The sequence below is a fragment of the Dendrobium catenatum genome, unplaced genomic scaffold (assembly GCF_001605985.2).
Source record: "Dendrobium catenatum unplaced genomic scaffold, ASM160598v2 fragScaff_scaffold_621, whole genome shotgun sequence".
NCBI lineage: Eukaryota > Viridiplantae > Streptophyta > Magnoliopsida > Asparagales > Orchidaceae > Dendrobium > Dendrobium catenatum.
Window position 1 is genome coordinate 4694292 of NW_021319083.1, and position 128852 is coordinate 4823143.

At 34.0% G+C, this 128852-nt stretch overlaps 7 protein-coding genes across 10 annotated transcripts; 6 read left to right on the forward strand and 1 right to left on the reverse strand.

Moving 5' to 3' along the window:
- The first annotated feature begins 11600 nt into the window (after window positions 1-11600).
- LOC110102771 (AP-1 complex subunit sigma-2) lies at window positions 11601-23684 on the forward strand. Its single transcript, XM_020831246.2, has 7 exons — window positions 11601-11911; window positions 16983-17069; window positions 20278-20369; window positions 20453-20561; window positions 20632-20667; window positions 20755-20841; window positions 23529-23684. The coding sequence occupies exons 1-7, from the start codon at window positions 11909-11911 to the stop codon at window positions 23598-23600; spliced, it is 486 nt and encodes a 161-aa protein (XP_020686905.1). The 5' UTR covers window positions 11601-11908; the 3' UTR covers window positions 23601-23684.
- Window positions 23685-28347: 4663 nt separating this feature from the next.
- On the forward strand, window positions 28348-30648 carry LOC110102774 (dirigent protein 1). 2 transcript variants are annotated; one of them, XM_028695045.1, is made up of 3 exons: window positions 28348-28730; window positions 28930-29134; window positions 30394-30648. In XM_028695045.1, exons 1-2 carry the CDS (start codon window positions 28370-28372, stop codon window positions 29112-29114), a joined length of 546 nt encoding a protein of 181 aa, XP_028550878.1. In that variant the 5' UTR covers window positions 28348-28369; the 3' UTR covers window positions 29115-29134; window positions 30394-30648. The 2 variants fall into 2 exon arrangements, with proteins under 2 accessions (XP_028550878.1, XP_020686910.1); XM_020831251.2 differs by lacking the exon at window positions 30394-30648 and having other exon boundaries at window positions 28930-29414.
- An 8992-nt stretch (window positions 30649-39640) lies between these two features.
- On the forward strand, window positions 39641-49433 carry LOC110102776 (WD repeat-containing protein VIP3). The gene is made up of 2 exons (XM_020831253.2): window positions 39641-40149; window positions 48564-49433. Exons 1-2 carry the CDS (start codon window positions 39808-39810, stop codon window positions 49188-49190), a joined length of 969 nt encoding a protein of 322 aa, XP_020686912.1. The 5' UTR covers window positions 39641-39807; the 3' UTR covers window positions 49191-49433.
- Window positions 49434-54208: 4775 nt separating this feature from the next.
- On the forward strand, window positions 54209-57601 carry LOC110102772 (dihydroneopterin aldolase 2-like). Of its 2 annotated transcripts, none has more exons than XM_020831247.2 (3): window positions 54209-54349; window positions 54662-54866; window positions 57290-57601. In XM_020831247.2, the coding sequence occupies exons 2-3, from the start codon at window positions 54670-54672 to the stop codon at window positions 57492-57494; spliced, it is 402 nt and encodes a 133-aa protein (XP_020686906.1). In that variant the 5' UTR covers window positions 54209-54349; window positions 54662-54669; the 3' UTR covers window positions 57495-57601. The 2 variants fall into 2 exon arrangements, with proteins under 2 accessions (XP_020686906.1, XP_020686907.1); XM_020831248.2 differs by lacking the exon at window positions 54209-54349 and adding an exon at window positions 54356-54497.
- Window positions 57602-64262: 6661 nt separating this feature from the next.
- Window positions 64263-82404, forward strand: LOC110102766 (protein NPG1). 2 transcript variants are annotated; one of them, XM_028695109.1, is made up of 7 exons: window positions 64263-64666; window positions 68676-68928; window positions 69097-70307; window positions 74387-74528; window positions 81593-81827; window positions 82077-82137; window positions 82259-82404. In XM_028695109.1, exons 1-6 carry the CDS (start codon window positions 64541-64543, stop codon window positions 82081-82083), a joined length of 1974 nt encoding a protein of 657 aa, XP_028550942.1. In that variant the 5' UTR covers window positions 64263-64540; the 3' UTR covers window positions 82084-82137; window positions 82259-82404. The 2 variants fall into 2 exon arrangements, with proteins under 2 accessions (XP_028550942.1, XP_020686897.1); XM_020831238.2 differs by lacking the exons at window positions 82077-82137; window positions 82259-82404 and having other exon boundaries at window positions 81593-82069.
- A 4303-nt stretch (window positions 82405-86707) lies between these two features.
- Window positions 86708-98609, forward strand: LOC110102761 (ADP-ribosylation factor). Its single transcript, XM_020831225.2, has 7 exons — window positions 86708-86856; window positions 88512-88667; window positions 97233-97303; window positions 97487-97606; window positions 97701-97819; window positions 98145-98226; window positions 98320-98609. The coding sequence occupies exons 2-7, from the start codon at window positions 88520-88522 to the stop codon at window positions 98323-98325; spliced, it is 546 nt and encodes a 181-aa protein (XP_020686884.1). The 5' UTR covers window positions 86708-86856; window positions 88512-88519; the 3' UTR covers window positions 98326-98609.
- Window positions 98610-107350: 8741 nt separating this feature from the next.
- LOC110102753 (DNA replication licensing factor MCM7) lies at window positions 107351-119992 on the reverse strand (the record flags this gene model as incomplete). Its single annotated transcript, XM_020831212.2, is given in 11 exon segments — window positions 107351-107753; window positions 108772-108993; window positions 109248-109413; window positions 110020-110223; window positions 110438-110610; window positions 111576-111767; window positions 112096-112273; window positions 113143-113285; window positions 113812-113901; window positions 116436-116558; window positions 119815-119992. Coding segments are annotated over 11 exon segments (1774 nt in total), but the record flags the coding sequence as incomplete, so codon positions are not given.
- Between the last annotated feature and the right edge of the window lie 8860 nt (window positions 119993-128852).

Consider the following 128852-nt stretch of genomic DNA (forward strand, 5'->3'; position numbering starts at 1 on the left):
CACTCTTTAAAAGCACATTGTTTTCTTCAATAACTTATAAGACTCGCTCTATCACCATATCTCTTTATATATAAGATTAATTTATATATTCCTTTAACACTTAGGTGATAATCTCCTTAATGAAATCAGCCATTTTCTCCCACACAAAATTTGATTCAACTATGGGTTTTCAATATGACCCTCTCACTAATAATATCTAACCTTTCAAGTTCCATAATCTAATCTTAAGGCAATTATTTCTTTGGACTACTTTCTTCATCCAAAACTAAGACACTATATTATGTTTTTAGATTGTCCTTTGGAATCATCTTACAATATTTGGAAAAATATTTACTAGTAACCATACTAATATTTTGAAGAGTTGATCTCATAAAATAAACCAGATAAGATAATTTAGCTCTATCTGAATAAATACATACTATATTTTTTAAAAATAGAATATAGAACAATCTATAGACCAAAAAGAACCAAATACCATTAGTTACTAATACGGGTTATTAAAGGCTAAAAAATGGAACGCCAAAAAGAAACACAAAAAATAAAACTTGGCCAATAGTCAAAAATTAAGAGAAATGCCAACAATGAAAAAAGCTCAGAATTTGGGTAAATGCAAAACTACTAAGGACAAGCTTAGAATGAAGATGTTTAGGAAACCTTATATTTATTGCTAAAAATGGATGAAAAATGCAAGGAGTTAAAGCCCATTCAAATCCCTACCCTTTCTAAGATTTTGATATTGGAGGGAGTTGAGAAGTTCAAATTGACACCTTTCGATGCTATAGATATGGCATCAGAAGAGTTTACCTAAAAAGTTTTGGCAGCAAGGAATGATGCACAAAACTTCTCAATCCAAAGCATCAATAAAAGAAGTCTTTGCTGGTCCAGAAATAAAGTAAGCAAGCAAAAAAATATTCGCAAGGAAGATATATTCTTGAAACCTTAAAAATTCTATTAAATGTATGATAAATTGTGCTTCATTTAAGGCCTTTATTTCTCGATAGTCCTTTTTGATCTCAACAAACAGCTTTTGTTACAATCCAAGGTCTCATCCATTAAAATATTATTTCCATGGCATAAAAGGACTTGCAATTTTATCCTTTCGGTATAAGTTCCTAGGAATATCACCCATCATATGAATTTTCAAACATGAGCACACTTAATTTTAGAGTTACTGATGAAACTTCAACTATAATGTAAAAAATAGCCTGGATGTTTAAGAGTTTTATTTCATTGTACACTTAAGGGGACTTACAAAATCACCCACTTAAGAAACTAGCATCATCAAGAGGGACATGATGTCATGTAACACTTCACAATAAATGAGTTTATGAGATGGCTATCATGGCATAGCACTTTGGCATATATTGCACTTAGTTCCCATCTTCTATATGATATATTGTTTAGACGTCGTTTGTCATAGCCAAAACTCTCATTCAGTAAGATATTGTACATTTCAACTTAACAGATCTATGTTGTTTACCTTCTAATAAAACTTCCCAAACAGACCACCAATCCTAGTAATACTTAGACATGGGCATGCTTAAATGTAAAGTTACTAGAAATTCAAGTGTTGTACGAAAGGAAATGTGCCTCAATGTTGGTGGGGTTTTTTATTTAAAGCTTATCCATTAGCTTAAGTTAGATTAAGCTCGTTGGTTTTTTTTCCTGAAAAAAAAAATGAGGTATTTTCTAAGTTCATTGAGGTACTTTCTAAGCTAAGCCAAGCTTTACCTAGTTTAGGAAGAAAATCTAGGTTAAGTTCCGCACAATGGATACCCGAATTAAGCTCATTTCGAATTTCTCCTTTCTCCTCATCTACGATCTCCTCCTACATGCATCTGTGCGAGTTCGTCGGTGAGAGTTTTGGCAGGTGGTACAATTTTTCCATCTATTCACTGTTAGTGGCCTCCTCATCTACGATCATCAATGGATATCATTTTGTACGGGTGAATTCCTCATTTTTTGCGTTGCTACCCTAATGCCTTCCTCTTCCTCTACAATCAGCATTTGTGTGGGTGCTACTCGATCCCCTGACCTATTGATTGTGAGCACTCTCCCTTTTTGCAATCTTTGTTGGCTACAGTTTGAAGAGAGTTAAGCCTATGCTTTAAAAGAAGATAAAAAAATATCAAATAGCTACACCGGTTGATATCAGCTTATCTTTTTAGCCAACCAAACGACTTAACTCACCTTAAAGGTTAAGTTTTAAAAGCATAAAGATTATGTTTGCTCAATGTATCCTTGCTTGAATTACATAAATAGAAACCAAATAGGGCCTAAGAGTTTAGCTTCACTATGCTTGAGGGATATTACAGTTACCATATTAGGATTTCAAACTTAGAACTACACAAGTAGTCTATTGAGGACATTACTAAAGACTCTGAGGTGGTTCCTGGGACTTAGGGATGTGAAAAGAAAGATTAAGGACCCCACTAGCAGCATATTTCAATCAAAAAAACTTCCATAGGAGAAATCGAACCAAACCCCTTCCCTGAAGCATGTAAAACTATGGTACAAAAGTCTGTGACCCTAAAGCACAGTACTACAAGTCCGTCCCCAAAGCACATATCGCAGAATGTATACAAATGAAATCAGAATCTAACATCCATCTTTCGAATAACCAATTCAAAACATAACTTTTATCAGATGAATCAAATGAATACCACAGAATCAAGAAATTAAGCAGGTAACAGTTGATCCCTATCAAAACCCTTTCAACACATCGAATCCTCTTCCAACAAAAAGCTCACAAAGTAACAAACTAAACATTAGCTACCAAAATGGAAGCTTCATGAACGAGAATCACAGGTTGCTTATGCCAACCCTAAATCCCAATCTCCAAATAAGTGACACAAATAGTTAATATAGGTAAAAAGGTAGCAGTAAGACCCTACTCTTAAACAAGCAGGAAACAGATCCAAGCTAGATGACCTAATCTCCAAGAAAAAACAAAAGTTCTCGCGAATTTGATATGCAGTACATTAGCAGAGAAAAAAGCTAAAAGCCTTGTGCTGCGTAAGTTCACCTGAATCACGGAAGAAGAAACCCCAACAACCCGAGAGGAGGAAGTTGTGGCGATTATATTCAGGCCCTCGTCGTCTTCGGGGGGAGAGAGATAGTAAGAGAGCAACGTCGGCTCCTGTAGGAAGAAATATAATAGGCCGAGCGAATGAAAAACTAAGATTGCGATCCAAGTCAATGATTCATCAAATCCAATGATATGTTTCTATGCATTTACTTTTTTTCAAAGCAAAATAAATTTATATTCTTTTAAAAAATAGGCATTTGGATGCAATCAAAATAATATTTCAATTTTTTTTAACAACTTTTTTATTGCTTTATGAAGTAATTTTCTAGTTTAGAATTTTCTAATTCTAAAAATTTTTGTATTAAAATTTTGATTTATAAAACAACAAAAAAGTTGTCCCAAACGATATAGAAATTATTATGTGCAAAGTTTTGATGAAAAGTTCTCGTCTGAACTATGAGTGTACACAATATTTGTACACACTGTGTATAAAATTTTAAAAATTGTACACAGTGTACATACTGTGTACACTCATAGTCCATACGGAAACTTTTCGTTCGGACTCAATACAAAATAATTTCTCCAAAATATGACTATGCTTCATTTGAAACAGCTTTTAATCACTGTTTTTTCACTGTTTTAAAAAAAAAAATTATGCTGAAAAGCAACTTTAGAAAGTAATAAAAAAATTTATCCCAAACGAAGTATTAGTCATCATTACATATATTACTTTGAATTTAGTATATGAGTATTAAATTCTATTCCATCATTAAATATTGTGCATATATATTACATTATCATATCATTAATGTAGTACGATATACAATATAAGCAATGTTATTGAAGATCATCCTAACATGTTGTCTTCTCACCTTTTATTTGTACTTTTTTCTCAACAAAACTTTTTAAACAAAAGAAAAATATTGCTTAGCTTTTTCAATAAAAGTCTTAGAAGCTTACAAGATTTTAATTTTAATTTCACCTCCATCATATTTGTGCTTTGATAATTAACATTTAAAAAATAAATAAATAAAAATCTATAACTTTAGCTCAACCGATATGAATGGGTTGCAATGCATTTAATGTTTATGGATGAGAATAGCACTTCTCGTAAAATATGTATGTTATATAAAATGAAATTAGTAAAGTTTTTTCAAGATTAAATAATATGACTACATGAACATAAATAGATAAAAAAAGTTTTTAAGCAATCTCCATTAGTAAGGTCCATATTAGTGTATGAGATTGGATTAGTGCAGCTTGGAGCTATTTTCTTAGTATATCTAAAACAATGTCCTTCAAAATGAGAATTTATTATGTGCGGAGGTCAGATGCATAATGCCGTTCGGAGACAAACCAGAATGTGCAACGTCAGCGGTACCGAGCAGTGCCGAGCCACAGTGCTGAGCGAGAGGGTGATATGATGTATTTTTTGTTGGTCCCCGAACAGTATCTGGAGTCCACACAGGATAATTTTTTTTTTCAAAAAATGATACATAGGGTTACATCACATTACTAGTCATCATAATTTGTTGAAAAAAATTAGATAGGTTATAATCATCGTAAAATTTCACTTAAAAAGAAAATCATATAACAATAAATTGGGATCCACCTTGTTTAAATGGTTGAATCATATGTTGATCAAGAAAACATGTAGTAGTATTCTCTCTTATTTGTATTGAGTCATTTAAGAAAACAATCCCCCTCCATCCTTTCCTATGCAAGTAGTATTAATTTTATCCAAATTGTTTAATTCTTATAAGGGAGAGTTTTCTTATCAAACTACTGGTTTTTTTTTTTTTTTTTTTTGTTGAAAATAGGTGTGGGTAAATAAGGCTATTTGCAAATAGGGATGTCAATAAGGCTTCGTTGGGGGATGCTTTCTTTCTGCTTCGTAAAGCAGCATTCTAGAACAAAAATTTTAATTTTTTTTATTAGAAAACTGCTTTAAGAAGCAGTAAGAAAGCCGTTCCAGGTATTGCTTTAATAAGCCATGTATAAACTCATTACAACTAAGAAGTCAATGTATGAATCTATTACTTCTTAAGAACTTGAAATAATTAAAAAAATATGATACTTGAATCCAATCAAATAGTTAAAAATAGATATTATTTCTTCTTTACATTAGATTACAAATGTATATTTAACATTTGGTACCCAATAACTCTAATTCTAAATCATGCATGGAAATACAAGTAAGAAGGAAATAAAGGAATTCACATACTCTCATGCTACTCGCATCCTTATATGCAAATATCCAAACATGAAGGGAAACAAAAGATATAGTATTGTCATAGCGACTTCACTTCTAATTTGGACATGGGATGTATAAACCAAGGAGGAATTCATATGATGGCATTATTTCATGACACTTCAGTTACCTTTTATGAAGAATTTAGACAAATCAAGCCAAAATAATATATTTTCATGAGATTCCACTTTACTAAACATGGCACGATCAAAATCAAAGTGTATATGAAATAAATCATATGCTACAATATCTCTGAATCGAAACTAGTAGCACTGCTATCGTCAATGTTTTTTTTCAACTAGTAGCCTCCATTGCAAGTCGTACATCTTGGTGTCACAAGCTAACTCGACCAGGAGTTAGCTTGTGAGTTGTGACAAGCAAATCTCAAAATTTAGTTATGAAATATTTCAGGTTCTATTCTAATATTTTTTTACATAAATAACAAATTACAGAGCTATTAAAACATCCCACAACTGAAAAAAAAAATCATTCATAATATATATTTTTTTCATTTCATTAAAATGTATAAACTACAGTGTATGTCTATAAACAGAAGCTACATAACTGAATAATAAATTAGTCGTGACTACAAAAATAAAAACAAAGAAATAACTATAAACTTAAATCTGATCATGAATTACTAATCAACAAACTCCCTCCATTTCTTAGATGCTGAAAACTATAAACAAAACTACAATGAGCTAAATAGCTCAGCAAACAACACAAATCGATATAAAATTTTAAATTATTTTATTAAATATATTGCTAAATATTTAAAAGTAGTTAAATACAGTCTAATCAATTAATGTACTGATCGAGAAAGGTAATAAGTGCATAACATTTATCTGATTATTTAAATAATAATATTGAGTAGATAAATAAACATAAATTTATTATTGAGCAGTTCATTTCACAAAGCAATTTATATCACATATTTAGATCCTAGACAGAAACTCAAAGGATTTTGATCCCTTATCACACACATTTATTTTCAAGAATTAAGACACTCCCAAAGACATGCAAATGGGGTTCAAAACTCATCAATTCAAAGACTTACTTTTTTTCCAAGAGGGTCATAACCATTTGAACCAAATGTTGAACATGAGGTGTCACATGGTGCATCTCCCTTGAGATTGTGTCATTACGTCCTCCCTTCTTTTGGCTCTAGCATTTTCGTCACTTCTCACCTTTAATTTTAAGATTTTGGTTTGAGCTTACGAGTCGAGCTCAAGCCCATTGTAACCTTGGCAAACCAAAAAATAACTCATCAATGAGCTTGAACTAGAGTTTGAGTTTGCATCTGAGTGGACGAGTTGAGCTCAAAGTTGTCAAATTTCGAGCTCAGTGCAACTTGTTTACACCCCGTGAGAGCAATATAATAGATACTACTATGTGGTTCTCTCCTATTAGGAGCTTCTATGTATTCTTATAAATCATTTATATAATATTTTAGAGTATTCTTAGGAATGATATCTTCACTTTCATACTTCATGTGCCATATTTTTTGCATGAGTTTAAACTTTCTAACTAAACTTAGATTGTTATACACACTTAAGTGTTGTGATAGGTCATAACCCCTTAGATATTTAGCTTAGGATAAGGTGTAGCTAGGCTGTCGTTTTGATAGAATATCCTCTCGGTGCTCAACTTAAAACTCTATGTGATTAATTATAATGTTTTAATTGACACAATATTAGCTTTATAAGTTGTCTTATGATTACAAATTTTGTCGCGGTTAAAGATCTTTCAAAGAAAAAAAAATAAGCAACCTAAAAGAAGTTCAAATCTAAAATGCTTCTCTAAATTTTGATGAAGATGGCCAATCAATATCTTCATCAATAATTGATGAATTAAAATAAATTAATTTATGAATTGAATAAAATCCATCTCTCACATTCATAAGTGTTTGAAAAAAAGCTCAATAACTTGTATACCTTATTAATAAAAAATAGGGATTTTTACATATATAACACCTAAAACTATTGAAAATACATATTCAACACCCAAAATTCTGTATTTACTGATATACCGCCTAAAATCTAACTTTTCATCTATTCTAACACCCCGTTAAAACCCCCGTAAAAAATTATGTTTTCCGTCTGCAAGGTTTGTGAGCGTATCCTTTGCTTCTGCTTCTGCTCTCTCGGCAACAACAATCTCTCGGATGCAAGGTAAGATAGCAAAAATCTCCATTGACCCCTTCTCTGATTCTTCCAAAATTTATGATTGTTGGAACGTCAAATGAAACCTGAGTCAGGAAACAGGGCAAGAAGAACAAAAGCTCTGATGCATGAAGCTTCCGCCTCCGTGACCAAACCTGTTTTCTCCTCCTCCTCGCCACCGTTCTTCTAAAATTCACCTTCAGTTATGGGAGAAAGTGGGAATGGTGTGAATTATCTGCTTGCCCTGACAATTCAACTTCAAAAATCCCATAGTGCAGCGACAGAATTCCCTACCCTGATCTCTTTCTCTTTTATCTGAGAGGGACTCCTCCGCAATGGCTTTGACTATGTGATTTATCTCAAATTCACCTGCACCATATTCAAAATTTATTTCTCACATTTGTGACCCTTCTTTTCAAGCTTCCTAAGTCTCCCAAGCCTCACGACAATTGGACTTGTTATATCTAGTTTCAGGCGAACATGCAGGCAAACCTTCTTCACTTAGTTCTGGGCCATCTGCCTGGTTTGATCTTCTTGATGCCCAAGCTCTAAACAACAATGGTCTTGTTGCCGAGCAAGTTGATGCATGTGGCAAGAAATGGAGAATGTATGGGAGAGTGCTCACCACATGCAACATCTCACTGGAGGCCAGCCGTCTGCTCTCCCCTTTTCGCCGGCAATGGGGTTCCTCACACGAAAGAACGGAAAATGATGGGCGGATAGGGATTTCTGACGAAGCTTAAACGGAGTGGTAGAATAGAAGGAAATAAAGATTTTAGGTGGTATATTAGTAAATACAGAACTTTGGATGTTGAATATGTACTTTCAATAGTTAAAAGTGTTATGTATGTAAAAATCCCTAAAAAATAAGACCCAAGACAATCAGTCATTTACTAGAACTTAGAATTATTTCTTAGAAACTTTGCTGCCACAATCTCAAGAAAAATTCTGTAAGTGAACGTTCAGTGTAACTTATGGGAAGTAACTTGGATTTGTAGCCATTGGATTGAAAATGGTTCCTAAAAAATAAAGTTTTATTATATATGAAACCATCTTTGAGATAATTTCATGATAGGTTAACATTTCTTAGATAATTCATATTAAACCTTTCTAGAAGGCGTCAACCATTTGTCATCTTGGCAAAGAAGAACATTGGATTTACTTTGAAAGTATTAGGCTTCATTTGGGACGGCTTTATTACCGCTTCTTAAAATATTTTTTAAGTTAAAAAATTTTAATTTTTATACTAAAAAACTTCTTTAAGAATCAGTAAGAAAGTCGTCCCAAACGAAGCCTTAGAGAAACAATTGATTCTTTATATAGTTGCATCATATGAGTTATTTGGAACACACTTAGCATAAGCTGATGAGGAAAGAAAATAGAATACACTATATATTACATCATCCAATGTCTCATTATGGTTGAGGTTAGATATATACCCATTAATACATATTATTTTCTTTAATCTTTGTCATATATATGCTGGAAACTTATATGCTCTCACACAAGATGAGCTTATAATCTTAAGAATAAAACTTATATAATATCTTTGGACAAGTTTACTATTATTAACGATTAATGATACTTCTGTAAATTAATATCATGTACACACTCTAAGTAACTATGAAGAGGTAAGCCCATGTTGACTTTCTAGCATCTTATCATATTTGTGTAGATTTTTCACTTGATGATAGCTTGTTAGATGATCAAATAGTGAATATAGAAAACCAGGAAAGCCCGACATAATAATTATACTTTAATGGCATGGCTTTAGGGGTGCAAATGAGTCGAGTTGAGCTCAAGTCATTTGAGCTCGACTCACGAGCCAAATTTTGAGCTCAAACTCGAGTCGAGCTCTACTCGTGCCAGTGATCCGAGCTCAATGAGGGCTCGCGAGCTCGTTCATGTTGTTCGTCTTACGTGGTCTCATTATGCCGATCCATCTTCCGAGATAGCACGCTCCTGTGCTTCATAGGATTCTGTGACTGCACGAGCCTGCGCTTTCGAGCTTCGCACAACTTTTACGATTGCACGAGCCTGCGATTCCCATGCTTCCCCGGTCTCACGTTCTTCCGCTCTTCGCCCCGCTTCCGCAGTTCACACGCACCAACCGAGCCGCTCGACAAGTAGTTAAGTCGAGCATACTTAGGATCGAACTTGAGCTCGATAAGCCAACGAGTTCGAAAACCTGTTAAAGCTCGAGCTAGAAGCTCGATAAGTTTAGTTCGCAAGCTTGTTAACGAGTTGAGCCTGAGCTGGCATGACTCAATTGCACCCCTACGTGGCTTCCATGAAGAACCACAAACCACATTAGTTAGCCTTGTTTTTATGACTCCCAAAGAAATAGTTTAGCATACTCACTAAATGCTTAAATAGTAATATACTAATAATGGAGCTAGTACGAAGCTCTAATTAGTTATTCATAATTAGCAATTCAAATCATCAAAGTTATCGCCAACTCTCAATTGATTGTTAATCAGGTGCGCACATACAAAGATTCATACGCCAAATCTACTTATTTACCGTCATGAGTTATAGAGCTATTTCACTTCATTTTGAATTTAGTTTTAGAGATTATCATTTATGGAGTACTTGTAAAATGCTAAACTCCCTAATGATCTTGTTGGATGTTAGTTCTGTAAATAATTTTTATTAGTGTTATTCATGTAATTGCCATATTTTATTATATTAATTCTTTCCCTTCCTTGACCTATCACCATTGTAATATGTTGGGATAAGCTTTGAGTATGGAGTATGGACTATAGTATCCTTATGCTTTAAACTAATTATAAATTTATTCTATATATTACATTATTATATTGATGTTATTCTCATATTATTGGAAGAGAAAATATGACATTTTGCATATAAGAAAACAAAATAAAGAAGTAAAATTAAAAGAGTTTCAATTGAAGAAAAGTGAACAATCTCAAAATGAACGATTTGACTTTATATGCCTCATAGTATTTGTAATTGGAGTTACATAGCCAATGTTTACTTTGGAAAAAATTACTCATCTTTTATATTCTTATTCTAATGTGATGAATTTAAACCAAGTTATAACATTTGTTTGAACTAGAGTTTTCTAGTCTCACAATTCATCATATGTGCTCTCTTTATGCAATAATCGCAAGATATTTTCTCTAGCGAGTTTTGTCCGACACATGACGCCAACCTATGAGACCCTCTCCGATGAACTCCATCTGGCACACACCACAACCCCACTTTGCCTTATCTAGCAAAGTATGTACGATACTCATTGCCATGTCTTCTCTAGTGAAGTTCATTTGACACGCCAATGAGAGATTGCGATGCTTGCTTCATCCTTATTCTTCATACAAGTAATTCGAACTCCGCCCTTCATCACGATGACTTCTCCTTCAACCAATAAGAGATTGTAAACTACTTATCCTTTATACATTGTTGATCCCGAGTTCACATTTTGAGTCAGTTTTGAACTTAATTTTAGTATAAATTAGAACCTAGTTCACATTAAAGTTTGAGTAATTAGAAATAGGTTCAAATTGAGTTCAAAATCAAATTTATTCAAACCAATTTCAATTAATTTATTATTATTATTATTATTTTTGTTCTTCAACATTGATATCTACTCGCTGACACTTTAAAGAGAGCGCTTGGCAGCGTAACTAATCCCACGACAAAATCTAACAAAATCATCCACCAACATGAAGCCCACATTTTTTATTGCTTCCTCCCACCTGACGTAGAGATACGTCCTCCCAGAGCTAAATTCGCGCAATAAAACGAGAAATATCGAGCAAATACCGAGCAATACCAAACAATAACGAGGAATATCATCATGTGAAGACCAATACCGAGTTATACCGAGCTATACCGAGCAATACAAAAAAATACCTAGTTTTTCCTAGAAAGAACTCGGTATTTTTTTGTATTGTTCGGTACAGCTCGGTATAACTCGGTATTGATTTTCACATGATGATATTCATCGTTATTATCAAATAATACCTAGCAATACCGAGTAAAAACCGAATTTTTTGATGATAAGAAGATGTATCTCTACGTCAGGTGGGAGGACGCAATAAAAATTCCACATTTTGACTCACGCCACTAGAGAGGCCATGCCGTAATAGGGCGTGTTTTATACATATAAGATATTATCTGTCGCTAAGATAACTTCATCCAAACGATATTTCAGATATATTTCTCTCATCTTATTTGTGCAGGCAAATAAAGTCACATTTCGTATCTCAAATCTCCGCGATTAAACATCGAGAACGAGAGAGCAAGGGAGCGAGAGGAGCTGAAGGCAGGTATTGGGAGCGGGAGATCGCTGCGGCGACGCTGAGAGCATAGCTGTGTGGCGAAGATCCGAGAGAATCGCGGACAAGAAGTTTGTTGAGCCTGTGGATCCGCCGCTTTTCATCTTCGGTGTATTGGGTCGAAGTTCCGAGCAGAAGATCCGGGCGACGGCTTTGGCGAGCAAAAATGGTGCGTGTATTTCGTTTGCTTGCATAAATATCTGGAATCCCACATATGTGCTAATTTGTCTCAATTCGAAATTCACAACTCCTCCATGGATCTGCAAACTATTCTTAGATTTCACCTGGAAAGCTTTCGTTGGGTTTTTATCATTCGCATTGCGCTCCGATTTTGGTATTTTCCTTATGCCTGCATCGCAAATGACCTAGTTTGGTGTTGTCTTAGGTTGTCCACGAGGGTTTCGTTCCAGGTAGATTTTAGTTGGACATGTCTAGATTTTCCCTTAGATCCAGTGTGTGGATGGCCAAATATAATACATCTATTCTCCTAATTGGGTCATCCTAAGACTGATGTTTTGTGTGACCAAATCATCTAAGGAGACTCTCTCTAATCTTATCTGCCATTGGAGCTACTCTAACTTTTTCACGCATATACTTGTTTCACATTTTGTCTCTAAGAGCGAAGCCACTCATCAACCTGAGCATCCTAACTTAATTGTATGCTTCTATTTTAATAGACAAACATTCTGCGCCATAAAGCATCGTAGGTTTTGATCACCATCTTATAGAATATTCACTTAAGTTTGAGGGATACTTTTTTATCACAAAACATGCCTGATGCATTCCTCCACTTCAACCATACAACTTGAATTTTACTAATAATTCTCTCATCTATTTCACTATCACTTTGAAGAATAGACCCGAGATATCTAAAACCTTTACTATTATTAATGACTTGGTGGTCCAAAGTCACTACCCCCTTACTAGATCTATTATTACTAACAATCACACTATTCAATTTTAAAAGACGAAGAAAAATTCATCCCAAATAAGATGAGAGGAAAGAATCATTATCTTGTAGTCAGATAAAAGGGGAAAATAACATATATAACACATCCATAGAGGAGCCTTGACATGGAATCACTTGAACAGTCAAAACTTTTTGAAACAGATCTCTATTCCAGAAAAGTTGAAGCAATCTACATGAATTGTAGGCAATCTTATTATTAAATGGAAGTAAATCAATTAGGCAGATAGAGAAGATCCATTTACCTGTATTCTTTTTTTTTTCTTTGTGGCTTATTGCTAAAATTTGGTGGTTTGGGCTAGATAATTGGTTGTATGGGTAGAACGTACAGAGGAAGGTTGTGTTTCTTATTTTTTGTGATATGGAAGAGGTGATATTTTTAACCCGTTGTTGACCTATAACCACTTTATGTTTCTAATAAATGTTCCCACGCTTCGACTAGCAACCGTTGCTCCTCACGGTAATAAGAGTTGCCACGAACCACTCCCCTCTCATTCGAAGGAGATACACACACACAAACAAAAGAAGACGAAGAAGTATTCAATACTTACAAAGGGAAGGAAGTCAAAATCCTCAATCTCTTCCTCTTCCAACTATGACTCCTGCACACGATAGCAGAGCCCAAACCCTAGCCGACCTTCCTCAACCACCTGAGAGCCCGACGCGCTCCTGCGACCAAACTAGACCCGCCACCGTGCCCTAGCTGACTTCCGCCTCCATCTTCGATACGACCAGGCCCGACGCCAAAGCCGCTGAGTCTTTGTACTTTGAAAGTGTGTGGTGATGTATCAACTTTCGATTATTAATCATTTCCTTTCATTTGTGCATAATAGAACTACAAAATACTCCTTTTACCTTCCAATTGGGACGTGGCGCTAGCATTCAACTAGCGAATGCTGTTATTAATATCAGAGACTCTGAAGCCAACATCAGATTTTTAGTAGCTTGGAGTTTTTTGCAGCTACTGCAATGGTTGCTGCCATATCTATTCACGGTGTAACTCTTCAAGGCCATGCTGTGGAATTAGCATGAGGCTTGATTCTGCTAAAAATTTATGCATGACATGCTTATTCAGTGCAATAATCACGAGCTGCTAGAACTGCTACTATTAAAACAATTCAACAAAACAGGACTCAATCTTCGAGAGACTCACATCTTGAAGTTTTAACTGTGAAGACGACTGATGTCAAGCAAAAAATTTTGCCGATCTTATCAAGCGTCATCACACTGCCAACTGATCCTTTTGTACCGAGAAGGCATGATCATGAAGCTTCCTTATCTGGAGGAAGATTATCCAAACGACAGGAGAAAAATGAATGCTGAATTACGAGCCTAACAACCACTACCTGTGCAATTATCAACACTCCCAGCCTTGGCGCCAGAGCTTAACGTTCCCACCCAGAATACATATGTAAATATCAAATGAGTTAAAAGAAATAGCTCTACTGGCAAGCTAAAATATTCTTTATGGGAACAACAACAACAAACTCATGTTTCTCAGAAAAAGAAGCATTAAACTTTGTCCGCCAGGGTGCATAGAGTTATGAAAGTTGCGAGAGAAAATAACTTGATAAAGAAGAGATAACAAAGGTCATTGACAAACAAGATCACGAGAATCCCACTAAGAGAGTTACCATCTGCCAATGTGACTCAAGAAAAATCAAAATCAACTCAACCCGGTAAACATTGGAGAGTTGACGAAAGATCCCGGTGGAAGGGTAAAGAAATTTGGAGGCTAAGACCTCATGAAAGAATATTACTAGAGAAGAAAGTATACGTGTAACATCTGGTGCAGCCTCCCAGAGATCCGCCTCTGATAAGAATCGTCAACAATGGGTACCCAAGAAAAATATTCTTTTTACTGACACTTGCAATAGTCGACACCTTGAAGAATCTTCCAATGAATCTTATTGCTAGCCAACTTCATCCTCTTATAAGAAGGTCAATTTTGATAGTACTCTTCCAATCGAAGAAATTTATGTACTGCATTCAGAGCCAGAGATTTGTTGGAAGCATCGCTCTGAGATACGAGTACAAGAAAAAGATGATGAAGATACCATGTAAGTTGAGGTAGTTTATATGGTGGGGCATGGTGATGAGCTGCCTCCATCATGTGGATACCGACGAAGCAATGAAGCAGGGCTTGCTTCTTATAAAACAACAACCCCGCAAGAAGAGCAAGCTCAGTACGAGTAGTTAAAATAAGAAGTCCCCTCATATAATGAACAAAATGATGATCAAGAAGAAGAAATACTTGTTGAGACATTAACACAAGCACAAAGGCGTATAAAATGGTAGATGAAAGAGAAAGATAAGGATATATCAGATATAAACAACAAGATGATAGAAATGATGACACAGATGCTTGCGATGATGCAGTTAATGCAAATGAACATCATTACTAATTATGTACTTGCTCAACAAGCTGATCATCAGACATTGAGTTAACTAGTTAATCATCAGATATCAAGTAGTATTCCTACTAATCTGCTAACTAGTATCCCCTCAAAAAGTCCACAATAGCAAGGGAGAAAGAATGCTGATCGACCGAGACTTTGACGAAGTATCGAGTTGTTGGATCTCTTTCTTTTACCTTTTGTTCAGCAAACTTCATTTTCTTATTATTCTTTTTCAGAAGTTCCTTCTTTCGAGATATTAATCTTGTCGTTTGGAACCTCCATTATTGCAGGGACAAAGAAGTTGTATAATTCAAAATACTAAGAGATGAAATAAATTGAAGAAGCAAATATTTGAGTAAGGAGTTCCAATATTTTATTTATAGGCTAACTATTGATTGGCGTAGACAAAAAAATAATGTTAGAAGTCAACTTTAAATTGATTCATTAATAACTAATATTAAAATAAATATTTATGAAAGATTTATGATTAAATGACAAGGAATAGTTTTTATATTATATTATATTATATTTACAATAAACCTCTAAGGATATAAGAGAATCAATGAAGTAAATATATAGCCAAATATCCTAAAAACTTGATTCAAACTAATTCATCTCGGTCAAGCTAAATCAAGTCAATTTAAGCCAAGATAAATTGGTTTACTGTCTCAACTTCAAAGAGACTTGCCAGTGTATTGGAGAACTCGCCTCAAGCGAGCGACCATGATCTAAGAACTCATTCCAGTCAAGAACTATTGCTTAGAAGTTGGTCATAGTGACTCAAGAATGGATGATTTCTTAAGGCAAATTGTTTACTGGTTACTCGGCTATTTGACTATCAAGCGCAAAGCTGTCAACTTTTAAAGATCTCGAAAAATGACTTCATCAATTCAAACCTTTCGAATAAGTTACACAATTATTGCATTTTTTCTTATTTTTTGTATAGTCATGTATGTAGCCAAATTTTGTAATATTCAAGCCTTAACCTCAATCTATAAATAGGAAGTTGAAAGGGTGAGCTTGATTTACACAATTTTATATAAATTTTTAGCAATCAAGCATATTTTTCAAAATTTTCTACTTAGAATTTTTCTTATTCTCTCTATTTTTTTTTTTCTTTTTTAGTTAGTATTCTCAATATAGTTGGGTGTATTCACGTATAATTTTGGATTCAACACAAATCATCTTTGATATAAGGAAGTCTTTCATTGCTAGGTATTTTATGTGCGGAATTCAAGTCTATTCTACTGTTTCCAGCTAGAAACTGTTTTACATGATCAGCGGAGGTTTTCTCATGATATGTATGAAAATTCAATGAACATTGTTTCTCTCTTTGTTAAAATTCAAGAATCAACGGAGGCTTTTCATCTGAAACTTGCAGTCTAGAAATAGCGCTACAGGTTATTCAGCAGAGGGCTTTTACTGAACTTGAAGGATAACCAAAAGAAGGTCGTGTGACTGGATGAGCTTTTGTACTTTAAGCGGGTGCCTTTATTCTGCTTATGTCTTGGAGTAGCAAGAAGAAACACTCAAAAACAAACTCATTGATGGATCTCCATGCATGATTGCTGATGCAAGCTTGGAATAAGGTTGATGATGATGGAATTCCATGCATGATTGCCGCTTTATTTGTCTTGGTTTCTAATATTTTTTGCAGGATATTTTGTAGAGTTGATTGTTTATATTTAAAGTCTTACATAGTGAAAATTTTACTGCCGCAGTTATGTTCACATTCAATATGTTCGTATTTGATGCTTTTAAATGAAGAATTGAAGCTAATAAAATGTTCGAGAAGCCAGGAAGTCTGAATTTCCTAAAAGATCATTTATCTATTTGAGTATTTATTAAACTAGGCAACATTTTTCCATATTCAGATCCATTTTGTGCTTCTTTTAAGCCGACAAGGAAAGGTTAGACTCACGAAGTGGTACTCTCCATATGCACAGAAGGAAAGATCTAAGGTGAACACTTATTTCAGTTTCATGCTTTTCATTTTTCAGTTTATTTTTCCATGTAATATTCTCTATTTATCCGAAAGGTTGCAATCTTTATTGCTGAAATTCATTTCTTATGCATTTGTTTAACAATTGCATTCAATTGATAAACAAACAATGGGCTCTTAAAATTGCAATGAAAGCCTTTATGTTAAATATGGAATATATTGTAATTGATCAAAGAAATTGTTATATTCTGTCTGGCAAACCACAAAGATTTCCAGTCTAAAACCGGAATAAATTCATTCAATTAATCGTTGAAACCAATAATTTCTTCAACATTACAATGAAAGAGCATGCAATCTAAAAATTTATCAGTGCAATAAAAACTGCAAACTAAATCGTTATTCAAAACATCATCTTTCAGACTAATCAACCTAAAGGGGAACATGACATTCTCTGTAAAGTTAAGAAATTTTCTCAATACTGCATTTAATTGATTAACAAACAATGGGTTACAATGCTATGAAGAAAATCCTTCTTCAAAATGCAAATCTATAACGATCAATTGAAGAGGCGTTTTCCTTTGAAGAAACTCTGACAAGAAATGAATCCAAATATTTGGAATAGAAGTCGAACATAGGGCTGAAAGTATAACTTTGAATTAAGGAAATGTAAAAAAAAAAAAAAAAAAGCAAGAAAGCTAGCAGTAGGAATCTATTATGACATAGGGAACATTGGTTAAAATCAAGACCATGGAAGTTAGAATGGCCCGCCAAGGCTCTTCCTTTTGACTCTCAATTTGGTGGGGAGCCATAAGGTGACTTGTACACTTTCACTACACCATATCATTCGTCCCCATCCATCTAAGAAGTTGTCAACCCACTCTAGCTGGTATTAATTCGAGGGAAATCCTCAAGCCCATAGAGCATCAGAATGTTCTTACGTGTGCCGAGGTCAACAACAGGAGAAGAACTTATAGTTGTAGATGAGAAGGGATTAATTTGATGGCTCAAGCTTTGCATGACCATATCTCTCCCTCACAGAGAGAATGTTGGTGCAGACAAAAAGGACAATGATGTGGAATATCAATATTTATATTTGAGACGGGATGCATAAGGGTGCCACTAAGTATTGTGGAGGCGAATTTATGACAATGGATTGATTAATAAAAAATGATTAATAATGTGGCATGAAGAGTTCAACAAAGATCTTGCAGTTTGAAAGATTATTAGATTCTAAACTTTCTAGCAAGGCTAGAAATTATTGGAAAACAACTTTGTCATTCCACAAGTATGAAAGAAAACCATTGAAAATAGGTGTAATTCAACTTGCAGAGAAAGCTAATTGAAGATTGTCCTTTATAATGTCCAGTGTACATTAATAAAGACATGTCTTTGAATATTTTGGCTTGATCAGGGTGATTTGGTTTCTGATCGATAAATTAGAGAGGAATGATATTTTTTTCTTCATTTGCAAAGCTAGAAAGGAATAAATTTTTATAGCTTCAAGCTTTAAAGTTTTGCATAACTTAGCATGAGAGATCGTGCTCTTTACTGTTTCTTTTATTCATGCTTTGTACAAACACTTTTGTTGAGGGGTCCAAGTAACTATCTTTTCAGTATGGGTTCCATTCAATCAACAACATCGAAATGTGATTTTTTGTGCTTGCTTCATCTTTAGCATAGACCCTCTTGAACTTCTTTTTTTCCCTATTTTCATTTAACTCTGATATGAAAGTGCTCGGAAACACTCACACCTAATCTTTCAACTTCAAAGCAAATGCTTGAACCTTTATTGAGTTATCCATAATTGAGATGAAGTTGTGACGAGGCTTCTTTCAATTAGAGTGGTAGTGGTCTAAACTAAAAGGGAGGATAGAATAATACTACTATAAATCATGATTGAAAGTTGTTTTTGTTTTGTTTTTTTCTTTGAATTTGGGTGAACCAATTGATTTGGAAGTATTCATCATTTGGGTCATTTTACGGCATTTGAACTCATTGATCAAAAAATTTTGTTTGGATTATTTGCCATTTATTATCAAGAAAATCGATCATTGCCTACAAAATAATTTGGTTAGTAAAATCTAAAATTTTGTTGCATATAATTTTCATAATGAAAAAAACTTGTAGTAAATTATGGTTGAAAGTCATATTAAATAAGACTAATAGTGGAAACTAGCTACATATGGAGATGGAGAGACGATTGATATATAAAGGATAAAAGTAAAAGCTGCAATTAGGTTATGCGAATGAATGATGAAGCTGCGATCAGTAAATATAGAAGAGAGTTTGTTTTTTTATTCCAATAGAGCGACGTGGGCTTGCGTCTGCAATGCATGAGGCAAAATAGGGAATAGGGTTTTGGTTATGCAGTTAATTTTACTATGGCTGGTGGTAGACATAAGCAGATTGCTCATTGATTAAAAATTTAGTCGGTTCATGAAAGGCATCCTTCTTAAGATGAGGGGTAAGAAAATCAACTTAATAAATTTAATTAATGTTTTAGTCATAAATAAATTGTTAACAAGTATTTATAATATTTTAGTCGATTAATATAGATTATATTATTCTAATTAATAACTAATTATGATTTAGTTGGACTCTGATAACTAGGCGAATTATAATATAATTAATCAATACTAATTAAAATGTATTTATATATTAATTAATTTAATTTCTTTATTGATATATTTTGTTTTAAGTCATGAAGTCACATTCTAATAAAACAATACTAAGAGCATATAATTTTCACCAATAGTATACCTTATATAGTTAAATAAAAAAAAATTGACCATTGTTAATTTATATATATATATATATATATATAGCAAATATTTTTTGTTGTTGTAAAAAGTCTATTGTATTTAAATTGAACAAAATTAAGCTTATTGTTATGATATGTAGAGAGATATACGATCATAATACTTTTGTGCTAAGGATATATGTTAAATTCATATAAAATACATTTATGTGCTAATATTCAAACTACATATTTTGTTGCAACATTTGATATTCGCCTTAGCAATGAAACATGTCATCGCGAATATTTTGATGCCAACAGAAAAGTTCCCACCAAAAGAGGCACGAGAGTTAGTAATGTACTTGACAGTTCTAATTCTGCTTGGTGTACTTGAATGGAAAGATGTGGTTCAGGATCTTCCTTCTTGCTGTGAGATGCTTTATGATTATCCTGACTCTGCAGCTTATATAACTTCCATTATGTTGCAAAGGTAATCCGTGAGCTCAGTGGAGTAATTCTCGCAAGAGGTCCAAAGCTCTGCAATTTTGTAGAATGGAGAGGATTTAAAGTTGTATACAGAAGGTAACTTGAATTGTAAATCTCTTTCTTGATGCAAGTAAGATTCCTTAAGAGCGTTCTAATCTGTCTATGAAAATTGATGACAGATATGCTAGCCTCTATTTCTGTATGTGCATCGATGCTGAGGACAATGAGTTAGAGGTTCTTGAAATCATTCATCACTTCGTTGAGATACTTGACCGTTACTTTGGCAGTGTAAGTCAATTTTTCAACTATAGTATGTTTTCAATTTGATATCGCAATCTAATATTTTTCTATTATCCAGGTTTGTGAGCTGGACTTGATTTTCAATTTTCACAAGGTCATTGATAATTTGATATTATTTTCATATATTCTCTTTCATTCATAATTTAGTCTCGAATATCATAATAAACTTAGGAACGTACAGGCGTATTATATATTGGATGAGATTCTGATTGCTGGCGAACTCCAAGAGTCTAGCAAAAAAGCTGTAGCCCGGATTATAGCTGCTCAGGTACCCAATCCTTATGAGCGTTACTGATTTCATTGTGGTGTTAGTGATATCTTGTTGATGTTTTCATCTCTCTACTCATATAGTTATGTAGTTTACTGAAAAAAAAAATTATATATGTATATAATATTTATTTAAATAGAATTTGAAAATTGATAGGGATAGCATCATATTCTCCATGGTTTTAAAATTTTTTCTAGGCGCTCGCCTCAAAATGCACCTCGAGGCTTATGGCAGACTCGCACCAGTGAGGCTTATGCCTTTTTTAAATAAAACGGACGCCTGGAGGCTTAATGCCTTGAGATGTTTTGAGGCAGCCCCTCATTACTTGTGAATTTCTATAATATACTTATCAACTAATATACTTATAAGCTAATAAACTATAATAAGACTAGGATTTCTTTCTAAACAAGAATGCATGCTAGGGTTTCAAGCGAATCAGGAGTGAGGTCGCGAGTTAGCAGTTTGGGATTAGTGAGCAAGAGGTCATGTGTCTTTCCATGCAATAAAAGAAGCAATAAGTAGCACATTGAGGAATTTGGTTTATGCTATGGTAAAAGCTTTTACTAGAGTTAATTGATGTTGCACCTCACCTTGCTAAGAGCAAAATGTTTTGATTCTCGATTTCGTCTTTTATAACTTGATATTCTTCTAACATTTTAACTAATAGATAATAAATAACAATTTCTTTTTTTAGAAAGATTAACAAGAAATTCAACTTAGAAATCATGTATTTTAAAAAAATGGAATAAATATGCCACTACATAATAACATATTTAATAAATAGGATTCAAATTCCACCACCCCAAAATGATAAAAAACAATAGTTTTGTCAGGGCCATCATGTCATGTTTAACATGCATTTCAATAAATATTTTTTAGATCTTGTAATGTTGATAATTTATATAGTAGTTTTGATATTATGGAAGGAGAAAATGAGATATTATAATAGTTGAGGTAAGATTTATCTAGAATAACTAAGATAAGGGATCTAAATCAAATTCGATACGGTAAAAGTGAAGGTGACAGGGCCTTAATTAAAAGACGGAAATATTAAAGAAAGATGAAAAATGTTATTTTGAGAATTACTAAATGAGAGTTTTAATTAAGAAATTATTCTTGAGAGCATAACCGATGATATAATGAATTATATTATAGATTAGCCCAAAAAGGGAATTTCAGTTAACTTTTTAAAAAATACATAATGGTAATGCTTTAAGTTCAGTATGACTTGAAGTGATGAGAGAAATTGTTGTGATTGGTTAACAATTTTTTTTAAATAAAATTTTGAATACTAAGAGGATGCCAAATGATTGGAGAATAGGAATATTCAAGAACAAAAATGATGTTCATATTATGTTATTTATAGATAAATCAACTTAAGAAAATAATGATTCGTAGGCTTTGAAAAATTACATCAATTTCATAGAACCAATTAATTTCATTTTAGGAAGATTTAATATTGAAATAATTTGTGTTAAGGCAATCAATGAAAAAGTATAGAGAAGAAAGAAATGATCTTCATTTAAATTGTTATTGATCTTGAGAAAACTTATGCTTGAGTATTATGGCAATTAATCCTGTGTAATTTAAGGCATACAAATGTTTGAAAAAAATGTTGATATTATTATAGATGTGTATAATTGAGTGCTTATAAATAGTTGCTGAGTGACAACTAATTTTTAATTATTATAGATTTTCATCAAGGATCAATTGAGCACATATCTTTTTGATTTGATTATGAAAATTCTTAGAAGGATATTCAAAGAGACATGCCTTGGTGTATAATTTTTTCTTATGACATAATAGTAATTGGTGAGTCATCTATTGAAATAAGTGAAAAATTAGTGAATGAAGAAAATAGTTAAAAATTGAAGACTTTGAATTAGTAGAATAAAGAATGGTTATATGATATGTAATTTTAGTGGTTATGTGAGGTTTAAGAATGAAGATATAGATGAGGATATTACTTATGAAATTAAGATTGAATTGTTAAAACAGAGAAGTGTCACAGAAACTCTATCGGAAATTCACTGGCGATGGGTGAACTCTTTACGGTTGACCTCTATTATTCCTTAACTTGTTTCGAAATTTAATCTACCTGTTGTTGTGACACTATAGATCTTCAGCAATAATTCCTTAAAATTGCCCTAAATTCAAATAATAGAAAATGAAGTATAAGCCATTTCATTGATACTTGAATTATGAATAAACATTAGAGATAAAAACAGCAACATGTTGCTCTTTACTCTTAACCATCATAGTTGTAATTTCATGATTTTGCAGCTACATGATATGACAAAGCTACATGTTCTGCTTAATGAATTACTTCCGAAATGAACAATTCATGTAAAATTATCTTAGCGATTCAATATCTAAGACTTCAATTGCTATTTTGGAATTTTGAAGGCTTAGTTTGAGACAATATTTTTTTAATATTCAAAAACTAGTAAGAAACCTGTCCCAAACGAGATTAATTATTATTTGCCGACGCCAAACGCTGTTCAGAGATCAACCAGAATGCGTCACGTAACTTCTTGCTCGGTACCACGGCTCGGTACTGCTAACGTGGCGGATTTTGGTTAGTCTCCGGACGGCGTTCTGCATCCGATCTTCTCACAAAATAATTTCTTCACAAATGATGCTTAAGAGTATTGCTGCTTTCTTGATTACTCAGTTTTTATCTGCAGGATTCCTTGGTTGATACTGCAAAGGAGCAGGCTAGTTCCTTGAGCAATATGATTGCACAGGCTACCAAATAGAGATCAATTCATGATTACTTTGATGTTTGATATAGGCTTTGTTTGGACGGCTTTCTTGTTGTTTTCTAAAGCAGCGTTCTAGTATAAAAATTTTTAGTTCAAAAAATTTTTGTACTGAAAATTTATTTTAAAAAGCAATAAGAAAGTTGTCATAAATGAAGCCATTGTCTGTTGTTCAAGTATTAGTCCAAACTTGTCCGCCCTAGTTTGTACCTTCAGTTTGTTATTGTTATCATTAACGAAGGATCTATGATTTTCACCATAATTTGTAAAGTCTTAGCAATATGAGATTCATTATGACCACATTCATCTATTGTTAAATATCCTTCAGATATTAAAAGAAGAATGATTTCATATTCATTCTATGAAAATGAAATCATGACTTTTAAAGAAAGCTTTGAGAAGGTTTTCAGAACTTTATTCTCCTGCATAGGGCACAAGAATTTCCCTCTCTACATCCAACCCAATGCATCTAGGAAATCCTCTGTTCTAAAAGCCTCTATTGTAACCCCATCTTCTCTACTAAAATATTCATCTTCTCACAATGCTCAACATTAGGGCTTCGTGTGCCCTAATGATTCTCCAACAAATACAACAAGTCTTTATGTAGCTATGTGGTGTCAAAAATATAAGCATTTTGTAGGAGGTCACTCATTTTCGTAATACACTTGTCTGAGCACGTTTAACTGTAGAGTTCTGATGGGATTCAGTGCATTGTGTTGATATGATTCTCCGGTGTGTCTTAATTAGCCCATTTGACAATTTTCTCTTCAATGTTCTCCTCTTAAACCCCAAATCAGGAGCCTTGATTTTTGGCCCTAAACTTGCCTTATCCTTGGAAATGAGGATTTTTAGCCAATGATGCTCATCAACCTTCCTCTACTTGCTTTCCATTGTACTCTATGGAGAATCTTAGCGAAGGAGTTTTGATCATCATTGATGAGATGTCTTAATTGTTTTTATGTTTATGAATAATCTCCTATGGGCTTTATGATTAGGAAAATGCTTTTTTATTATTCTTTGGCCACATTTCCCTGACCTATAATTTCTCTCTTAATGAAGCCTTTTTGTTTAAATCTATAATACACCAATATGCAATAATGTGTCTTCAACTGAATTCTATTTTTTAACATCAAAAAGAAAATATTTCTAGTATATTCTTTCTCATGCTTTATTATATATATATATATATTAAATTAATAACCAATTTTTCGAATTAAAAAAAAAGTATATAGTGGGTGAATAATGCGTTGCCAATATATTGGCGTTGCATTGTTCACTTGCAAGCAAATGACAAAAGATTTGACATTCGGCTGGAGCGAGAGCGACCGAACGTTGTCATACGCATGCTTGAGGTTCGACTAGAAAAAGGCTTTAGGAGTGGCAATAGATTGATAATGCGTTGCCAATATATTGGCGTTGCATTGTTCACTTGCAAGCAAATGACAAAAGATTTGACATTCGGCTGGAGCGAGAGCGACCGAACGTTGTCATACGCATGCTTGAGGTTCGACTAGAAAAAGGCTTTAGGAGTGGCAATAGATTGGCACCCATATGGGAAAGAAGAAGAGGAGGACCTTGTAGAAAGTTCTCAAACTTATCTTTTATCATCATTATCAAATAATTCTTCATATGTTGTAGTTGTTCAATGGTGATATAATCATTACGTCACTCATTGTTCAAGGATCTCTCATAATCTTCATAAGGATATCAAGAGTTCGAAGACACGGATTTATTATTCTATGTGGAGTCCGGAGATCAACAAAAATATGTCATGTCATCCAAAAAATGTACCGAGCTCAATACCCGCGCTAGGTACTGCTCGGTACCCAGTGCTTAACAGGACGGGAGAACTGTCCGGTATCCGCATAGAATATTAGCTCGAAGACAAGAGATTAGGCCTCAAATTGAGAGTATATATTTACGAAGAATCCAAAAGAGCCCCTTTGAACAATAAAATTACAAAGAAATTATTCAGAAATAATGTGATTTCATAGAGAATTCTAGAGATATATTATGGATATATTTCTCATCCAAATTTTCTTATCTTCCATATCCAATTTTTTGAGTGCCCATACTTGATCGATTACCCTCTTTTATTTATTTATTTATCGATTACCCTCTATTTATATGTGAGATTTAAATTTGATTTTTCATAATTAGCTACATAATCAATTTGTTGCCCGAAATTACCAATAAAATATAATTCTAAAATATAAGTTATAAACCTATAATAAAAATTTCCATAAAGCATAGATTAAAAGAACATTTCATAATGACCTATAATAAAAATTAACATAAATTTTTTAGGTTAATGAATTGGCTGAAGCTTGTTAAACTATATAGCATGATCTTGAGATCAAGTCACCTCTAGCAAATAGGATTTGGCTTGAATTGAGATCGAATATAATAGGGGTGTAAACGAGTCGAATCTAGCTGAGCTCGAGTCAATCCTTGGCTTGAGCTTAATTAATTAACTGAGTTTAAGCCCGAGCTCGAGTTTTATCCTACGAGTTTGAGTTGGCTCATAAGCCAGCTCATTAATTATGGAAGAAAGAAAACAATTATGATCTAAATAATTATTATAATAAAATGATAAGAAATTAGAACAAATAAAATAAATAATCACTTAATATAACATTTTAAATTTAAATTTTTTTTAACATCTTCGTACTTAAAATCCTAAATGTTCATATATTTAAAATTTGTTTTACACTAATATCTTTTAAACAATCATCTCATGGGTTAATGTGAGTCTGAGTCAAGACTGCCTCATCAAGCTCTGCTCATAAGCCATTTATCAAGTCGAGCCCAAGCCAGCTCACGAGTCAGCTTGACTAATTTCCACCGCTAAGATAAACTCGCCTATAGTAAAGGTAGGTTTGAATAGAAAGTACATGATCAACCTTTAGTTGATTTTGAGATGCAACCAGCTTGGCTCAAGATCAAAAAGTTCACATTCCATATGTAAGTTATGAACTATTAATTGTTATTATTCTAACAGAGTGTCAAGAAACTTAACTTGAAGCGGAAGCATCATTAATATTAAAATGTTAGTTTTCGGGTAAAAAAAATGGGTCAATCTCCAATTTTCTGGTCAAAACATGTCAATCTCGGGTTTCAGAGTCAAAAGCTGGTTTTCGGGCAAAAAATGGGTCAATTTCGGGTTTATGGGTCAACCTAAACCTGACCTAGTTTTTGAAACGGGTCGATTTGTTGAACTCGAACCCAACACGTTTCGGATCTGAGTTTACCCTAACTCGAAATTTTTGGATATGGTTCATATTGGGTTTTCGAATCGTGTCAAATTTAGACACCCCTAATATAGACCTATAGGAAAATTGAAACTCTTAATGCACACAAAAGGAGTGTACTTTTTGAAAGTGTTAATTAGATTTATGAATTACCTTTAAAGTCATGTGTTGTAGGTGTTAAGCTAATTTACTTGAAAAGAATTTAAGATATTGTAAAAAAAAATATATTTTTTTAATTTGTACTTTACTTGAAAGGTAAAATTAAAATACTATTTAAAAATTATTATTAATAATTATTTAATATAAAATCAAAATATTAATGTTTTGCCTTAAGAGCATATAAGCATGTTATGACTCATTTGAGAGGAAAATTGAAGCTTTCCTCAAGCACATAAAATAATGTACTTTTAAAGAGCGTTAATAAGATTTATGATTTAAGTTTGAAGTCACGTGTGTTGTAGGTGTTTAGGTAGATTAGTTGAAAAATTTGAAGTTTTTGTCCAAGTTTTTAAATTAAATTTGTACTATTTTTTCGGGCAGATTAGGGGATTCAAGCACGAGATCGCAGAGAGGAGTTACTTCCGTGAGTTCCTTCTACAACGAGTCGCAACACGATCTCAAATTTGTACTTTGACAATCACTTACAACAGCAGCAACATCAAGCATTTATCCCATTATATGGGGTTTGGCTACATTAATTCTTTTTCTCCATTGTGTCATGTTAAAAGTTAAATTCTCATTTAAATCTAATAAAGAAATATCATTTTAAATGTTTTCTAACTATGTTTTTTTTAGATCTATCTCTATTATCTACCTTTCTTAACATAAGTTGAATATAATACGTCTACTTTCCTAATCGAATCATCGAAATGCTGTTATTTTGTGTGACCAAATCATCTAAGAGGACTCTCTCTAATCTTATCTTCCACCGGAGCTGCTCCAACCGTTTTATGTATACTTTGACAATCACTTCTTCAATAAAAAAGTCAAACTACTATTGAAATTTGGAATTTTTGCATTTGATCATAATTTTAGCATACGTCATATTATTGTGAGTTTGTACAAAAGGTTAGGGATTTGAATTTATTATTATTTTCATTATTATTACGATTTTCCTATGATTCCAACAAGTGAGATTATTACCAGCGGAGTCTGGACACAAAGAACCGTTCAATTTTATGAATGTGAATAATAAAAGCACAACTACTATTCACTACAACGCTTTCACAATAGAATATTTGATATAATTAAATTAATATCATCTTAATAAATAATATAAAAAAATATATTTCCACATAATATTTATTTATTGTTTATTTAGTTGAATGAAGGGAAGAAAGCATGCCTAGTCAAATAAAGCTAAAAAAACAATTAATTAATAAAACCCCCCATCTTCTAGAAAAGGACATAAATTATTTTTAATTACAAAATTGGACAATGCATGCTATAAATAGCAACCTTATTAGCCCAAATCACAATACAACCAATCAAAAACCTTTCATCTTCTATCCTCTAATGGCTTCCATCTCCTTCACCCTTCCAATATTTCTTACAATCTTCTTCTTCTTGACCTTAAAAACCATCCCAACTATAGAGACAGATGCAAATGAGACTCGGCTGCTTTTCTACTATCATGAAAGGACCAAATCCCCCAATGCGACCGCCATTAAAGTGGTGTCGAGCCCAGTCGATCCGACCGTCCCGATTTTCGCCGTCGGCAACATCTTTGTCTTTGATGATCCTCTCACTGAGGGCCTTGACCCTGCCTCTCATGTTCTCGGCCGGGTGCAAGGCGAGCTTGTATTCGCTTCGCTCGATGGCTATGACGGATTATACAACTTCAACATAGTCTTCACTGATCTCGACCCATGGACTGGTAATAGCCCAAGACAAATTTTTTATTTCATAGCTAAAAATAATCAATATGAGCTATATAGTTTTAATATCGATTTTGAAATTATTGTAATATTATTTTTATATCTAATTTTAATTTTTATTCAAAAGATTAAAATTGATAATAAAATTTTAACTCATATTTCTATTTTTTATTATAATAATTTTGTTTTTATTGACAGGCAGCACGTTGACAGTAATTGGGAGAAATCCAACGCAGCAGACTGTAAAAGAGTTACCGGTGGTGGGAGGGACGGGACGCTTCCGACGTACTCGAGGATATATTATATTGACGCGCTTAACCTCACTCGCTAGACCCGACGGTATTATCACCTTTGAGGTGAATTTGACGCTATGGAACAATTAGCTCACTGTTAAAATAAACAGGTCTGATATAGGTTTCGTTTGAAACGACTTTTTTATCACTTATTTAAAGTAGTTTTTTAGTATACAAATTTTTTAAATTAAAATTTTTATACTAAAAAATAGCTTTAGAAAATGATAATAAACTTATTCCAAACAAAACCTTAATATCTACTCATAGCTTTACACGGAATGTAAGGGAAAAACAAAAGTTATGGCTATAAAAATGTGAAGAAAACAATTGCTTATTTTCTATGGTCAATATTGTTTTGTAGGCTACATAATTGAATTATTATAAGATCTTATCACACTTTTATTATGATATATTTTACAGTTTTAAGTTTAGTCAAAAGATATTTCTCATCATTTAATCCAAGTCCTAATTAGTGTTCATTTTGGATACGACTCATCTAAGTGGACAAAATGTTTATCGGTCACAATTTTGGCTTTGTTAGTTGGAATCTTATCTTCTTTCATGACAAAAATATCATGATAGATGATACGTCATCAAAAATCATCTTGATCAGACATGAAAACTTTTAATATTAAATTTATGATCATTCAATCCCCAATCTTAACAACTTTATAGTCAAAATGAACATCTCAGCAAGACGAACCTAACGACACCAAAATCGATCCAATCTGAGCCCAAATGGGCTCAAATCAAAGGCCTAAAAATTACTTAAAATAGTAAAAAAATCGTACCAAACGAAGCCTAAGATGCGAACATGCTGATAATTCATCATATATGAGCTTGATTTCTAATATCACAATATGAAAAATACACAAATCTTTCAAAAGTAGGAAATATTGGCCATCTTACCTTTGACCAGAAAGGGCTTGCTTGGAAGAATGAACACACAAGACAAAGGAAAAATAAGCACCTTCAAAGCTTCTAGAGAGACTCAAATGCATTAGAATTGGGAACTCCTAATTCATTTTCTATTAGGAGGGTTTGAAAGTCATAATATATGAGATTAGTCAAGTATTTGTTTGAAAAAAATTTCAATTATATTAATAATTTTTATTCATTATGAGTCTCCGTATTTATATAAATATCTATAAATTTATTATTTTAACTATAAATTATTAAAAGTATTATAAATTTTTGTTACAAATATTTTCAAGATTAAATATTTAATCTTCAAAATAACTATAATATACTTATTTTTGGAATAAAAAAAAATTAATGAAATATATAATTTTGGCATGTGACACTAATTTTTTTCCTTGAAATTATTCCATGCACAATTCTTGACTTACCATCTAAGTACCTGATGCAGGACTAAAATAGGGATGGCTTCAAAATATAGAGGAGAGATTTTAAGATAGTTCGTGTGTTAATTTTAATTAAACAACATGAGCAGGGGCGGAACCAGTCATAATTTTCAGGAGGGACAAACGTATAAGTAACTGTTCGCATATATATCGGGGGTCCAAAAGAGGGCAGTGCCCCCGGAACAAATTTTGATTTACTATTTCTATTTGTATTTGGTTTATCATTCCCTAACAATAACACGTCTACACAATGTATTTAATTATATTGGGGGCAATTGCCTAAAAACCATAGTATTTTAATATTTTTAGAGTGGCCAATTGCCTAAAACTTTTTATGATAAAAATTAAAAATCACCTAAATAAGAGTATAATTTTTTTTTTTTTTTGAGAGAGGGAATTTGCCTCGCCTAGCCCCAAAGGGGTTCTGCCCCTGAACATGAGCACAATTGAATTTTAATTTAAGGAGCAAAAATGAATTTCTAGCCAGCCCCTTCATGAAAAAGATTAGACTTAGACTTTGTTTGAGTCGATTTTCTTAATATTTTCTAAAGTAGTTTTCTAGTTATTAAAATATTTGTAGTAGAAAATCGCTTTAAAAAATAATCAGAAATTGTTCCAAATGAAGCTTTTGACTTGGTTTGGGACGTTGTTCTTTCTGCTTTCACAAGCAGCTTTTTAGTATAATTTTTTTTTAATAATTTTTTGTACTAAAAAATTACTTTCTAAAGCATTAAAAAAACTATAACAATTGAATAACTTAAGCTTTTTTATTTTTACTTAAAAAACCTCTCGGTCATAATTTTAAAAATATTTTTCAAAAAAAAACTTTAAAGAAAAAAAATTGAAATAACAGTAAAAAAAATGTTTTTCAAATACATATTTATTTATTAAATCATTAAAAAATAATCTAAAAATTGCTCCTCTCATATTTGCTTTATCAGGAAAGCAAACTTTTTTTTTTTTTGAAAAAAAAAGGGCAGAGCCCAAAGATTTCGTTTTATAATGCATAATTACATAGGGACATAAACAAAATACAACTCTCCCAATTATAAAACCAAAAAAAAAAAAAAAAAAAACCAGATTAATCAGCCATATTTGGGGATCAAAATGGTAAGACTATTTTAACTTTTTTAAAGAATTTGAGGGACCAAAATAATCATTTGATATATAATGGGACCATTTTAATCATTTATAAAAGTCAATGAATCATTATTTTTATTTTCTCCAGATAAAAAATAAGCACTTTTATGAATAATTGCACATTGGATCCACTAATATTTGTTTATGAATAAGTGCATCAGCTGTCTTTAAGGAAAAAATATTTTGTGCGGACGCCCAAAGATCAACCAAAATGTGTCACATCACTTTTTTACTATACCGCGGCTCGATACTGCTCAGTACCGCTCAGTATCGCTAACGTGGCTACATCTAATTCGTCTTCGAACATAAAGCTGTGTCCGACGTCCGCACGAATAATCTCTCATCTTTAAGTCCCCAATCATATCCAACCAAGAAAAAATAAAATAGAAAAAAGAAAGGGAGAACTTTTTATGCCAGATAAAGAAGAACCAAGGGACCATCTCCATGTCTTTGTATAAAACTTGCTAAGAGTTTTTTTGAAACAGACTTTAGCCTTTATTTGAGACAACTCTTTTATTGTTTTCTAAAATAATTTTTATACAAAAAAAAAAGTTTGAACCGAAAACTTTTGTAGTATAAATTTATTTTTAAAAACAGTAATAAAGTTATGCAAACGAAACCTTAGAAGAGTTCATTGAAAGCAGAGAATTGTAGGTATTAGAATAGAGATGCAAATTATAATTCCTTTCCTTCAAAACATCAGGGTAAGCAGATGGAATGCACTAAGTAGCAAATACAAAAACAGGAGTTTTGAAAAGATTAGCTGGTATGTGAAAGATATTGGGAAAATCATTAGCAATAGAGCTTCCCCTTAACCAAGTGTCCCAAGAAAATGACTAACTGCTGTCTTTTGAAAGGCTAAAAGATAAGAACGGTTGCGGACTAGAATATACGCGGCGATAGAGTCAGAAAGTTCACGTCTCAGCGTTATACGGATATCTAGCAAAAAAATAGATAATAAAAGGACACTATGATTTTTACGTGGAAAACCTTGGAAAGGGAAAAAACCACGGGGCCAAATGGACTCAAATCAAAGGCTTAAAAATAGTAGAAAAGTCATACCAAACGAAGCCTAAGATACGAACATGCTGATAATTCATCATATATAAGCTTGATTTCTAATATCACAACATGAAAAATACACAAATCTTTCAAAAGTAGGAAATATTGGCCATCTTACCTTTGACCACAAAGGGCTTGCTTGGAAGAAATAAGCACCTTCAAACCTTCTAGAGAGACTCAAATACATTAGAATTGGGAACTCCTAATTTATTTTCTATTAGGAGTGTTTAAAAGTCATAATATATGAGATTAGTCAAGTATTTGTTAGAAAAAAAATGCAATTATATTCATAATTTTTATTTTCATACCAACATTATGAGTCTCCATATTTATATAAATATCTATAATTTTATTATTTTAACTATAAATTAGTAAAATATTTTAAAATTTTGTTACAAATATTTTCAAGATTAAATATTCAACATTCAAAATAACTATTATATATTTATTTTTGGAATAAAAAACAATTAATGAAATATATAATTTTGGCACATGACACAAATTTTTTCCCCTTGAAATTATTCCATCCACAATTCTCGACTTCACCATCTAAGTACCTGATGCAGGACTAAAAATAAGGAAGGCTTCAAAATATAGAGGGGAAGTTTTAAGATGGTTCGTGTGTTAATTTTATTTAAACAAAATGACCATAATTGAATTTTAATTTAAGAAGCACCTTTTTTAAAGCAATTTTTTGAGTTCTTAAAATTTTTGTACTGAAAAATTGCTTTAGAAAGTAATCAGAAAGCTGCCCCAAATCAAGCCTTTGATTTGGTTTGGGATGGCGTTCTTACTGCTTTCAGAAGCACCTTTCTAGTATAAATTTTTTTTATACTAAAAAATTGCTTTCAAAAACATTAAAAAAGCTGTCCAAAATGAAGCCTTGGTTTTTAATAACTTAAACTTTTTTATTTTACTTTAAAAAATGTTTCACGCCACAATTTTAAAAATAATTTTCGAAAATAAATTTTAAAGACAAAAAATTGAAATAACAATAAAAAATATTTTTCAAATACATTCTTTTTATTAATTATTTTTCTTATCATGAAAACAATCTAAAAACTATTCCAAACAAAACTTTTCACATTTGCTTTATCAGGAAAGCAAATATATATATATTTTTTTTGGAAAATTAAATGCAGAGCCCAAAGTTTCCGTTCTATAATGCATAATTATATAGGGACATAAACAAAATACAACTCTCTCAATTACAAAACCCCAAAAAATTGCACCAGGAGCTGCAAACCAAAAAATTGGCTATCCAACTACAAAAGCACCAAGATTAATCAGCCATATATAAGGATTTGGGGATCAAAATGGTTTGATCATAAGATTATTTTGATTTTTTTTTATGGACTTGAGGGATCAAAATAGTCATTTGATATAGCTGAGGATCATTTTGATCCTTTATAAAGAGTTAAGGAATCATTTTGTTCGTTTTCTCTAGATAAAAAATAAGCACTTTTATCCATATCACCATCCCGCAAAAGATCATCAATAGCATAAAAAAACTTAGAGATGTTGGGGCGCGGAAGAAAAGAGGAAAGAAATAGAAGAATCCCACAAAAAATATTAAAAGGAAGATCAAATTGGAAAAATAAGAAGGAAATGCCTTCATCCTCTGGAAAACGGAGAGGGCATACATTGGATCCACCAATATTTGTCTATAAGTGCATCAATTGTCTTTAAGGAAAAATTATTTTGTGCGGACGCACATAGACCAATAAAAATGCACCACATCACTATTTTACTATATTGCGGCTCGATATTGTTCGGTACCGTGGCTCGGTATCGCTAACATGGTTGCACCTGATTCGCCTCCGAACATAAAACTGCGTCCGACGTCCGTACAGAATAATCTATCGGCTTTAAGCCCCCAATCATAGCCAATCAAGAAAAAATAAAATAGAAAAAAACAAAGGGAGAACTTTTTATGCCAGATAAACAAGAACCAATGGACCATCTCCATGTCTTTGTATAAAGCTTGCTAAAAGTTTTTTTGAAACAAACTTTAGGCTTTAATTGAGACAGCTCTTTTATTGCTTTCTAAAGTAGTTTATATATATAAATTAAACTAAAAATTTTGTGTACAAAAAAGTTGTTTTTAAAACAATAATAAAATTATTCCAAAAGAAACCTTAGAAGATCGGAGTTCATCCAAAGCAGAGAATTGTAGGTATTAGAATAGAGATGCAAATTATAAATCCTTTCCTTCAAAACATCAGACTAAGCAGATGGAATGCACAAATTAGCAAAAACAAAAACAGGAGTTTTAGCTGGTATATGAAAGATATTGGCAAAATCATTAGCAATAGAGCTTCAATTGAACCAAGGGTCCCAAGAAAATAACCAACTGGTGTCTTTTGAAAGGATTATAGATAAGAACCCTTTGATTTTATGTGCAAGCTTGGCTAAAAATTTCCAGAGGGAAGTATACTTGTGTCTCCACAAGTGAGATAATAAAGAATTGGTCATCAGAAACCTCCAGATTAAAGAGCAATAAAAGCGTTGGCAAGATCAAAAAGTTCAGGCATCCCAATGCCCCCATTTTGAATAGGTTTACAAGTATTCTCTTATGAGACCAGGAAAAGTTGGTGCCCATTGGTTTCACCATGAAAAAGGAATTTGACACATATCTTATTTAAAAACTTAAGGCAAGATTTAGGTATAATGGCACCGTAGATCCGATATGTGATGATATTCTATATAGGAAATCTAATGTATTGTAGTCGCTTAGTAGATGACAGAATTTTAGATTTCCAACCATCTAAAAGTTGAATAATTTTGTTGAGTATTCATGAAAATGCATTTCCTTTTTCCGTTTTCTTTGTGACCCGACTTTTTGGTTGCGTGCGAGGGGATCTTGGGTTGCCGGTGGCTTAATTGGTTTTTTGATAGGGAAGCACAATGTGGGGGGGAGAGAGACTATTTAAGGCCACTCAATGGAATTCAATTGGATTGCATCAATCGAATTTTGCTTTCTCCCTCTTGTGAGATAACATTGAAGTTACGATTGCTTAATAATTTCTTAAGCAATGTTAGATTTTGTTTTTATTGTTAATTCACACAATCATAATTGTGTTGTTATTTTAGGAAGCTATAATTGTTTTCTTTATAATTAGTAGATTATTGAATGAAATTTGCATCAGTTTCAATTTGAATTTCTATTTAATGTTTTAGTTCGTAACTGTTGGATTCAAATTTGTTCATGGACGACACCAAACTCTACTAACTGGTTTAGTAAGTTTGAACAAAAGAACGAATGAGAGAATCAATAAGAATGTAGGGTACGGGAGAAGATAAAAGTCCTTGTGAATAAAAAAAAAATGAAGTTCAAAAAATACCTCAAAACCTCTTATTTATAAGGTTAAAAAACTACATAAAATGTTATATCAAGAGAAAACTAAAAGAAATAGTGCATGATCTAATAGGTACAAACTGACATAGGCATGTCGACTAAGGTGGAGGTCGCACACACGGACTTTGGCCTTTGACATGGCACTATGCTGCTAACTTGGCTTGAGGAAGTCTTTGGTGAGTACCTTGGGTGAGTCCTAGATGCGAGCACTTCAAGCAAATCCTAAGAAGCAAGTGTCTAAGATGAGTCTCCTGGGTGAACATGACTATAAGTTGGGGACAAATATAGGCTTCTTTTAGCTCAGAATATGAGATATACAATAGGTGAATGACCTTAGATGAGAACAATTGCTGAGAGGAGTGAATCCTTCTAGCTGTGTTCCCCTTAAGGAGAATCCCTTTCATGGTATAATCTTTACAAAATTTTCAAAAAAAAAAAAAAGTAAATGAAAATTAAAAAAAAAAAAAAAAAAAAGTAAATGAAAATTACAGCCATACTTTTTATTATTGCCTCAAAAGGAGTGTCTTCATCCAAGATTCTCATAATAAAATTGACTTGACCATTGTATTACCTTTGGCTATAAATAGCAGCAAAGGATGTTGATAAAGCCGTGCTTCTCCCTTTATTTTTCCTTAACTAAGTTCTTTTAACTTGCTTGAATTTGAGGAAGGCCCTTCTTTGCAAGTGTAAGGTAGTGGAGGCTGAAAGGAAGAAGTCCAACCAAGCTGTTGAGAAGAAGAAGATGAAGACAGTGATTGAGTCAAGAAAAACAACAAATGACGAGCCAAATAAGATGGTGGAGATTAATTTGAGTGAGGCACAAAATAGTAAATTAAGATGATGATGATTGAGCTGAGCTAGATGAACGTGGTTCTTTCTTCGAGCTCTAAAGATCAATAGTGTAGCATCACGTCACCGAATCTTCAACATTTGTATAAGCAGACAAAAGGCGTTCATATGCTATCTAAGGAAGTTCGTGCATCTTTCAAATGATCACTACTTGCCAATGAGAGTTTAGTATTGCACAACAACCTACCTAAAATAAGCAATGGACAACCCATAATGTAGCGCCACACAACTGATTAGTGTCAAACACTTTAAAATACCCTCCTACATGCATTGCAATTTGTAGAATGTTTTATTCAGGCATGACATCCAGTATTGCAAGATGCATTATACTGTAGTAGCACATCATATTAACATGCAAATACAATGCACGCACATGTATTACAACATGCAAAACATACTGTGCAAGCATGTCCTCCAACATACAAAGCAAACTGTGTCATAGTGTCACGTCGCATTGACCTGCAAATATATTATACATTACACATGCATTAAACCACCAAAAAATGAGTTATGCAAACATGCAAATAACACATGAATGCCTCCTACAAGTATATCATGATAGTCTTACTGACGCATCATATCAATCATGCAAACATAACATATTAATCATACAAACGCATTATGATATGTATGATATATATCATGCACATCATATCAAATACACCGATCATTTTGCAAACATGAATAATTGTATGGGTCCCGACGGCGTGATTTACGTACACACTTGACATATGTGGATAGTGTGCGGGTCATAAAATGAGCTTAAGATTGAGTCTGATCCTTTTGATTGAAGATGTAAGAATTTTGTTTTTAATCTCACATTGGAAAAAAATTATAATAAAAATATCTAGTGATTAACATTCACTTAATTGATTTAAAATAGAGAGAAGGCATGCACTTGCTGATAAAAGTCCAGAAAATTTTGAAAAAATACTACCCTTCCGATTCAAGCAATAAGACCTTCAGTTAATCACTTTCACACTACATGCAGATTATCAAATTCAAAATAGATGAACAAAAACTGCAAGAAGGATGCTTGGATATATATTCCGTTGTATCAATTTTTTCTTGAAGCAAAATAAAAATGCTACGTATCATCCATTTATGGTGCAATAATTTGATCATCACATATCATCCATGTGTTTTTCTTCCACTTTTGGTTTTCTTTTTACTATACAAGTATTGACATAGCAACCTACAATAGTTATTTTAACTCTAACTGTAGAGTTCCTTCAAGTGTGATGGAGATGCCAAATAAGAAAGTCGTCGTAGAAATATGATGTTTTGTGGTAAGAACATAATATATCAGTACAACAAGATTTTTTTATTTATTTTGCGAATGAAGTCATCATCATGCAAGGAATTGATCATCATGATACATATATAAATAACATTACGCACATCATCCATTTATGAAAAGAATCATTCATTCTCAATTTACAAAAAAAAATGCATATGTTGTAATTTGTTATGATGTTATTATCAATATAGAAAAGTTATTATCATCAAATTTACATCGCTATTAACCAAATATGAAAAGTAACAATAATATGCACCATCTTAATGTTCTTTGTGCTATTAGTGCAATAGAGTTAACAAATCAAAATTCTAACAATCATATCATCTAAATAAACTTTGAACTATAGATTGTCTTTTTTTCAATTAAATGAAGATTAGACATAATCTTTCTTAATATTTTGTTTATGGCTACAAATGCAAACCATTGTCATTGATAGTTCAAATTTAGGCTAGTGAAAATGGTGAGTGGTGACATTACAATTTAATGGCAAAATGGTCCGCTTCATGCGAGCAATTTAGTGCTATAAGTAGCTCATGATTCGATTGCTTATAAAGGTTGCAAGGGCTTTGAGTTGTTTAGACCTCAATTTTATCCATGACGAACTACGTATAAATAGAATGACTTCATCCTAGATTCATTGGTTCAACAAATTTGCTCATAACAAGGTAAAATTATTATGTGCGAATACGAACATTGTTCAGAGATGAATTAGAATGAGCCACATCACTTTTTTATAGTGTATCGCAGTTGTGTACTGCTACGTCACCCGATACACAGTGGTACACAGACGCAGTACACAACAAAAAAATGACGTGGGGTGTTCTAATTCGCTTCCGGACGATTTGATGTCAACACATAATACTTTCTCCATAACAAGGGCTTACCATAGATGACATCAATCAACCCATAAAAAAGAAGCAACGATGGCAGTGATGTTGGGCACATTGTGGAAGGTCATAACTATGGAATGTTTGGATGGAGGAGAAAGAAAAGAGATAAAATGATGGAATCAATTTATTTTTTTCTATCAATTTTATTTACAAAAAATCTAAGATTAGCGTGATTTCAAACTTTTTGGAATTATCTCAGTGAAAAACTCTTTTCAATCAACTCATATAAATTAAAATTTCTCTCAATTCTTCAAATAATTTTTTAAAAGTATATAATTATACTTTAGATCTATTTTTTTTTTAATATTTGGATGATTTTAGCATTATTAGATTCATCTTGTCATAGCATTATTGAATCAGTGTTTGAATTTTAATCTAAGTTCATTGATTTTTTATTAAAAATAAAGAAAAAAATCATATTAGTAAAATTTTTATTTTATGAGTAATATCAAACCATTGGAAATAAATTTAAAAAAATACAATTTAAGCATTTTTTAAATAATAATTTATGATAATGACCACTCTATTAAGAGAATAAATAATTAAATATTGCTCAAAATAATTTAATTTTTTTATTAAATTTATCATTATTATTTTGACCTAAATTTAATTAGATTTTAAAATGAAATGTTGGTCTCTTCAATTTAAAATTTGGCCGTAAAATTCAGTTTCATAGCGGTGATCCGCAGCAGTTCCTCTGTTCTATTGCTCGCCGAATCCATCAGCAAACCCTAAACACAAGCCAAGCACGCTGCCGCCATGCCTTCCACGACGTTCTAAATTTCGCCCAAAACCCATTGCCCTTCTCCCCCAATAAAAGATGAAATTGGCCGGTTTGAAGACAGCAGAAAACGCTCACGACGAGTCCATATGGGCGTCGGCATGGGTTCCTGCGACGGATAACCGACCGGCGCTACTTCTCACTGGTTCCCTCGACGAGACAGTGCGTCTATGGCGCACTGACGAGCTATCTCCGGCGGCGCCTCCGTTAGGCGGCCATGCCCTCGGTGTCGTCTCAGTCGCCGCCCATCCCAGCGGCGTGGTCGCCGCCTCCGCATCTCTTGATAGTTTCATCCGAGTGTTCGATGTTGAGAGCAACAGTTCTATCGCAACCCTAGAGGCGCCGCCCTCTGAGGTCTGGAACATGCAGTTCGAACCAAAGGTGAGGCCTTTGTTCTGTTGCATTATTAGGGCTTCATGGTTCCTTGATAGTCGCTTGATTTTTCTTTCTTCTATGCGTTGTGCTGGTTTGATGTTAACAGTTCTTAAAATGTTTATTTTGTATGCCTGGATTACCCTTTTGGCTAGAGTTTTTTAGGGTGCAAACCATTTACTGCCCCTACTTTCACTATTTTACCGTACAAATAAATATTGATTTTGAACGAAGCAATCACCCTTTGTGTACTCAGCAACACAGAACAAGATCAAAAGATTTAAACTCAACTCACTAGGTATCCTATTACACTCCAAAGTTAAGGCCACCTAAAACAATTCTATATCACCTAGGCAAAAGACATCTACAAAACAACTCAATAATGATAACTGGTTTCAAATATTATTTTTATCAGTACAATTAGAAAAAAAAATTAAGTTATAAGCATGAAACTAAACAAATGCCAAACACAGTTGTCTGAAATACAAAAACTATTGAAGGCAACATTAGTTCCCGATCCTGCAGAGAGCCTTTATCTTCAAAAATTTCTTTGAATTATCCTATATTTATCGTATGTGAAGCCAATTCCATCATTAAGTAGCTACTTTGGGATAAATGTGGTAAGACTCAAAAGATGAAAGAATTAGAAGATGATATGTTCAATATTGTAATATAAATATCTAGCAGTTGTCTGAATTTTCCACTTTAAAATTCAAATAAATAGATATTATTCTTTTGGGATCATTGCCCGTTGAGAGTCAACTATATCATAATAGTAAATTTTCACTAATTGATATTCATCTAGGGAGGTCTGCTACGATCCATAGAAACAAAAGATCACCCTAATAGCAATATTGTCAAGGGAAGGCATCTCACTAATGCTCTATGAGGGACCCAGTAATTTTGTTCTACATCCAATTATTTGCATATTATGAGATGTAGCAATTAATAGTCTCTAACTAGTTTCTTCATGGGATTGACTCCATCTTATAAATACATAATATAGGTGATCTAAAAACCTCAGTAATGTTGTGTTTTTTGCACTTAGGCATATGGATATCAATGGATAATCAAGTGCTCTCATAAGTTGGTTTTGAAACACTTGGCTCATGGTGTTATGTAGTGGAGCTATAATGATGGATAATTTTGCTTTTATGTTTCATAATCTAAGAATTTTGGAAAGTCTGGGAAGGTGTGGTTGAGAGGTTTAGTAAAGAGGCTATGGGAAAAAGGACTTAGGCAAACTCTATGATGGTCTAAGAAATGGTTTATGTTTGGGTTTAGAATTTTTTATGGGCGGAGCTTGTATTAGTAGCCAATATTACTTAAAACAAATTTGGTGAACCAAGTGGATGTAATTACTCATACAGACGTAGGGAATAGGGCTGCATATGACAAATGAGCGATGGAGATGATATATTGAGATATGGGTTAGATTTAGGTTTCTCCAAGTTTTAATGGTTTAACTTGATCTATCGAGTCCAATGCTTGATTTTATAATACCAATCAAGGTCTTATAGTTTTGAAGTGTTGTAATAATATAAAGTGAATTTGGCATTCTTTAATCTTTGTGATGGTACTTATGGCAAGTGGGAGGGTCATCATCGCAACAACTTCGAGCTTAACACAATGATTCATTTGATAAATTTTGTGAGACTATTTTTTGGGTTGTACTTTCTAATAGAGAAGCTATTAAAACATCTAAAGATATTTCATGATTGCGAGACACAATTCACCAATATTTAGTTTTTTTTTTCCTGTCTTTGGGCAACATGAAAATTAGAAGATTAATTGATTCTTATAATGTAATTTATAATAAATGATACCAGGATATTCTTATTTTATCATGAGCAACAATACTACTTATAAAGAGGTTGTGTATCAAGCATTTTCATGTAGAAAGAGGGAGATTAATTCTTGCAAACTAATGATTCTTAAACGTTATGGATTAGGTGAGCGGTTTTAATTCTCAAAAGAAGCAAAGTTAGGAGTCGAACTATATCTATAATACTCTAACTTCCTGGCAAACTAAACAGAAACATCACAACTATTAGTAGAGCTAGGACCTTTAGGGATAGGTTTGCTTTCCTAGAAGTAAACCTATGATTACTACTAGCTTCAACAATAGCAATTCTCCTTCTCTTAAGTGGCATTCTGTCCCATTAAATGGGACTGGGAAAAAAAAACATAAGTCTATAAATATTTAAGAAAACATAGGTGAATTTATAACAATACTATAAGTTAGGAAAATGAGTGATGAAGAGACTTGACCTTAAATCACCAGACATACTTTTGAGTTTAAGGCTACGTGAGACAAATTTTATATCACCAAGGCAAGAAATTTATTAAGATAGCTTAACAATCATAATAGATCTGGAATGTATTCTCTCATTAATGGAATAATACTATTAACAATTTGTCATCATGGAAACCAATACAAGTCATTAATTGAAAAGAAATGCAACAAGCTACAATTGCGAAACTAAAGATGTTCCTAACACAACTGGCTCAAATTAAAAAAAAAGAACTATTGAATGAAAAATAGTACTCTGCCCCAAAGAAAACATATTACTGTTGAAATTGCTCTTACGATGATGATATGCCAAGCAACTTGGTTGATTTGATATGCATTAACAACATGGGAGAGCTTACAAGGAAACTTAACATGCAATTTGTACTTATGAAGACATAAATGACAATGCATGGAGTATGTATGATTAATGAAGTAGCTTGATTATCAGGACTATATATAATAATTGCTTTAACTACTGCATTGATCTTATGCAATAAAATTACTTGAAATAATAATTATTAAGCAATGATAATTATGCAATAGAGTTCATAATAAGCAACATTCTATTTATGCTAGTCAATGAAAATAAATGTAAAGGTAACAACAAGCATTCTCTTCATAATTACATGTAAATAAATGTTTCAAGAGACTAAAATCAATAATATTTGTATAATGCATGTTGGCTCCAGTAGTACTCTAAATTGAATGAAAGGTTGTTGCCAACTTGACTTGGTATGTTAACCACCCTTTAGAGGATTTTAACTATCCATATCAGGTTTGTAGATTAAAATAGCCAACAAAATATCAATCTAAAAGTTATTGTTGATGATCTTTTTCATCAAACACACCAGCATAATCCATTTCCATGTTAGATCATGAGCAAGTTGACTAACTGAGATATTATATGAATAGTTTAAGCATGATTTGACTTTGCAATATTAAATTAATATTCAAATTAGGACCGAGTGTACAATCACATGGTCCATTACAATACTGAATTTATGCAGCAATAATCAAGGTAAACATATTAAACATCACAATTTCTAACATATACAATTATTGATATGCACAAGATAGTAAGTACATGCAAATAAAGCATGATCAATGATTTAGTAACAATCATTAAACATATAAAAATTGTCAAGGGAAACATAGAGAACAAGGATATATTTATACCCTATAAAGAAAAATTATTTGCATTGAGTCATAGTACTCAAATCAAGTGCCTTCATGAAATCCATAAAAATACCACCAATAATTTTTTTTTACAAAATACCACCAATAAGAATCTCAAATTAGAAGATTTTAGGTTTTAAAATTAATTAAACATATGATAATTAATAATATATCTAGATCCTTATCTAACCTAACTATAAATAATTAAGTGATTAATTGATCTATTTATTATGCATTGGTACACAGATGGGGAAAATTCTATAAGATGGTGGTGAGACCTGCAATGCTATATGGTGCTGAATGTTGGCCATTAAAATAATACTAAGTTAAGTGTTGCAGAGATGAGGATGCTCAGGTGGATGAGCGGCTTTACCCTTAGAGATAAGATACGAAATGAGCATATACGTGAAAACGTTGGAGTAGCTCCAGTGGAAGGTATGATTAGAGAGATTCGTCTTAGATGGTTTGGTCACATAAAACGGCGGCCTTCCGATGACCCGGTTAGGAAAGTAGAGATATTATATTTGACTTATGTTAAGAAAGGTATAGGTAGACCTAAAAAGACTAGAAAATATTAGAAATGATCTTTCTTTATTAGATTTAAATGAGAATTTGACTTTTAATATGACACAATGGAGAAAAAGGATTCATGTAGCCGACCCCACGTAGTGGGACAAAGGCTTGATGTTGTTGTTGTTGTGGTACAAGAGACGAGGAAGAGGAATTTCTGGCAATTAGTGGCCATCTAATTTTCCATAAGCATATGGACCAATTTTATGTGACACCTACAACAAATGAAAAGATGGGAGGATGAACAAAGTGATGAATAAGGCTAGAACACTTCAATGGCGTCGATGGTGAAGATTGTATGATGAAGGGCAATGTTGTTTCAAAAGAGAATGAAAAATTTTAGGAAGGAGCTCATTCCTTCAAGTCTTAAAGAGGAGGAGCTTCACCACATACAATTTTAAGGAGCCAATCACCAGTGGAGTTGGTGATTTTCTTTGGGTAAATTGTCAAATATAATGACAGTTGGTGCTACATGGGTAGTCACCGAATCAACTTCCCTTGTTTGGGCAATCCCACATGCCAATCACTCTTCTCCGGTGTCAATAATCTCTCAATCCAACCACATGGACCCTAGGGTTAATTGCTCCATGAAGGGTCATTTACTTAATAAGGAAAAAAATTGAAAGTCAAAATTTGAGTGTTATATTAGAAAATGGTGATTAGTCATAAATTTATTAATACTCTAACTATGATAAGTGACGGTCCTTTTTTGTCAACAAAACCTTCCTATCTAGAACAATTCTTTACAATATGAAGGAAAAAAAATTCATTGGAAATGTGATTGCCATGAGAGTATTGCCTTAATTTCAGGTTATCTACATGCATCTGAATCTTGGTTCGACAGGGTTGAAAACTAAAAAATCTTGTAAGTTTTTAGTATTTGACCAAGTAGGACATGGAATTAGCAGTCGAAATTTGATAATTAGCAAATTTAGCTCGCCTTAATCTTAAAATTTTAATTATATATATTAAATTTTGGCGTAGCAGCCCAAAAATTGACTAGTGCTACAATCAAAATATTCGATTTCAAGTTGAGAACTTTTACTTAAACCCCTAATTCAGTTTCACATGGGACTCAAGCAATCTCATCTAAAATATGATAGTTTCATTGTAATCATATAACTTAATTCTAAAAAAGTAAAAAATATTAAGAAATGGTAGACCATAGAAAGAAACCATGGCTTTGCCAAAAATCTTGTTGTTTATTGAGCTCCCTAGTCTTGGTTGGCTCTTTCAATCTTGACTTAATATCAACTCTAATCTCATGGAATTGTTTTGGATGGGAAAATTTTAGATAGAAAATGGGACTATAACATTTTGTAGGTGAAGCATTCATAAATATATGGACTAGTCACTTTTTGCACTTTAATACTCAAACATCGACTTATTATTTTTCATCAGATATAAATAGAGAAATTGAAATGGTAACATAATTAATACTTCTCTCCCCTCCGAACTTTAACTTGTAATATGTCACAACAAATTGCTTGCACTCATAAGCAAATCGAACCATCCCCGCATATGCAAATTGCTTTCACTAATTAAGTGACTTGCCCCTTGCTAAGCCCCCTAAGGTCCATATGGCTAAACTACAAGAGAAAAACGCCTTGAAGAGGGTATTAGCATTGGAGTTGCACCATTTGGCCGGTTATCATAACAATCGGCCATGTGGTACCGATTGCCTTGATTTCCTCGTGTGGAAATCATCAGGTTCAAAGGTGATTTCCTCAACTTTTTATGGTGAGGAACTCTTCTCTAACATAAGGATGAAGGAGCTCCGTCCTAAAGGAGGAGACAAAAACACCAAGGGGTATTCAGCTTTGCTTCCAATGATTGTGAAAGAAGGGTATAATGATAATTAAAACATGAACAATTACAAATAAGAGAAAGATAACGAGGGAGGGAGAGGAGGGGGTGGGGGTGGTCATATGCTGTCTGAAAAAACCCCTAACCTTTTTCAAGTCCTCACAATAACATGAAGGTGGAGGCATAAATCATAGAAAGAGCCGTGCAATTTCTTCTCATGATTAGTTGGGCTGGGCTGCCCGGGTAAAATGATTTTTTTTTTAATTAACAGTTGTTAAGATAAGCATCTTCTGATGGAAGTTTGATGATGGAGATTCCGCATACTCAAGTAGAGAACCTATAATTATAATACTATAATTGACATCCGAAATGTTGAAGCTTATGGCATTCAATTATGTTAAATGTTTATCTTCTAATGTTGAATTTGGCGATGCTTGGTCGGAAGTATCTTGATAGCTTGTTTTTTTTAGCATTTTGTTTATCAACCTTTTGTTTTTTTAATATTTTTTCGTCTCTTTACTTTATTCTGTATTACCTTACATATTCAGTAATGTTTCGTCACCATCAATTAACTTCTGTAATAAATGTTTATTGTTTTGATAAAGCTGAACTCTGGATTGTTATCCTGAGCATTGGTAGAAACTTAAGATGATCCTCCTGCTAGTTTCTCTTCTTTTCTGGGATCCTTCTATGCTGTTTATTGCTTTATGTCTCTCTCTATTGCTTTCTCTCATCAAAACATAATTCAGATTATATCGTTAGGTGGCATTTTTATGTTTCGTGCACCATGTTATTCATTGGTCAATTCATTTCCCTTTCCTATAGGATTCTTGAAATTGTTACTTTATTTTTGCAAGTAAACTAAATGAGAGAGGAGCTAGTTTTACTTTGTTTGAAAATGCCTGATAAGCAAAGTTAAAATAATCGATTATTAACTGCTAATAGCCAATAATACTTTATTTTTTATTGCCTGTTGTCTGAGGTGGGAGTTCTAGGCTTCTTATTCATGGCTAGTGTTCTACTGTTTCCATGGCTTCAAGCACCTCTTTCTATTAAAACTTGTCTTCCTTGCCATCATGCCTAAATCATTTTCACTGTGATCACAATTTTGTCCTGCTTTAGTTCACTGTCTAACCTATTGTTGCTATATATATTAGGGGTGATAATAATGATCCGAAATTGAAAACATCTCAAAAATCACTTGAACTTTTATTTGGATCGATCTGTTCAATTCAGTTCTAGAAAAGCTTCTAGCTTCACGCCATACTAAGTTTTTTTTTTCTAAAGTTGATTTCAAGTTTGTCTCGGCTAATTCGAAATTATTGTAAGTGAACTCTAATTTGTCTTTTCCCTTTCATATTTCACTTTTCCTAACTTTGTCCTGACTCTTCGGGGAACTCTTAATCCATTGCACCTATGAATCTTAATCCATTGCACCTATGAACGTTAATCCATCGCACCTATAAAATCCTTTTGTTATCTCGTTCATTTTATCTTCATTATCTCATCTACTCTTAGTTCCTTTTCCTTGTCTCGTACTTTTTTTATTCTGAGTTTCTAAACCCTTATTTAGCAGGGGACATCAGATACAGACCCTTCTTTCCTTTTCTTTGTATCCGACTTCTTTGATTCTCTGAGTTTGCATACCCCTCTTTATTAGGGTAGATCAGATACAGATCCTTCTTTAGCTTCATGCTTTTCTGCTCTTTGTTCGACGTCGTCTAAACATCGACGACCAACACCCTCTCAAACTATAGATGCTCTCTTGACATTAGCGCCCAATACTTATTGCATATGCATCGATGCCTGACTTTCAACAGCATTGTCGTCTCCTCTCTTCATGCTTGATACACGACACCGACACCGAACTCTTGAAATTCTAATATTAATTATTTTAAATACAAATTCTAATTAAATGACTTATTATTTTTATATTATACTTCTTCAATTTTTATAAACTATTTTTAAAATATTAAAATTATAATATTGTTTCCAACTCGTGTTTGTGTCTTATATTTTATTATTTTCAATCATTGTCGTGTCGTATCTGTGTCGCCGTGTGTCTGTGCATCATAGATGATATTGCAAGGAAAATATATCATTTGAAGATCGTAAGAAACCACATTTGAGCATTTGCTTCTTTGATAGGAACATTTTCCGTAAACGTGCATTTATCCATCTCATTTGCACGTTTTCAAATATCGCCCTTTGTAAACATTTTTCCAAGTTCGTATACTATATATAAACATGATGTCCAAGTTCGTATACTATATAAGGTATGGTTGGTTCTCTTTAAACTCCATTCAGAAGAACTGGTCCTTCTCTTAACTCGCTAGAAAATACTGACTTTAAATATGGTACTTATCCAATTGAGGTTATTAGTTTTTCTCACACCAATACTTTCAAGTTGAAGTTGTATGTGTTCTCTCATTTAAGCAGCCATTAGTACATACAAAATACGCCAGTTTACACTATTTGCCTCAACTTTCTGCTTTGATAAGTGAAAACAATACATCTTATTACACAGTTTTAGTTATATCCATATGAGGAAAATAAGAAATAACAAGGTTTTCCTCAGGGCACCATTTTAGCAGTGGCAGGAGGTAGCAGTGCTTCAGTCAAGCTATGGGACACATCCTCATGGCAGCTCGTTGATTCTCTAGCTATTCCCCGGCAAGAGAGTTCTCGTCCTACAGACCGTACCGGCGGAGGCAAGTTTGTTCTCTCAGTTGCTTGGAGCCCAGATGGGAAACGGCTAGCTTGCGGATCCATGGATGGCACAATTTCTGTCTTCGATGTTCACCGCGGAAAATTCCTCCACCATCTCGATGGCCATTTCATGCCTGTTCGATCGCTCGTGTACTCCCCTTTGGATTCTCGTGTACTTTTCTCGGCCTGCGACGACACCCATGTTCATATGTATGACGCCGAGGGCAAGAATTTGGTTGCCAGCATGTCTGGGCATGCAAGCTGGGTGCTGAGCGTGGATGCCAGCCCAGATGGTGCAGCCATTGCTACTGGTTCCAGCGATCGAACTGTCCGGCTCTGGGATCTAACCATGAGGGCTTCTGTCCAAACAATGACTAGCCACTCAGATCAAGTATGGAGCGTGGCTTTTCGTCCACCTGGCGGAACCGGCGTTCGAGCAGGTCGGCTCGCCAGCGTTTCAGATGATAAGAGCATTTCACTGTATGATTACTCTTGATAACAATCATTTGTTTTTTTGCAGCCATTAGGCATTCTAACATTTTACTTTTTGTTGTATGTGTTGATTATTTTTCTTTCTTTTTTCTTGGGGGAAACTGGCACTGAGGCAGGACTAATTCCCTGCTATTTTATGTAATGTTTTCATGGATGGATTACTGGTTTGCCTGTTAGCCAATGTAGTTCATTGTTGTGCATTATATACTATTAAGCTATTTACAGAGTGTATTTTCATTGTTTATTACATAGTTACTAAAAGGCTTCATCTGTCAGGTGATCTTTTTATTGGATTTTGCTGTTAAATATAAGGAGTGTATATATATAAAAATTAGACATTTAATGCAAGAAATCATAACTATAATTGGGGAGAAGGGGAGGGGTTACAATGAGACATCATCAAATTTGACATCAAAACATAATGAGCACATAATTTTTGAGTCATTTGGCTCTTGAGTGCTCTTTCCAATTCCTTTTATTGAGTTCCCACTCAATAGGGATGCTCTCAAGTTAAGTTTCTCTCAACAACATTTTTTTTCTCTTGAGAATATCTTGCCTAACATCTTAGTCTTCTTAGCTTATCCAACATTATTGAGGTTTTCGTTTGGGACAGCTTTCTTATAGCTTTCTAGTTGTATTAAAAAAGTTTATTTAGAAAGTTGTAAAAAAGTCATCCCAAATGAAATTGAGTCTTCTAATCATATCCCCTTCTTGAAGAGGTACTTCAGTCATGTCAATCAAATCCTTGGAATACAAAGTTCATTGAAGAGTTTTTAGTATATGCATAATATTTGAATTTGAGATAAAACCCTAATGAGTTGAATGGTTGAAGAACAATTCCACTAAAATTGAAAAAAAAAATTCCAGTAAAGTAGAATTTCAATTCTATGGATTTAAATTTAATAAATTTTATGGTAGTTTAATTTTGAAAAATTATTTGATATCATAAATATTGAATTCAATTAATTTTTTTTAAAAAAAAAAATAATTTAAGCTATATTAATTAAATTGTAATTCATTTAATTACATCTTAAATAATTAATAATGAACAATTTGATAAAATAAATAAACAATATTTTTTATTTAGATTAATTAAATAAAATGCATATTAATTTATTAACGATAATAATTTCTAAATAAATTAATATTAATTATTAAGGTTAATATGTTTACTTTATTGAATGATTTTTATCAATTATAGTTTGCATAAGTTAATATTCTTATTAATCAGGAACTAGTAATTTATAAAAACTAATTTAACATAAAAACTTAACTAGATGAAAATCTACACCAAAGGTTGCCACGAGTCATGCCGACGTAGAATCGAGCCCTAGCCACATCATTGCCCGGCCAACTGAAAAAATAAATAGGAGAGCTCCAGAAAACAAGCACAATGTATCTGCCAGCAAGAACCATCATAGGAAGGCAAACAAAAGGTCCATCCAAACAGCCAAATTAACAATACCAGGGACTATCAACCAGAAAGGCATCCAACAAGTAAACCAGGGAGGCAACCACCAGCACCTCCCACAGAAATTACCTACCACGTCTGCCCCTCCCACGAGCCCTTCCACGAGAGGCAACAGAAACAACCGGTTCGTCATGCAGCAAGGCAACAATATTCCTAAGATCATCATCACCAAAAGATTCCAAAGAAATGGAATCGGAATCGGACGAACATTGAAGCCAATCGACATGCACACGCACATCCATCCCAGAATTGTCCTCCACATGATACACCAAGGCTTGAGGGTCAATTAAATTAATTGGCACATCAATAAAAGAGTTATGAACTAAACCGACATTTATAACAGGGGACGAACTGGAGGGGGCAGTAGACTTAGAGATCGAATTAGCATAAGTCTCACACATAACCCCACCCAAAATATCAGTAGAAGGAACAGACCCATTCGGGCATTCCACAACCACAGGAGGCATTGAAATAGCAGCCAAGATGCTCGGGGCAGACATCACCAACAACATGGGACCGGAATTAATAGCATAATCAAGATGACCATCAGCACTATTACAAGCCCGAGGGTCCCCAGCCACAACCTTCACAGAGGACACATCAGCACCAGCCTCATCAACAAGATTCAAACCATTCATTGAATTAACAAGCAAATGAGCAGCAGAAATAGGATCTAGAGAACCCAAATCAATAATAGGTGGAACAAAAGGTAAGGCATCAGGGGACAAAACAGTAGCATCATCGATTGGGGGATTAAATTAGTGGACATTCTCCGTCAAAATAGCCATATTCTCAACAGATTGGGGAACTAAATTAGCATACGGGTTAAGAGCATCATTAAAACCATCATTAATCACATTCATTCCAGACATCATGCACGGAGCAGCCACAGTTTTAGGCACTTTTTTAAGATGAGGATGCAAAATACAACAATCATCCTTCAAATGGCCTAATGAGTTACAGTGCAAACAAAAATGAGGGATATCATCAAAAAATAACAGATTGAACGTATCCCGTATTAGTAGAATCTACCCAGATCTTATCAGTGAACTTTTTGGTGACATCTAATTCAACGAGAATGTGAGCAACCGAAGGACGGCCGTAGCTGTGTCCGATTTCAACGTACGACCAAAGAGAATCCTAGGAGAGAAGAGATGTGGTCTAAGATGGAGAAATGAAACCCATATAGGAACAATCAGGGAATCAACCTCAACATCCAAATTAGGGGACCATTTCACCACTTTCATATAGCAATTATTCATGAAATAGGAACGGTGAGAGAAGATACGACAATAACCAAAGTCATTCAGGAGCTTAATCAAAACGTTCCTAGGGTTAAGAACCATGACCGAACACTCGCCTATAAGTTTCAAATATAAAAAAAAAAAAAATTCGAATTGCATTGATAGATGGCCGCTTTCCAGGAAACCGACCAACCAAAGAAAATTCGAAAGGAGCAGCAAGCGAACAAACTTATTCCTCAGAAATAAACAACGCCGGTAACCCACGGTGTGACGAAATACGCAAATTCGGAAAAGGAACCAAAGACGAAGAAGCGCTAGACAAAGCTTCCTTAAACGAAAGAGCCGGAGAAGCTCCATTCAAAAAAACCGCGGTCGCGAAGCCGATCCGCCATAAAGACCCGCAAAGGAAAAAAACAGGGAAAACTAGAGAGAAGAAGCTTCCCTGAGGCGACAGGCATCCTCGCAGCGAAAGGCGAAGAAGGGTGAAAACCCTTGCAGAGCGAAGCGACCAGACATTTGAAATGACATAAGTTAATATTCTTATTAATCAGTAACTAGTAAGAGGTTGTTAATTTTCTAAATAGTAAAAAAAAATTGACTTTACATGCCCTCATAACATTCAAAATTAAAGAAATATGCCCACCATTTTTTTTCTTGGACAAACATGTTTGATTTAATCAAATTAACTAATGATTTTCTCCATCTCATTCTCACCTCTATTTGTAACCCAAGCATATGTCTACATGCATAAGCAAGAATATTCAAACGAGTTAATCTGAAAAGAAATATAGCCTCAAATAATAAATTCAAACTTTACAAAGTTTCTTTTTTAAGTGTATTTTCTTTATTATTAATAATTAAAAAAATAATAGTTTATAAATACTTTTTTTATATAATTAGTTCTTATGCATTTAAAATAATTTTTATTTACAACAACATTATTTTTAATTTAAAATATTTATATTCCAAATTAATTTATCGAATAAGAGTTATTATTGGAAAAGCTAAGTGCACAACCCAATTATATTAATTACAAACAGAAATCACTTAAGCTACAAAATAAATATAAAATACAACGTAATTTAGAGTTGCATGAGTATTTTGTTTTCGTTCCTATTTATGCATTCTAATGTAAATTTATTTTATTTAATAAATTATTATTTTAGTAAGATTAGTTTTTTTAAAAATTTTAAGCTTAATTTGAAAAAATTGAATAAATATAAGGCTTGACCTGAAAAATAAATATAAAAAATGAGAAAGAAGAAATTGAGGCTTCCTGTTGGAGTATCCCTAAGGCATCTCCAACCGCAAAACTTCATTTTTCAACGGGCAAATTAATGTTAACGCAAAACTCCAAATTGCAGCGGTGATGCTCCAAGTGAACCCATTTTAGGGTTGTTTTTGATGAAGGTAACGATCGCTCTCCCTTTCGCCTGTGTTTTGTCGGTTGAGAGCAAAAAATTGGTAAAATGCAGTGAGTGAACAGTCGACGCCAAATTATTGAACGTCGCACTGTTCACCGCCGATTAAATGACGGAAAATTTTCGGAGTTCGGTTGGAGCGACGGAACGACTCCAGTACACTCGTTTTAGCGTTTCAGTTGGAGTATGCCCTAAGGCTTGTTTTGGGGCAACAGAGTTAGAATTTCACTTTAAATCCTTTCAAATTAGGATCTTGTAAATTCTATTCTTGTTGAAAAATTGTTTGGCAACATAACCATCTAATATCCTATTAAATCATGTGGCATTAATTTGTCAATATAATCTCAGTATTTAAGGCTAATTAGTTCAATTTAAAAATTAAATTTAAGTTTTAAAATAATTTAATATGTTAAGTACAAATTACTTATTAATTTCAATTTTAATTATTATCAATAGTACAATGATATATCATAATATATATTATATATATATATATATATATATATATTATAATATATTGAGAATTATCTAATTAGTTAGTTAATTACTTTTTAAAATAACTAATTATTTAACAAATAATCTCATTATTAATTAAATTAAATATCTCAATGTTATTTAATTAGTTTTAATTATAAATTAAATATTAATTATCTCATTAATCTGATTAAATAATTCTACCACTAGTTAATTATTTATTTAATATTTACACCATTAATTTATATAATTAATAATATCCATTTCAAATGATATTAATTAAGCTAAATTAAATAATTAATTATACATTAATTATTCTTCTAATTAATTAATTTACTTAATTATTAATATTTTAAATTATATTAATCAAGTTAAATTAGATTAATTTTTTTCTCAATAGGTTAGAGGCATTTAGGGTTTGCTTCTTTTTTTTTTGGAAAGTGATATCTACCGCTGCCACTTAAAAAAAAAACGATTTCCCTTCCTGTCGGATCGGATCGAAAGTCACGGTATTTTAATCGGAAGCAACTGCAAGAGCTCGCTTGTTGTGAAGGTAAACTATCTTTCTCCCTTTCGCACGCTTCTTTGACCAAATCACCTAAATTTGCGAAATTCTAGGATTTACGGTCCAAAGGGGGAGGCAGAGGATTTGTTCTGCCGTGAGATTTAGCGGGCATTCAAATCCCGTTTGACAGGATTTGGTATAAAATCCTGCTCAAGCATAAATCCTGTTTGGCAACAAGGAGGATTTAGCTTTATAGGATTTAGTATATCCTGTAAATCTGGGTTCAGTAAATCTTGGAGCTGTATAAAAAGCCCGTTGCAGGTTGAATTGATATTCATTAACGATGATATTTTGCTACAGGTTTAAACATGGGTGAAGGCAATTTAGAAAACCAAGATAAACTTATTTTGCGAGGGTTGCAGTTTTATGGATTTCATGGAGTGCATCCTGTGGAAAAGGAGCAAGGTCAAAAGTTCTTGGTAGATATTGATGCCTGGTTAGATTTAAGAATTGCTGGTGAAACTGATGATATAACAGATACTGTAAGCTACACTGACATTTACAGGTAATGTTAACATAATATTTTTTCCGTGATATTATCAGTTTAAAGCTGAACGTGGAACTTAAACTTTTTTTGTAAAACTATGCTGAAACAAGAAAAAGATGTTGATTTGTGTGGTTTTTTACAATTTAATTATAAATATGCTTAAGCTATTTTGTTGCCTGAGATTGCTGCTATTCTGTCTTCTAATAAGATTTTAATTATTTCTGATCTTGAATTGGCAAATGAAATATTTTCTTTTCATTAATGTTATCCTCTTTGATTTAGGAATCTTCATTTTCCATTCATTTATGGTGAATGTTGTATAATAAGCTAGACTTGTTATCTACAGTTTCGTTTAACTCAATTTACATTCTGTTATGTCTACTCATTTGCTTTTCTAGTACTTCAACACTAATTTTACTTACCTGCCATGGGTATATATTTTTGACATTTTGTTAAATCTCAAACTATACCAGCCTATTTTCAAATAAGCCTTCAATAGATGTTTTCCAATCATCCCCCTCTCATATAATCATTTCTTAATTTTTCTTATGTTGTGGAGCCTAATTTATATCCTATAAAGAAATGCCTTATGCAATCTCAATTGCAAATTGACCTAGTTATTAAAAGTTGTTTCATTAAAGGTATTTTGTGAAGGGATCTCCATTGTAGTGTAATATGCTATAGTGACAAGTTGTACACATCAATTGAAAAAATTGTATAAATTTCTTGTTGTGTTTTTGATAGGAAACACTCATAGATCTCAAGGAATTTCTATCTTTGGAAAACAACGAGAATTTTTCCACAAAAATCCACACAAAACCAGGAAAACAACAGATAATTTGTATTATTTGAGGAAACGGAAATGGAAAATACCAAGATACAATTGATCATTTATTCGAAAGGATGATCTATCTCTCTCAAATCTCTAGACACCGCTAGAGCCCATAAAGCTAAGAGATCTCATATTACTATTAATATTATTGTTGTTATACTTATCTTTAATAGTTTCAGCGCACATTGTTCACAAGTCTAGTTTCTTATTATGCATCGATATTTCTTATAACAATAAATCATATGTTTTCTCAATATCAACAAAAATAATATAAATACACACAACTCTCCTTGGCCTATTGGTTGAAAGCTTAGGCTTCCAACTAAGAGGTCCAAGGTTCGAGTCCATGTGTATGCGTTGTGTGTGTGAGTTTGCCTTAAATGGCCTAAATGTCCCAAAAAAAAAAACAAAAATAACATAAATATCTTTTCTTTCTTTATTTATTTTTTATTAATTGTGTAGTACAAAAAATAACCTCATGGTGGATCTTCCCGGCATGAAAAAAATTCAATGTTCTTATCTGATATTGACATGGTTATTCTAATCTATCTTTCCGTAATTCTTTTCCAAACATCATTGCATAACCCATAAATTTGACTCCCTACTCTAACCACAATCCTAGACATCCAATTAGGGCTGCAAGCGAACCAAACGTTTGACGAGCTACTCGTTGTTCGGTTCGATTAAAGCTCGTTTGTGATCGTTTAATTAGCTAAACAAACAAACTTGAACAATATTTTAAATACTCGATTCTTAAATAAACAAATTTGAACACTAATGCGTTCGACTCATTTATGTTCGCGAACAATATCATTTGAAGTTCGTGAACAAGCTCGACATTAAGCTCGATAAAAGCTTGATTAAAAAGGCTTGATCTTGTGTCGATTTTGAACTCGTGAATAAGCTAGATAAAAATAATTAATATTTGACTATAAAATTAATAAATATAAATAATCATTCCCTTTGTTACATAGACAATTACTTTTATTATAAATGTGTTTGTTCATAGATATGTTAATGAACATATTTGTTTGATAGTAAAAAAAATCGTTAAATATGTTCGCGAACAAGCTCGATAAGTACTAAACGAACGAACATGAACTGACCATGAACCGAACATGAACACTCATTAATTTAAATGAACCAAACATGAACACAAACAATAAAGCTCGAACAAACATGAACCAAACTTGAACAAGCTGATATTAAATAAACACAAACATGAACACTCATGTACTTGGCTCGGCTCGGTTCGTTTGCAGCCCTGCATCCAATATGAATTAGAACATAAAAGTTTCAACATTTTAGCAAGACTATCATCTAAGCTTGACTATAATTTGTTTCATTCTTATCAATCAGTTACATTTGCTTACAAATGTTGATGAAACTTAACTTTTTATTGGCATTGTTGAAGCAATTCAGTGACCTTGAAGAGGCGCTTCCTTTCAGTAAAAACAATGTAACTGAAGCATATTACTTGGTATTTGGCGGCAAATATTCATACAGCTAACATTTATATGAGTTTTAGTCTAAGTTCATCATATCTTCTGAACCTTTTTCTTAAATTAATTTTTGCAGAACTTTGAACATTTGCTTATCTAATCTGCAGAACAACTAAAGAGATTATGGAGGGTCCGAGTCAGAATCTATTGGAGTCAGTAGCTCACCTGATAGCAAACACAACACTGCTTAAATATCCTCAGATACATGCTGTAAGAGTGAAGGTTGGTAAACCTGATATTTTAGTTGATGGTCCTATGGATTATTTGGGTATTGAAATACTTAGAAGCAGAGTTAACAATGAAAATAAGTAAGAACAGCTTTTCACATGTAATGGTTTTCTTTTGTTCTGAACAAACTGTTCATCTGTGCAATACAATCTTCTATTTGAGTTTGACCTAATGTTTTGAAATTTTTAGAAGCTAAATTGCGTGGATTTTTTCTTTAATCTTCTATTTGAGTTTGACAAACGAAGATAATTTGGCAAATAGTGATAGGGAATCATAATAGACAAGTGGTAGACTAAGATCACTCTGTATAAAACTTGTTCAAAGTAATTGTGAATAATAAATTTAAACATCTCAAGTAACTCTCTATAGGAAAGAATAAAAAATGAGTTAGTAGTAAAGCCAAGCCCAAAAAACTGGGATAAGGCTAATAATGATCATGATGATAAGCTTCTCCAAACGTATCTAATTTTACATCTTTACCAAACCTTAGCTCAATCCAATCAAACCCAATAATTCTAGTTGTGTTTAGCCCAACTTAGATGACCTAGCATGACTCTACTGGACCTCACTTAACCATATTATTCCAACCAAGATAAAGTAATCCAAATGAGGGGAATAGATTTTCTTTAGTTGATTCTACAAAATAAGATAATTGAATCAATCTATTATTATGCATGAATGCCTAATGCTATTAGAGCTATCTTGTAAGAGGCGATGATAGTTCGATTCAGTATGATGATTAGGGTCTTCAATAATTTTTTATTGTTTATGGTTATAATCATTTCCTCATCTCTTCTTCATTAAGATGAATATTCCATTCTTATGTGCCCCTCTTTGTAGAGAAAGACTTCCAACTGGAAAGGATTTCATTAGCACAACAATATGGTCAAGAATATCTAGTTCTTCCTGCAACATTATTTCAACTCTTTCAAGTAGAGTTCTTCGCAACCCAGGTGTTTTCATATGTTGCGAGATGCTTACTTCCGATCATCATTCAATGTTTGTTATCCACTCATATTTAGGTTTGGTTTGGGACGTTTTTTTTACTGCTTCTTAAAATAAATTTTTAGTAGAAAATTTTTATACTAAAAAGTTGCTTTAAGAAGCAGTAAGAAAGGCGTACCAAACGAAGCCTTTGTATGGTATTTGATGGAATTTTTCTCGATAGTATCCTTATTTACTAGCACTCTAAAACGAAGAAATAAAATATAAAACATGTGTATGCTTATATCAAGCATTATTAGCATTAGGGGTGTCAATTATTGATACAAACCGATAACCCGACCCGAGCACGACCAAAAAAATCTAGGTTTGGGTCGACCCATTTAACAAATGGGTCGTGTTCAGGTTGCAGTTTTTGATTCATTTGAAAAATCGAGTCGGGTTCGGGTCAACCTACTAACCCGGATTTGACCCGAAATCTGAGAAGGCTTTGGCACGTTGGCGACTGTGCATCCGGGCTTTGCCTCAACCCTCGAATTCCAGACGGAGCAGAGATTGGCATAGGGGCGTCGGGCTTCAGTTAGACAGAGACTTGGATGTGAAGGGTGGCTCGTTCGGTCTGCCAAACGGGCGGAAGTGGGACTCCACATTGGTGTGAGGATCGGAATTCGGAGGTGTGTTTCAAACGTAGGACTTCGCCACTTCGGTCAAATAGGGTTGTTGGCCTGCGATCTCAGTAGAGGCGAAGGCAGCTTGGTCTTGTTCGGTCACGAAACTATCAGGAATCGCACTCACAGGCAGAGGGCTGGAGGTGTTCGAGATTTGAGATGGTTGATTGGCTGGCTTAAAACAGGATTGCAAGCGGGTTCATGGGTCGGGTCAACCTGACAATCTGAGCGGGTCGAGTTCGGGTTGTAAATCTTGACCCATTTAGCTAAACGAGTGGGTTCGGGTCAAGCCCATTTATGGATCCCCGACCCTTTCCGAATTGACACCCATAATTAGCATTTTGTTTGGTTGTAAATCACCACAACTTCTTGTACTTTATTCATATGACTTTTCCAATGTTTTTTTTTTTTTTAGCTTAAAACTGCTTCCTGCTACTCTGAAAACATACATTTAAGATCAACAGTAAGACCCAGCAATAGGATTATGAGTTGGTACTGAAGGAAGGTGACCAATAACTGTAGATAATTCATAGTATTTCTGTGCCTTGTCCAATCATGATGGCAAGCTATACCTGCATCAGGTTCCAACTATTCTTTGATCTTTTTATCATAATCTTCCGTTCTGCTTGTGAAATTTATTTTCTGTTACCAGTTCTTGTTTAGAATCTTCTAGGCTTTCAGGAAAGGAAAAATAATGGACTTGCAAGAAAGCCACTGCTAAATTTCTTTTTTTTTTTAATTATATTTTCTTATAAAAGTTAACAGAGGGCAAATTACAAGGTTATAATTAGCATTATTTGCGCATCATTTTCATTTTTTTTTTATTTTTATATGAAATAAAATATATTTGGTATCTTAAAAATAATGAAAATTTTGATTTTATATGCTTCATGTTGCTTGAAATATGAGAAATTTGTTCAATGTCTTATTGGAGAAATATACATGGAAGTTCATTTGGATTACGTAGATTTCCATCTTAAAAAAATTAACAAAGGGCAAATTAAGAGGTTAGAATTTTAAAAAGGATCGGCATTTCAAAATAATTAAGAAAAATGTAATTAAAAATAAATTTAAGGAGCTTAAATAGCATTTTTTCATAAAACGCAAATTTTTTTTTTTATTATTTTTTTAAAAGTTTATCTCAGATCATTTGCACTCTATAAAACTTGATTAGCTTCTCATAATCTATAATTAGGATAATCATTCGGGCCATGGATAATAAAAAAGACGAAACTATCTAAATGTGCTTATAAAAAATAGGAGCGTTAAAATTGATAAAAGGTAAAATTAAAAATAATTATAAAATATTTTTAGATATAATTTCGTTTTTTACATGTAGAATATAGGATAAATAATGCGTCCTTAAGAGTAGTAGATAAAATTTCAACAAATTTAAATTTTATACTAAAAAATTATTTTAAAAAATAATAATAAAATTATTTCAAACAAAACCTTAAATTTTACTTGATCCTACCCCTCCTTTCATCCAAACAAGATACAAAAGTTCAAAAGGAGAGGTAATTGAATTCTTTATCTGATAGTACAAAAAATAAGAGACCTGAATCAATGGATCATTATACATAAAAATTATCATAGCTGTCTGTACTATATTTATATGATTTTCGGTTTTTCCGATGTTTTTGCATCAATAAAATTAACGTAAAAAAAAAAAAAATTATTTGCGTTAAATGGCCTAAATGTCCTTAAAAAAAAAAAACGTAAAAAATTACTGCCAGCTACTCTGAAAGCCCTCATTAAATACCAACAGTAAGACCCTGCAAGCAGCAATAGTACTGTGAGGAGGTGGCCAATAACTATAAATAACTTATAGTATTTATATGCCTTGTCCAATCGTGATGCTGGCTTTTACACACATCCGGGTTTTTTTTTTTTTTTTTTTTTTTTTTTTTTTTTTTATTTATTTTTTACGAGAAAGTACTGTTTTTAGGTCACTAAAAACTCGGGTCGATCTAGCATGTAATTCGCACCAATTTATACGGGCAAATATTTAAGGCTTTCAGTGTTTGCCAAAGGATTCAAACCAAGGACCTGAGCTTTGCCCAGCCGGACAAGCAGCGGTGGATTCGATTCCAATTCTTGTTTGATCATTTTATAATAATATGTGAGATTTAGTTTTTTTATAAATTTTTTTAAAAAAAATATTTTAGAAAGCTACAAAAATGAAAGTTTTATTTGATACGTTTTCTTAATGTTTTGTAAAATTATTATTTTTAGTAAAAAAATATCTTGAAAGTATAAAAAAAATAGTGATCTATAAATGTCCCAAATGAAGCCGAAGTCTTAGGCTTCATTTGTGACCACTTTTTATTATTTCTTAAAGCAAGTTTCTTGTACAAATTTTATAATTTTTATATTAAAAAGTTACTTTAAGAATCAATAAAAAGCTGTCCTAAATAAAATTTTAATTTGAGACAATTTTTTATTCCTTTTTAAAACAATTTTATAATAAAGAAAAATTATACAAAAATTTTCTTTAAAAAACAGGAGTAAAGCTGTCCCAATTCCCAAATAAAGTCTTATTTTCTGCTACCAATTCTTGTTCAGAATCCTGTTGGCTTTCAGTAAAGGAAAAATAATAGATTTTTTAGAAAACCACTTCTAAAATTCCATTAGCTAAGAAACAGCTATGGTAAGAGAGGAGTTTGTCGGAGACAGTGGACGTAGCGGTGGGCGAATTATTACGTCCGGAAATTCAATCCAGACGAGCCACGTCACCCAAATACATCAAGGTCCGGTGTATTTTGGATTGGTGTCCGGACGAATCCGGACAACATACGTAATAATTTGCTGTGACGGTGATGGTAAGCAGCTCTAAGCTATTTTTAAAATATTCAAAACATCTCAAAATTATTTTAAGTATTTTTAAAAAATAACTTAATTCATTTTACAAATTAAAAATAAAATATTTAGAATAATATTTATGAAATAATATTTTAAAAAAAAATAATCTCAAACATACCCTATATGTGGTTTAAGATCCACATCAACATCATCCTTATTAGCTTTAACTAATAACATTTTGGCTGTTCACTGTGAACATTTGAAGGAAACTCCACCAACCAATGGACATAAATAAATATAACATAATTACTTAGGACATTGTTAAATTACAGACATATTATTTTCTATTTTTGTAGTCAAATAACTTATGATTATCAGAAAAGTAAAACAACGACAAAGCTGTCCCAAACAAACTGCTATAGTTATTTATAAAAGTGATTATAAAGCTGTTGTGGTGAAGTAACTTTTTTAAAAGCTGCTATGAAGAGCAATTTTCTAAAACATAGTTTTTTTCAAAGCTACGAATAAATAACAGCCAAACAGAAATTGTGTTTGGAGTCTGACAAGCAAAGCAGTAAAAACGTTATCCCAAACAAATGCTAAAGTTGTTGCAATTTCTAAGGCTTCATTTGGGACGGCTTTTTTACTGCTTCTTAAAATAACTTTTTATTACAAATGCTAAAATTTTTGCATTCAAAATTTGCTTCATGAAGTAATAAGAAAGCCGTCCCAAACGAAGGCAATATCAACTAGATAAAGCAGCAGGAAGAAGAAAGAAGGAATTCCGTGCATATAATTTGGATTTATAGAGAACACTTATAATTTGCCTCACCATATAATTTTATTTATCAAGCTAATATTCAATCAATTGTTGCTCAAATACAACTGAAAATCTCTAATTATGAAAATAAAATTACAGAAATAAGATCAAATAATTTAAAATTAATTTTAATCATATATGAAACTAATTAATCATAAATAATTCATACTAATTTATTTTAAAAAAGACTAATAAATTTAGCTTTTTTCATAAAACTGAAATAAATCTTAACATTAAAAAAAAAACTAATTTCTTAAAATAATAATATGCCTAAAATCATTTCTAATGATTTCTAATCAATTTTTTTTAGGTTTATCTGTTTTTTTTCTTAATATAGATTGGGCTAATACATTTACTCTCTTAATCAGATCATTAGAAGGTCAATATTTTATGTGGCCTAACTCAGGACTTCTTAGGCATTGTTTGGAACAGCTTTCTTAATGCTTTCAAAAACAAGTTTTTTGTGCAAAATTTTTTAATTCAAGAAATTTACATATTAGAAAGTTGCTTTAAAAAACTATAAAAAGATTGTTCCAAACAAAATCTTGAAACATTTTTTTACTGTTTTCTAAAGTAGTTTTTAGTATTAAAAAATTAGTTAAAAAGGTAATAAAATTTTTGATTGCTAAAGCCCCTAACTTAAGAAAATTATACGGGCCGTGTCAAGACAAGTTTGGAGGTCAATCTTGACACGTCAGATCATCCAATATATTATTTCACATCATCCAATATATAATACATTAGATGCAGTGTATCTAAATTAACTTCCGATCGCATTCAAACACCGCACATAATAATCTATTCAATCTAGCTGATCAAAATGAGCCGCGTTTTAAAAAAAATTAAAGGTTTTTTTTTTTTTGTGACGAGGAAGCATTGTCCTTAGGCCAGTGAAAACCCCGGTCGACCTAGCATACAACCCACACCAATTTATACGGGTCAACACTTAAGGCTTTCACTGCTTGTGAAGGAATTCAAACCAGGAACTTAAACTTTGCTCAGCCGGTTCTTCACCACTCGGACAAGAAGCGGTGGGTAAGATTTTTTTTTTTTTTTGGGAAAAACGGGCCGAATTTTAAAAAGGATAATGTTTAAAACCTAATTAAGTAAAAGTGCCAAATCATTTGTCTTGTTTGTCAAGAGAGAGAAAAAGTTAATAGTCTAAATTTTAAATTTAAAAAATTAAATTCAAAAATTATTTTTTATTCAGAATATTATATTTTAAAAGTATTAGCGGATCAAAATGAGCCGCGTTTTAAAAAAATTAAAGGATTTTTTTTTTTATGACAAGGAAGCATTATCCTTAGGCCAGTGAAAATCCCGGTCGACCTAGCATGCAACCTACACAAATTTACACGGGCCAACACTTAAGGCTTTCACTGCTTGCCAAGAAATTCGAACCAAGGACCTAGACTTTGCTCAACCAGTTCTTCACCACCCAGACAAGAAGCGGGGGGTAAGATTTTTTTTTTTGGGTAATAAAAAAAAATTAAAGGTAGTACACTACAAAGGTACTATTCGGATGATGCATTAAAAATGGCCATTATCCTGAACCGAGGTGGGCCCCATTGACCGTATGCTATTAAAAGCCGAACCACCGAACCAGTTCGAACCGCGGTTCACAGTTCATCATCGATTCTTCTTCCGAATACTGTACCTCTCGGCCTTTCTGACCATTTCTATTTTCGTCCTGTACTCAAGCTCAGTGAGCATTCATGGATCTCGCGCTTCTCGTCGGAGTCCCCTCTCGACCACCGCCACCGATATGTTCTGAGCCCGGCTGCGGTCCCCAGTCTGACGATTTCGGGTTATGAGAACAATCTTCGGCACCGATCTCACCGCTCTGTTCGCTTCTGCTACTCGCTGAGTTGCGGTGGCTGGCGGAGGTGGAAAGAGTGATGGGGGAGGAGACTTCAGTAAACGGCGCGTCGGTGAAGGCGTCGGAATGCGAGGTTAAGCAGGACGATGGAGAGATCCATGAGGCGGAGTCGTCGCTGCGAGAGGGGCTTTCGCTGAACTACGAGGTTTTCTGCTTTTTTATTTTTTTTGTTTCTGTTTATCGGAATTCTGTTTAGGTTTTGTGTTTTTGGGGTGATTTGGTGTTCAATTCGGGCTGGAAGATGGTGGTGGAGTTGGAGATTGTTTCTTTCTCAGATTGCTTGCTGCTTTTGGTTGTAAGGTGACGGCGTCTGACTGCTTGATGTTTCTCTATCCTTTGATTTGGTTTCTAGGTATTGAAAGAATGAATGAATGTATTTTCCTTCTTGGTGATTTCTTAAGGAGGTTTAAATTGAGGATGCTGATGAGAAACGTGATTGGTTTCGATTGTACTTTTACTATTGATTGAGTTAGGATGAAAAAGTGTTTTAATAGAATCTAAGTAAGTGCTTGGTTGCTCAACCCTTCTCTGCATTGTGGGGATTTTGTTCCAGGAGGTTTGCTTAGGAAGTCCATAGCTCGAGTTTTTCAGGTTTAGTGCCGAAATATATTGTCCGGAGCAATATGTGGTCTCAATTTTTCCTCCATATCTACAACATATTTCGAGTGGTATTTGACTTGAGGGACATGTTGAGGGCTTTGTTTATCTTTGATACTTCATCCTCTACTGTTAGGTGTGTCTTAAGTTTGTATTGGTTAGGTGTGAAAATGATGGTTTTAAATAGGGCTGAAAACGAACCGAGCATTAAATAAGCTACTCTTGGCTCGCCTCAATTAAAGTTCGTTCGTAATCATTTAATTAATTAAGCAACCAAGCCTGAACATTTTTTTAATACTCGATACTTAAATAAAAAAAGCTTGAACAACTATGTGTTCGACTCATTTATGTTTATGTACTACATCATTTAAAGCTTGTGAAGAAGCTCGATTTCAGTTCGATACAGAGTTCATGAATAAGCTGGTTAAAAACTCAATTAATGTTTGATTATAAAATTGATGAACGTACCTAATATAAATATTTATATTTATTATAATTTAATGATATAATAATTATTAATTAATAAATTTTAAAATTAAATATTATACTATAAATTAATTAAAATAAGTTATAAATATCTATTAAATTGATATTATGTATAATTTAATTACAATTATTTTTATTTTATCATATTATTTAGTTATATGTGATAAAATAAAAGAGAGGCATGACGAAAGTGGAGAATTTTGTTTTTTGCTAGGAGACAAGCTAGGAGGTTGTTTATTTTCTTTTTTGTTTTGGTGGAGAAGTTATTACAGGTTTTTTTCTTTTCGTTCTACTAAATTCAAAAAAAATGATCATGTAGCCGACCCCACGTAGTTGGATAAAAGCTTGGTTTTATTGTTGTTGTTGTTATTGTTGTTATCCGTTCTACTAGTTTTGAATTCTTTTTTCATTGCCATTTTTATTTATATGTTTGTTCGTGAACTAGCGCGGTTGGTAGCTCAAAATAACTTGCTAGATTTTTTCATGAATAGGCTTGTTTGATTTTGATAGTTTGAAAACCCTTGCTCGTTATGTTCGCAAAAAAGCTCGTTTGGTAGCTTGAAAAAACTTGCTTGATATGTTTATGAAGGAGCTCATTTGGTGGTTCGAAAATACTCGCTAGATATGTTTACAAATAGACTCGATGTAATTATTTGTTAGTAGGCTTAGCAAGGCTCATATTTCAAGCTAATGAACATCTAGAAGTATAGATCTTTTATAGATTGATAAGATTTGTTTATTTAAAGCTCGATATGCATCAAACAAATTGAATATGAACCAAATATGAGCATCCATTAATTTAAAAGAACTAAGATTGAACAAGAACATAAAAGATCGAATTGAGCTTGAATCAAACTTAAACAAGCTGATATTAAATGAACTTAAATATGAACATACATATGCTCAGCGCAACTCTGTTCATTTGCAACCCTAGTTTTAAAAGGTCAATCATAAATAAAATTGAAAAAAATATAGGTTGGCGGAAAGTCAACTGTTAAATTTGTTAACCTTCTGATTGCTGGCTCCTTGTTCCTTGAAGATTTAACAAACAAACAAAAAAGAAAAAAAAAAATAAAAAAAAAAAGAACCACCTGAAGATTTCCATGGGCGAAGTGACTTAAAACATATGGCACTAACACCCATGTAAAAGGGAGTTTTTATCTATTTTCCTTCCTTATAGATTTAATGCTTTCCTTATGTTAAACTCATTTTTATGCTTTCCTTATGTATAAATGATGATAAATCAATTGATGATCTTCAGCAATTTGATATTTAGTTTTCAAAAGCGTTCAAAGTCTTAAATCTAGGGGATAAGTCCCTCCCTCGTGGACAAATTTTGCAAAAAAGTTGATTAACAATCAATAGGAAATTATCTTTACCCTTGCTAAAGCTGTGAAGTTTTTTTCTTTGGTCATAAATCTAATTGGTTATGAGCTTTTTAGAACTCATGTAAAAGGTCATTTCCCGCTAATGAATCAAGCTCCTTGCACTAACCGTGAAGTAGGAAACTTAGCCACTGCACATGAAATCTTAGACACTTTTGAAAAAATAATGTCCTTAAGTTGGTCTTTCCATAGGAGCTCTTGTTGCGGTTGAAACTGGTTATCGATACATTTAACAATAACCATGTCAATTGCAAAGAGTGTTAAAATATAATTATAGGATATCAAATATTTCTAGCACAAAACATCTAAACCATGTTTTGTTTCCTAGGAAATCTTTACATCTTTAGCATTGTTTGCTATGGAATATATGTCATAGAAAGAGTTGTAAAGAATATTAAGGAGATTATATCTATATCGGTTGTCTAAATCATTAAAAAATTTGTAGAGAGAGAAATTGATGTTAGGTTTGTTTATATGTCAAGGGTTTTACGAGAGCAGAGGTGGGGATATTCTATTGGAATATGGTTCTTTTTTGACTGATTGTAAATCAAAAGTGATTGAATAGAACCTAATCTAGCATTGCCACCTTTTAAAGAATACTCCAAAAATTACTTGATGGCAATAGTATAATGAACCATGAAACTTACATCAGTGGTAAGAAAATGATTTATTATGCACAATCTCATTAAAAGAATAAACGTATAAGTCAATTATTTTGAGCTGTAGTGAAGGAAGTAGGAAATTCAATTTTTTTTATTTTGAGCTATGTTTAACCATGAAAGAGGGGATTCTAGGTTTCAAGGCACCATGATTATTAGGAAAAATAAACTAAATCAAAATTAAAATAAACTTTTTAAATTGTGGAATGACTAAGATCTGCTCAAGAACAGAAGCTGTTTCAAATCTATTTAATTCTCCTCAGCACTAAGATTGTTAGAATTAATTGGTATTCCATATACATGGTAAAAACATGATAGTTTTTGTAACTTGTTGGCAATAGCATAATTACCATACTTAAATCGTTGTTAAGAAAATAATTTATTATGAGCAATTATACTAAAAGCAATTGACAAGTAAATTAATTATTTTGAGCTTTATTTTTCTTCTTTGTCCTTTGTGATTGATTTTTTTTAATTTGGAATAATGTACGTACGATATGAATTTCTGAACTGTTAATGGCCTATGAACTTGTCTATTAAGTATGAACAATGAACAATGCTTATGAAACATGCATTGCATCATATATGCACTATATTTGAAACCAGGCATATTCTAATTACTAATTCTTTATTTGCAAGTCACCACTTAATTGCATCATGAGCAGAACTTGGTCCTATTTATGCTCCTTGAATTTTTCAGTTCCATTTAGCTTATTTTGTAATGTTCATTTTCCAAGTAAACATGAAGTATAAAGTTGTAGACTTTGTTGGGTGAGAAAAGTGTGCGTAGCTTTTCAAGGCTCAAACGGAACCTCTGAAGATTGACTTGACTTTAAGAGAGTAGCTTAGCTCACCTAGCCGTTCAAGCTTTTTGCTGTATTGATTACAATGTGTGATTCTAGCGTATTGAATAATTTATTCTATGGTATTCATAAATCACCATGATACTCTTTTTTTCTTCAACCAAAGTTGTTTTGGACATTTTTTCTTTACTTCATCCACAATGTTTGTTCTTCACATGCTGCAGGAAGCAAGAGCCCTCCTTGGTAGGCTTGAATATCACAGAGGCAATATTGAAGCTGCTTTGAGGGTTTTTGATGGTATTGACCTCCAAGCTGCCATCCATCGCCTACAATCTTCACTTTCTGATAAACTTTCTCCAAGGAAAAGCCGTCATCGTGGTGAATTACAGCATTCAGCATCACAACATGCCGCTAGGCTTGTTCTTGAAGCCATATATTTGAAGGCAAGATCTCTTCAGAAGCTTGGCAGGGCTTCTGGTAAGGACTGCTTGTTGTCCTCGTGTGATTTAGGTTGCGTTCATCCTATTAATATCATGATATTTGGAGCACTTATTAATGCTGATTATGACTCTCGCCAAATCATGGTTCCCTTCTTTTGTTTTAATTGAAAGGAAAGCATCGTTTCTTCATTTTGTGCCATTGCAGAGGCTGCTATAGAATGCAAAAGTGTCCTTGATGCTGCAGAGAAGATGTTCCGTCATGGCATACCGGATGTGTTGGTTGAGAATAAATTACAAGAAACAGTTCGTAAGGCTGTGGAGTTACTTCCAGAACTCTGGAAGCAAGCTGGACAGTATCAGGAAGCTTTGGCTTCATATAGACGTGCTCTTCTTGGTCACTGGAATCTTGAAGATGAATGCCGTGTGGGTATACAGAAAAGATTTGCAGTCCTCCTGCTATATGGTGGTGTAGAGGCTGGTCCCCCATGTTTGGCTGCTCAAACGGATGGTTCATTTGTTCCAAAAAACAACTTGGAGGAGGCCATCTTGCTCTTAATGATTTTGTTGAAGAAATGGTATCTTGGTCAGATTCAGTGGGATCCATCATTGATGGATCATTTTACATTTGCCTTATCCCAATGCAGTCAGACTAATATTTTGTCAAGACACATTGAAGAGGTCTTACCTGGAATGTATCCCAGACGTGATAGGTGGTATACCTTATCTCTTTGCCTCTGCGGAGCAGGACATGATGAAGAGGCTTTAAATTTACTAAGGAAAGTTCTGCATAAGCATGAAAATCCGGGTGATTTGAGGGCATTGCTATTAGCAGCTAAGATCTGTAGCAAGGATTGTCTCCTAGCTTCTGAAGGAATCTATTATTCCCAAAATGTCATCGCCAATGGCCAAAGGGCAGAGAAGCATCTTAGTAGTTTGGGCCTTCAATTTTTGGGCATTTGCATGGGAATGAAAGCTAAGTCTGCGCTGTCTGCCCAAGAAAGGTGTCGCCTGCAAGCTGAAGCAATAAGTTCTCTGGAGGCCGCGGTGATTCTAGATCAGCATAATTCGGAGTTGATATTTGACTTGGGCCTTCAATATGCTGAAGAATGCAATACAAATGCTGCAATTCGATGTGCAAAAACTTTTATTGATGCAACTGGTGGAGCAATGCTGAAGGGTTGGAGGTTACTCTCTTTGCTCCTTTCTGCCCAGCAAAGATACCTGGAGGCCGAAGTTGTTACGGATGCTGCTTTGGATGAGACATCGAAGTGGGAACAAGGGCCGTTACTTAGAATTAAAGCAAAAATAAAGGTTGCTGAATCTTTACCTATGGATGCAGTTGACACATACTGTTTCCTGCTTGCTCTTGTTCAGGCCCAAAGGAAGTCTTTTAGTTCTTTCAAGAGCAGTACACAGGTTTCCTTCCTTTTCTCTGTATGAGGTTTTTGAAATGAATTATGTATTTTCCATGTCACTTTGTAGCAATAAGCAGACGATCATTTTCTCAGGCAACAAACCTCCTTGCCAGGACTTAATCTTCACCCAAACATAAACCATAATACTGATTCTGTTGGGTTTGTCCAATTGGGTTGAGTTTTTAAGTAATTATGATTGGAGCTTGTGCAAATTTCTCAATACTCTTATATCAGTAACTTTAAGGCAAATCCAACTATATCTTAACCTAAACACTATTTAATTTCCACCAAACTTGTTTGGCACAATTCTCCTTTTTTTTTGTTTGTATGATTCCATGAAGGCATTCTAATTTCCGCCACCATCTCTGTTTATCAGGATACTTAAGAAGTGTTAGTTCTTAGATGCTAATCAAGCTCCCTGGACGATACAACTTTAAGACTTCTCAGTGGTAGATTAAGTCTACCATATCGATTTGGGGCGATGGAAACATGGAATTTTGATCCATTTGATCACCATTCCTCATATTCAATATGAATGCTGACAACTTTTTCAGAATATAGTTGACATCGTTGATTGAGAGTGCTCTCCACTTATAAGTTGGGATATAATTAACTAAGGGGGCTTACGATCATGGGGAATCATGATACCTATAATCAAAATAAACCTTGGTTGGTTTTGTTGATTGGCGAAGGGAATTCTGTTAGACATCTCTCAATTTGCTTTTGAAATCCTATGTTGCTCCTCCTAATACTCTAGAAGAGTGGAGAAAACTATGATAAGAGCAAAAAAAAAGCTACAATAAGAGCGTAGAAAACTACAATAAGAGCATGTAAGCCTTAACGTGTGAAACGTCCCCAAGTCAGGCCAAGGGAAATGATGCAGAATCCTTCCATTCCACTAATTGCTACAATCCTATAGGATTGCTATGGTCGCCATATTCCTTTTAAACGTTGATTTTCTATCTTCAGATCTTCTTGATTATGCTGATTGCCGAAAGTATTGAAATCATCTTTGATCACTATTGTGCCGGAGAGAATTCGCTAACAATTACTACCTCTTGCTTTTCCTTATATAGATGCATACATATGAAAAACATGAAACATAAAGTTGATTCCTACTATCTAAATGCTGGGAGAATCAGAACTAGTGAAATTCGGGTGGATTTTAGAGGATTATGAGGAATGTTTATTTTGGATTTTTCTTGGGCTATAAATAGGACTCCCGGGGTATGAAAAAGTAAATGAACATTGAGCACTGAAATAAAATTAAAGTTTTTCTCAATTCTTGTGTGCTCCTTGGTTTGATATGTATGCTTTGTGGGTCTTGATGACTAATTACGAGGGTGAGTCTCCTTTTATTGGTGTGAGGCCAAGATATTCTCTTGGGTGATTTCTATTCATATTGTTGCTATAAATTTATTTAGTGGCTATTGTGTACCTAATTGAAGTTTAATCAGGTGTGATTTGTGTTGGTTTTGTTTTCATATTGTGAATGTTGATTGCTGTTGATATTTTATATTTGTTCATTTTTGTTGTTATGAAATTTCAGCTTTTGTTGACTATCAAACTATTGTTTGTAATGAAGTATTTTTGTTGTTTTTATATTAGAAGTTACTATTTTTTATGAGGATAAGAGTTGTTAGTTTGCAGATTGTGGTTCTTTGTGTGTGTCTTTTGTGTATCTCATCTTAAGTTATATTCGGAAACCTTCTTAACCATCCTACATCAAGAAATCTTTGGGACATCTCTCAATTTGTCTTTGAAATCTTGCACTGCTCCTCCTGTAACTCCAAGAGAGCAGACAAAAAAACCCTAAGGTAAGAGCTTATGAGCCCTTTTGAGCCAACAAATCAAAGTCCCAAAAAAGTGCAAAACTTCCCCAACTAAGCTATGCATAATTATGCCCAATATCTATGTCTCAAATAGTGAACAAAAGATGCAGGCATAGTTGCATGGTTCATTGTGTAATTACATGGCCTCATTTTGTCATAAACAAATTGATTCATACATTATTAAGTGGGTCCCAACATAATTATGTGACCGCATATAGAGAGTTTTTTTTTTTTTTTTCTCCTTGTATGATTGTATGCTCCCAAATAGAAAGCTTTCTCTATGTATAATTATGCACCCCAACTTATAATTATGTATACACTTGAATGTTAAAATGACCTGATCAACACTAAGTCTAATATAATTTTCCAAGTAAAATGCGGACCAATTACGGAGCAACACTTGGCATTAAAATAACATGAATTGTCAAATCCAATATTTTGTTGATTTCTCATTGGTCCTTGTTACACCCACATGACAAGCTCAAATTGTGTCATGTCTTCATGTGTGATCCACCGTGTTATGTAAGCATGATACATTAGCATTCCTAATTAACAAGTAGACCCTTGGCCATGACATTCTTGGTGGAGTTCACCCCTCACTTATCAAATGATTGCACTCTCAAAGAAGACACAGGGTATCCTAAGATATTCTAACCCAATCTGAGCTGCCGTAGTAAAAACTATCAATTGTTAGAGTCCGTTTCATAGCTACATCAATAATTCACTGAGATTCTAAAGCCCTCATCTGCAATTAAAATGACATTAACACGCCATAAGAAAGTCATTCGGGTATCCACACTTGGTTCCTAAAGAAAACAATTCAATCCCTTTGTCAGTGATTTAAAAGATGAATCTTCACCTAAGGGATATAAAACAAATGAAAATACAAAAAAAAAAAAAAAAAAAAAAAAAAAAAAAAAAAAAAAAAAAAAAAAAAAAAAAACAAATGACTATTCTATGCTTTGAGTAGTCACCCCTCTACCCAGAGCCAAATCTTGCCAAGTGCGTTAAAATAAAAAAAGACTAATCTTCGCAAAATTGTTGATGCCTTAATATTATGACTCAGTCTGCCATGCTTGCAACCTTCAAGCCAATAAAGATCGTCAGTTTTCTTTAAATCCAATATTTACTCCTGACTTGAACGGACAAGTCCCTAATAATCTATGCCTCCAAGCCTCTTAGCTATATGTACATCCAATAGGGGAGACAAACCACCCTCTTTTAGCCAAGGTTCACCACAAAATTGTCCTTTCTATTTTTTCAACTTTAATCTATGGTAAGCCATTAGACGAGGGAACCATGGTTTTAAAAATACTCAGGCAGGTAGAAGACCCAAAAAAAGTATGCATTTCTTCCAACTATTGCAAACAAGGTTCAACAATAGATCTCAAATGATGGAATGAATCTTGACAAGGTTAACTACCACTACGTCAAATCCAAATCTCCTATAAACATTTGAGCAATAATTTAAATCAAAATATATGAAACCATTATCCAAAAAAAGTATTTCAAAACATCCTTATTCAATAATTCTTTCTGACAATTAGAAGGAACAGTTAGTCATAGGAGGTTTTGCCTACATAAAGTCCTCATTAAGGTTAAAATCTTTGGGTGGTGCTCATTCACTTATTAATTGACCTCTGAAGGTATGCCTTTCTGCTTTAGAGTTGAGTAGCTCTTTCAAAGCTCTCAATCACCAAGTAATGGAGTTTCTTAACCAATGAAAAATGCATCGTGTCTTGAGAAACTTGAAGTTCGGAATTTGTGCATGTCTTTTTTTTCTGCCCAAATTCAGAACCTCTATGTAATTTTCGTCTGGATTTTGAACATTATTGGGACCACAATGATGCGGGTTAGAATTTTGTTGTTCCACTTTTCTTCTGGAATTCTTATCCACTTCAAATGTTTATATTAAACATTTGCCTTTGTTATCATAACCAGCATGAAGATTGCTATCTATACTTTCCTTTGCTGATGGTGGCCGGTGTACTGAAATTTCCCTAATATTGTACTCAAGTGATGTTCAATCCATTTTTTGATGTGATCTTCAATTTACGCTAAAGAATGTTGTGAAAGTTACCAGTCATATCCTTGTTTTTCTCTATTGGAGTTTTTGTAGCCTTTGTTATTTCTGTAGTACAAAGCAATTATTCTCCCGTTAACCCACACTTTGGTTTTGAAAGCCTTGCTTATATTGAATCCTAAAATGTTGTTATCGCTCATCTTCTTCTTTTTTTTTTAAATCCAGATTGAGTATGTCAACGAATTTGAAGTCTGGCAAGATCTTGCATGTCTCTATTCAAGCCTTTCACTATGGAAAGATGTTGAGGCTTGCTTGGCGAAAGCTATGGCATTGAAACCCTATTCAGCTTCTACGTTGCATTCAAAAGGTAACAGTGAAGTTCTTTGTCCATCAATACGATTTTCTGTAGCTCTTTCCGAACCTCCTATTTTTTAAGAAGCATTCTGTTAATAATTACGTTTCTGTCATTTGGCTTCAAATCTTCCGTTTTGTGGCACTTGATTCAAAACATTGGTTTACGAGGAAAATGAAGATATGCATTGGCGTTGTTTAGGTTGTTTGCTGATATGATGGTACTTATTTATCTTTTTATGGGCTATAAGTCATTGGAATTTGCTTTCTTTCTTCTAGCTTTTTGTTGCTGTTTAGTCGTGGAAATCGGCTTTGTCATTTGACTGTTGTTATTCACTTCGAATTATTTAATTTATTCAGATTTAGGTATGTCCGTTGAAAGTGTTATTCATTAGTTACAGCTTCTTTTATGCTTAAAAAGATTCTTTGTGCCCTTGCCTTGTGCAATTGATAAGGAAACCAGCCGTGTGCCACATGGCCCGTCAAGTTAGAAAACTCATCCTCTCATTTACTGGCTTTATTTGGTACATCTATGCTGTATCTATGCTTTTTTCATCCGGTATGAAATAAAATTACTTTAGTCTTACCTAGTTGGACAAGCTACTTTATACGTGGTCCATGCGCTCAAAAAAGTCGTAGAGGGTGCCCATCTGAGCTGGGGACCTTAAAACTATGTTATCAAATTAATGCAAAATAAACATATAAATATTGAAAGCAAACTAAGAATATAATCACTTATTATTGTGGTTCATGAAAATAAATATTAAATTCAGATATACTAAATCAATAATATATATGCAAAGGAAATTTATTGCATCAATTTTAGATCAAAGAATACTGATAATAACCGTTTACATGTGGTGTCATTTTATAGCAAAATCACCGGTTAGATGACACATGTTATGTTGTTATTGACGGGTGATTATTTGAGAATGAATCTTAGTGGTATTCTCTATAATAAATTGATTATTTATGAGCTAAAGTTGTTCTTAAATTTATTATCCTCAACATATAGTTGAAGATGGTAGATGGATTTTGCTTTAAGTTATAGTAGATTTCAATTGAACATTTTACATTTTGATAGATAATAAATTTTGAATTTTTATTAGAATTTGCACCCTGAGTGATTAACATTAAAATTTGGGGTATTTTGAAAATCATATAATCTCCTCTGGTTGATATTCACTTTTAAAGTGACCACCATTGTGGATTTTGTGCCTTTTCATTTTGTTATTTGAATTTTGTCAATTCTGTCTATTTGTTGTTATGGGATATATTCAATTTGAGTTTATTTGGCATTTTGATAGCAGAGTCTTTTCCAATTGAGATTTACTTTCAATATGGTCATCATCAAACAGTTTAAGTTTTTTTTTTTTTTAAATATTTGAATCTTGTCAGCTCTTCCCGCTTATAGCAGAGATTTGATTTCATGAAGCATTTTGATAAAATAGTCTCCTTAAGTTGGGATTCATTTTCAACACGGTTATAATTGAAAATTTTAAGATTTTTTTATTTTGATATTTGAACCTTATCAACTCCACCCATTTATTGGCGTATGATCAGGTTCAATTTGAGTTTATATAACTTTTTTATAAGAGAATCCCCTTAAGTTGAGATTCACTTTCAATACGGCTATTATTGGGAGGATTTGACCCTTTTATTTTTTGAATTTGAGCAATCAAATATGCTTGCCTGCCAACAAAGGATCGAGTTTAATTGTTTATTTTGTAAATTGTTTTATGAATGTTAATTAAAGAGTTTGTATTTTTATAATGAATTTTCTTAAAAAAAAATATTAAAAGCCCAATGTGAATGTAAAACAAAATGTCTTCATGGATTTAATAGTTGTGTATTATTTATTAATTCAAATCTAATCAATTATAGTCATTTCAAAGAGGAGGATGATAGGAAGTGGATACAACTTCCTCGAAATTATTGAACAACAATAAGAGATTAGTAAGAGCACACTAAAACCTTTTTTTATTGCAAGATATATAAAAGAAAACAACAATGTACAATTGGATCTTCAATTGGAGAGGATGATCCAGCTCTCCCAAATCCCTAGCCAGCGGCTAGAGCCCTCACAACCTAAGAAATTCTAATTTCAGCAAAGTCAAAATATTCTCCTGAAATCACCCTATTGTTAGCCTTAAATAGGCTCCCATAATTCCCTCCCAAATCAGCCCTCTTTTCCTAAAAAATCCCCTCTCAGATTTGAATTCAAATTAGATTTATTTCTCTAATTAATTCCCCCCCCCAATTAAAATTAAAGTTTTCCTAAGCAATCCCTCGTTAATTCTTCATCATTTTCCCTAAATAATTTCATCTTAGATTTTGAATTTAAATTAAATCTCTTGCTTAAAGTTTTCCTAAACATTCCTAAATAATTCCCCTTTGATTAATAACATTCTTAAACAACTTTCTCTTGATTAGGAAACTTCATGATTCCCTCCCAATCAAATCGGCCGGTCCATCAATATTCCCCTCCCAAAGTGCCACCTTATCCTCCAGGTGGAATCATAGGTGGAATGATGGAAACTGATGCTGAAGCACTTGACTAATAGCACTGGACTGAAACTGGGTCGAATGATTCCTTCCTCCAGCATTTTTCTAATCAATCTCTCGATCTCATCCTTCTGGATTTTGGGATGACGGTACAGACGAACACTGATAGGCGAGACTCCTTCCTTCAAGATGATCGCATGCTCGCATTCCTACGGATGATGCAACCCCGAACTAGTTGGAACACCTCTCGATATTGCTATAGAAGTGGCTGAACCATGTTTGGTGCTTTTATCTTCTCCTCATCTTCTTCTCCTTCCCAACTTTTCAACTCCACCAAAAATCCTACTCCTTCACCCTTTCCCCTCCTTGGAAGTGGTTCCAAAGATGACATCTCCCCTTCTTCCCCCAAAACTTCTACCTCCTGATCCTCCCTCATTGTACATATATTAGGGTTTCCCCCACTTTCTAGTTCAATCAACGGTGCTCTCGCTTCCGATGTTGTCGGTTGGGTGTGAAGCTCCAATAGTTTCCTCATAATTTCTTCTAAGTTGTAAAACTTTTCATCCATTGATGTCATTCTATTCTCAAATGTCAATTTGAGTTGGTCAACTTTTCCATTAAGATGCTCTTCCAAGACATCAACTTTTTTTTGCCACTATAGGTCCCAAAAAAGTGATATGATATCAATTTGATAAGAAATGGATACAATTGTCTCGAAATCAGTGAACGAATATAAGAAATTAAGAAGAGCACATCAAAACCTTTTTTTATTGCAAGATATATAAAAGAAAACAACATGGTACAGTTGGATCTTCAATTGGAGAGGAGGATCCGACTCCCAAATCTCTAGCCGGCAGCTAAAACCCTCATAACCTAAGAAATTCTAATTTCATCAAACTCAAAATATCCTCCTGAAATCACCCTATTGTTAGCCTTAAATAGGCTCCCATAATTTCCTCCCAAATCTGCCCCTTTATCTAAATAATTCCCTCTCAGATTTGAATACAAATTAGATTTCTTTCCCTAATTAATTCCCTCCCAATTGAAATTAAAATTTCCTAAACAATCATCCTGAATTCCCCATCCTTTTTCCTAAATAATTCCCTCTTAGATTTTGAATTCAAATTAAATATCTTGCTTAAATAATTCCCTCCAAATTATAATTTAAACATTCCTAAATAATTTCCCTTTGATTAATAACTTTCTAAACAGCTCTGTCTTGATTAGAAAACTTCATGATTCCCTCCTAATCAAATCGGTCGATCCATCAAAGGATTGGACTTGAAATTTGATTTCCTGTTTATTTTGACCGGCGCAATATTCTTGGACCTTGTATTTAGGACTTTGATGCAACATTTGGAGCACATATGGGTATTTTATTTGAAAAGATGATTTTAGTTTAACTCGCTTTAACTCCGTACAATATTCTTATACTTCGTATTTGCACATTAGCATATTTGTCAAAGCACATGCGAGAATTTGAATCTCTCGGAGACGTGAACGCTTTTTGATGTGTTTGTACAGTATACATTCGCTTTTCAGAGCACTTGCACTATGTGTTTGCTTGCTTTCAATATATTGGCATACTTTTTTGTGCTTTTTAGTGCACTCACGCAATGCACTTACACATATTTTGGTGTATTTGTATAGTGTATTTGTATGCTTTCAATGTAGTTTTGATGCAGCTGCATGCTTTCGAAACAACCATGCACTTTTTAGTGTTGTTAAATGCTTCTCAAGGCTGTTGCAAACTTCTAGAGATGGTAGGATGCTTTTGAAGCAGTGGCACGCTTCTCAAGATTGTGGTACACTTATTAAAATGGTGGCATGTGATAGGAACCCCTTGGATTTCCAAGTGTCTCTCACCAAAAACAAAAAGATCCAAGATGAAAACTGCTGTCCACAACAGTAAAACAACCAAAAACAGTAGAAAAATAGGGAGAAATTCTTGGAAAACAATAGAAACGATTGTATTCCACTAGTAGACAAACAAAACCAAAGCAAGATACAATGTTCTTCAATTCGAGAGGAAGAACAACTCTCCAACAATCTCCGGCAACGCCAAGAGCCCAAGCAAGAAACCCTAGAACACCAAACTCTTTTCAAAAACAAGATGATACCCTAATTCCCCTCATAACTCCCTATTAAAACAATCTAATACAAAATAAAAGCAAAAGGACTTCTCTACCCTTCCTTCTCCCTCCAAAAACACTTAAACCATGTTTGAATTTCAAGTGGACCCCACCCCAGCCCCCCTTGAAACTTCCGCCTAATCCCTGCCCCGTCTCCGCCTGGAGAAAACCCGGACCGGCTGGGCCGGTCCAGGTTGAGCCGGTCCATGCTGGACCGGCATAACAACATGCTTCTCAGGGCGCCACACTTGAATTTATAAGTTGCATTTCGATGCGTTCAAATTTCTAAAATATTTAAATTTGATTATATTTCACCAACATTTATCATCGAAATACGAGCAAGGCTTTGTTTTTAAAATTTTATAAGTAGTCACCTTCCGCCTTATGATCGCTTACGTGTCTGTATTCAAATCTAGTGGCATTAAAGGCGAATTGGAATCTTTTTATGTTTTTCATCTTTGTAAAAATTTCTATTTTATATAGTTATCACTCGTAAGCGAGAACTCCCCTGAATGTGTTCAATATTTTTTTGGGTGTTTCATTTTTCTTTTTCGGCATACATTTAAATTTTTGTTTTATTGCATTTTACTTAAGTAGGTCATTTTAGTTCATTGAATTAAATGATGTTTAGAAAAGATTTCAACAACATTCTAGAGGCTCACTTGTGTAGGGGGAGTGCTAGATCTACCCACCACACTTATAAGAAGCGAGATGGTCGATATCATACGACACTGTGGCCGGGATCTTCTTCCCAATGCACTTAAAAAAGCACCCGGTGTTTTCTTCACTTGCATGAGCAAAAAAATAAATTTCCTCTTTGCATTAGAAAAATGCACACAATTGTTTAGTTTCACAAATTTATCCGCTACATTGGAACAATGCGCACAGATATTTAATTTTGTGATTTTGGAGTTATAACTTTGCGCTAAGCATTGTAACAACACGTAGGGTACTTAATTTTGAGATTTTGGAATTATACCTTTGCACAAAGCGAGTGACAACAACAAGATTGTGATTTGAAAACTTTTTTTTTTTTTAATCTATCTTTTTTTATTATTCTCTTTTTTCTGATTTTTTTCTTTTTCTTTTTCTTTTTAGAGAGAAAAATGAGAGATGTAGAGGAAGAGTGTTAGAGAGAGAAAGTGAGAGAAATTCTCTCTATTTAGAGAGAGAAGTGACGAGATAGTAAACTTAGAGAGAGAAATAGGAGACAAAGTGAGCGATGGAGGAGACGTAAAGGGAGTGATAGAGAGAGGGGGAGAAAGAGATTTATAGAGAAGAGAAAGAGAGATTTGAGAGAGGCTGGTTGGTGGTTTTTTGCGTAGCTAAGGTTGTCAATGGTAGAGGAGGAGAAGGGTTGGTTAGAGGTCGAGTAGGGGACGATTACTAAGGTGAGGGATGGTTGCTAGGGTGGAAGGCCAGTGGCTAGAGATGAGGCTGGGTTGCGAGCCTAAGGGGTTGCGCAAGAGAAAGAAGACTATTGGGGCTTGTTGATGTTGGCTAAGGCAATTGAAGGGAGGCGGACATGCAAGTCTCATCGGTGGTATGAGATTCAGCTAGGTAAGTGGGAGCTATAGTGAAGAGGTGGCCTTTGTGCAGCAATGAGAAGAGGAGAAGGTTTGTTGAAGGTTTCGGATGCGATGAAGGAGAAGGATTCTTGCAGCTTGGGGTACAAAGAATAGGTAGGAATGGGCGCTCGATTTCAAGTGCACACACAAAAGGTGCTTCTTTGATAAATTTGACGTCCTAATTGTATCAGAGCAGGTTTTATTAAGAGGAAACATTCGGGCAAGGTCACATAATGTCGAGGCGTTTCGAGCTTGCTAAGCACTTTAGCATTTTAGCTAGCAAGAGAGGAAACAAAAAATGTCTTGCGTCTCACTCAGTAACCTTAAGAGTATGATCTAAATCTTTGAAATCTTAGAATATTTTTCAAGAGCTTGCCGAAGTCTACTGTGGCCTCTATCATTTTAGACTACCAAAGAAGCTTTGAACAAGTTGCAAATCATTCTTTATATAAACTCTTCACTGAACTGTCTCAACTTCGTGGAAAGGTTGATGTTTCATCAGCTTAAAGATCAAGTTAGATCAACCCAGGTTTTGCCATCTCCTTTTGGTTGAGGAGAGCCTAGAAAAGGAGGCTCATTAGCATTCCTAGCAATTGAAATAAATTCAAGCTTCATACGGGACGGCTTTTTTGTTGCTTTTAAAGCAGCTTTTTAGTTAAAAAATTAAAAAAATTTTACTAAAAAGCTGCTTTAAGAAGCAACAAAAAAGTCATCCTAAATGAAGCCTCGGTTATACCTATGACACTCTTCTTGTCCTGGCAAAACCCTCACCATCCCAATTGTTTTGCATAAACGAAAAGCTAATGTAATTAACGTTAGAAACTTCAGGAATAAGTAAGATAATCATCTTATAACTTCTTATTTGAAATATGCAGGTTCCATGCAAGAAGCTCGGTCAGAGACTCAAGCAGCACTGTCATCTTACAGCAGTGCTCTCTTTCTGGATCCTGATCATGTGGCTAGTAAGGTGTCTCTTGGTGCTCTTCTATGGCGGAGCGGATCGAAGCCATTAGCCATAGCCAGAAGCTTTCTATCGGATGCTCTCCGGCTTGAACCGGCAAATCGGCAAGCCTGGTATTATTTGGGAATGGTGCACAAAGAAGATGGAAGGTACGCAGATGCTGCTGATTGCTTCTTGGCAGCTTCCATGCTTGAGGAGTCTGAACCTGTAGAGTGTTTATGAGTTGATCTCATTTTAAGATTTGATTGTTCTGAGTTTCAAATGATGTATAGATTTTAGGTGGAGAGCTTTTCTTTTTTTCTTTTTTTTTTCTTCTTTTTTTTAGTGTGATATTCACTTTCTCCTTGTAATTTATTTGCTGCTTCTTCTACACAGTTTTATATTTTTTTTATTTACAGGAGATGATCTGGACCTGCTGCAGAATATGCTTGCATTTGTTGATCTGATTTTTACTTAAAGGTTAAACTAAACGAAACCTGAGTCTTAAGTAATAGTGATGAGAGAATCTCTTTTTTAAACAAAATGAATGACAGGCTTTTGTCTGGGTGAAATAACCAATAGAAGAGTTTCAAATCTGCAGGGCAGTGAACAAAGCCAAGTTTGCCAAGGAATTCAGTCTCTTGCAATCAGCAGTTCTATCTCAGTGGTAAAAACCCTTGCAGCTGTTTCCAGGCTGAGGAAAGAACCTTTTATTTGTGGCAGTTGCTAAATGGGTAATATCTCTCATTTGGGAGAAATTATTATGTGCAGAGTCCGGGCAGCAGAACCGTTCTGATCCTGTGAGAGTACGGAATAAATACACAGCAAAAAATAAAATTATATATTTGTTGTGTATTTACTGTGTATTCTCACATAATCCGAATATTTGGACTCCGCATGTAATAATCCCTATCTCATTTGGATCGTGTGAAAGTTGACTTCAACATCACCAGCCTTTTCAACAGAAATGACACTGAGGCACATCTTGAACTAACATGAATAAAATTAACTGCTGCAAACCATTGATTAAGGTTACTAGTCAAGGAAGGAGAAAGATTTGTATTCCTGTTTGTTAATAACAACGAGAGAGCAAGAAACTTATTAATAAGTGTATAAGTTTTAAATATTTTGGGCCTATTCTTCGAAGTGACGGTGAAATAGATGAGGATATTATTAGTAGAAGTTAAGTTGGATGACTGGAGTGGAGGAATATCTTGGGCTTGTTGTGTGATAGAAAATCATCCCTCAAATTTAAAGGAAAATTTTGTAAGATGATAGTGAGGCTTGTAATGTTTTATGGTGCAGAATGTTGGCCATTAAAAGAGAAGCATAAAATTAAGATAAGTGTTGTAGAGATGAGGATGCTAATGTGGAGGAGTGGCTTCACTCTTATAGACAAAATGTGAAACGAGTATATACATGCAAAGGTTGTAGTAGCTCCATTTAGTAGATAAGATTAGAGAGAGTCGTCTTAAACGAGCTAGTTACATTAAACGTCGACCTTCTGATGACCATGTTAGGAGAATAGATGTATTAGATTTAACTTATATTAAGAATGGTAGAGGTAGACCTAAAAAGATTTAGCTAGAAAATATTAGAAAAGACTTTTCTTTATTAGATTTAAATGAGTATGTGACTCTTAACATAACACGATGGAGAAAAAAGATTCATATAACCAATCCCACATAGTGGGATAAGGACTTGATGTTGTTGTTGTTTGAATAGTCAATGCTCATGCTAAGTATCTTGATGAGATCAAACTCGGCAATATCAAAATCATCTTGATATGAGTTGGACTTAACCTAAATCAATGACTCGTAAGTATAATTGGAATTTCACCATGACCATTTGAACAATCAAATGATCTCAGAGTTTTGAGTGCTTGTGATCAAAATGGGTATTTCAACAAGATGAATCTAAGCCCAACATCACTCAATCCTAGTATCATTAAGATACTAAGATTCTAAGAAATATTATATGGTTAGAAGGGATCAATTGGTCTATGTACGTGACTATAATGCTCCATAAAAAATATATAAATATGACATACTTCTACACAATCAATGAGACCCGAAGGAACCCTAAGATGGATTCTAGAAAAGGGCATCTAGAGCTTTGTTAGCACCCGACAAAATAAATGCCTATCGTTGACACTAATGTCGACATCCATAGTTTTCAACATGTTTAATGCTTGTCATTAATACTAACACTAACAACTATTTTTATCACCAACGTCGATGTTTGCTATCACCAATAAGATTAAAACTTGTCATTGACAACAACAATGCTCATCTTCGAGAATTGTGCCAACACCCACCATTGACAAAGATATCAAAATTTGTCGTTGTTAATAAGGCCACCGCCATTTGTTGTTGTTAGAAATCATAAAAAGACTACAAATGTATAAATTGATTATGGTAGAAAAAGCTTGCCTATATATCTATGAAAAAGATAGCAATAAAAGAGAATATTCTCAATAATGAAGATATTTAACAATAACAACTATCATAGATTCATATTATAAATATTTAATTCATGTGACAAAAAAATATGATAAGTTCACCTTCAAACTAAAGGCACCATATGTCAACTATTTTGGAAAAAGAATTAGAAATCAGTAATCATGGAGTGGCTGATAGTTGGTAATTTTCTTGAGGCAACAAATGGAGAAGCATGAGATCGATGAGATCATAGTTGAAGCAAAAGCATGGTGAAGGTTCTAAGTGGTCAACTCCATGATCATGATCGATGAACCAAACAATGATGATTATGGCAATGGAAACCATGTAAGATTGGTGTATAACGATAGGGATGGCAAGTTAGGAGGCAAAGAAGAGGGCATTAATGATAAAAGAATTCAGTGAGAGGAGGAATTTTTATAGGGTGTTGAGAGGATAGGAGAGATGGTAGAGTAAGGAAGGGAGGATCGGCCATCCATGGAGGTTAGGGCAAGGAAGGCGAAGAAGTGCATGTAAGCTTTGAAGAAACATGTAAAGATGTAGAAATAGAGGATTACAAGGAGTAAGGAAATGGTGGCAATGAAGGCCATGAAGTTTGTAGCACAATGGGGGGGTGGGGGGGATGAGATTCTTGTTTTATTGAGGGATTAGAGGGAGATTAGAGGCAAACTAGAGAAGAGGAAGAATTTGTTAAAGATGGCTATGGGGAGAAACTAGAGACAAGGAGGACAATATGGAGCACGCAAATGGAGAATGGTGACATCATATTTGAAGAGTCAAGGTTAATTTGGTCCATTGTTGATAGTGTACGTTAGCATCACATTGTAGATGACAGTGATCAAAGAGAGATGAGTGGATAACCATAAGAAATAGATGACTTTATCTAGCTGGATTGATATGGTTGGTGAATAAAGAAAATAGATTGGTTGTCGACGTAGTGCATGTCATATAAATGATTCAAAATATATGAGAACAAAGACAAGCATTGGACCAAGGTTGTGATATCATGATATAAAGCACAAAAAGGGATACACATTTATTTTATTTTATTATGATGCTAATACAAGCTTTCCAAGATATATGCAATAGAACATAACAATAAAAGAGAATATCATCAATAACGAAAATATACTACAACAATAATTGATATAATTTTCTATTATAAATATTTAACCCATGAGATAATATAGAAATTATAACCGTTACTTAAAAAACTGATACTAAATACTCGGTGTTGTCAATAAAGTTGTTTCTCATTATCACTAATAAGGTTGACACCTCCATCTCCATTATCATTAACACATTGTCACTAAAATGGTCGACACATATCATCACTGAAAGATTGACGCATGCCATCAACACCAATGCCAATGTCCACAATCACTAATGAGATTGCCATCTGTCAATGTTGATGCTTACCATCAACACTAAGACCAACATACATCAACACTATCAACACATGTCATTTCCACCATCATCAATGCCTAACATCGCTGCCAAGTAGTGGCTGATCTACAGGAGGGGCCTTCGGGGTATGTGCGCTTACTAACCCATCCATGTATAGAAATAAAAGCTCATAACATTAATAAAAGCCCATTATTATTTATTGTAGAATAAGCTTTTTAAAATGTTATAATGTTATTTTTATAAAATTATTACCTAAAAATTTAAAGTGAAATAGGATTATCATATATTTTTTTAGAAGACAACTAATATAATATGATATATAGAATTTAATAATTTATTAAAAAATATTAACATTCTTCAAAAATCAAAATATTATTTTACAATGCTCTATTAAATAGAATGTCAAAAGAAATCACTTGAAAAAATTAATAGTACTTTCAAAATCATTAATGTATGCCTTCACCAATAAAAATTTCTTGTTGTGTCATAACCGCCAAAGCTGATGTCTATCATCAATACCCACTTCCCAAGTTGTTGGTCTCCCTTCCTATAAGTTAACAACTTGACTAACATCCAAACATCTCTTGATATATGATTTTTGTAAATACTCAGCAAAATACTAGCAAATATGCATTTATAATTGCACTTTTATTACTCTTTTACTAAGTATCTATAAACACACAACAAATTTAAATGATTTTGGTTGTCCGATCTTCACACCACCCAAACAAACATAGCAAATCTCCCACAAAGCCAAAAAAAGGGAAATTTACAAACATACCACTTTATAACATCCTATTTACATATCTAACACTTACAAGTTTAATATTACATGCATACCATCCTATATTATGTTAATATCAAATATATCACTTATATTTCTTTCCTACTAATATATTTCATTTCTACCACTCATATTTGGTATGAAAATGAACTATGGGTGGTGTGTATGTAATATTAAAGTTTTAGATGTTAAATATGTAAATAGAATAGTATTAAGTGGTATGTATGTAAATCTCCAAAAAAAAAACATATATTTCTTGATTTTTTTTAGCGATTAAATATATAATAATATTTATCAGTCGTCATATCGAGTCCGCGAGGCACCGAACCCGTAATTTCGTTGTCAAAGCTGTCAGATGAATAACTAACGGACAATCAGACGGTCGTCGCTATCTTCGCGCAGGTGGACGGCACGAAGACGTCCGTTATGTGCTGTTTTCCAACTATTTAAATGGGGGATAGGCTTCATTTCTGCGGGATCTGGTGGTCGACGGTTCCGCGTAGATCTTCTCGCCGCTCGGATCCTACAAGCGCTGTCTCTGTTCCTCTCGTAAGCGCCTAATCTCCATATCTGAATCCATGGATCTTGCAAAATTGTTGTTCGGTTTCTTTGATTTTTTTCGCTTTATATTGGAATAGGGTTTCGATGTCTTGCATCGACTCATGTCTTGATCTGATCTGATTGTAGAGTTTTTTTGGTATTTTTGTTTTGATTATTGGAATCATGCACTGAATTTGCCTTTAAATGAGGGAGGGGTGATTTACGGGGGTAGATCTTTGTTTTTGCCGTTTGTTTTGTACTGTTATTTGACTTTTGGTTGACTGGTCTGGGGATTTACATCGTTTTTTTCTTATTAATTGTGGATCCGTTGGTCAAGAGGGTCCGTTGGGCCTTTCAGCATGTGATTTGACTTTGGATTTATCTATTTTCATTTTCAGGAGAATTTAGAACTGGAAAAGCTGAAACATGTGCTCGTTTTCTGATTATTGATCTCGACAATTTTATGATTAATGATGTATTTAATTTTATGATTTTTGGCTTCCGATTCTTCTGATATGTTTGTCGTGAGTATTGTCAATTAGAATTCTTTATTTTTGTGGTAGCGAGGATCTTTTGCATGCATTTTCTGTCAAACTTGGTATGGATATATGTTTTTGGATTTGGATTCTGCTTGTATCACTTGTATCCGGTGCATTGATTTTGCGTTTGTGGATCTCCAGCCTTTCAGTTATGTGATTTGTTTTTTATTGATTGGGGGCGGAGATTGGCTTCATAAGTTATGGATCCTTTGTTTAACTGGATTCATTGAAATATTTGGCTGAATTTACTGTGTTTCTTTTTTTCTTTTTATTATCATGTCAAGGGAATTTAGGGATTTGTTCTTTTTTTTTTTCTAATAAATGTTTGTAAGTTTTTTTTAATGATAAATGATGCATTTCTTTTTAGAGTTTTTGGTGGTTGTTTGTTCTGGTAAATTCATCGTGAACATGCAAAATGAGAATCCAGTATTGGTTGGTATGAATTTCTCTTGCTTGAGATGGGTGTCGCGTGCTTTGTTTATGTTTGGCCCATTAATTTAATGTTTGTGTTTCTCCGCCGGCCCATTCCATTTCTTTTACGCTGTGATTTGATTTTGATTGATCGTGGTTTTAGATTCACATCATAGTTTTTTTTTATGAGTTCTGGATCAATTGTATAGGTGGTTCCATTTCTTTTTTCCTTTATATATTTCTTTGACGAATATTTAGGGCACTCAAAACTCCATCATGTGCTTGTTTTCTGATTCATGTTCGTAACATTTTGGTGAGAAGCTATGCTTATCCTGTCTAAGATTTTTGTTGCTTCTTGTTCTGATAAGGTATTGTGGAATCAACTATTTATTACTTGTGATTACCTGATGTTTCCAAATGTTTGTCTGTTAATTGTAAATTGTGTAAAGTTAGTGTGGATTTCTGTTTTTGGATATGGATGCTGCTGGTATCACTTATGTCTGGCAAATTAGATTTCATAATGTGCTCATTTCTGATTAAATTTTGGTGTCCCTTTTTTTAATGATGAATTTCTCTTTTTTAGTATTAGGTTCTTTTGATCTATTAGGAATATTATTTGTAGGCTGTGTTAAGGAAGATTCTTTAATTGATATTGCTTTATTTGCGTGACTATCACGTTAATAATTGTGTTAACTTAGTGTTAATTTTTTGCAGTTGTGAAGATGGGGCTGTCTTTCACCAAACTCTTTAGTCGGCTTTTTGCCAAGAAGGAGATGCGTATTCTTATGGTTGGTCTTGATGCTGCTGGTAAGACCACCATTTTGTATAAACTGAAGCTTGGAGAGATTGTGACAACCATCCCAACCATTGGTAAGTCTTGTTTTTGATATGTTCCTGTCGGGTATACGAAATTCACTCTATGAATGCTCAAATAATACATCAGTTTTGAACTTGGATTGCATTTTTGTTTGAACAACCTACTGAGATGGGCCAACCATCTATTATCCTTAAATTGGGATGGCCCTTTATCTGGTTGAGCTCATATATATATATATATATATATATATATATATATATGGTTGTATAAATTTACATGTCCATGACTTCCACATTCTTGTAGCATGTTTGTATGCACGCATTCACACGCTTCTATGGTCTGCAATTGACTCAACAGGTAGAAACTTTACTGAAATGAATCATTCATGGCTTCTACTGAGCTTGAAAATGAAAAATTAATGAGCCAATCTTGGATTGAATTGAGATTGATTCAAAAGCTTTAGTAGCTAGACCTAGCTTTGGTTGATTTTACATGTTTTAATCGGATCTTGAACCATTGTTAGATTTTCCCAAGTTTACATTATTTATTAGATATATTTTGGATCATGCCGACTTCAATCATGTCTTAGTGTTTGATCTATTAGGGTGTTTTGACCTTGGATCTTTCACAACCTTAATTTCTATTAGTAAGGTTGTTTTATATTTTATATTTGATTTTAAGTTTTTTAGTTTTTTGGGTTATAAAAAACTTTTACAAATGGAAAATTTTAAAATTCATCTAGCTTTGTCGGCATGCTGTTGTTATTTGTGGCGGTGTAGTGGAAAAGAAAGAAAAATATAGAAAAGCATTTCAATGGTGGGAAAAAGTACAGTTTGAGATAATAGACTTATCAAGGTTGATGCAATCCTAGTATTTGTCCTGTTGTCGCCATAATTCTTTAGTTGGCCTATATTGCCAGAAGCAATATTATAAATTCCCTAGCCAATGAATAACCAAAATGTGATCCAATGTTAGTTGAGTTTCTGGAATTTATTTGAAACTTACTAGTTCGTAATAGGAACAACCTATGATTTTGCATTGATCTAAATTAAGACTGTTGATTGCTTCTTGAATATGGGTCAAAGATAACTGAAGCCGGGGAAAGTCAAAAGTGTTGTTAGGATGAGAATGGGAAACTGCATTCTTTAATGAAGCAGAAGAAGAGAAAACTTTACTATCCCTTTTGGAAAATTGAAAATTAGCAAATAACAGTGTAATCCCTGCTCTACCCCTTAGCAGTTTTGTAACAAACTCTGCTAGACAAAAGGATGTCTGGAAAGTTCTTTTTGAGGATGAACTTACCAAACTAAATTAAATAACGAACTAGAGAAAGGAATACGATGATAAAGCATTAAGATTTTGCATAATTAAAATAGGTTGGAAAATAGGTCGGCTGCAAAATTTTATTGGGTACTGGGTTGTTGCATCATCTCCCCTATCATTTGAAGAACACAACTCTGAGTTAAATTCAACAAATATGGCCAGCTTGAATGGATGATACTAAATGATGTCTCAAACATTGAAAGTCTTGGAGATCATAAATGGTGAAGCAAGTATATAATATATGCATTGTCGTCAATATTCTTCCTTGTTGCGAATGGACCAATTTTTTTAGCTTGAAGTTTGTGATATGTACTAGAAGGATATCTGTATTTGCTGAGATGAATTCAGTTACCATTTTGCATCATTCATTGGATTAAAGTCTTTTCCTCGCTTTTTTGATGGGGTTATTTTACTTGCTGAGATAATTGTTATGCGTTTCCATGTGCTGACTTTATGGTAAGTGGTAACTTGACCAAATCAACTACAAAGTTTGGTATCTTGGTGTAGGAATGGAGAACTGCAACCGTTTCTGTTAATCAGTGATAATATTATTGAAGGTGAATTTAACTTGAGCCAATGCTTGATCCCATATGTTTGTTTCAGCCTGCCCCTATGATGCTATATTCATGGTACCTAAAGTATGGCTGACTCGTTTAGGGGCAGTATGCTCTGCTAAGTGTCATAAATTTCTTCTACAATACTTGCCATAAGTGACTCCAAACTTAACGTTGTGATTAGAGTTGATGGCCTTTGGGTATCTCATGCATCAAGCAAACTCTTGAAGGAGATAATGTACCATATTTATGTCGTCGGCTATCTTCCAACTTGGTATGAAAAAGTCAATTTTGAGAACTGGTTAACAATGACAAAACGAACTTTCATTCATTGTGCTATCTTTAACCCTAATATAATATTCATGCTAATTTCTCCGAATATATTACTTGTTAGAGGCAATGGAGTATAAAGATCAGTATTTTGATCTTGTGCTTTGTTGTTCGACATATTCTGCATATTAGCATGAAGTAGTGGTGCAATAAAAAAAATTACATTAGTATTGCAAACTAAGGGCCTTCCTTATCATAAACATAGACAAAAACATATATAATATAACAATAATATAACACAACACCTTACAACTTATATTAATTAAGATAATAAAGATACAGATTGGGCAGGAATCGTGGATAGAGAAGAAGAGGTAGAAAGTCGAGACGAAATAGTAGAGGGGAAGAGAAAAGGAGGCTAGCTCGCAAGCTAAAACAAACCCGCAAGTTTTATATTCCAAAGATCATCACATGTCTCTCTTCTTTTTGTAGAAAAAACAACTCCTTATATAGAAAAATGATCCAACAACCACATAAATGTGCCATCCAAAGTAACCAATAGAAGCCTCACAGTTAGCTCATTTAATGAGTTAATGCACCTAGAATAGGAAAACAACAACAGGAAAAAAGGGGGGCAGCACCTTGGAAAAATAGCCAGCATAGTAAAAAAACTGCATGAAGAACATGAACAACAACAAAATCTGCATGGAGAACATGAATAGCCAACAAAATCTACATAGAGAACATGAACAGCCAATCGAAATCCTTGAGAAACTAAAAAGCCAACATAGTGAATCCAAATATTGCCTATGGAACACTTCAAAATTGCCTAGAGGACTCGAACAGCCATTCGAAATTAAATACCCATATTGCCAACAACGAAGCAAAAGAAAATATAAAATTATCAAGTTTTGACTACATCAATTCTCCCATGGTGGAGAATTCTCAACTCGTGATGACATCGTCTCAAAATTTTGAAGATGCGGCATTTTCGATTATAGATCTTCCTCTTGAATTGGAACTTAGGCCCGATGACTGTTTTGACTTTCTTTTTGTTTAATTTTTAAAGAGAAAGAAAGGCTCATCCGACAACCTAATTCTCTGATACCAAATTGGTGCAACCTAAAAAATTACATTATGATTGCAAAGTAAGAGTATGTACCTGGTATGTGAATATATGGAGTGTAATTTTAAAGAAAGAAAGATATTTGCAAGAGGATGTACCTTGGTGTATCATTTTTGTTGATGATATTCTTCTTGTTGATAAGACTAGAGAGGGAGTTGAAGGTTAACTTGAATTATGGAGGTCAACCTTAGAGTCTAAAGGCTTTCACTTGAGTAGATCTAAAATTGAATATAGGGAGTGTAATTTTAGTAGCAATAGACCTAGTGAGGGGATTGTGACTTTGGGCGATCAAGTTATTAATAAGAGTATACATTTTATATATCTTGGATCTATTGTTCAAAGTGATGTTGAAATAGATGGGGATATTATTAGCAGAATTCAAGTTGGTTGGTTGAAGTGGAGGAATGCATCGGGCTTTGTTGTGCGATAGAAAAGTCTTCCTCAAACTTAAGGGAAAATTCTATAAGATGGTGGTGAGACGTGCAATGCTTTATGGTGCTGAATGTTGGCCGTTTAAAGAGAAGCATAATACTAAGTTAAGTGTTGCAGAGATGAGGATGCTTAGGTGGATGAGTGGCTTTACCCTTGAGATAGGATACGAAATGAGCATATACGTGAAAATGTTGGAGTAGCTCCAGTGGAAGCTAAGATTAGAGAGAGTCGCCTTAGATGGTTTGGTCACATTAAACAGAGGCCTTCTGATGACCCGATTATGAAAGTTGAGGTATTAGATTTGAATTATGTTAAGAAAAGTAGATGTAGACCTAAAAAGACTTGGTTAGAAAATATTAAAAATGATCCTTTTTTTATTAGATTTAAATGAGAATTTGACTTTTAACAGGGCACAATGGCGAAAAAGGATTCATGTAGCCGACCTCACGTAGTGGGACAAATGCTTGATGATGTTGTTGTTGTTGTATGATTGCAAATTAAGAGTCTTCCTTACCATAAAAATAGACAAACACATATAATATAACAATACAATAACAAAACACCTTACAACTTATATTAATTAAGAGAAGAAAGATACACATGGTGTGGGAACTATGGATAGAGAATAAAAGGTACAAAACTGAGAGGAAAATAATAGAGAAGGGGAAAGGAGGCTATCTTGCAAGCTAGAACAAACCCGCGGGTTTTACATTCCAAAAATCATCGCATATCTCTCTTCTTTTTGCAGAAAAAACAGTTTCTTATATAGGAGGAAAATGACCCAACAACCACATAAATGTGCCATCCAAAGTAACCAATAGAAGTCTCACAAGTTAGCACATTTAATGAGGAGTTAATGTACCTAGAATGAGAAAACAACAGTAGAAAAAAAAGGGGTAGCACCTTGGGAAAAACAGCCAGCATAGAGAAACAAAACTGCATGGAGAACATGAACATCCTACAAAATCTGCATGGAGAACATGAACAGCCAACAAAATTTGCATCGAGAACATGAACAACCAATCGAAATCCTTGAGAAACCAAAAGCCAACAAAGGTAATCAAAATATTGCCTAGGGAACACTCTTCAAAATTGCCTAGATGACTCCAACAACCATCCGAAATTAAATAACCCATATTGCCAACAAGGAAGCAAAAGAAAATATAAAATTATCAAGCCTTGCCTGCATCAAGTAGGCTATGTCACTCTGCATTCAAGGGGAATATAAATGATTTTATTTATCTATTTTGGTCGTATCACGCCCCATTTGTGATGATGCTAGGCACATCTTAATCTAAATCGCATATTATGATTTGACAAATTGATATCTTAGGAATGTATAAATGTTTTACTTTGAATTAAAAACCTTGTTGTATACGAAAAGCATTAGTATTTGTGCTTAAGACACTTCGACCATATCCCATTGAAGTCTGCATTGTTGACATATAATTCTTTTAGCGCATCAAACCCTATGAGTTTGTAACTTTGGCCTCAATGTTGAAAAGGAGTGTGGCTCACCTGCTCAAGGTGCCAGTCGCTTATTTCAATTGACTTGCGTTGTATTGGAGTTCATATATTTGAGAACTTGATGATTGCTATTCAAAATAAACTCCTCTTGTATGTGATAATGTTTCCAGTGTTGCACCCTCGTAATTATCTGTAGCTTTTGCTCATATGTCACTCTGCATTCAAGGGCAGTAGAAGTAATTTTATGTAATTGTTTTGGTCTTAGCACACCCCAATATATGATTTTCCACATTGATGTCATAGAAATGTTTAAATGATTTACTTTTAATTAAAAACCTTGTTTTATATGAAAAGCTTCAGTATTTGTGCCTTAGACACTTTGACCATATGCAGTTGAAGTTTTCATTGTCAACATATAATTCCTTTAGAGCTTCAAACCCCACGAGGTCAGCCTCAATGTTAAAAAGGAGCGTGGCACCTGCTCAAGGTGCCCGTCACTTATTTCAAATGACCTACATGGTCTTTGAAGATCAGGTGAATTTTTTAAGAAAGATAATCTATCAGGCTTGCATACGAGCGAAATTTTTTATTTTTGGAGTTCATATATTTGAGAGTTGATAATTTCTATTCAAAATAAACTCATTTTGTGAGATTATGTTTCCAGTGTTGCATAGCCCTCATAATCGCCCCTTAGCAGTTTTGTAGCAAACTCTGCTAACAAGACGACAGCTGCAAAGTTCTTTTTGAAAAAAATGACATAATTAACTAGAGAAATGAACATAATGATTGAGGAGTTGAGCAGAAAGGAACAGAGTAATTGTGGGTTATGCATTTGCGTAATCAAAATAGGTGGGTGGCTGCATTGTATCTGGTAGTGCGCTTCTGTATCAATGTACTTCTGACAAATGTGAAATATCTACATAGATATGTTATGAACTCCAAAGAATATTTGATTAATCCATGTATGTAGTAAAGGATCATAGTTAGCTTGGAGCATAAGAGTAAAAGCTTACTGATTTTCATTACTGTCGCCTAGTGATCACTTCATGCATTTTCCCTGAAGGAAGATTACCGAAACTTCTTGAACTTGGATCCTAAATAAGAACACGTGTTGTTGGAGTTCATTTGACGTTAACAGCTCTTAATAAAACAAATTATGGTTTTAAAAATGACTAGTTTAAAGCAATATTGATGGCATATGAACTGGGACCAAAGTAAATCGGTGAAACTTGGGAAATATGGATGGATGGGTGATGTGCTTTATAAAGTTATTTGACTAAAGAACATACATAGTCAAAGGTCATAGTGAGCCAAGATATCTAGCCGATGAAAAGTTAAAAATTTTGATAAAAGGTGATGGATAGCTTTAAGTCTATACTCAGCGAAAACGTTATGGAAGTAAATAAATGCTCCGAGAAAAATTAATTTAATTTTATCATTTGGCAGTTAATTGGTTGTTTTTTTTTGTTAGTTATTGGGGCATGTTTATGATGATGGCTTATGAGAACAAATTGTGTTCTCTATTAATTTGATTCTGTAGTATTAAGTTGATTTGTTTGGTTTGGTGTGGGATCAGGCTGGTTCGATTCTTAATTATTCTAAAGTTTGAATGCTGTTGTTCAAGTTCTGATTTATTGCCTTGGTTCTTCTGTACATGGTATTTGATTTACCCAAACGTAAAGAGATATATTTTGACTAGTGGTTACACATGCGAAACTTTTCATAGATGGACTTCATTGGCATATGAGTTTTGGCGAGATTATCTAACATGTGCGGTTTTATTTATGATAATTATTATTTTTGCTTCTAAAGGCTGTTATTTTGGATAAATGGGTCGAGAAGATGAAGCTTTGTTGTCTCTATAAAACCTAGAATTGAATGTGGCTTTACTATTTGGAATAAGTGCATAAAGTTCTCTTTGCAATTAAGATCTGAGTCTTGGATTTTAATGGAAATGAACTAAACTGTTGTTATGCCAACTATAAATGGATTATTGAGGCATGTGATCAAAGTTTTTTATTTAATAAAAGTTTAGATTATAGTTTTCAATTGCGGGTGTATAAATTGGATGAAAATTTCCTTGGATTGTGGAACAAGTGCGATTGTGTAATTTTGGAGGAAATCATCTTCTTCTGAGAAGCATAGAATAAAGTTTCAAGAGAAGTGCTCTAGAGAGTTCTAGAAAAGAAATAATTTAATAATGCTTCTATTCAATTCATTAAGGATATGTATCCATGAGTTATCTGTGTTCAAACACAAGTTAGTTTGATCAAGTATTTTTCTATTTCAGTTTGATCACATCAAGGATCAAAAGCCCTAACTTTTTTTGCTTTAGTCTTGGATGTTCTTACTATAAAATTTGCAAGAGGATGTACTCTGGTGTATGATTTTTGCTAATGATATTTTTCTTATCGATAGGATTAGAGAGGGAGTTGAAGGAAAACTTGAAATATGGATTTCTACCTTAGTAAAGGTTTTCGTTTGAGTAGATCTAAAATCGAATACATTGAGAATTTGATTTTAGTAGTAATAGATCCAATGGGGTGATTGTGACTTTGGACGATCAAGTTATTAAAAAGAGTAGTACATATTTTAGATTTCACAAATATATGGCTCAAAGTGATGGTGAAATAGATTGGGATATTATTAGTAGAATTAAAGTTGGATGGTTGAAGTGGAGGAATGCGTCGGGCTTATTGTGTGACAAAAAAGTACCCTTTAAACTTAAGGGAAAATTCTATAAGATTGTGGTGATGCCTGCAATGCTTTATGGCGCAGAATGTTAGCCAGCAAAAGAGAAGCATAAATTTAAGTGTAGTGTTGCAGAGATGAGGATGCTCAGGTGAATGTGTGGCTTCACTCTTAAAGACAATGCAAAATGAGTATATACATGAAAAGGTTGGAGTAGCTCCAGCGGCATATACGATTAGAGAGAGTCGCCCTAGATGGTCATCTCTTGATACCAATGCTAGTTATTTGAACCCAACAGCCTAAATTGGATATGGATCAGACAATAATATTAACTAGATCAGTTTTTTCTTTATAAAAGGACTTTGACTCAAGCGGTGTACTCTTTGATTTCTAATTTAGAGATCTCAAACAATAATTTTAACAGATGCAATTATATTAAAAATTTTCATATCAATGTACATTTTAATATTCATAATTGATCTTTTTCCAACCGCATATTTGCACTAGCGTTGAGCCCACTTAATGAAATTATGGGATAGATTTAAATTTTAAAAATAAATGTAGACCAGATTGATAGACCTGCCTGGAACCATCTGTTACGCAAGACTTATGAAACATATTACATCAGGTTGACATCCATAGAAGTGTGATTATTGAAAGTAAGGATGCTGTTAATTGCTTCATGTCTAAGAGCTCCTAATCTGTTAAATCCTTAACCAGAATATTGATCTGACCCATGATTTTTACTTGTTTAGGATTTAACGTGGAAACTGTGGAATACAAGAATATCAGCTTCACTGTTTGGGATGTTGGTGGTCAAGACAAGGTGTGCTATAACTAATATGGTCCTTGTACCTTTTTTGTTGCGGTTGGGAGAGTGAATGTTATTGATTTTATGATTTTATAGGCTTAAAAGTCAACTGGAATGTGAATAATATATTTGTTAAAATATTTAACCATTAAATTTAAATGAAGTTTTTTTTTTTTTTCGATTTTGTTTTGTTATTAGATCCGTCCTTTGTGGAGACACTATTTCCAGAACACGCAGGGCCTCATCTTCGTGGTAGACAGCAATGACAGAGACCGTGTTGTTGAGGCAAGAGATGAGCTTCACAGGATGCTTAATGAGGTAATTAAGTTCCCAATGTAATCAGTTTAATAAACTTAAGAAAAAAAAAACGTTTATATTTTAAGACAAATATACCTTTTTTTTTATTTTGTAGGATGAACTGAGAGATGCAGTGCTGCTTGTCTTTGCAAACAAACAAGACCTTCCGAATGCAATGAATGCTGCAGAGATCACCGATAAGCTTGGCCTCCATTCTCTTCGTCAACGCCATTGGTATTATTCCCTCTCTTTTTTCCCCCTCTTTTGTCTCTTTCAAATGAAAAATTATTCTGTGCCGACACCGGATGCCATATGGAGTCGAAACAGAGCATGTCACATCATCCTTTTGTTGTGTACCACGGCTGTGTATTGTTGTGTACCGGGTGACATGGCGTGTTCTGGTTCGCCTCCGGACAGTCCGGTGTCCGCACAAAATAATCTCCTTTCGGATGTGTTTAATTCTTGGATAAGTTTGGTTCTTTGTACGTCTTTTTTTTTTCTTCTTTTTGGAATTGGAGTGTTGGAGATACTGATTATTATATTGGCCCGCGCTTATCAGGTATATCCAGAGCACCTGTGCCACCTCAGGAGAAGGTTTGTACGAGGGATTGGATTGGCTCTCAAACAACATCGCTAACAAGGTTCAAATTCATCAGCACGTCTTATTCGTATACTTTGTATTTGGGTTCTGAAAAAATGACCACTCATCTTTCCCCGTATTGTTCCTCCTGCAGGCGTAGAACTTCCTAGTGGTATTTCTGCATCAGAAGCCAAAATACAAGTACATGGAGGTTCAGCGTACTATCTAGACGAACATTTATATATATTTGCTTGTTGACCGCACTACTGCTGCCTTCCATAATTCTAGAATTTGTTATTGTTTAGGGGGATGTTATCTTGAAATTGCTTTAACGTTGCGCAACACTCATTTATTCCTGTTTTTTTTGTTCTACGCAAATGCTTTTGCTTCTTTGCTTTATTCTACGTCTTTTGTAATGGATCAAATTGAAATTTCTTCGTTGCATTATAAATTCTCCAGTGAATTAGCAAATATAAATTTATAGACACTTTAAAAGCACAAAAGTGAAACTTGTTGTAATGCAAGTGCAAAGAAATTGAAAGATATGTCAAAATAGACAGAATGACACGAATGAATTACAGTCATAAAGAATAAAGAAAAACCCACCTAAAAATAGATGTACTGCCAGAGAATCAGAGTCGACTTCTCTTTCTTCCCTGCTTTTTTTCCCTTGAGGAAAAGATAAAAACATGAGAGAAGGCCCAGAGAGGCTTATTCTTGGATTGGAGAGGGAGAGGGAGACGAAGAAGAGGGTATATTTTGGAGAAAGAGGAGAAGGTCGAAGACGATGAGAAAGTAGAGGAATCTGATTCGTCTTCTACTAGATCATAGAATAATATTTAATTTGTTATTAGAGCTTTTTTATTTAAATTAGGAAATAATTAACTTTTTTTAATGCTATCTTTTTGAATTTGAATTACATGATCGGATATAATTAAAATTAAAATTTGTAACCTCTATTTGCGAGAATAGAATTAAGACTATATTTTAGCTCAATTATCACGAACTGAAATCAAGCAATCCTCAAAATTCTCATGATTCTACATCTCCCCTCCCCTCTCCTAGGGGTGTTAATAAATGATCCGATCCGTCAACTTAAATCAAACTTGATCCGAAAAATTTGGGTAATTATAAAATATATGGTTTGAATTTTTCATCCTGTTTATTAAATTGGTTTGGTTTAAGTTAACCCACGAAGTCATTTTTAACCTGAAAATAAAATATTTAATATATTATTTCTTAAATATTTTTTACTTGTAGGTATAATTTTTTTTTTATTATCAAATAAGCTAAGCTTAATATTTAATACGTTATAAAAAAAATTAACAAAAACTAGTTTACGGGTTAGATTCAAGTCATTCAGTTTGCTAGCGGGTTGGATTCGAGTTGATATTTTTGGCTTGTTTATTAAACAAATCGGCTTCAAGTTGATTATATGCGGGTCGAGTTTAGGTCATTTGACTTGCTAGCAAGTCAGGTTTGATTGGATTCAAGTCGTGTCAATTTTAGGTCATACTCAAACCCAATCCATCAACCCCCTACCCTCACCTTTGTCCTAACCATCAATTCTCGCTCCTAATAAAAAATTCCAAGTTTTCATCTCTCTCATGAATTTCCCTCTCTTAATAAAGACTCCAATCATGAGCCTTCTCTCATGGGAAATCCCAATTTTAAATTCACCATTTAATGTCTCCTTAAACCTAGCACCTGTCTCCCCAAATGCTCCTTCAAACACCTCTCCTGTAAAGAAAAGTAAAAATTATAATCAAGGCCCCCCACCAAAAATTATGGTGCCACTCACCCATACATTTAAGGAATCACTCATTCAAAGGGAATCAATCACCTATGACATTAAAGAGTAACGCACTCAAAGAAGAGGAACCTCTGCATTATCATCCATCATCATCATATATCACTAGCCTTATCTTAACCATTTCAGATGTCAATCGGACAATTTTGAGCAATGTCACGCTTATATTTCATTATTTTCTTCATTTGCCCAAGGCGAGCGCGATGGGCGTCTCTTTGGTAATTTTGGTGTAATGAATGTGCCTATGAGGTTGATATTGCAAATAGACAACTTCTCGGGTGATTTTGTACAATGTTAAGGTATGTCGTACCTACCTCGCGTGGTGTCACATCAGTTGACCATTGTACTCATCAAACATCCAAGCATTTGCCATTGAATACCTTTTTAGGTGTCAACACAATAAGGAATAAAAAATCAGAATATGTATCCCCCAGCAACAAGATCAGACACAAGCCATTTTAATTGTTGTTGTGCTTTAAGCAGATCATTCAAGTAAATGTAAAACAAAAAAGAAGAAAAGCTAATAAAACTTCCTCTAAGAACAAAAGCTCCGAGTAAAAACTTAGCTTGCTAACAAAGTGATAATTTGGAAGAAATTTTAACAAATAAGTGGAACGACCGATAATAGGTGTTTTCTTGAGACGCTATGCTGTGAAGTGCTGCGACGCCAAGCTCTTAGATTTACTTGGGTTTGAGTGAGTGTTGAGGTGTTGAGCGCTGAGGTAACAGAAAACATTTCGCAAATAGGGTTGCATGGGTGGATAATATTTATCAATTCACTAACAAAGTGATAATTTGGAAGAAATTTTAACGAAAAAGTGGAACAACCGAGGGAAAGAGGGAATAATATTTGTTTTTTTTTTCATTTTTTTTTTTTTTTACTTCATTTAAAGCTAAGAATATTTTCATAAAAGGAAAAGGAAGAGATTTAAAAGAGAAGGGGAAGATATTTTGAGAAAGAAAATAAAAAATATTTTGGGATTTAAAAAATTTCATTCTTGTAAGTAAAATTCTTATCATATAATTTTTCTTAAATTTATTATTAAATCATATTTTTTTGAAAATTTATATTGTTTAATTTTAAGAATTTTAGAAAAAAAAAATGAAGGTGTAAGAGTTGAGTTCTTTAAGAATTCAACAAGAAAGAAAATTAAAGCTGAGATAAAAATTAATTAGATAAATATTTATGAAAATTTTGATAAAACTTGCTATATGTAAATTTATCTTATTATGTTCTCTTTAGGTTTTGACAAGAATCGAATATTTGAAATATTAAACTACATATTTATAGAATATCTCTTTATTGTAGTTTTCTATTTCTTTTTAAAAGAAACATACTATTTAAGTATTTAAGACTTATACTTTATTTTTAAAACTATTACATATGAAATAAGCAAATAAGTATACAAAAACAAATATAATAAAGAAATAATATGTAACCAAACTACAAATAAAGGAAAGAAAAATAAAGTTAGAAAGCATTACATATATATGATATTTATATACACGTATAAATGAATGATATAAGAATGAAAGAAAAACATATGATAAGAAAAGGAGAAAGAAAATATATGCATGCAAATTTACTGGAATTCACTCCCGTATTGTACTAGCTAGTGAAGCAACGTATTCATACACATTAAAATGAAAAAAATGGAAATATAAATGGAAATTATTGTACCTTAATTGGTACATTTAAACGATGCTCCTGTATAAATAAAAATGGTTATAAAAATGAATTGAACGTCAAAATTATTAATAGAAATGTTAAATAAAAATGAATAATTATGATTGAATGCAAAAATGACTTATGTGAGATTATAAGGTTTATAATACATAAAAGATGTATATATACCGATTTGATATTTGCCGTTGATATATCTATTTTACTGTTTTATAATTGACAATAATTATCTACTGATTTTACACTCTAAACTCAACCCATCTAATTAATATTTCATGTAAATCTCCAAAGAATTGGAAAATTACTGAAAGGGAGAAGTGCGCCTATAGAAGACGGCCAAAACGTAAGACTATTAGGCATCAATAAATAGGAATCGGGTAAAATAAAAACTACTAAGAAGGCCAGAGTGTAAAAGCTAACACTCCTAGAATAACTAATCCTTAGCAATTTTAAACAGACCCAAAAGGAAGCATACTGTAGTATCTAACCATTGAAAATAAGCAGTCTCTAATCATTGAAAATAAGAACACTTAAAACCTTACTAATTGGGAATTACGATAATTACTTTTCTTGATTTTCATTCTTAAACTACCTCTTCATGGCCGCCACCACCACCATATTAACCAACAATCCACTGATCATGTTAGGCAATGAAAGACAGTAAGTTTGCTTTCATCTTGTAAAACTTTGCTTTCCCATTTGGCGTGCGAGTGATCTATCATAGTGGTTCTTGAAGTCGTCGTTGAGCCTTGCGAAAGTTTACCACATCAACAAAAACTCAAAAAAAAAAATGCTTCCTTGTTCAGAAAGGTGAAATTATAACACGAATGATCTACAAATTATCAAATAAACGAAATCCACTAAACCATAGTCAGGGATTCTTTCAAACATAAAAGATGAAAGCAAACTTATTGTCTTTCATTGCCTAACATGCAAACCAAATCTAACCAAGAAAAACAAGCTTCTCTTTTGCAAAAAAATAATCCTCTATAAGGGCATCTCCAACGGAGAACTCCAAAATTTACGGCAAAATAACGCAGAACTCCAAAATGGCGTGATGCTGCTCCAATCGAACGCCATTTTAGGTGTTTTTTGGAAGTTAACGATCTTCTCCCTTTCGCGCATTTTATCGGTTGAGAGAGTAAAATGGCGTGGGTGAAGTTCACCTGCAAGAAAATGGCGGAAATTTTTGCGTTCGGTTGGAGCGACGGACGGACGGCATACGCTCGTTTGACGTTCGGTTGGAGATGCCCTAAGGATTCCCAAAATTAGTTAATGCCGTAATGTCCAAATAATTAATGAAACTATAAAAAAAAAATAACTAAAAGACTAATCTTTCTCAAGAAAAAAGCAGAAACTATCTAGATTCCCTAGGAAAACAAAAAACAAAAAAGAAATAACTTTCTCCTCTTCTCACCCAACAGACATGCAAGAGACACGTCTTTTTCTCAAGCAAACGCCATCTTCCTCTCTTGCAGTGAAGCTGTCATCTCACTAGCTGCTTGCGAGCCCATTGTTTGCCACCATGAGCCGAGCTCATCTCAAGTTCGGACTCCTGATTTGGTCAGCGAGTCTAGTTTGAGTTATGCATGACTCAAGCCCGAGTTTTGCATGACTCGAGCCCGAGTTATGCAAAACTCAAGCTCGACTTGACTCGTTTACACCTCTAAACGGATCTATATTTCATTTCACAAGATAATTTTCATAAATTAATTTTTTAGTACGTTTGATTTTCTTTAGGCTGGTGAATGAGTAATTATCATTTTTTAATGTATTAGTGATTAAACAGTGTTTCAATCATTGGACTCTTAGCTAGAGATAAATCTCTCTACTAATAACGTCACTATTCTTTCACAACTTTTTAAAAATTTAAGTTCACCTTTGATGTTGTTATAACAAAATGTTTCTACTATTTATTGATTATGCTCCAAAAAAAATCCACCAAAACTCTCTATTCGAAAAAATAAAAATCTTAGGAATTTTGTTTGTATGAATAGAGTCGCATCAAATTCCTAGTATGAATTAGGAAATGGCTCAAGCATCAAATGTTTATGCTTCATGTTGTTCATTTGTTGTAGTTTTTTTTTCCGGTTGAGAGCAAAAAATGACGTGAGTGAACAGTGCGACGCCAATATTGGCGTCGCACTGTTCACCTGCGATTAAATGGCGGAAATTTTAGTGTTCGGTTGGAGCGACGGAACGACTCCATACACTCGTTTAGCGTTCGGTTGGAGATGCCCTAAGTGATAAAAAAAGTATTGCTCATGTGTACTTCATTGCTTTTTCAACTCACCATCATTTACATTTATATCCTTGAAATTTAACAAGAGTCTTTCCTAGCTTTTGAATGGCTTCATAAGCCTAATCCTATAATGAGATAGCAAATCCTCTAATGATGTACAAGGCTTGTGCTTTATTATTATTATTTTCTTCTCCACTTTAGGATATCCCTCGATATGGACCATATCCTTCACTAGCCTGTTAAGCATCATCGATGACATCCTACCCATAGATATGCAAAAAAAAACCTAGCTTCTCAACTAGCGCATCAATATTTATCTAATTATTAAGCAACAAACCATCAATAATAAAGCAAAAACCTAGCTTCTAATCATCTTCTTTAGTATTGTACTCTATCAAGACCTTTTTAAGATCAACATTCTTGATATTCTTGTTTCCATTTATGCAATTTTCAATCAACCTTGAAATTTTAGTCATCTCTTCAAAGGGCTTTTGTTAATGACCAAAGAAAATTCAAAAAATTTGAATGTTGTATTTTTCACTCCAATGTTGACCAAAATAGATTAATCATTACTCTTTTCATCTTCAACATTCCTTGATAGATGTAAAAGGATTACGACCCTTGAGAATTGCATGTCAAGAAGAAGGAAGAGATACTTTAAGGGACATCACTTAAGCCTCTCAAAGAGATCATTTGCTTCAAGTTCACCATGTGGGTCTTCGAAAGGATACTACTGGCGAGGGTTAGGGTGTAAAGGGTATAATCGTATTATCCCGTATGACAAAACAATCATGGACCTTACACTCTGCACAAGTAAACCAATGGAACAGCATATAGAATTATACATACGATTATCCATGAAAAATAACGGTTGTCGCTTACACATTTTGATGGATAATAATTTTATATAACTCAATAGTCAAAGATTTTCTCTATTTGATACATCAACTTGAGTTGGATTTATGTGATGTGGACGTTGATTTCTCATGGGCGCAAGCCCTCGTTGTTAATTACATCTTAAATCTTGGCCTAAGAATACTCTAGATTATGGGTGTTATTTTATTCTCTTCTTAGTAGGGTTCCTAAATTCTTTTCCATCCAGAGGGAGGTAAACTCTTTTCTTCATCTTTGGTGAGGATTAGATTTTTTTAAAATGTAAAAATATTTGATTACAAATTTCGAGCTTAAAAACAACCTAAAGATTGACTTAATCTTTCAGAAGAAAAATTAGAAAAGACACTAAGGGGTGTATAATCTAAGCTTATGCTTGTATGGAGTGAGCTACTAGCTAACATCATAAAAAACATCAATCGCCTTATGAATGCATGTAAGATATGATAGCTCTAATTTTAGGGATTCAAGGATATTTAATCAAAAATGTATAATATGCAAGTGGATATAGCTAACATCATGAATGATGATGCATTAATCAAATGCATTAAAAAAAAAACTTTTATTCATTTATTTGAAAGTATAAATACAACCCATGATGATTTACAAGAAAATAAGGTGATAAGGCTCCACCACAATAAACTTGATTTTCTACTTTTATGATATATAAATTTAAATATACTTACTTATTATCTTCTTTAAGTTTTAATATTTTAGAATTTTATTAATTAAATTTTAGAGGGATTCATTTATTTAAGTTATTTTATTTTAGGTTTTAAAAAATCATTTTAATTAATGGCTTCAAAGTGTAAAAAACACTAACACGTGTCCTAAAGCTCATAATTGTAATACACCGATTCGATCTCAACCATTCTTTCATAAAGAATAGAATTATGTGTTTTAATCTTTAAGAGTTTTCAATGTAATACACCTTTATCTTCCTAAAAAGAGTCAAACACAAGGGTATATAACTATAATTTTTAAATATTTTATTACTAATTTATTAGTGATTATTTAGGTTGAATAGTGACTATCTTTATTAAACCAAGGTTATAAGGTTTATTTCATCCTCTTTGGAGCTAAGTTAATAACCTCGTAAGCCCAAATTACCTGCAATAATCATCTAAGTTAATTATGTTTGATTGTTTATTAAATTTTAAATTTATTAAGAGTTTATTCAATGCTTTATAATCCAATGCAATTGTGCCTTCTTTAAAGAGGTGAATACAATACACAAAAGTCTTTGATTTATTTAAAATTTATTAAAGACCCCCAAAATCCAATGCATATGCATCTTCCAAATGGAGTTGAATATGAAGCATAAGGATCTTCTTGTTATTTAAAATTGATTAAGGACCTTTTAAATTCAATGCTAATATACCTTCAAAAAGAGTCAAACATAAAGCATGAAAGATCTTGTAATTAATGGTTTAATATTTAATTAATTAATCTTCTTAATTAAATCAAGTTTAATTGAATTAATAATCAAATTTTAGTTCAAGTTAACTAAAATTTATTTATTTGAATTTTTAATAATTTACATTAGTTTTAATTAATTGTTACTTAAGTTTCTTGTTATGGCCCTATAGATGAGTTGTTATATGTTGGGGTGTCAATATTTGACACGATCCGAAAATTCGACCAAAAAATTTTGAGTTATGGTTAACTCGAACCCGAAACAGGTCAGGTTCGGGTTCAACAATTTGACCCGTTTCAAAAATCGGGTAGGATTTGGGTTGACACTTTGACCTGAAATTGACACGTGTTTTACTCGAAAATCCGTTTTTGACCCGGCAACCCGAGATTGACCCGTTTTTTATCCAAAAAGCATATATTGACCCATTTTTTGGACCCGAAAACTAACAATTTTTTTGTTGGCACCAAGTCTTTCGGGTAGTGTCGGGTTGACCCGAACCCGAAGCGGGTCGGGTTTGGGTCCGAAAAACCTACCCATTTACAAAAATGGGCCGGTTTCAGGTTGACACGAATGGTACCAATTTAGTTTCGAGTTCAACCCGAACCCAATCCCTTACCCAAAATTATCACCCCCTAGTTATATGTATTGGAAGTCCTTTTTCTTCTTCTGAGGGCAAATTAGTATGTCCATCAAGAGCCTATTATCTTTTTATATATGCGGGTCATGATATTTGCATTGCAAATCCATTCTTCTTGGCTGTTGGATTTGGGAAGAAGAAGTGAAGAAGGTTGCTGTGAGAAGGATGTGAGGGATTTAGTGTGAGGGATCTTCTTCGTTTGGTTCGACTGTAAGGAGCTCTCTCTTAGATAATTTCGACGTTCTAATCGCAACGGTGCAATCTATTTGGCAATCCAAAGCCATTTTGAGCACTTTAATAGCAGGACACACTACTTGAACATTGCTTGAGTCACTGATTGTGGTCTTTCTTTGTGTTTGTTAGTGCATCAGTAGATAATTAATTATAAGTCATATTTGATACTTTAATTTATTGTAACAAGTCATTTAATTTTTAAGAGTGGGATAACCAGATTTAGGAACACATAGAAGCCATCAAATTTGCACTGAAAACAAGGCAAAAAACTGGAGTGGGGATACAGAAAGGGAGTAATTAGCTCAAAATCAAAGAATACATTGACATTCAAAAAACATTATATCTTCCCTAATATACTTAAAATTAGAGCACATAAGACTAGATTTTAAAAGGCAAAAAGCTCACAGTGGTCTCCTACCTAGAATTTAAAATTGGTTTTGAATAGCAATCTTAAGACAACATGCAGAGTAAAAGCAAGGCTTTCTGACAACATTTAGAACACCTTAAGAAATGCCATTTTCAGCTCTTACTTGTTTGCATCTTCTCATGGTCGGATAAGTCACTCATGCTAGGCATCTATGAAGCGAATGTCAAAGGTATTTGGATGGATTTGCCACACATTCAATGAAGCGTACTCTTCCAAGCACTCTTTCAGTTGTGCTTCACTGTATCCCTGTTGCACAGAAAATGTCAAAATGTCATTGGCAGAAGAAGTTCATCTTGATGAGTGGAAAATTGGAACAATTCTTCTTTTGATTTGCGCCGAGCTCTAGCAACACGTTCAAAGCACTTCAACTAAGCAGCATGTTCGAGCTAAACGAGTCTAAATGAGCTCGAGTTCAAGCTTCATTAGGTTCGGCTTGAGAGTTCGCTAGCCGGCTCGAAATTATTAAATCCAAATATTTAAAAAAAAAATAGTACTAAATGATGTATAAATCACACTCATGCCTAGTTTAAATTTCGGTCGGCATATATTTCAAAAATTCAAAGTGAATCTCAATCGTTTGCCCCTCTCTCTCTCTCTCTCTCTCCACAGTCAGTCTCTCTCTTCTCTCTCTCTCTCTCTCTCTCTCTCTCTCTCTCTCTCTCTCTCTCTCTCTCTCTCCAGTTTTAACTTTTAAAAAGCTGCACGCATGAAGCTGAAACGGACCGCGCGGGAGGCTCAACATGCGGCTCAAACTCGTTTAAGTTGGAACGAGTAGAGGTTGAGCTCAAAAGCTTGAGCTCAATTTTTTAGCTCGACTCAAGCTCGAGCTTGAGCTAGGTATTTGACAGTTGAACTCAACTCGAGCACCCCCTGACTCGAGCTCGACTCGACTCATTTACACCCCTACATGTGGTTAGTTTAGCAAAAAATCACTTCATGTTAAGGAAATAAAATACATAAATAGCAAACATTTTATCCTCCCTTGATATAACTATGTGGGAATACTGACGCAGTGCTGACAATAATATTTTGGTAGAAAATAGAAACTTCATGTATAAACAAATATTGCAGGCAGCTCAGTCCAATGTCATATACTTTCAAAACCGGCCTAAGGAAAGCTAAAAAGCTTCAAACTAGATTATCTAAAACTGTGGTGCCTTAGTTTTTATATCATTTTCATTCATAAAAAATGCTATGAGCTCTTTTCTTGAGCTACCGAAAGGTGGTCCAGTTTCACAAGTGCACATAATATGGGCAGGCATACCTTTCTAGATATCCAATTGAGAGCATGAGCATATGACACATCTAAGCGGTTTGATCGCGCCGCCTCATCCCGCAGAATTGAATAGATGTCAGAGATAGCATCCAAACCAGATCTTTGGCGATCCTCAGAATACAATGAGAATTTTGACATTTGCATCAATCGCAATGCCTCATCCACATCACTCTGAGCTACTGTTGCCGAAAACCGAAGCCTTGCCAGAGCCTGCACACAGATATGAAAGATTAACTCTTTCAGGGTAGCAAAGCTGTACAGTTTGCAAAACTACTTTGGTTTAAAGTAAACTAAGGCTTAGTTTGGGGCGGCTTTCTTACTGTTTTTAAAGCAGTTTTTTAGTACGAAAATTAAAAATTGTCCTGGAAAGCTGCTTTAAGAAGCAGTAAGAAAGCCATCCCAAACGAAGCCTAAATGGACAACACAAAGGAAACCGAGTTTGAGAATTTTAAGAAGAAACAAACAATGGAAATCCGTAGAATGCTCAACAGTGTCCTGACGGTGGTGTAAGAGTGAGGTGCACTTGATTTGGCTTCTTCTTGGCGAATGCTTGAGTATGCAGTAGCTATATATTCCTCAAGTTCCCTTGGGACAGAAGGACTTGTTCTTCTGGCAGTTGATATATATGCTCTGTGTTTGAAAAATCAATCAGCAAAGTGGAACTAATTGAACACTATAAATTTAACTCCTAACAGCTGAGAAGAGCTGATAATGATGATGAAAAGGCACTTACTGGAAAAAAAAAATACATTTTGCTGCTTTGGGAGATTTACATACATACCACCCTATATTATTCTATTTATATATTTAACATTTAAAATTTTAATATCACATACATACCGCCCATAATTCATTTTCATATCAAATATGAGTGGTACAAATGAAAGAAATATGAGTGGTATATTTGATATTAAAATAATATAGGACGGTATGTATATAATATTAAAATTTTGGGTGTTAGATATAGAATGGTATAAAGTGATATGTATGTAAATTTTCCTTAAATGTTTGGACAATAGTTTGACCAATATTTGTTTTAATATCTATGATTGAAATATGATCCTGATATTTAGTATTGGAGAAAGACTCAATTGTTTAAAGACCATCTCTATCAATTCGAAGCATTATGCTTTAGCATAAGGAGTTTGAAATATTAAAATTGCATTTATTAGTTTCTTTTACACTGTAATATGTGAGAGTAATCAACATTATGCAAAGCTTGGAATGGTGGAACACCTGAGGACCGATGGCTCGAGTGGAGTAAAGCCAAGTGAAGGTGATTCAAGATTTTGATGGACGTGGACAACATGTCTTGCCATTTCAAGGTCAGTGTCCATGTCTGCTTTGTCCAGAATTAACCAAAGGAGATCAAAACGTGAAAGAAGGGCAGGAGGAAGATTAATGTTTTCAGCTGGAGATCGTCGAAGATCATATCTTCCCCTTCAAAAGAGAAGCACAAATTAGAAGCGGGCCAGAAGTTACAAGTCAAGATTTAGGTTTTGTTTGAGACGTCTTTCTTTCTACTTCTTAAAGCAACTTTTTAGTACAAAATTTTTAATTTTATACTAAGAAATTACTTTAAGAAGCAATAAGAAAGTTGTCTCAAACGAAGCCTTAACATAAAAGGTGCAGGAGGTAGGGGTTCCTGCTTTACCAGGCAGGATTTGCAGCAGCAAGAACTGCCGTTCTGGCATTAAGTGAAGTGGTGATTCCAGCCTTCGCAATGCTAACTGTTTGCTGCTCCATAACTTCATGAATTGCTGTTCTATCCGATTCTTCCATCTTATCAAACTCATCAATGGCACATATGCCCATATCAGCAAGTACCTACATATAGTTAAATCATGAATTTAAGTATAAATTACAAACAATATTCTGATAAATGCACAAAAAAGTAGATAATAATATTTATATCATGTAGATAACTTCATGATTGTATAGATCTGGGTGCACTGCCGCACAACATATAGGCTTCATGATGTTGAAGAAGATGATGCTCTCATACTAAAAGATTAACCATGACCAAATCTAATAAAGGATAACAATAACAAATCCAATCTTACCAAAATAAAATCAAACTTAATCATTATTTAAAACTAACATTATAAAATTTCTAAATAAACATAAAGGGGCATCCTATCTTGCATCGCTTCAACTTGCTAGAATTATTGTAGGCATGAAAGAAACTAGTATGTTTGTAGGTCAAGAGCTAACTTTATAAAGAAGTTGTACATTAAATATTGTACAGACTCAGGTCCGAGCTGGCAAATTATTTTGTGCACACACCAGACGCAAGCTTGAGTCCGGATTGTTGGGCTTTTACTGTTTTTTTATTGTGCTTTTAAGGTATTCTTGCAAAAAGGCGGCTAATACACAATTTTAATTGCATATTAGCTGCCCTTTTGCTGAGTATTTGCAAAAATACAGCAAAAGCGCAACAAATATCTTACTCATTGAGTATTGCTGCCCTTTTGTTGCGCTTTTCAAATATTTAGTAAAAGAGCAGTAAAATGGCAGCTAATATGTAATTAAAATTGTGTATTAGCTACCCTTTTGCAAAAATACCTCAAAAGCATAGTAAAAGCACAGCAATCCGAACACAAGCATGCGTCCGGTGTCCATACAGAATAATTTGCCCCTTGCAGGATAGCAAATTATTTGCTTCAAAAATTATGTGATATATTTGCACCAGACAACTAGATTGCATTTTCTGTGCTTGAATAATCAGTATATGACTTCATTTTCCATATGAGTGGATTTATTGATAGTACAATGAAAGATAAGCAGCTTACCAGAGCTCCTCCTTCAAGAATCATCTCATTTGTGACCGGATCTCTCTGAACAGCTGCAGTCAGACCAACACCGCTGCTTCCTCTGCCTGTTGTATACACCCCTCTTGGTGCTACATTTATAATATGCTTAAGCAGCTGACTTTTTGCAACCCCAGGATCACCCATCAAACATATATGCAAATCACCTCTGATCTGAAATTTTGGATGGATTTCTTTTAAAATACTTGACGAATTTGCAAAAGATGCTTGCAGAATGAGATATATATATTTTGACATATTTAGACAAAATGTTAAAGAAAAAAAAAAGGAATCATTCCATGCATGGAAATATTTAGAGGCACATCTTGCTTGGTCTTCTCAACTATAAATATAACTGATCACTAAACAAGAAGAAAAAGATACCCAATAACTTAAAATAAAACATCACATCTAAAATTGTTTAAAATAATTAGGAAATTAACATTACATTAACCATCAAAGCATATCAGAGTTTAACAATATCATAGATCATATTCCATACCTTCATACCATCGGAGAGCTTCCGGTGAGGCGCACCAACAAGAAGGAGAAGAAGAGCCTTCTTCACATCCTCGTGACCAAAAATTTCAGGTGCTAATGACCTTGCAAGCTTATTGTATATATCTCCATCCTCAGCTAGGCCTTCAATTTGCTTCTGCTCATCTTCACTAAGTTCATAGCTGCACTTAAATAAAACTAAATTTACCACCCAGTTTGCCCGAAAGATGCAATCAAGTGGAAAAGATCAACTTAAAACACAAACTTTGCAAAACTTTGAACTTGTTCCAAAAAAATTTATTTTGAAATAAAATGTGGCTAACGCATCCCCAAGTTTACGTGAAATGACTTCTGCTAGTCATTTCATTTGCCACAGTTTTGCACATACACATACACAAAGAATGAAATATTTGCTAGCAATTTCATTTGCCACAATTTTGCATATACATAAATGAAAGGATTGAAGTAGTTAACAAGTTATATATCAACCTTTTCAGCAGTATTAAAATATAAGTGGCCTATATACGTTTTTTGTCAGCTCTGTTTCCCGCATGAGTTCCATAATCATACTATATTGTTGGATGACATGGGAATGTTCATTTTTAGCCAGGGATGAATGATCACTTGCCTTCTAAAGATGATGATTGAGTTTTATGTCACTCATCATCATTGATTGCTTCAAGATATGTTAAAATTGTTCTCCACAAATCTTTTTAACTTCTATCCAAATTATATTTGGTTTACTGTTTATCCTTTCTAATCCTTCCTTCAATATTAATTTTCTATACCCAGCTAATTTGTATATTTTATATCTTTTATTGGGCATGTCCAAACCACTAAAAATTCTTTTATTATACTATCTTCATTGTACACTAACTTTTATACAACGGAAGCCTAAAAATAATCACTAAACAGTACTCAAAGAAAGCCTCAACACTGTAAAGTGTAAACTAACACAGCGTGAAAGCAGTGCTTATGAAAAAAACATGGACATGGTAGCTCAGATCACCACAAATTTGCATAGTTTACACCACCAAATAAGATGTCTTACTCTTCATATTTCTTCTTAAAATGGGTGACAGACATGATTTCCAAGTATGTATCTGCAATCAAGCCTGCCCGCATAGCTCTAAATCCGGTGTATGGAATTGGTAGAAAAATTCCAGAAAGCTCAACAACATCACCTGGGGCAACCTGATACAACAAAAGATTAGTTATACTAATTCGGAAATAACTTCATACTGAAATGTGAAATAAAAGTCAATATAATGACTCTGGTTATTTTAGTAGGAACTGGGAAGTAGCCTATTATCTGAAATATTTCAACTACAAAAATGAACATGAGGTTACATAAAATCAAACTCCTGAATAGAAGGAATGACATGTAGAATGTTTCTTGTAATATAATATAGAACACCTGTAACTACATCATGCGGAAGATATAGACGATCTAGACTCTTGGAGCCACAGAGCCAAATCCAGTTTCTTGATTTAGAAGATAATTTTAAAAGAATTATTACATCAATCTAATTTTTTAAGTTCCTAGAAGCTCTGAGAACAACAAGTTTAGATTTTAAGTGAAAATGAGAACTTTCTTGATATAAGAAGGATAAGCATCGCTGTTGGATATTAATACCCCTCCTATAATACTAATAATGAATTTAGAAAACAAACATCGAAAAAAGAAATCAAAGATAGAATATAAAAGGGCAATGCCTACCTTCCTAGTTAGCTCTCCTCTGAGATGAACTGTCAAAGACCGTGGAATATGGCCTTTTGGAACATGTTCAGATAACTCTTGAATCTTAGCCTACAGCAAAGCACAAAGTGTCACGACATAAGAAAAAGAGAACAGAAGAAGACGAAAGAGCCACCAGTAAGAAAATATGAAGGCGTTAAAAGTTCCCAAAATTGACAGGTCGTGTGTTAATTCTTTTAGCTCAATTAATTATAAAAAACAACTCAACCTCAACCATGCAAAATATATTAAAAAATAGTGGTTTATTAGACAAGAAGTATTGGTAAAATTAATATAATGGCAGCTTATGAAAGCAGAAAGCTGAAAACCTAATAAATGAGGCTCCTAAGTCCTATCAATGTAGGGTAAGAGGAAGGCTTGTGGTAGGCAACTATACTCATTCACTTAGAAATGGCTGCTTCTATGACTGAAACCTATGATCTCCAGCTCACAACAGAGGCCAACAAACCTATTTATGATATTCATAATCATCATCATCATTAGTCCTATCCCAAATGTGGGCTTAAATACAAGATGAGTTCTAAATGGGTATGGCATCACAGATGGGGGTATTAAATAATGGCAAAAGAAAACGATTCAAGCCTATTTCAGTTAACCAAAAGTGGAAAAACAATAACTTGATTTAAGTTTGGTTCCATTTGAACCCTCAAAGTGTGATAAGCCATAAAAAAAACCCTTAAGCTACAATAAGTTACAATGTAGCTCAGTTGTACTATATATAAGGATATGGCATCATCAAAGAAAGCTCAGCTAACGGCAATGAAAGAGGTTTTATCCATTTATGAATAAAAGTACCAAACTGGTTCGCTAAATAAAACTTTAAAACTCCAAAAATGTATTTCTTTACAAAAATCAAGCATATGACATCACAGCCAAACTACAGGTAGCAGGACAATTTTAGGCATCCTAGTGTGGCCATTCTTTTGAAGTTTTAAAGCCTTTGTTCGTGATAATGCCTCCGAATACTTTCTCAACAAAATATTTCCAACAATGTTTCTCATTACCCATCATTGATTCTTTATTCAATAAGTTAACATATTATGCTTCATGGCCAAGCTTCTATAATGTTGCATGCTCAAGTTTTTCTATCTAATAAGCTCATGCAAATTAGGTCATAAGTACCTGTTCCACTTTCTCAAAGCTTGGAAACCTGCGTTGATCCACCAAGCCTTAACATTCAGGACTGTTTTGTTTGTTGTAGTTAAAATTTAAATTCCACAATATGGGAACAATATTAAGGAAGAAAATTTTGAATTTCATGATTTGTTTGTATGATGCATTGGCCCTTAATGTTAAGGGGGTATGCAGCATCCGATATGTGTAGGACACAAACACGCGCCCAACACGAGTCTGAAAAATGTTGGATAAGACTGTCATATGTTCTATCAAAATAAAAAAAAAAATTAAGAAAATCATACTTGCGTGTCCGACAGTGATATATTTTGCTCACACTTCCCTCACAAATTTTTTTTACGCGCTTATATGAGACGTACCAAACACAACTCCCCTCTGAATGCCAGAGCACAACTTTAAATACTTACGACAGTCGACAGGAGTACTTCCCTTGTCAATACCCAAGCCGACCACCAAGCCCAATAAGGCAATGATTGACATCCTCTCCTCTCAATGCCAAAACCCGTAGCTCTCAAATAAACACTAAATAATAATAAAAAAATTGAAATGAACCCTCCAAATTAATAAATTTTAATTAAAACTATAAATTTATTATAGAAAGAAACGTCATTAATAAAAAAATTCAAATAATACACAATTTCAATTTTCATGCTATGATTTTATCTACCATTTGTTTAAGCTGTACTATTTAATTTTTAAATATAATTTTTATAAATACATTATGCAATGTGCAATAAAAATAAAAGACACTCTTATAACGGTAAACTACATAAGTTTATTCTACTTATTTTCTTTAATTTATATGCATTATTTTTTTTATTTTTAAAAAATTAAAAATTATAATATTGTGTCTAACATGTTCGTGCCCTATATTTTCAATAATAAACATGTTATATGTTCGTATCCTGCATATTAGTGTCCCAATATTTGTGTTTGTGCATCCTAGTTTGTTTTTAATGGATCACTAAACCCATAATTAGAAATCCATAGGTATAACTTCGGACATGAAATGCAAAAATGCCCTAAAAGTTTATTGAACAACTTATTCAAATTCAAATAAATGTTGTTAATAACCAGCTACATTTTCAAAGCAAATTGCTTTAGGCCTTTTGTGCTGAAGCAACAGTTCAATTAACGTCTCTTCCATGTAAGTTTCTGACATCTCATGAGAAAGCCATATTCCTGAAGGGCTTTTCCCACTAAATTTGTAAAAATTGCTAAAATTAAAGCAAAATTGTTTGAAGTTCTCACACTAGTGTGGTTTAAATAAGGGCACCATATGCCAAACAAGCTTATTGGATAACCACTTGTCAAGAATGCAGATTCCACTGCCCTCCCTAGTAAAAATACGTCTGGATAATATTATCTTAACCAAGGCAAAGTTGACTCATTTATAAATTTAAAACCGCTTGCAAATGAAAATTGATAAGACAATAGATGAAAGAAACTACCTCTTGAAATTTCAAAAACTTTGAAGCTCTCAGTTGAAGTATAAGGTTACCCTTAGTGTTGTTTGTTTTGCACCGAACTGATGGACACTCATAAAGAGGCATAAATACTCGAGCAGTCACTTCCTGGAAGTTTCACATTTAAGATGGTAAGTGGAAAAAAGGAATTTAAAGAATATTATACTTCAACTGAGAACAAATCAAGAAAAAAAATGACCCGACTCATTGGTCACACGACATTGTTAAAAAAGCTTCAAGAAATATAAGTCTCAAACACATAAGCAAGGGGCATAAAAACATCTTACACGAAAAAGAGGCCTTAACACAGGCTTGGTTATGGTTGTTATGAAAATTAAACCATTATCATCATCAGCCCTTGTAAGATGGTACTTTGAGTAAAAGCATTTAAACTCTGGTTAAGAACTGGTGAAGCATCAATAAATATTGCTTGTTTGATGAAGTCTGATTAACCTCAAATTGCAGAGATTCTAGCATGTCATTAGATTTATTCATGGTAAGTTACATGCAAATCTTTAAATATAAGGGCACTTCACATTAGTGCACATTCGTTGAAACACAACATTTTGGGCCTTAGATCCATTTTTAATTTCCAATTTTATCCTCGGTTCTTTTTTTTCTTTTCTTTTTCTTTTTTGTTTTTTTTTTTTTGCTAAAAACAACCTTCAGCCAATGTGATGCACCTCAAGACCGAATGATGAGGACATCGAAGATCAACGGCTACGATCGTGTTTACTTATCTTGATGTATTTTATTTGTTATTTGTACTTTTCCCTTTCTACCCTCACTTGAGGGTTTTGTCTTATGTGGCCCTAGGGGCAATAATGTCTTTTATTTTTTCCTTCATGTATTTGGTTATTTAAGCCTTCCCCTTCCTCTTGGAAAGGATGATGATTATTGAATGAAAATTTGGCTCTTGTGTTCTCTTTGTGAGTTCCTTCTTGAAGATCTCTTAGTGAGTTCTTTTCTCCTAGATCTCTGTGTGAGTTCTATAGAAAGCCCAAGGTGAGGGCAAAAGCAATACCCACCAGCGTTGGAAGCGTCCTCGACTCGTGGTTTATTTTATCTTATTATTTTCTTCTCCAACTCTCATTTTCCTCCTCCCCACGCCAAGCCCTACCCGAGATCCCATCATTCACCACTTTACCCACTAGCTTCCTCCACTACAACCCAAGCTTCATCAAGAAATCCCCAAACCCGACGGCAAGCCCCTCTTCCTCCTTTGGCCGCCGGCCACCCCCTTGCTCCAAGCCATGATGAAGATGTCAATCATCATAATGGCTCCTTGATTGTGGCCTAGCAATAAATAAAGGAGTTACCGATTTTGAATTTCAAATTTGAAATTCAAAACTTTCCATATTTGCAAAATTTCTAAAAAGGAAAGTTTTTGAATTGATCCAATCCAAATTTCATGACATGTGGAATTATTATATTTTTATCCAAGGTGGCATCGACTCAATTGGAAAGCGCCTAATCCCTCCCTAATCTCCCTCTCCCCTCTCACCATGCCGCCGGCCCCATGAAGGATTTCTCCCCATTGATTGCTCCTTTAATGCCCATCCTATTTGAAATTGAAATTGATTTCAAATAAATTTTCCCATCCAATTTGAAATCCCAAATCAATTCAATTGAGGGCCATACATAAGGAAACGTTCCACTTAATTGAGACCTGGAACTTCCGTTTCAGATTTTGAATAAATCTGTGATTAAATTGGGGGCCTTATGTGAGTTAATACCAAGCCTTTCTCTCTCCTTATGGCCGGCCACCTCAACCTCATTGCTTCCCTCTCTAATTGCCACCTCATCACCTCTTAATTACCTCCCCTTTCAAACGCAAGTTCAGCTTTTATTCCAGATTTTCCCTGGTTGAGTTGCTGTCCAGAATTCTGGAAGACAGAACTTGCTGTCCATAGTTATCTGCAAGTCCAAGCTGCTGGCCACTCTGCCAAGACTGCTGTCCAGAAAATTAGGCGCATGCTCTTTGCTGTCCCGCCATTTGGAAGGGCTCCCGAGGGCTGTTTGAGATAGCCGAAGATATCAAATAGCTGTCCACTACTTCCCCAACACCCAAACCACCAACGGGCTCCACGTCTTCTTCTACGGGTGAACTCCTCACCAACTCTTGTTTGTTCTTAGTTTATTTCTCGAATGTGGTTGTAACTTGACTCACGAAGATTATGTTAGTCTTTTATCTGCTAAAACCTAGTAATTGGATGAGCTGAATGAGGGATCTTCTCATAGCGACTAATCTTATTGTTAGTCTTTGAATTTATTGTTAGAACAATCTACGTATGCAATGTTGGATTAAGATGGCTATCTTTTGAACTTAACTTCTATGCATGAGAATTAACCTAAGCTAAGTACCACTTCATATTTATCTTATCGTTCAATTCCGCATAAGATCTTGTTTATTATTGCCTCTAAATCTAAGCGTGCAAACTTCTTTAAGCAAATCACTTTCGCATGGATATTGTTTCACATCACCGAAATTTAAATGCTAAGAGATTTGGTTGATTAAAATGCTCCTCTCTTTTGGGTAGAGGTACCCCTAAACACCCAACATTAAAAGTAACTTCTATAATAGGTCCATTGATCGACAAAATTTGGATCAAAGAAGTCAATTTCTGGGACCAAATTAGAGAATAACACAAGACAACTGGAGAAGGTAGGATTCAATTATATGTGGCTGTAGAAGATGTCATATTATCCGAACATCCCGTGATGTGACTCTACGAATGTTGAAACAAGAAACAAAATACGGCAGGGCATAAAAGATACAGCACATTGAGATGGACGAGTAGATAAAGAATTCATTGTTGCTAACAAGAGTATTGGAATGGAAAAGGGACTAAAGAATTCATTGGTGATATGTGCTTCGCTGCAAGATTGTTGACTCTTCCATAACCTTCAGTAATCTTACTCCATGGCTGAAAAAAAACTAGAAAGAGCAGCTTGAGAGAAAGGAAAGAGCATAGTGTATTTCTGATATTTTGCTCTCAGCTAAGGACTTCGTCTATAGAAGCACCATCATAAAATATATTTTAAATGTGGAGGACAGAAGTAAAGGGTTTTCAAAAAAGTGAATGGCCAACATGAAGCAGACTTAAACCTCAAGGAGTTGCAATTAATTTATCATAATTTTAGATGCATTCTTCTTTCAAAATAATGTCCTATAGTAAGAAATGGGTACTAACCCTCTAAAAAGTTTATTTCAATGTTCATTTGTAGCAGGCGTATAAGCTATAACCAAAAAAGATGCATGAACTAAAGGAAACGAGCAAAGATATATAAAATAATCCTAAAACATTACAGTTGCACACTAACAGCAGTTTGATCTGATAACTTCAATCTGAACGTTTAATACCTGATAGATCTCAAATCCACACTCTTCGCAAGTGTAAACAGCAACTTGCATCAAGGGCTTTACATCGGAGCACCGTGTAACAATGCCTGAAATCTTTACAAGCTGCCCAATATTTGAGGCTTTAACTTGCCGTATGGTAAGTGGTGTTCCTTTTGAGAAAGCCTTTATGTAAACTTCGCTGATGCATAAAAAATGTTGGTTAATACAAGGTTAAATGAAAAGGATTAACATAATAAATTTAACAGTGGGATTTACAAAGCAAGAAAGATTACAATAAGCCTACAAGCTCTATCGATTGAATAATTGGATTCTTTGCTAACCAACCCATTAAAGCATTTGTTCTTCTGACATCAAAACACAATTGATTGTTCTTTGTCTTGGAAACTCACCAACTCACCGCTGTATTATCAAAATAATTGTTACAAGCACTGCCCCTTTTCAATCTAGATTTACATCCAATATATATCTTGAGAATTCATAGTGGGAAATCTTAACAACAAAAAAGTGCAGACACTTATCAATTTCTCTTCCACAATAGGGTGATTCAAAACATAGTCCTATTTTATAAACGTTCTAGTCAGCTGAATATCTAGTAAGTTTTAATTTGGTTTGCACTTTTCATACTTAATAAGCATTAGGCATGTGTAACCTTGCTCCCTCTTCTTGCATGAACATTGTGGTAAACATTATATTTCTAATATTCCAAAATCTTGAAAAGGTAAAAGCCCCAAAATTTATCTAAACTATTTTAAAATATTTGTAATTTGTAATTATCATTTTTATATGTATACATACATATATATAGAAAACTGTGATTATATAAGCTTGCACAAAGTAAAATACATTTTAAGCAAATCACCTAAGGTAAGACTAATTTTGCTGTTCAGGAATTTATCGCACTGTAGCAGGAATCTGGAAATCGACTAAGCTATTAATACATTGGTAGATGAGACTCAATGGTTGTGAAGGGAATATTAGAATATAGTTTATAGTAGGTTAGCAAACAAACACATAAATGCACTCATATGTATTAACTGATAATACATAAGCCATTCGAATCCCTATGCTCCGTCACGTAAGCTAGCTGTAGCAGAAAAACTTGATGAACCAAAGGCTGGCCAGAGAAGAAGAAGAAAAAACTAGGGTTTGGAGGTAAAATCCAATTTTTTTGTGATTTCCTTCATCGAATTGACTGTGAATTGAAGTTGTGAAATTTGTGATTTATATGAGTAGAGGTTATTTTGAGGTTAGGATTTTAACTAAAAAAATCTATTATTTATATTGTTTACAAACAAAAGAGATTTTGGGTGACAATAACGAGATAGTCTATCTGGACATTGATTATCAACATAATCTTAGATAAGATGCACAATTTAAACTCAAAAAATAAATTCATATGAAATAATTGAGTCTAAACGGATATATTTGATTGCGACATAAACTAATTGCACTTAAACATTATTTATATGAAAATATAAAATATGTTAACAAATTTAATATTTTAAAATTGTTTGTATATATAATGTTATAATAATAGAAAATGATGCATACATCTAGATAATTGAAAAATGAAATTTAAGGAAATGAGCTTCAAAAAAATGATGTGTATGGATACATTAGCAATGTTATAACCTGTACATGTATGACGACAAGGATGAACACATATGGAGGTAAAAAAGGTCCTCAAATTAAGATGTATATGATGACCTGTACAGATATGACAACGAAAGTGGATCCTTATAGGAACAAAAGTGTCCTCTACATGTAGCTTTCAAACTTATAAATTATGATAGCCAATAAAACACTCACATATGTGATATATTTTCAAATTAAAAGAACAACATTATACATAACCAATAAAAGAAATTTGGAAAGGATTAGTTTAATAAAATAATACTTGTGCACATTTTCAATGGCATATTATTCATACTTGATAATCTAATATTCTGCTAAAAGTTTTGTTTCCAATTAGATATTTCACTTACATGTAAAGATGTTATTCAGAAATTTTCATGTTTAAGGATTTCAGGTAACACATTAAATTAATGTATCAATATAAATGATTATTTATGATAATTGAATTTTGTATTAGAATTATTTATCTTGCTGAGCTTTTTTTGCTCGTACAAACTATATTGAATGTTTTTATAAGGAAAAGGAAACTATAGAACACGAATAAGGTTCATATTTTAATCTACCGCTCTATCTTTTGAGTATACAGTTTTGTGTAAAACAAAGCTTAGCATGTATGTCCATTTTGAAATTTGACAAAATACAAATAAATCATGGTGTAATTAGAAGCTTTGTAATTGAATAAATAGAAAAAGTTTTGAAAATGCTTCCATTTTAGTGAATAGTGTTACTTCTAAAATCTTCTGATTTTGAAATTACGGTATACAAATAAGTTAGCAGTACATAACTTTTGACACCTCCTACAAACAATATAATATTGTGCGGTATGACAATATGATGTCTAAAGTATCCATAAAATAAAAAAAATACAAGAAAATTTGAAAAGCAAAGTTAAAATCATTCGTTGATACAATCAAATAAATACAAGAAAAGTTGAAAGGCATAAATTTATACATAGGAAAATGAAATAAAAATCTAATATCAACTAGAATTCTAAGCACAAAAATCTTGTAAAATTAAAAATGTGATGATTAGAAACACTGGAAAAACAAAATATTTATGCGTCAACAGTATTACAAATGAATTGAGATGAGCTAAGTGTTACATTATTTAAGCTTATTCACTTATTTTCTTATAAGTTCAAGTTGAGTTTGAACATTACTTGACTACAAAAAATATTTTTGAAGATTGTTTATTAATTTTCTTAATAAGCTTGAGCTATAATCTAGCTTTAATCAACCTAAACTAATTAAATATTAGACGTTAATGATTTAAACATATAACTTTATTAGTAAACAAAAATGAATTCATAATTTGTAATCAAAATTTGCATAATTCACAAGGGATTGTTTTGTTGCAAGTAAAATAAATGTAGATTATGTCATTAGTAGGAGTCTTAACTTTAGTTGCCTAGTGCAAAGCAAAATAAATACAACTTAATATTTTTCAGTAATAGAAAACACATAAAACACGACTTTTACTTGCAAAAGATGTTCCTACCTATTGAGCTAACTTTCATTAGCTTCACCTCAAGTCCTTGCCTATAATTTTTCACTAAAAAAGCTTGTATGTTGCACAAAACTTTTCCCACAATAAACATGAAATCAATACACGCAAGAACCCTTGTTGGCAAATGTGTCACACATATTCCTACCTACCATCAAGATCTACATCGACTCCCCTACATCAAAACCCTCATCAACCAAATCAAACCCCACACATTACACTGAATCTTATTTCTTCGCCTTATTAGTGACTGCAACTTGTGATTGCAATAACAACAATTCCTACTTCCTGCTCATCATTATTCTATAAGAGCTCTCGTCCTCTAACAACATATGGTTACCATAGAATATCTATTTGTATGAAAATGTTTTCATCACTTGAAACACCTTAATAATGGTTATTATGGTTTCCTGAGAATCCTAAAGCTTCGTATACATTCCAATCTATTCTTCTTCTTACTTCTTTTGAGAAATATAGTCTTTTAGCGTTGTGTGCTACATAATGCGAGGATTTTTTTTTTTTATTCGAGGCTATTTGATTGCATGCTTAATACCTTCATTCCATCCAAAATTGGATAATTCCATTTGTTATTGAGGGTCAGTAAGTTTAGTTTGAGAGGCTCTTCGATAATAGATTTGTGAAATTTAAGTTGAATTTCATAGGTCGTATGTGCTAAAAGTCAATTTTATTTCACCATTATCTTTGATTCACTTTTATTATTTTTAAGAATAAAGGTGATGCACAAGACTGTGGGAATTATAGATGAATTAAGTTAATGTGTCATTCTTTAAAATTATGGGAGAGAGTTATGAAGCATAGGTTGCGGCGTGACACTAACGTTTCTTAAATTCAATTTGGCTTCATGCTAGGTAGGTCTACTATGGAAGTTATATATTTATTGAGAGGTTTGAAGGTTTGATTAAGTATAGAGAGAATAATGAGGATCTGCATATGATTTTTATTGATTTAGAGAAAGCATATGATAAAGTTCCAAGAGAAGAGTTATGGAGAGTTCTACATTAAAAAGGGGTTAATAATGCTTATATTCAAGTCATCAAGGATATGTATGCAGGAGTTGTTACTTGTGTTCAAACACAAGGTGGTTTGACCAAGTTTTTTCTTATTTCAGTTGGATTATATCAAGGATCAGCCTTAAGCCCATATCTTTTTTACTTTAGTCATGGATGTTCTCACTAGACATTTGCAAGAGGTTGTACCCTGGTGCATGCTTTTTGTTGATGATATTCTTCTTGTTAATAAGACTGGAGAGAGTTGAAGGTAAACTTGAATTATGGAGGTCAACCTTAAAGTCTAAAGGCTTTCATTTGAGTAGATATAAAATTAAATATACTGAGTGTACTTTTAGTAATAATAGATCTAGTGGGGGGATTGTTACTTTGAGCGATCAAGTCATTAATAAAAGTACACATTTTAGATATGTTGGGTTTTTGTTCATAGTGATGGTGAAACAGATCGAGATATTATTAGTAGAATTCAAGTTGGATGGTTGAAGTGGAGGAATACATCGAGCTTGTTGTGTGTTAGAAAAGTCCCTCTCAAACTTAAGGGAACATTCTATAAGATGGTAGTGAGACCTGCAATGCTTTATGGTAGAGAATGTTGTCCATTCAAAGAGAAGCATAATATTAAGTTAAGTGTTGCAGAGATGACTGATGAGGATGCTCAGGTGGATGAGTGGCTTTAATCTTAGAGACAGGGTACGAAATGCGCATATACGTGAAAAGATTGGAGTAGCTCCAGTGGAAGATAAGATTAAAGAGAGTCGCCTTAATGGTTTGGTCATGTAAAACGATGGCCTTTCGTTGACCCGGTTAGAAAAGTAGATGTATTAGATTTGACTTATGTTAAAAAAAGGTAGAGGTAAACCTTAAAAGACTTGGTTAGAAAATATTAGAAATGACTTTTTTTTTTATTAGATTTAGATGAGAAGATGACTCTTAACATAATACAATGGAGAAAAGAGATTTATGTTGATGGGGACATCAGATTTCGACACGTGTACCATCGCCGATGGCGCGGATCGACGGCTACGATCCAGAGCCTCTACTTTTGAGTTTATAGCTTATGTCTTTTTTTTTAATTATTATTATTTTTTCCGAGTTTGCCCCTGAGGGCATTGTCTGACTTATGTAGCCCCGAGGGCATTGTTGTCTTTTCTTTTTCTTTCATTTGGAGCCTCCATATATGAGGCAATATGCATTGTAATTGGTTTTTAGTTTTTGAATGAAATGAAATTTCCCTTTGTTCTCTTTGTGAGTGCTCTTCTCTGAGATCTCTTAGTGAGTTCGACGGGAGAATTAGATCTCTTCGTGAGTTCTACTTTTAACCTCAGATTATTGTGTGGAAGAAGAGTTAGAGGAATTCAAGGTAAGGGAGATCAAAACTCCAAGAATTTTTCCTGTTTTTGTAGCCAGGCCGGCGGCACACAGGCCTACCCGCTCTTTGCAAAGCCGCCTCCTGCCGGCCACAGCACCACCGCCCCTAGCCAGCCTCCCGCCGGCCACCGCCCCGTCTCCCGCCAGCCAACACCCTGCCAGCCAGCCCCGGTTCCCCATCCCGCCGCTCCCTGGGAATTTTGGAGCGGGAATTCAAATCCCTCAAGAGTCACTAATTGCTTTCCTTAATTGGCTCCTACGATTGAGTCAATTGCTGTAAAGGAATTAATCACAGAATTTGTAATTCCAAACGGCTACCTCATGTAAGGAAAGTTTCCTTTTTTACTCCACCTGTTTTAAATCAGCCTTTAGCCAAATCTGTACAAGTTTGATCCCAAACGGCTACCTCATGTAAGGAAAGTTTCCTTTTTGATAAACCTGGTTTTAATTCAGCCTTTATTCTAAGCTGTTTATTACATATTTTAAAATCTGTGGAGGCAAGCCGTGATCCCCAATTGATTAATTCCCTTTTATTCCTCCTCTACAAAGCCAGCCGTTTCTTCAAGGCCTCTCTTCCCCCCAATTAAATTAAAATCTCTCCACCAAAATCAGCCCCTAAAATCCTCCTTCATAACCGCCCATCCCCCCTTAGGAATTAATTTGAAATTGCAAATTAATTTCCCTCATACCTCAACCGAAACCTGAAATTCCAGATTTCGAAATCAAAGAGCCTCTCTCTACCGCCGGCCTTCTTCATTTACTCCTACCCGCCGCCCCTTTCTCCCTCCATTGGAGAGCTTCTTGCGGCGATCGCCATCCCTACTTTCTAGAATGCATGGAGGAGCCCGAATGGAATTTCGGGTTTGAGCACGATCGCAACGGAAGAGTCGACATTCTCCGTTCACCCTTCTTTGACGTGGGATTCGACTTCGACGACACCCCGGAAGAGTACTTGGACCAGATCTTGCCAACTCTTGTGGACTCTATAGACGATCACTTCTCCGTCTATACGTGGATCATCGAAAGCCGTCCACCCGCTCCTTCGAACCCGACTTCCAACCCGGCGACAAGTCCTCTCAAGGTCACCTGTTTACTAGTGGCGTCGCTAAGTCTGCTCACGATTCTTTTCCGCTAACCTCCACCTCAAATTGAGTGACGGATCCTAAGGTGAAGGGTCTAAATTTTAAATTTTGGGCTTTGGTAATTTAGCTATTTGCAATACTTGACGTTTGGATGTTATTTTGAAAAGCTTTCAAATCTCTTTCAAAAGACATCAGGCTATTAAAGGTAACAGCACTTTGCGGGATTCCTTTCTCATTCATATACTTAAGGACCCGCTCTTCCCGGTTGAAATCCCCAGTCTGTCCATAAGCTGTGGTCAACATAAAAAAATCCATCTCACCGAATTCCCACCAATGTGCTGGCTCTAAGCCATTCAAGAATCTCAGCTGGAACTGTGTACTGCCTGGCTAGCAGCTTCATTTTAACTTCATTCAAAGTGGCCTACCTTGACATATTTGTCGAGCAGCTGAGGGGCATTGCCGATGATTCAACTTTGTCAGCCAAATTTAAACCAGGGATTTCCACAATGCAGTAAATCATTCACATCACCAACATTGTAGTTTGTCATTTAGCTTAGTTTCTCCATCTCCATGAGCCGCATCAGGATCCATGATGCAGTGCAGCTTCCGGCTGTTACTCAAGTAGGGCTCGGTCCATTCCCACCGCCTTCACTTATTTGTTTCTACCAGAAGTTGTCTTCTTCTGTGAAGAATCGTGTTTGCATCGTCAAGACCAAAAAGTGGTGGAGGAACATGGGCCATAAACCCAAAAGGAGGAATACCATCAAGACCATCCTGAAATTTGCTTTATCAAGGATAAAAGATTATGCATCTTTCTCTGTCTTAGGCTCAGCTTTTGCAGCTATAGACTGTTGCTTCTCCAAATCAAGTTGCCGATCACCAATGGAAAGGAGCATCGAGATTGCTCCTGGCGTCACTGTCTTCGGTGCGGAAATGCGTTCGTCGCCAGGCGCTGAAATGCTCTCGTCTCCAGGCATGGAATCGCGCTCGTCGCAAGGCGCTGGCTCGCGCTCATCATCTATCTCGCGTGAGCAGCAGGGGCCGGATCTCATGCGGGCAGGAGGAGGGGCCGGGTATTCGACGGAGTCGGAATGATTTCCATCCATGGTAAAGTCCGGAACCCGCACTGTCTTGTTTGCCGTCCGCAGGCAATGCAGGAAGATGGCAAATCTCCAGCTGGAGCTCCATCCCGACGGAGTCGGAGCAGGCAACGAAACTGGGATCTGGTCGTGATAGATCGAGCTCGTGCACATGTTGGGTCGGCGAATCGGAGGCTGGATGTGCGGGAGTCTGGTCGGCGCTGGGTTTGCGGGAAGCTCAGTGGTTGGGAGTGTGGAAAGCTGATCGGCGGGGGGCCTGGTCGGTTGTTGCCGGCGGCGATGGAGCAGCGGTTGTGGGGTGGGGCTTCGTCTGAGCTGGCGGTAATGAGGGATGGGTAGCAGAGGGATTGAGAGGAGCTGGAATCGGTCCAGTGAGCTGAGCAGAGGCGTCTGGACTTGCGCGGGTAGGTCTGCGTTGGAGATGAACGGAGTCGAATGCCGAAGTAATCTGTGGAGGCAGATCGCGCCATCTCAGCGGAAGCTCGAGCGGCGGATACTCCGGCGGCAGATCACGCCATCGGAGAGGGAGTTCGAGCGGAGGGTAGTCGTCACCACAATCGGTTGCTTGCGGATCCCTTTGCGGGAAGCGGAGTAAAAGAGGGAGAGGTATTCCGGCGGCGGATCACGCCATTGGAGCGGAAGCTAGAGAGGCGGATAGTCATCGATCTCTCGTCTTCTTCGACGTCGATCATCGTCGATCTCCCGTCTCCTTCGGTTGGCGATCTTCGTCGACCGCCCATCTTATTCGGCGTCGATCTTCGTCGACCACCCTTGTTCTACGGCTTCGAACGTCGTCGACAGCCGACCTTCTTCGGCAGTCATCGATCTTCACAAGCTCCAGGCTCTGATACCAAACTGGTAGTGGATCGTCGGAAGATGCGACCTGCAAGAAGGATTTGGGGTTTTCCCAATCCAGGGAAGAAGAGAAAGAAAAGCTCAAAGGCTTCAAAGACTAATATATTTCATTCAATGCCCTCTTCCTACTACAATGCACTCATATTTATAAAACTAAAAGACTATTCTAGAAACTAGATAAGGTGTTCCTAAAGGAGAACAATTCTAACTAAAATGCACCGCATCAATTAGAGTATAGGCAATCAACGCTATCTTAAAAAAAGTTTCCTCACACCACACACAATAAGGTGCCATCAAAATTAGGTTGGTCAAAGAAACTTGTCTTGGAGGACAATTCCAAAACCCACACACACTTTAGTTTGAATGAACCAAACATCCACCAACTTATTTTTATGATTTTAGAGAAATATGGAGTTTGATTACATCTTTTTGGGAACCATCATTCATATTTGGCATTGAATGTTGTG

Coding starts and splice junctions, on each gene's coding strand:
- LOC110102771 (XM_020831246.2), top strand. Junction 17,070..20,277: donor CACAGAAGGAAAGATCTAAG/GTGAACACTTAT, acceptor TATGTTGCAAAG/GTAATCCGTGAGCTCAGTGG. Junction 20,842..23,528: donor CCCGGATTATAGCTGCTCAG/GTACCCAATCCT, acceptor TTTTATCTGCAG/GATTCCTTGGTTGATACTGC.
- LOC110102774 (XM_028695045.1), top strand. CDS start 28,370: ATGGCTTCCATCTCCTTCACCCTTCCAATATTTCTTACAATCTTCTTC. Junction 28,731..28,929: donor TGATCTCGACCCATGGACTG/GTAATAGCCCAA, acceptor TTTTATTGACAG/GCAGCACGTTGACAGTAATT.
- LOC110102776 (XM_020831253.2), top strand. CDS start 39,808: ATGAAATTGGCCGGTTTGAAGACAGCAGAAAACGCTCACGACGAGTCC. Junction 40,150..48,563: donor ACATGCAGTTCGAACCAAAG/GTGAGGCCTTTG, acceptor GGTTTTCCTCAG/GGCACCATTTTAGCAGTGGC.
- LOC110102772 (XM_020831247.2), top strand. CDS start 54,670: ATGGGTGAAGGCAATTTAGAAAACCAAGATAAACTTATTTTGCGAGGG. Junction 54,867..57,289: donor AGCTACACTGACATTTACAG/GTAATGTTAACA, acceptor TCTAATCTGCAG/AACAACTAAAGAGATTATGG.
- LOC110102766 (XM_020831238.2), top strand. CDS start 64,541: ATGGGGGAGGAGACTTCAGTAAACGGCGCGTCGGTGAAGGCGTCGGAA. Junction 64,667..68,675: donor GGCTTTCGCTGAACTACGAG/GTTTTCTGCTTT, acceptor CACATGCTGCAG/GAAGCAAGAGCCCTCCTTGG. Junction 68,929..69,096: donor GAAGCTTGGCAGGGCTTCTG/GTAAGGACTGCT, acceptor GTGCCATTGCAG/AGGCTGCTATAGAATGCAAA.
- LOC110102761 (XM_020831225.2), top strand. CDS start 88,520: ATGGGGCTGTCTTTCACCAAACTCTTTAGTCGGCTTTTTGCCAAGAAG. Junction 88,668..97,232: donor GACAACCATCCCAACCATTG/GTAAGTCTTGTT, acceptor TTACTTGTTTAG/GATTTAACGTGGAAACTGTG. Junction 97,304..97,486: donor ATGTTGGTGGTCAAGACAAG/GTGTGCTATAAC, acceptor TTTTGTTATTAG/ATCCGTCCTTTGTGGAGACA.